Genomic DNA, 121,896 nt, shown 5'->3' with positions numbered 1-121,896 from the left:
CTTCGTCCTGCTCTTTTCCCTGCAGCTTCGCTCAGTGGACCTGAGACACAACTGCTATGATTCCCCCCTCATTTATAAAGAAACTAAACCTGCCATTTTTCCCTTCTTCATCGCAGATTCAGACCCTCTGCTCACATAATCTCCAGAGAAGTCCAAGTATGATTAATATTATGAAGACATATTTTAAGTACAGAAATAAAAGTTAAAAACGGTAGCATCCAAAATAAATTTTACAGAAATGTAAGACGTGGTTTAATCCCAATTTAATGTTTCAGAGCAGGTTAATGATTTATTTGCAATTAAACATTATGGTTTGGAGGCTGATTTATAGTCTTGAACGCACCTACTATATTCAATAATTTAAAAATAAAGTCCAGTATTTATGACGACAACAACTACAGGTTCCATCTGTGTTAAGCCCATGTCTGAGGAGGCTCTGCTATTACATCACTACACGATGAGTGGACATGTTAAACAGCAATGCAGACATACATTCTAATTTTAAGTCGGAGACAACATATGCATATTAAAATTCTGTATATTTCGATAAGGTAAAAAATAAAGCTCTATAAACTGATCTTTAGATTTTTTTCTGCAAAAGTAGAATCAGACTTGAACGCTCTGGCACATCTTCCTTAAAGCTTGTTTACACACAGTATCAGAATGAGTCTTAGCCCCATTCACCTACCCGCTAACTTTAACAAAAAAAAAAAATGAATACATCTGTCAGCTGACATTTTTCCTGTTTTCCAAGTTTCAGATGGGAAACTTCCAAAAGAAAGTGCATAGCAAGCTGTTACACCGAGCTGTCAAATAAATACCATTCATTTAAAGATAAGTGGGAGTGGGTGTATTAAGTTATTGATAGTCAGTGCAAAACAGATGAGCGTAGTGGTTTTAAAGGAAAAGGCCGAGACTTCCCTCAGGTGGCCCTGAACGTGCGATGCCCATCAATTCAAGAAGAGTTACATGGCGTGTGCCAGGCATTTCTCCAGGTCAAGCTGCACAATCTCGCCAGGCTAAACTACGCTTGTAGAAACCTGCTGCTGCAGAGGCTGGCACTTCTGGCCACCCGCAGTCTCGGGGGCCCCAGGGGTCCTTTGGTCTGCGTTCACCCCATCCAGTCAGGCGCACAGGAGTGGGCTGACCTGGGCTCTAACAGGAGTTGCCAAGAGAGGGTCTCATCTCCCAGCTCTGGATGCTGGACAGGTGGTCCAGGAGCTGCTGGCGGCCACCCATCCTAAAGGCGGGGCCCGCACTTCCTGAAAGGGAGGAGCTTCACCCCTGGAGGCAGGGTCCCCTCAGGCAGCGGATATGCGTGCGGTGCATGGGGGGAAAGCAGGATGGAAGGCTCCCACTCGGCTTGCTGTGTGGGGGGTGGCGAGCGGGTCAGGAACCCAGATGTCCGGGCCGCCGGGGGAAACGACGGCTTCCTAATTTATATCAACGTGCAGCTGCGAGTAAGATTTTCAAAACTAAGCAAAATGCTTCAATTACTTGCTTTGCGGTTCGTTTAAGGCAAGTACACACCACCCACCGTCAGGCGGGACTCTCTTAGCTCTGGGCTGAAATGTCACTTCCGAGGCTCCGCTCTCCCTCCCTCACCTAACTTCCGTCTCATGGCCGGAAAGTAAGTAGGTTAATACTTTCACAGGCAATTTGAAAAAGACATTCTGGAGGTGAGATGGCCGGAGACTTTTGCAAGGAGACTGGACGTACCCGAGGGAACTGGTAACCATCTCCAGCCAGGCAGGAAGAGGACGCCAACCACCGAGAAGCTTCTTTCTATTTTAAGGCTGAAGGAGAGAAATTAAGAACCAAAGAGCAGATGAAACTGGAAAGAACCGTGAGCAAAAAGCCAAGTGTCAGAATCTGAATAAGCCTTCTAACCACTCGCTGCAGCAGGAAACACCGCAAAGGGAACGGGTGTAGAGAATGAAATCAAATCTGAAAATTCACATTCATCAGTTACGGACGCATTCAGCCAAAAGTCTCCCCAGAATTTAAATGTAAAGTGGCCGAAATTTCATCAACTTAAAAAATAAAAGCTTTAAAAACATACCTCAAAAATTAGATATGGTATGTTACCAAATAAAGGAATAAAAGAGATATAAACAGCTATGAAAATACTTCAGTGCAAAGGCAATTTTAAGATTTCTAAAAAAATACATTACAAAGAATTTGTTAACGAAACATACAGAGACTCTGTCCCCCACAGGTGTGACATTTATGTACCATTATTAGATTCTTAAAAACGGCTGTAAAAACGCACACACCAGTCTGCAGGGTCTGGGGTGGACCACACACAGGACATGGGGTGTGAGTGACAGGCAGGGTAGGGGTGGCACAGCCTGGAGGGCACGTGCCCCCGCCCCCGCTCGCTCTAAGCCCGGTGTCTGTCTGTCTGTCTTTGGTATGTTTCTCTTCGCCTTGCTTCAACTCCAGCCACCCGTGTTCACTGATAACTCATTCCCCACTTCAAATAAATACCTTAGAGGTGAAACATTATTCAAACTGTGAAATTTGAACGGCCCCAAACCGCCTCACATCAAGCATCTCGGAAGCGGTGTTCCCTCCGCAACGTCCCAGTCTGAGCCCGGGGAGGCCACGTTTGGCTTCTGGGTGACACGTTCCTACGAAGGCAGCGGTTTTACCGTCTCAAGTTTGAATCTCAAGCGGAAATGGCTCCTCTTTGGACCATTAAGGCTACGTCCAGAAAGAGCGCTGACACTGGCGCAGGAAGTGACAAGGACTTGAGAGCTCGGGGCCTTCCCCCCCTCGCCAAAGGGAACACAGCAGCACCCAGGGCAGAGCGGGGGCGGCGGCCGGCCCAGCCGGCTTGGTTAGAGCGCGGGCGGTGTCTAGGGCTGGCCTGTGGCCTGACACAGACCTGGGAGGACGACAGCCCTGCCCAGGGGGATGCTGGAAGGGGGTCTGACCACCACAGCCAGATGCCAGCCCTGGGCCCCCTGGATCCCCAGCCACGGCAAGCCGGAAGGCTCCCGGGGGCTGCGCCGAGGGAGCCCGGACCCTGTGCCGGCTCAGCGCCAGGCTCCCCTCTGCTCAGGGGCAGCTGGGGGACTGGGAGGAGGCGCCCTCTCCCTGGGGGAGCACACGCTGCCCAGGCACACCCCTCAGTCAGCTTCCTGATGGCAGGTTCGGACCCGATGCAGCCCGAGGGTGGTGCAGGCTGGTCCCCAAAGCAGAGGTGCGGGAGCTCAGGAGCAGGGACCGGATGCTGTGCTTCACCGGAGCTCGGGCGTGGCGGCCTTGCCATCCTTCCAGGTAGCTGCAGAGTTGCACAGCCAAGAAAGCAGCCAGGCCGGCGCCTCGACGGGTCCCGCCGCTGGCCTCCCTCCGCCGGCCGCTCTAAAGGCTGGAACCTGGGATCTGTCCGGCCTCCCCTGGGGCCGCGGGGCAGGGTCTCAGCCGCGTGGGGCGGGAGGGGCCAGCGCTCCCGCCCTCCCAGGGCGCTGCCCGGGGCTGGGTCTACAGGGAGGCAAGGGGGTGACTCCCCAGACGCGGTCCTGACACCAAGCGCTCGGTCTGTCGGAATACAAAGCACAGTGTCAGTGCCAGGACCCCGGCGACGCCGTCTCATGGCACCTGACCCACCGCCTCACTGCCGGCCGGGCTCTCCCAGGACACAGCTGGACCCAGACGTGTGGACGGTGTCCTGGCTGAGATCGTGCCCCTTCCTCGGCCACCATCGGGGAGAAGCAGGAGGCCCCTCGCCCCCTCACCGCAGCCGGTGGAGGAGGGGAGTGTGGTCCCTTGAGTGGGAGGGCTGACCTCACCCGGACCATGTCCTGCCGGGCAGCCGTCTCCAGCCCGGCGTCCCCCACCGGCCGGGAGCCTCCCATCTCCCTCCCCAACTCTCAGGCTGATGGATGACCCCCCACCCGGGGCCACCCGCGCCATATCCTCTTTCCATTCAACCGGTGGCCTCTCCTGAGGGACCTTGGAGGTGAAGCCACTCCCACAACCGCGTACGAGGAGCTGTGTTCTGGAGACGCGACACCGGACACGTGTGGGCGGCGGCGGCGGCGGCGGCGGACACGGGCGTGTGTGTGTGTGCAGGGCATGCGGCCCAGGCAGCCTGGCCTCGGGCAGGCCACTTACCTGGCACGGACCACGCCATGTAAAAGCATTTCTCGGAGGGCATGAACCTATCAGAAATGGCACAGCACAGCCAAACTTTGGAGGAAAACGGATAATCGGCAAGCGCACTGCACACGGGGCTGCCCGGCCGGGCGCCGTTACCTATCCGCGGGCTACTCGCGCCTCGGCCGCGGCTCGGGGTCCTTCAGGAGGGGCCGGTCGGGGCTCGGCGCGGCGGCGTCGGCCGGGGCTCGGCGGCTCGGGCTCCTCTGCAAGGCGAGGACAGACACTGAGTCTGCGCTGCAGCCGCAGGGCCCCGGCTCCGCGGGGGGACCGAGGGGGACACGGCGCAGAGAGGAGGCCAGGGCCACCAAGGAGCTAAGGCCAACACCCAGGGCGGGGGGACCGGCGGGCCCCAAGCCCGCTCCCCTGGACGGCTGCGCTCCCCGGGGGCGGGGCTCTGCGCCCACCCAGCCCCTGTCCCCTCGCCCTGTGGCCCTCAGCCCTCGGCCGTCCGCAGCCGCATAGAGGAGGCCCGGCCTGAGACTAGACTCCCGGCTGCAGGCCAGCGGGTCTGGACGTCTCAGCACCCCGGCTTTCTAGTCCAGCCCTGCGAGTCCTCCGTAGCAAGGAGGGGGCTGTGGGAGCGGAAGGAAAGAACGCAAGGCCGCGGAAGGACACGCCGGGCGGAAGCGCACAGGCGAGGCTGCCCGGGTGAATGGAGACAGAGCCACCGCGGCTGCATGTATGCACGTGACATACATGAGCCCGCACACATGCATATGCACACGCATGAACCCTGGTGCCCGCCATGCTTGTCGCTTCCATAGGGCAGAGGAGAAGACAAAGCCTCCATCCCAAGCGCAGCCTGTTCCCGAAAGCATGAGTCAAATGTTTATCCCCCCCAAGGCGTTGCAGAAGTCAGGTGACTTCACAGCACCAAAGCGCTGAGCCCCTGTGTCCTGGGAGCCTGCTGGCTGCGGGGTGGGCGTGGGGACACATACCCCAGAGCTCAGGGACACCCTTCCCCAAGCAGCTGGGGTCTGGCTTCTGCGAAGGCACAGGAGCAAAAGAACTCCTGGAAAACTATCCATAGGTAGATTATTTACTTTTAGCCCAGAGTTGGCGTGATGGAACCAGTGTCACAAGCATCTCCTGTGACTTATTAAAGTGATCCTGACATCTCAGCATAAATGTTTTCAAGCACGTAAACAGCGAGATGAAATTATCTAACTTCCTCTAACGAATCTTGATGGTACCAGGTTAGAAAAATATTGTCAGGAATTACTTGAACTTAAAATACGTACCATCCCGTTAGTTAAAAAATAGTGCTAAGGAGTTCCTGTCGTGGCACAGTGGTTACCGAATCCGACTCGGAACCATGAGGTTGCGGGTTCGATCCCTGCCCTTGCTCAGTGGGTTAACGATCCGGCGTTGCCGTGAGCTATGGTGGAGGTCGCAGCCGCGGCTCGGATCCCGCGTTGCTGTGACTCTGGCAAAGGCTGGCAGCTACAGCTCCAATTGGACCCCTAGCCTGGGAACCTCCACGTGCTGCAGGAGCAGCCCAAGAAATGGCAAAAAGAAAAAAAAAAAAAAAAGAAAAAGAAAAAAAAGTGCTAAAGTGTCTAGAAAATGAACCGTTGTTGAAAGAAGAAAAAACCTTTTTTAGGCCTTTTCCCATCACGCAGGCTGCACTGGCAAAGCCGTGCACCAAACGCTGGCGTCCAGAGTCTGCCTGCTGGGGGAGGGGCCACAGAAACAGGGGTTCGGGTGCACAAACCATGGAGAACAGAGAGCGTTGTTGCTGAAGCCTGGCCTCTGGCGGAAAAGCCTTTGATCGCCGGCGGCGCGACCAGCAACCGTGTGAATGCCTCTGTGTTGCTGAGAAAGAGGCCCTACGGCCAGTTAAGGCACAGCCAGAGCCTCTTCTAAACACAATCGGGTTTTGAAAAAGCGAAGAGGGCAGCTGGTAAGGAGGTGACCCAGGACGTCCGCAGCGCAGGTGGCCGCCCTAAGTCCGGCCGCTCCTGCGGAGCCCTGTCCCCCAGGCGGGGAGAGGCGGGCGCTCCCCCCGGGGCCGGTGCAGGGACCGGCCCGGAGCGGGCGGCCGGGCAGGGGGCTCTGCCGCCTCCAGTGGACACAGGGCGACGCGGGTCAGCGGCGAGGACGAGACCGCCCAGCGCCTGCCCACGTCTCCGGCCCCAGTGGCCCCGGCGCCTGGGAGGGCGACGCTCAGGCTCCCGGGTTAGTGAGCCCTGGGCGGGCCTGCGACCGAGTCCCAAACATGCAAAAAGACAGAAAGGCGTCACCTGGTTCCGTTAGAAAGTCAGACTGCTGGAAGTCTGAGAAAGCATAAAGACGGTGGGCTGCTCGACAGAAAGGCACTGGCTCCTAGTCTGCCGGTCCCAGAGGTCAGAGGTCAGAGGTCAGGAGGTCATGCACATCGTTAAACAAGGTGGTTATTTGGGCAAAGAGGCCGGAAGACGAAAGGAACCAGGAAGGGAAGAGACAAGAAAAGGCGGTGAGTCCAGCGAGACGGCAGCAACGTCGGGACGTCCCCACGGCCACTGGGGAGCAGGCCCCGCCGTCCCGCGCAGCCCGGCCCAGTCTGGCCCGGGAAGCTCCCCTCGCCCCCCCGCCAGGGGCCCCTGCCCTGAATCGGGCCTGGAACTTGGAATGAGGCGCAGGGAGGCGGTCAGACGTGGCGGCCCCAAGCCCGCCCCGGGGCCGTCTGCACTGCCCTAGGTCACGGCGGAGCCCCTGGGCCTGCGGCTCCACCACGGCACGGCCGTGATCAGCGCCTGGGTCTGGGGGGCGGGGGTGGCGCCCGGCTCCAGCCTGCTTTCCACCCCAGAGTTGGCCAGCAGCACGGGGGTGCTGTGACCACAGGGCCCTCTGAGCTTCCCTGAGTGACCCGCCCTCCCCCCCCCCCCCGCCCGCCCCTGGCCCCCAGGTGGACACGCGGCCCGGCCCTGCTGTGGCCTCTGCCCTCCCACCCGCGTCCTTCCTCTCCTTCCTGGGGGCTGTACCCCTGGGAGCTGCAGGGGTAAGGGGATGGGGGGAGGGGAGGGGACGGAGGACACAGGGGTGAGGGGACAAGGGGGTGATGCGGGCACAGAAGTGAGGAGGTAGGGAGGTCACAGGAGGGGATGGGGCACGGGGGTGAGGGGGCAGGGACATCCCCTCCCCAGGCACTCCAGGGAGGCCCAGCGTGCTCTGGGGAAGCTCTGGGTGACATCCGTCGGATGCCAGTCTGGGCATCCTGTGTGACTCACATCTTTCCCGAATCCAGAATCCAGCCTGCTGGCCTCGGCTGGGAGTGTGGGAGAGGAGCAGCCCTGCCTGCTCACAGCCAGGGTCTCCCAAAGTAAATGCTACCATTTGAGCCAAATTCACCATCCCCCCCAAATAATGCAGTTTTACCTCAAAGTGATGATTAATTTAAACCTTGTCTGGATTTACCCCAAATCATCTGTCTCCTGCACTGGCTCTGTCTCTCTGTCTTTTCCTGATTCCAGCTGACTAGCTGTTCAGGTCTAAGCCCAGGGCATCTCGCATGCTACGGAGGTTCAGCTGTGCAGCCACGTGTCACCACGGACTTCCCTCGTGACCCCTGGACCGGTCACATCTCCAACCCCGGTCCTTCCCGCTCTCCCTCACGAGGACCCCTCCCTGCCGGGAGCCTGGGGCGGCGGGCGGCGCACCCGGGCCGGGTACCTGTGCTCTCTCGGTGGCGCTGGGCCACAGCTGCCGGCACAGCACTTTCTTGAGGACATCAGGCAGGAGGCTGACGGTGACGAGCAGGACGATGGCCAGCCAGGCGGGGCCACTGGACAGCATTTGTATGAATACATAGTACATCCGCTGATAACTGAGGAACGGCCTGCAGCGTCGAGGGAAAGAAGGAAAACTCAGTGGCAGGTGAGGAGCCAGCACCCGCTGTCCGGGCGGCTCTCACTCTCACTTTGGTCGCCGTCGGTCGCCAGGCAGCTCACTTAGCGTGCGGCTCAAAACTCATCACGTAAACCAAGGGGCGGGACTCGCCCTGTACCCTGTGCGTTGTGAGGGGAAAATGAGGAGGAATTCCACGAGGTCGTCCTAAAGGGGGAGCAAGTCCCTGCAGCTCGGCTTCAGAAAAAGCAGAAAAGATTCTAAGAGACGAAGAAAGTCCATCTGTGACTTCTTTGGGTCTTGGACTTGCGTGTGACCAACAGCTCTTGGCATGGAGAAGACACCGACGGCTTCTATCAGCAGACCGGTTAAACACTTAAAAACTTACGCCATACAACTTTTTCTTCTTGTCATGGCTGCACCTACGGCATATGGAAGTTCCCAGGCTAGGGGCTGAATCAGAGCTGCAACTGCTGGCCTGCACCACAGCCACAGCAACACTGGACCCGTAACCCACTGAGCGAGGCCAGGGATCGAACCCGCCTCCTCGTGGATACTATATCGGGTTCTTAACCCGCTGAGTCACAATGGGACCTCCCATTTTTGAAGAACTTTCTGCAAAAATACAGAGAATGAGGCGCCTTGCCCCCAGGTGAATCTTGAAGGCGCTGAGCTTCAGGGCTCCCAAGCCCACTCAGGGGAGCCTTGCCCCTAAGCAGCCAGCTTTGGGACGCCGGCTGGCTGGTTGGCTGGCTCGCAGGAACGGCAGGGTCTCTAGCCTGGAGCAGGATTGCTGGAAACCCGCCGAAAGCTGGTCTGGTTTTCCCGGATGTCCGGGTCTCAAAGAACACGCAATGCAAGGATTTGGCCACTGGGGGTCAGCAGCGGAGCGGGCCGCTGGGTGGATGTGGGGGCAGGAAGGACAGAGGGCCTCCCCCTTTTCAGGGGCCTGCTCAGTTCTGGCGGCGAGGGGGTGAGGACCCTGCTTCTGGCCTCACGTCCAGCCAGGCCTGGGGCTTGGCCAGCAGCTCCCTCCCAGGCTGTAGCCCAGGCCTCACCTGCCTCTTCCTGGTCCCAGCCCTGCTGGGAGAGGCTCGGTCTCGCCAGGGAAGTGGAAGCGTAAACGAGAGAATTAGAGAAAAGGCTGGCGTGTGTTGTGGTTAGAGCAGGACAGATGCTCGGGGCGCCTCGCCCGCCTGCGAGGGAAGAATTGAAGAGGATGGAGGGCCACTGGGTTTTGAAGGATGAATAAGAGCTCACCAGACAGCTAGTTAGAAAGGATGCTCTGGGCAGAAGGAACAGCACCGGCAAAGGCAGGCCTGTGCCAGAAGCCAAATGCAGCCCCATCGTGCCCTTGTCAGGACCGACCGCCTTATCGCCATTCTGCTTCCGCTTCTCTCAGGCTCATTTTCAATGAGGCGGCCACAGCGATCTTCCCAAGAGAGCAGGTGGAATCTGCTGCTCCCCCTCTTAGGCTCCTCGGGAGCGTCAGACCGGGGCCGAGGTCCACGCGGCCTACACCCAGGCCAGTCTCTGGCCACAGGGGCCTGCCTTCCTCCGGGGCGCTCTGCCTCCGCGGCGCTTCTGCCCGTGGGGCTGCCCTCCTGAGGAGGCTCCGTCTGCGGTCAGAGGGCCCCGCCCAAGGCCAAACGCCAGCACATCCACCACCACGACGACAACGGTGGGGCTTCTCCCAGGTCTCAGTTGAAATAACTTTTTTTGAGAAGCCTTTCCAACCTTCTGAAGTCAGTCCCTGGCTGTGGCGTCCTGTCCATTCCTCCTCTGTCACTTACTATGCAGCGTGTCTCCCTGACTGAGCACCTGGGGCAAAGGAGCAGGGACCGCAGCCACCTCGCCCCCCGCAGGCCCCAGGCCCTGGCTGCACGGAAAATCCATGTCAGCTCTGGATGAAAGACACTGCACGACTAGACCTGTAACAAGGGTTATCTGGGAGTCCCCGTCGTGGTGCAGTGGAAGCGAATCCGACAAGGAACCATGAGGTTGTGGGTTCGATCCCTGGCCTGGCTCAGTGGGTTAAGGATCTGGCGTTGCCGTGAGCTGTGGTGTAGGCTGGAAGCTGTAGCTCCAGTTTAACCCCTAGCCTGGGAACCTCCATATCCCTCGGGTGTGCCCCCCCAAAAAGGCAAAATAAGGGTTATCTATGAGCAAGGCCGTACCAGATAACGCCTCCCCAGAGGAGGGAGAACACGATGTAGAACAGCAGGGACCCCCAGATGACGAAGTGGTTTATCCACGTCCAGTAGTGCGTGTCTAGCGCCAGCTGAAGGAAAGAGAGACAAGCCCGTGAACCTGGTGCCCAGGCAGCTGGCATGACCGTGACAGCGGGAAGGCAGCCGGGAAGGGACGGAAGAGAAACAAACGGCACCGCGACTGCAGCCGCAACGCCTGCACGGCCCTGCTTGGGAAAGGCAGGCCTTGGACTCCCACGGAGCTAGAGGGCTGCCCGCAGTCTCGGGTCCTGGGGACCCGCTCCCACGGGGCGACCCGGGGCGGCAGCTCGAGGTGCGGGGTGTGTCATCAGCAAGGACGCTGCTTTTGGATTTTGTCTCAGTTTTTAAGGCTGAGGAGGATGGGATCCGGGACCTCCTTAACGACACTCCAGGAGGGTCTGACGACTGTAGAAAGAGCGTGATTTGGGGGCGCTCCCTGGTGGTCTAGTGGGAGGATTCAGGGCTTGCGCCGCTGGCGCCCGGGGTCAGTCCCTGGTCTGGAAACTGAGATCCCACATGAAGCTGTCGCATGCCACTGTCACACAGACGCAAAAAGGTACATTTTCCACATATGCCCATTTGTTTCAATTCATTTCGAGACAGCGCTGGGGGCGCGGCTGCTCTGCCACTTAAAAGACGTGTGACCGAGTCCTTCGCCACGGGCAGGACCTTCGCCCTCGGCGTGATTCTGACATTGGCACCCTGGGGTTGGGCTGGGTCGACGGGGAGGTGGGCGGAGGGGGGCCCCCGGCGGGCAGCCCTCTCGCCTGGCACCCTGGGGTCGGGCTGGGTCGACGGGAGTGGGCGGAGGGGGCCCCCGGCGGGCAGCCCTCTCGCCTGGTGGGGGGGGGGTCACGACTCCCGGGGGCCGGCCGAGCGAGGGGGACACCCGTCCGGGCCAGGAGTTACCTTCAGGGTGACGGTCAGCACCATGACCGTGAAGACCAGCGTCCCGAAGGTCCAGTTCCCGAACACCTGCCGAGAGGGGCCCAGTGAGCAGAGTCCCTCTCACCCACAGGGCCAGAGGTCGCCTCCCAGGGCTCTGCCCCCGGCGAGGCAAAGCCCAGAGGCCCGGGGCCCACGTGCTGAGACCCCGTGCCAGCCCCGGCGCGTGGCAGCCCCGCTGGGCACCCGGGGGGTGCTCGCAGGGCCCGCGGGAAGCACACGCCCAGGCCGCACCCACGTACAGACACACAGCAGACGCGACACGGGCAGCGAGAGAGTCTGTCCTGGGGCAAAGCCGCCTCTTGGCCCCAAGTTAATCTACAAGCATCGCTTCCCTTGAGACGTCCATGCCCCTATGAGCTGCCCCATTTCTGCTCTGTCTGACTCTGCGAGCTGCGCCTCTCAGAAAACACTCCGAGCTCTCCTTTAAGAGAAAATAAAGCTTGCAAGTACGTTCAATACCCTGTAATAAGCCTCCGTGGAAAGAGAACATGAGAAAGAACAGGGAAGCGTATAACTGAACCCCTCTGCTCTGTTCCAGAAACCACGCAACACGGTAAACCAACCGTTTCGATGAAAAGTAAATTTTAAAAAAGGAAAGGAGAGCTCTCTTTCACAGAGCCCTGAAAAGCCGGAATAAAAACCGCTTCCCTGGATGCTTGGTTTTCCACCAAAGAAACACCCACAGATGACTCACTCCAGGTGAGCGTGCAGGCTGTAGGGCTCGTGGGATATCGAGTGAGGCCAGAGCCTACTTGCAGGGTTCTAGAAGAAAACCCGAAGCGTTAGGTCCTCTGAAGGAATCAGACCCAAACACCGGCACTCTGTGCTCCTCCTGTCACCAGCCTCATCCAAACTGGGCTTCGCCCACTAGATCCACAGCTGCAGAGGCTCTCACCACAGGCGATTCTGTCCCCCAGGCGGGGGACATCTGCGATGGCCAGGGACATTCGTGAGGGGTGCTGTGGGCGTCCAGGGGTCGGCTAACAGTCGGGCAGCCCCACAACTGCATGGCAGTAGCACCCAGGTGGACTTCAGAGACAAGGCTTCTCTTCAACGCCAACGCTGGGCCAGGAGGAGCCAGCCTCCGGGATGGGCTGCAGCTTGGCGGTGGCCCATGACGATGTCTGGCCAGCATGGGAGGACACGGCGCCTATTTAATTTCCCCTGCAAGCTACTGTTTTCAGCTAAAAGCAAATGGGGGGCTGGCAGTAAGGCGGCAGCTGTGAGCCTCGTGGGCAGCAACAGCTGGGCAGCGAGAAGACCCCAGGCCTGCAGGTTTGCCTCCACGCCTGGCGGGAATCTTTGAAATCTTGAATGAGTGTCAGATGAGAGCAAACTGTGGGGGTGGAGCAGGGGTGGCAGGTGAAAGGGCACGATTCGGGACCGTCGGTCAAATGCTTCTCATCTCCTCTGGGGTGGGGTGGGGGGCGAGGGGGGACGGCTCCCCAGGTGCGGTTGAGCATCAGGATCCTCGCCCAGCCCAGTGAAACCCTGTGTCTGAGCTGGGCCCTCACCTGCAGCAAGGCACAACTACCTTGAATCGGGTCTGCAGCTCCGGGCTGGACCCCAGGTGATGCTGCCACAACTGCCCTGTTAGGTTCCAGCTCCCTGGGACCCACGACTTCGAAAGGCCTTTGGAAGCGCCTCCTGGTTTCCTTATTTAAGAAGCCCTCAGGCCAACTGCTGAAGTCACTTTATCACGGAAATTGTTTGCCCTTGTTCCTGGGGACTTTGCAGTTGTCTATGGAGACACCACCCCCCTTCTCAAAGTGGGGTCTGAAAGGAGGAACCTTTCCCAAGTGACATGAGTTCCCCGCCCTCCAGGGAAGCCCTGCCTCTGATTTCCTAAAGTAACGCTGTCTCCATGGAGACCACCACATAGGTAACGCAGCGTCTCCATGGAGACCATCACGCAGGCAACGCAGCGTCTCCATAGAAAACATGAGGTAGGTAACGCAGTGTCTCCACGGAGACCGTCACGCAGGTAACGCAGTGTCTCTATGGAGCCCGTCAAGCAGGCAACGCAGCGTCTCCATGGAGACCGTCACGCAGGTAACGCAGTGTCTCCACGGAGACCGTCACGCAGGCAACGCAGCGTCTCCATGGAGACCGTCAAGTAGGTTAACGCAGCGTCTCCACGGAGACCATCACGCAGGCAACGCAGCGTCTCCATGGAGACCGTCAGGTAGGTAAGGCAGGGTCTCCGTGGAGAATGGCAGGGACTTGGGTTCTCATTCAGACCAGAAGGAAAATTCAAGGCGAATTCAGCCAAGAACTCGGTGACGGCTCTGCGCTTTTTTCCTCCACACCCGTACGAGGTTCCGTCTCGTCACCCTCTTCCTCTTTTCCTCTGAGGATGAGTATTTTGCAGGAAAACGTCCTGCTCATGAAAGCTCTTAAGAGCCAGACCAGTGCGATTCTGCAAAAAACTATTCCACGGCAAACACGTGTTCCCTCAAGGCCGCGGTCACGAGAAGCACCTCCTCCGGCCACTTCACAGGCAGATGGGGACTGTCTGCTGGGAGGCTGGCTGCTGTCCCGGCCACACTGGCCACTGCCCGCATTTCGGCTCCCGTGACGTTTACGGCCCCTATTACAAGACCCCAAACTTGCTCCTCCTGCTGTTCGATGAGAATAAAGTAACTGCTGTCTTACAGTCTCATCTGAGAAGTAAGACGGATCTTGACGTCTGTGCAGAAAGTGCATGTGATTTTTTTTTCCAAAAATTATCAATGATTTTGTCTTTCCCTCAATAGATTCTTCAACATTTCTACAGGAACAATTTAGGTCCTTAAAAGCACCACCTTCCGTGAGCCCAGACCAAGGGCGTCACCCGTCACCTGAGACGGCCCTGCGGCTTGAGTTTGCAGGTGGACCTCGTCACTGGAACCAGCCTACACTCAATCCCGTTTTCCACGCTGCAAGCGATCTAAGCCTCCAAACACACAGGACTCTAAGAATCAACCATCTAGACTGACGAGGCCCCATGCAGAGCCCAGAGGCACAGGGGTCTGGAGTTAGACCTGGGATGGGGTGCCTCCTGATCCCCTAGGGGCACAGGGCCGCCCGGGACCTATGCCCCACGCTGGGTACCTTCCTTGGCACAGCTGTCCCTGCACTGGTCCCGAACGTCGCCCTGGGTCTCAGGAGCTTGGCACGAGATGTGTGTTGGCTGTCCCCATGATGCCCCCACCAACTGGAGGCTTCTCTGCCTCGCCTCCCTTTCTTTCAGATTCTAACCCACGTGTTTGTCCACTAACAGCCAAGCAAAGACACAGAGGCAGGCGGGGGCATGTGACCATCTCGTGGAGAAGCTTCCACTGGATGTCAGATCCAGCGTGTGGCCTGGGCACCTCGGAAACGAGCAGGAGAGAAACAAGGAACTGGCAGAAACCTGGGCTCACGCAAAGGGCCCACACCTCTGACCGCAGCAGTGAGATGGGAGGCCTCACCCACAAGAGGCCTTACCAGGGTCTGCAGCCCGAGGCCTGTGCCCACGCCTGCATCCAGGGTGCCTGCCCTCCCAATGGCGCCCGCCCTGCACGGCGCTTGCGGAGCCGATGCTAGCGCCACTCAGACCTGAGACCCACCCCAGCTCTGAGCTCTGACGCCCTGACCCTGCACAGCGTTTTACCCACTCGAACCTCTGTTTCCTCGCCTTTAACGCCGTGAAAGCATCTGGCACAAGGGCAGCTGGCGGTGAGCGAGGGGGTGCTGCAGAGGGGGAGGTGCTGCGGAGGGGAACTTCAGGCCACGTCGGCCGAGCAGCCCTGAGGACGAGGCCCTGGGGACCGTCTGAGATCCTCAAGGCGCACATGAGGGGCCCCTGTGACCTGGCCTAAGGGGAGCTCTCACCAAAGACATGTGAGAACCATAAGGCAGCCCTATTCAACTGGAATACAGAGAATGAAGTGAAAGACAATAGGAAGCTCCAGGGAGCTCCCTGTGGCACAGCAGGCTAAGGATCCAGAGCTGTCCCTGCTGTGGCGCAGGTTTAGCCCATGGCATGGCCAAAGAAAAAGAGTAAGCTTTAGAAAACGTCAAGGTTTTAGAAAAGGGCAATATGATTTGGAAAAATCCTCAAGATCAAGTTAGAAAAAGTGAGCTTACATTATAACGAGTGATAACAGCACCTTTTCAATCACAAGAAAAAACAGATAAATCGATGGGTGAGCAGGGTGCCCGGGACCCCAAGCAAGTCTCCGAACCTCAGCCCAACCTGAGGAGGGAGACCCGGGCAGAGAGAGCTGTTCTGTCAAATGCCTGGTCCCCTGCGCCTTCTTCTACGACGACACTGAGACATCAGGCCGGGAACCGGACGCGTGGTGCCCCGGGGCTCCCGGGGTTCTGCAGGCAGCCTGGGGTCAGCTGCAGGCAAAGCAGCATCCCCGCCAGCCTCGCGTGCCTGTGTCTTTCAGATTTTTTAGGTCAAGGGAAGTCCAAACAGAGCCAGTCAACTTAGACACATCACCAACGCAGCTGGCGACCCCCACACAGAGACCCAGGGAGGAGCCCCCTCCCCCGCACAGGTGGCCCAAGTGGACAAACACGTTGGTCTCCAGGGCCACCTCCAGTCCCCAGACGTGGGGGCGGCAGCGTCTATAACAGCGTTTCTACTGACAAAGCACACAGAGGGGGCACGGGGGAAAATATTTTCAAGAAATATTTTATCTGTGATGCACTCCAGAAACACAGAAGACACACCCAGCGCTGTCTTACCATGTGTGTGTTGGTGGTGACGGTCTGAGTGGGGAGGGAGGCCACAGCAAAAAGAAAAAAGCAAGAGACAAATCAAACACCCCGGCAATGGCGCCAGCGACCGGAAGAGCCCGGTGTCTCTCCGACATCTACAAACCGACGCGTCACCAAGGAGACAGGCGCTGAAGGCGAGGCGGGGCACAGACCAAAGGGTCTGAAGAAGCGAATAATCCCCACGTGACCTCGGACACCCGAATGCTGACGCGTCGCTAACGGTGACACCCAAGTTACAAAACCAGTCTGGACTCGCCTGCGGAGGGGCCCCTAGAGCTGGCAGAGCCTGCCCTCCAGCGGGCGGACAGACCCCGGCCCCCGTCCCCAGGGGCTGCGCTGAGAGCGGGCCGGCCCGCGACGGGCGGGCTTCCAGCTCTCCCCCCGCTGCAGCCGCGCCCACGCCCGCTGGCCCGCTTCCCCACTGACCTGCCCGCTGCTGGACACGGTCGTGGTTTCAAACACGAAGTAAGCACCGAAGAAGAACACCAGGGCGTTGAACAGGCCGAGGAGCGTCCAGTAGACGAACACGCGCCAGCGCAGCAGGGCGTTCTTGGCGATGTCTCTGGGGGGAGAGGCGGCGACGTGGTCGCACCTGTTGCCCGCGCCCGCTCCACGCCCGGCGGCCCCCACTGGCTCTGCGGTGACCGACCTCGCCCTGGAGGGGCCCTAACCCACGGGGCGCCCCGAGGCGGCAGGGCCGCGTGGAGGAGTCGGGACGGGAGGCAGGGTCCTACTGACACCCGTTCAGCCAGCTTGGCAAAGGCGGTCCTGGAGAGGCCCCGCCGAGCACGCAGGATCCCTGGCTCCTTCGGGTCACCCCTGCCGCCCGTCTGCACCTGTCTCGGCCAGCCGGACCCCCGTCCCCAGCTGTCGTTTGGGCGGGCACACGCTCTGAACCCACAGAGCCTGGGGGTTGCCAGGCGGCTTCACCTCTGAACATGCCCCCAAGTCACTCCGCAGGCTCTGCGGTTGCCACACCATCTGTCACTCCCTCTGTAGCATGCCCGGTCCCGGGAAGGCCCTGGGATGTCTGACAGAACAAGCTGTCACAACCACAACAGAGTCCAGAGAAGGGAGAAGCACACTGTGACAGTGTGACAGCAACGTCCCCTCGATAAAACGGGAAGGACCATGGACACTTAGTGTGAGCTCCCTGGGAGCAAAAGCAAAATACTTGCCAGTCTTAGCACTGCACTATGCACAGATGTTCCCGAACAACTCTGGCTTGAATATTTCGTTCTCAAGGTGGACTGCCATTTCACCGGAGGCACCAAGATGCCAGAGTCACACTGCGCTCCTGAAAGCAAGGCCCTGGGGCGGAGGCCAGGCTGGTGCTCCTGGGGCTGCACACCTGAGATGACACTTCCCACACCTGTTCCTTCATGAGTGGCGACCCGCGGGGTTCCCTCTGGGTGCGCGTCTAAAACAGGGTGTTTCCTTTCACGTTCTTAGACTCATTCCTGTGCCGTTTTAACGCACACAAAGGCCAGGTCTGCTTTCTTGTCACCTGCAGTGATTATTCTGGACTCCGACATCTCAAGATCCCATTTAATGGCTAAAGACTGTGATGACACAGGACCCGCAGGTGAAAAGTCTGCACAGAATTAAACGTGCACACACACACGTGTGCACAAGTGTACACCTGAACAGGGCTGGTAAAGCTGGGGAAACAGATAAGACCAGTGGTGTGTTGTGTCTGTGCCCTGGTGGGACACTGACCTATGGCCCTCCGGGACAGTCTGCCAGGTGGTGACACTGAGGACACTGCATAAAGGCCCACAGAAGCTATTTCCTATAATCACATGTGCATCTACAGTTTTCTGAATAGAATCTGTATAATTAAAAAAGCCACAAACAGTGAGTTCCCTCGTGGTGCAGTGGGTTAAGGACCTGGTGTTGCCACAACTGTGGTGAGGGTTTGATTCCTGGCCTGGGCATTTCCACAAGTCGAGGGTGTGGCCAACTCCCCCTACCCCAGGAAAAAACCCCACAGACCACAGCAACACATGGAATCTGCCTGGGGTGAAGTTCTGCAAGAGCAGACAAACCTTCCTCTTGTTATTAAAAATACTTTCAGCAGAAAAAAGCAGAGCACCCTGAGATCAGATATGTTAAGTTTCTCACTGAAGAGAACATAATTGGATCTACAAGGACGATTTTGTCCAGAAATCCACTGGGGTCGGAAGAGGATAGGAACCCCCACCCCAAGTTCTTCCGCGACCCTCCAGAAACGCGGGCACACGCAAACTGGCTTCCCACGTACGTTCAAACGCAGCACCACCCTCTGCCTAAGTGGGGAGTGTCTGCACTCGCACGGCGCTGCTTCCCGCCGGGGGAAGCGTCCCCGGGGAAGCACGTGTCAGCCGCCACCGAGCGTCTGGTTTGCAGCACGGGGGTCGGTCCACCCGCTGAAGGGGCGGCGCGGGGCTGCCGGCGCCCGCGGTACCTGTAGAGGGTGGGGTCTCTCCTGAGCGCGTCCACGCCCACGTGCTGCTCCATCAGGCTGTAGAGCAGGATGGGCAGGGAGGTGAAGCTGATGTTGTACAGCGTCAGGTAGGCAGTGTCGTACAGGGTCTGCGGGACACAAGTCGCGGCAGAGCCGCCCGGGCCCTCGGTAAATACGCCTTGGGGATCACCTGTCCCAGTACATGTGCATTTTCACCTGCAGCGGCCCAGAGGCCCAGAGGCCTGCGCGTCCTCCAACGCACACAGAGCGCCTTCTTCCAGACACAGAGGGACCAGGACGTGATGACGTCAGGCGGTCCTGGCGTTAACGTCGCGGCCGCCCCCCCAACACCGCAAACCCGCACCCACAGGACCCGAGGGCAGGCCTGCAGCTCTGATCGCCACCCTCCAGCTTCACCCCCCCCGGCTCTGCCGTCCACCCCCCGCCGCAGCCACACACGGGGCGGGGAGGGGCGCAGGGGAGCTCCCACTGCAGCCTCCGCACTCACCTGCTGTGAAAACCCACAGAAGAACTGGTATAAAAACTGAGGGAAAATGAAGCAGACGTTCTGAAAGACAAGCCACACGCCCATCAGCTCGGGGGCGAACTGTGAGGCGTCCCTTTTCTATCATGTCCCAGGGCTCCTAAGCGGAGGGCCACGTCGCATGCTGGAGCTGGGCAAAGCGACCCCAGGCGTCCCTCGTTCTACAGCGAGACAGGCAAGGGCTCTAAAACTCCGCTCTCACTGCAGGGGTGCCATCCGGTCCCTTGAGATCAGACGGAGCAGAGGGAAACTTGGGGGGGGGCAAGGTGGGTGTCGGCGCAGACACGGAGCAGGCGCACCGAGTGGCACAGCGAAGAAGGATCTCAGGGAGTCGCGGAAGGAGCCCCGCCCCCACCACGGGACGGCTGAGGTCTCATGGGGTCTCGCATCTGAGAGGAGGGCAGGCAGCGCCTCCGTGGTTGGGAGGTGAACGCCCCCCGGGTGGTTTTGAGGACGATCCCCCCACGGCGCCGCGAGGTGCCCTGACGGACGCATCACTCCATCCCGCACAGGATGCGCCGGAGACGGGGAGGCGAGAAAAGCCTTCCTACCTTATAGAAGAAGTACTGCACAAGCTCAGATATTCTAATATAATAAAAATGCCCGTGGACAAGGAGCATCTTCTTTAAATGCTTAAACTTCGGTATCGCATAGTCGCTGTTCCTGGCGGCCTGGCGACCCTCCTTCCCAATGACACCTGCGAGACGGGAAAAGGTGCTGCGCCGCCCCTCCTCGACGCCACGCGGGAGGAACCCGCTTCTCAATGCCCCGCGCACGCGGGGGGACAGGAGAACAGGCAAAGGCGGGGCGGTGGCAACCGGACCAGAACATCTGGCCACCGACGCCCCTGGTCGCAGACGGTGTCCTGTGCGTCCACCTGCTGCCGCCACACCCAGGTTGTGTCCCTCTGTCTGTGCGACAAGGCGGTCGCAAGAGGCGTGGGAGGCAGACCGCATGCGGGCTCACCTATGCCCACGTGGGCCTCCAGGATCATGCTGACGTCATTTGCGCCGTCACCAATGGCTAAAGTAATCGGGTGCTCTTTGGAAAATTTGATTAATTTAACAATCTGGAAAAGAAAAGGTAGACGTTACCCTCCCTGTTTCGTTTTTGCGAAGGTCCCTCACTAGCTGTGCAGAAAGACAGAGATGTCAGGTCAGTCAAGGAAAAAGAAAAAATATTGGCTTCGAGCTAATTGGCTAGACTCTGCCTTTTCATCCACGCAGGCTGCAACCCTCCACAGCAAAAGTGAAACAAACCAAGGCAGCTGAGAAATGAGACAGTGGGAAGGCCTGGGGGCTGGCGGCAGGCAGGACAGGACGGAAAGAGAGGGGTGGCTTGACATAAATATTTAAATGGGGGGAGGGGGCAGATTTCAATACACGGGAAACCTAAGCACATCCTGTTATAAGATATCACCTCCCAAGCCATTTGATTTCTAAAATAAGCTTTTTTTTTTTTTTGTCTTTTTGCTATTTCTTGGGCCGCTCCCACGGCATATGGAGATTCCCAGGCTAGGGGTCGAATCGGAGCTGTAGCCACCGGCCTACACCAGAGCCACAGCAACGCAGGATCCGAGCTGTGTCTGCAACCTACACCACAGCTCATGGCAACGCCGGATCGTTAACCCACTGAGCAAGGGCAGGGACCGAACCTGCAACCTCATGGTTCCTAGTCGGATTCGTTAACCACTGCACCATGATGGGAACTCCTAAAATAAGCTGTTTTTTTAAATTTTCAAATGTCATGTGCAAAACCAAATGTGACAAATCAATGCAATGAATCATTTCTGAATTTTTAGTCTTTTTCTATACAGTCTTGCCTCTCACGTATGGGCCTGTGTGACATTTCAAGACGTAAGACCGAAAAGACGAGGGAAAAATGGGTGTTATGTCCTCTTGCTTCAAGACAGAGGCTGAGACAATAACTGGTATCCGTTTGCAAAAGTCAGTTAAGACCTAGAGGAAATTCCAGGTAGTATCTGACGACCAAACAGCGCCCCTAGTTCTGCTCTGGATGTCCCCGGACAAGGTTTAGGTGCAGTCACACACATTCTGATCCCAAATAGAACGTCTATGAATTCTGGGATCTGCTTCTCCTCACCGAGAATCAGCCTGGGTGGATGCTGGCGCTTGGCCACCTGCTGGGACCACACCCAGGCTGCATCCCTCCTTAGGACGCCACAACGGACCCTCTGCAGTGCTTCAGTGTTTTACCTTAACCCCTGGTCAGTGTGAGAAGCTGTGCATCTCCTCCCATGGACGATTCAGAAGCAATTGGTCTAACTGCTCCAAGTTCCCTGGCATCAAACACCACCCGTGTTCACATATATTTAAGAACACGTCAGGTGCTTTTCCACGAGACCCCAGAGCAGCAGGCAGAGTCTGGAGTCCTACAGAGTGGAAGCCACGTCTACATGCCATTTTCCCAGTGGTCTTTCAGACAGGCTCTCCCAGTGGGCTGTTCGTGGACACTGCGTGCCTAAAATCGGCACCCCCCCCCCATCTGCAGGCTTATTATGAAGGCAAATGTGTTCACACCTCTATCTGCAAAGGTACACAGCAGGTGCTCAGTAATGCCTGGGCCTCCCCTTCTGCCTGCAGCACGGATGCTCAGAGTGGCTCTATTTCACACAAGAAGTGGGGCAGGGATGGCTCTCCTGGCCTTTGTTCCGGAGGGGGTCACATCCTTTATTCAGTCCACGCTCACTAATCACAACACGGAAATCAGCCTCCTGTTTAAATTTTTTTTTTCCTTTTTGTCTTTTTAGGGCTGCCTATGGAGGTTCCCAGGCGAGGGGTCAAATCGGAGCTGTAGCTGCCGGCCTACATCATAGCCACAGCAACAGGGGATCAGAGCCGCATCTGTGACCTACACCACAGCTCACGGCAACGCCGGATCCTTAACCCACTGGGTGAGGCCAGGGATCGAACTCGAGTCCTCATGCATACTAGTCGGGTTCGCTGACCCATGAGCCATGACGGGAACTCCTCGTGTTTAAATTTCGATCATTTTTTGCTTCTATTCTAAAGAGGCGGTGCTTTGCTAGATTAAAAAGAAAATCGAGGCTGTGCGAGCTGAGCTGGTTCTCGACACCGAGCCCCCATCGGGGGAGCGGAGGGCGCGGACCTGGGCCTTCTGCAGGGGGGCCATGCGGCAGCAGAGCACGGCGCTGCAGTTCCGGCACACCTCCAGGAAGAGCTCCCGGTAGTTGCCGGAGCTCCCGTCCTCCCGGGGCTTCATCACCAGAGACAGCGCCGCTCCGTCAATGATCAGCCCGAAGTCCGGCGCGTCTGCTGAGAGCCTGTGGGGCAGACACAGCAGAGACATTACTCCAGACTCAACCACAGACCTGAGAAGAGCAGATGCTTTTTTGGTGTCTGCTGATGCTACAAACTCATGATCAAGGGTTTCAGGAACGGGTATTTCCTGGCTTGTCCACGCGGTCTCTGGGCGAACGCACGGGGCACCTCCGATGACATATTCTAAAGCTGCGCGAGACTTAATGAAGTGTTCTCGTTTCACTCATCGTGGAGGAGTTCAACGTTCGCATTTCTCTGAGGCAAAGCAAACAGCGGCCCCAGCTGTGGACTCCTGGGCAAGTTCCAGGACGGCGCGGCCACGGAAGGGGAGCATGTAGCCCGAGGTCCTGGCCGCCTGGGGGCCCGCCTGTAGGATTACAGCTGATGTCCCTTTGCTAGTCTGCCTGGAAGACCTGGCTTGGAAAGCACATGGTCATAATAGCTCCCTTTGCCAAGTTCCCAAATTACACGGCGCATCTCTTGTTCCCCCAAGGAATCCTGCGGGTCAGGTGAAGGGAGACCTCTCTACTGTTTATGAACGAGTAATTCTCAAGATGCACGTGACCAGAGAGCTGCTTTTGCTTTACCTAAGGGGTAGGAATCTAAAGTGATTTAAATGCACTCAGATCACGTGCCTAATATGAGCAAGGCCAGTGTCTATAAAATGCAAACAAGTTGGGGGATATTCTTGGACAAACCAAGTCTTGGGCATATATACACCGTTTAGTCTTAATCAACAGACAACTGAGCGTTATTAATCCGGCGGAAGCTCTGAGGAATCCGCATGCGCCTGGAAGGTCCTAGAAGCAGATGGGAGTCCGCCCAGACACGGCATTTAGTGAGGCAACGAGCCAGGCCTCTCTGCGTCCTTCACACACACACACACACACGCGTACACGCGCACGCACACGCACAGAGCTCTCATGCAGAAGGACACGTCATAGCTGCTAAAAAGAAATAGCTCTGGGCACGGTCCCAACCAGGTGACACATCAGAGGCCAGAGCCCAGAGGCCACCAGTCCCTCCGCAGATGTTTGGGGAGGCCGGGGCGGGGCCTACCCGGAGAAGCTGTCCGTGGTCAGGCTGGCGCTGCTGCGCAGAACGGTCTTGCTCAGCTCAAACAGCACGTCATGCAGGCTCTGCTCCTCGAGCCGCTTGGTCGTGAGCTCCAGCAGCCGCGTGGTCCTGCGGAAGAGCTTGCAGGCGTAGCAGGTGGCAGCCGCCGTCTCCATCTTGTCGCCCGTGAGCACCCACACCTTGATGCCCGCCTTCTGCAGCGCCTCGATGGTGTCGGCCGCCTTCTCCTGCAGCCTGGGGCGAGCGACAGGCGCACACGCGTCGGTGCGGGCGGAGTGGACCGAGGCAGGGCCCGCCAGACCTTGGGCGGGGCCAGAGCCTTCCAGGTCCGCCCCCCAGACTGAAGAGCAGCCAGGCCCTGGCCGGTGCCCTTCCGGTAAAGGACCGGAGGCTGTTTCACCGCTGCGTGGGAACTTCGTACACCAACCCCCCCTGCTGCCTGACACCAGAGACGCCACGCGGCCAAAATGCTAAGCAGCCAGGCAGCGCCTTGCGAACGGGCTGTTTGCTGAGCAGGTTTCTGTCCGTCCAGCCTCGCTGCTCAGAGGGGATCTGAGGACCCTCGGCGCCACCAACCCCAAAAGTCCCAACCAGGGCGAATGGATCTGGGAAAGACGCAACACTCATTGCTTGATTTCAATGAGAAATGGCAAATACCCCGAAATCCAAAACTTGAAATCATAACATCTAAAATGTTTCCCCTTATATCTGGAAAAGCTAGTGACAAATGCAGCAAAAGAATTAGTTACTGGTTCCACTCTAAAGAATAACTGAAAAAAACACCCTGCATCTCGACTATTCATAACACAGTGTGAAATGCGGGCGCCTTCGGGTTCCTTCTGGGAAACGGGACTTCTAGACATCCTGTGCCTGGAAAGTCGCCCAGCGCCTGGCCGGGCCCCTGGTGATGTTGCCCAAGAGGCTGCCAAGCAGCCCACCGGGCCCTGACGCGTCCACACGGCCACCTGGGGGTGGTGACGCCGTTTCCTCCTGAAGCCCCCTGCAGCCCCTGCTGTCACACGGCAGGGTCACGACTCCCGAGGACGAGGCCAGTGTATCCTTACCGGTCCTCCACGGCCGTGGCGCCGAGCAGGATCAGGTCTGTCTCTATCTGCTCATAGGCCTCCGCTAGCTTCTTCTCCCGGTCTTGAAGCGCCACCTTGGCATCCTGCAGCAGCCCGCAGATGCCCGCATAGGCCTGCGGCTCCAGCCTCTTGTAGGCGACACACAAGGTCCGGAGCCCCTCCTGCAGGACACAGAGCAGCACGTGACGTGGACGCCAGGGCCACTCTGCCGAGCGGCACCTCTCAAGGCCGCCCCCTCTCACGGGGGCTCACCAACCACACTGTGAACCAACCCGCCCCGAGGCGCGCCACTCACACGGAGCCGCATCCGCATCGAAGACACACGCTCACCACAGAGCGTGCGATTTTCAAACCAGTAAGCAGGCGACTAAATAGGCAAACCAGGGCCAGCGAAAGGGAAGACCTGGCTCTTTTATCTCGACAGGGGAGGAGCCACGCGGCTCAGGCGGCAACCTGCACGTTAGAGTGACGACCCGTAACTGTTTATACGACAGTCTGCTCTCCCGGGTCTCACGGGAGGAAAACGACGTGGGTATTTACGGAACCCGCAGGGTCCACAGGAGGCGAGGTAAGAATCCACAAAGAAGATTCTTCGCTGGGACCGTAATTCCGGAGTCGGCCCCCAGAGCACACAGGCCACCGCCGAGGCACAGGTGAGCTGGGCTCTCAGAGCCCCAGGGGCCGCCCAGGGCTCTTCCACTCCCAGTGAAATGAAGCCGGTCGCGCGAAGATCTAATTGATGGGGTCTCAGACGACCCCCCTCTGCTTCCCCGAGTCCTCCAGCTGCGACTCTGATGAGCCCAGGAAATGAGTCAGAGCCTCCTCCATAACCAGCCCCGATTCTGGGAGGACCCTGGCCTTTCGGGATTTCCCTCTTATGAATTCTAATCTTCTACGACTCTCTCTCGGGGCACACATCACACCTGCTCAGACCTCCAAACGGTACCTCTCCTAAGAGGTAAAACACACGGGCTATGCGGCTTCCTCCTCGTGCCAGAAAAACTGCATGACAAGAGAAAAGCCTGGTGAGGATGACAGCTCCGAGCCGCCCCAGAGCTTAGAGTCGGTGTGGACGGTCAGCAGAAGCTTCAAAAAGAAACAGAACCGTGCTTCTGGAAGCAGATACGCAGCTTCCCCGTGTGGAAACACAGAGCAGACATGCTTTTCTCCAGTCCTCATGCTGGGAACGCCTACAGCCCTGGAGGGACCCTGGATACAAGACGCTTGTGAGCACCGCCGCACACGGGCAACTACCAGGGCCGGAGAGGCTGTGAGAAAGGGGAGCCCTAGCACACCGCTGGGGGACTGTACATTGGTGCAACCGCTGTGGAAAGCGGTACGGAGGTTCCTCAGAAAACTAAACACAGAACGACCGTTTGATCCAGAAATCCCACTCCTGGGCATCCACCCAGAGAAAACCACGCCTTGAAAAGACACATGTACTCCGATGTTCACCGCAGCACTACGTGCAAGAGCCAAGACGCGGAAGCAACCTCAATGCCCATCGACAGAGGAGGGGATCAAGAAGATGTGGTCCATACACACAGTGGACTATCACTCAGCCATGAAAAGGAAAGAAATAACGGCATTTGCAGCAACGTGGATGGACCTAGAAAGCATCCTGCTCAGTGAAGTCAGTCAGACAGTGAGACCCCAACATCAAATGCTTTCACCAACATGTGGAATCTGAAAAAAGGACACAATAAACTTCTCTGCAGAGCACATACTGACTCGCAGGCTTTGAAAAATGTATGGTTTCCAAAGGAGACAGGTTGGGGGGTGGGGGGATGCACTGAGTTTGGGATGGACATGCTGAAAATTTGCTTGTGATGATGGTTGTACACCTGCAAATGTAATACAATTCACTGAGTAAAAAAAAAAAACTTTGATATTTAAACAAAGCCAGACAAATACACTACAAGTAAACAAAATTACAAAACACTATCCCTTACAAACACAGATGCAAAACTCCTCAACACAATTTCAGCACACTGACCCCAACAGCAGGTACAAAAGACCATACACTTGACCAAGGGGGCTTCACGCCAGGAAAGCCAGGGGGAGCCGACGCATGAAAAGCAATGCAACACGCGACGTAAACAGAGCGAAGCAGAAAAACCCACATGCTCGTCTCAGCTGATGCCAAAAAAAGAATTAGAAGCATCTGACAAAACCCAACACTTTTCACGATAAAACCACTCAATAAACAGGAACGGAAGGGAACTTGCTCAGCATGTGCGAGCCGTATACGAAAGCCCACAGCCAGCACCACACTCAAGGGGAAGGTGGAGCGCTTGCTCCTTAGATCAGGAGCACGGCAAGAAGGGCTGCTCTGCCACCTGCAGCTGCCGTGGCACCGGGAGTCTTAACCAGAGCAGTGAGGCAAGAAAAAAAGGCCTTCGAGTTGGAAAGGAAGAAACCAAGTTACGTCTGCTCTCAGAGGACAGGACCCTCTGTGTGTCCGCCACTAAGGATTCCACCGAAAAGAACCTCTGGGACGAAGAGATGAATCCAGCAAAGACGCAAGACACAAAGTCAGCACGCACAGATCAGCTGCATTTCTGCACAGCAACTAAGAACAGTCCCAAAAGACAAATAAGAAAACAATTCCACTCACGATTAGCATCAAAAAGTAAACTACCCAAGCATGAATTAAACCATGGAGGTGAAAACTCAGTAGCCTGAAAACTACAATCCGATGCTGAAAGAAATCACAGAAGTCCTAGGTAGATAGAAAGGCCCCGCGGTCACGGATGGCACCTGATACTCCCGCCAGGACAATGCCACCTGGAGGGATCTGCCGATGCAGGCGACCCCCGTTAAAAGGACAATGGCCTGTCTCGTGGGAATAGACAAGCCCATCCTGAGATCCACAGGGACTCTCTAGGGCCTCAAAATAGACAGCAGTCTCGTAAAACAACAAGGCTGGAGGACACACACACCAGAGAGCAGCAAAAGCCACCACAGTGGTGTGGTCCCCGTGGAGACAGACACTGGCCAGTGGACAGACCCGAGAGCCCGAACGGGGGCGTGCGTGAGTGGCCAAGTGACTTCTGACAAGGGTGCCAGGACTGTCCAACAGGGAACGAAGAGTCTGTTCAGCCAGGGGTCTGGAGCCAACCGGGCAGCCACGTGCAAGAGAAGGAAGCTGGACCCTTCCCGTCCCCACACAAACGAACTCTAAATGCACCAAAGACCTGATTGTGCTACTTCGGTGCCAGGCCACAAAACTCTCAGAAGAAAACACAGGGACCAGTCTTCACGATCTTGGATTTGACAAGTTTCTTAAGTATGACACTAGCAGCGCAGGCAACAGTAAAAATTAATTGAACCTGATTAAAGTGAAAACGTCTGTGCATCAAAGGACACCATCAAGAGATCGATGGGCAAACTACAGACGGGACAGACCATCTGCAATTCAGGCATCTGCTCCGGGGCCAGCGCGCAGCATGCGGGCAACTCCGGGCGTTCGACAAGAAAAAGACCTGAGTGAAACACGGGCAGGGCTCTCTGGTGGCGCAGCAGGTGAGGGGCCTGGCGTTGTCCCCGTGGCGGCCTGGGTCACGGCCGTGGCCCAGTTCCATCCCTGCTCTGGGAACTTCCACATGCAACAGGTGCAGCAAACAAACAAACAAACAAACAAAAGGGCAAGGAACGTCTTGAATGGGCATTTCTGCAGAGAAGAAGGTGGACAGACCGTCGAGAAGCACACAGAAGACGCCCACCATCCTCAGGCGTCAGGGAAACGCAAATAAAGCCACACCGAGGTACCACTGCACGCCTACCACGGCGACCACGGTGACACAATGGAAAATGCCCAGTGCTGGCAAGGAGGTGGCGAAACTGCAACCCTCCCGCTTTGTAGAGTGGTCCAGCTGCTGCGGGGAGGCGCCTGGCACTTCCTTCAAAAGTTAAGCACATCCGAACCACCCCGCGGCCCAGGCCCTCCTCCCCTGGGTACACAACCCAAGGGAAAACAGGGGCTGAGACAGGTCCCAACAGCATGACTGCCCGGGGCCGAAAGGTGGGAAGAACCCACGGGGCCATCGACAGGGGACGGACCCACAAACGTGCGCGCCCCGCAGCCAGACGAGGGAGGCTCGCTCAGCCGCAGAGGGAAGCGAAGCTGCCGTCACAAGAGCGCGGAGGAGCCCGAAGCAGACCGAGTACTCGCTTCAGAAAAAGCAAACGGGGCGCTCACGAGGGCGAGCGTCCCGGCCCAGAGCAGAGTCCTCGGGCTCTGGCTCAGCATTGAGGCAGCGCCAGGCAGCAAGGCAACCACGTCCGATGCCCGGGGACAAACTACAATGGCAACGATGCGGAAACGAACGGAAACACTCAGATGACCGGGTCGCTGCTGGACGGCGGAAACGGACGCCGCCCTGGGCCTCGACCACACGTCCACAAAGCCAGGCCTCAGGATAAAGGTCTAGCCCCCCTACTATTCTCAATGCGCCGGTGGTTCTGACCCCCAAAGACCACGGCAGCCCCTGCTGCAGAAGGGCTGCGACGGGGCTCCCCGCCCAGCACACGCCCGCGGCTCACCACGGCGTTGTGCTCCACGCGGGACTGGATCTGCTCCACCTTGCCCTCTATCACTCGGGGGAATATGGAGGAATCGGCTCCTTTGCAAAAGAGATAAATTTCTCCTGGAAGACAGAAAAGCAGAGTTTCGTTTAATCACACCGTGGGGGTGACAGGTTATTTTTCACACCAAACTGTTTTCAAATTACACACCAAAGCAGGAGTGTGACCCTTTTAATAAATACTCGGACTGGGCTTGCTAGCATCTCACTGAGGATTTCTCCGTCTACGGTCACCAGTGATACCGGGTCTGTAATTTTCTTCTTTTGTGGTATCTTTGCCTGGTTTTGGTATCAGGGTGATGGTGGCCTCGCAGAATGAGCTCGGGCGTGTTCCTTCCTCCACTGTTTTTTGAAAGAGTTTCAGGAGAACGGGTGTTAACTTTTCTCTGAATGTTTGACAGAATTCACCTGAGTAGCCCTCTGGTCCCGGACTTCTGTTTTTTGGAAGGTTTTTACTCACATATTCGATTTTGGTCCTTGTGATTGGTCTGTTCATATTTTCACCTCCTTCCTGGTTCAGTCTTGCTTGGTAGGTGGTACCTTTGTGAGAATCTGTCTCTCTCTTTCCTCTAGGTTGTCCGTTTCATCGGCACATACTTGCTCACGGGAGTCTCTTATGATCCTTCGTATTTCTGTGGCGTCAGTTGCAATTTCTCCATTTTCATTTCTTTTTTTTTTTTTTTTTGTCTTTTTGCTATTTCTTGGGCCGCTCCCACGGCATATGGAGGTTCCCAGGCTAGGGGTCCAGTCGGAGCTGTAGCCACCGGCCTACACCACAGCCACAGCAACTCGGGATCCGAGCCGCGTCTGCAACCTACACCGCAGCTCACGGCAACGCCGGATCGTTAACCCACTGAGCAAGGGCAGGGACCGAACCCGCAACCTCATGGTTCCTAGTCGGATTCGTTAACCACTGCGCCACGACGGGAACTCCTTCATTTCTAATTTTATTGATTTGAGCCCTTTCCTTTTTTTCTTGACGAGTCTGGCTAAAGGTTTATCAATGTTGATCTTTTCAAAGAACCAGCTTTTGGTTTCATTGATCTTCTCTCCTATTTTGTCTCTATTTCATTCATTTCTGCTCTGATCGCTTACGATTTCTTTCCTTCTGCTAATTTGGGGGTTTGTTTTTTCTTCCTTCTTTAATTGTTTTAGGGGAAAGGTTAGGTGGTTTATTCGAGCTTTTTCTTCTTTTCTGCCCTGATCAATTAGGATTTATCCCAGGGATGCAAGGATTCTTCAACATCTGCAAATCTATCAATGTGAGACACCACATCAACAAACTAAGAATAAAAACCAAATGATCATCTCGACAGATGCAGAAAAGGCTTTTGACAAGATCCAGCCCCCGTTTCTGATAAAAACTCGCCAGAGAGTGGGGATAGAGGGAACCTACCTCAACGTAATAAAAAGCATATATGAAACCCCACAGCTGACCTCATTCTCGACCGTGAAAAATTGAAAACATCCCACTAAGATCAGGAGCGAGACAAGGATGTCCACTTCCACCACATCATTCAACACAGTTTCTGAAGCTCTAGCCACGGCCATCAGAGAAGAAAAAGAAATCAAAGGAGTCCAAATTGGAAAAGACGAAGTAAAACTATCACCACTTGCAGATGACATACGATACTCATATAACACCCTAAAGACAGCGCCAGAAAACCGTCAGAACTCATCAGTGAATGTGGCAAAGTTGCAGGCTGCAAAGTTATCACGCAGAAATCAACTGCATTTCCTTATACTTACAATGAAAGACCAGAAAGAGACATCAGAGAAACCATCCCAGTTACAACTGCATCGAAATGAATAACATAACCAGGAATAAACCTGCCTGAAGAGACGAGAGACCCACACTCCCGAAACTATCAAACACGGATGCGAGAAATCAAAGATGACACCACCAGGTGGAAAGACAGGCCACGCTCTTGGACTGGAAGAGTCAATACTGTCAAAATGACTGTGCTACCCAAGGCAATCTACAGGCTCAGTGCAATTTCTATCAAATCACCAAAGACATTCTTCACTGAACTAGAACAGAACGTTTAAAAATGTGTATGGAAACGCCAGAGACCATGAACCTGTCTAAACATAACAAACAAACAAAACCAGAAACAGACCACGGCCAAGAAGAGGGAAGGGGAGGGAGTGGGATGGACGGGCATTTGGGGGTGTGGGGGATGCAGACTTATATCTGGAATGGAGGGGCCATGGGATCCTACTGCACAGCACGGGGAAGTGCGTGTGATTGGGTCACGTTGTCATACAGCGGAACTTGACAACACACTGTAAATCAACTACACTTTAAGGATGATAAATTTTTAAAAAATAAAATGAAATTTAAAATTTCCAAAAAGTTAAAAAAACAAAAACAGGGACAGCAGCACTAGCCCAGTTAACATGCAAAGTCAGGGACACATCACACTACACACCACCCCAGCCTCGTCTCATTCCCGCAACCCCAGAATCTCACAGGAAGTCGGGGACCAGGAAAGAGTGGCCCCGAGCGTCCACTGTCCGTCACCGCGGCCCTCTCTCTGGCAAGAACCGGGACCGGGGCGGGAGAGGACGCAGCGTGCGGGCGCCCCCCAGCGGGCATCACTGCACCCACCGAGGTGCTGAGGCGCGAGCTCCTCCGCTCTCTGCGGCCGCTTTGCTGCCCTGCGGCTTGACACCCGGCTGCTGGGATCTGGGTTCTCCTCCGAACCTGTCTTCAGGAGGAAATCGCCCACCTGGAGACCCCTCCCCGGGTGGATCCTCGGGGACCCTCAACGCTGGTGGCCTGCGAGGGGGAAGCCCTGGCCAGCCACAGGGCACCGAGAGAAGCCTGTAACTGTCCCTTGGCAGCCACCTGCCCAGCAGGGGGGCCCTCCGCTGGGGCAAGGCTGGGGACCCAGACCAGCTGGGCCACACCGGAAGCCCAGCCCAGGGCTGTCCTGCCCACCTTGGCTTTGTCCCTGGTTGCAGAAAGAACTGACTCCTGTGACACATACAGAGTGGAGCACTTAGAAGGCAGCCCAGTTCACGCTCACAGAAGCCCTGAAATTAAACCAAGGGCGATGCTGACCCATGGGCAGACACAATGGCATCTGAGACATGGGGCAGGCACGCGGCATGCATCCGGGCGGCGCTGGGACAGAAGTGGCAGCAGAGCTGGCCGCACTGGGCAGGAACGTGGGGAGCAGCCAGCCCGATGCCCAGAAGAGGCCTGTGTGCCCTTCGGGCCGTGACCCAGGACTCCTGGCCGAGCACCGGCCAGCGTGAGGGCAGAGTCCATGCCCAGCCAGCAGCCGTGATTTCCAGGCAAAGCTCGGCCATCATTGGGCTCAGATTAGAACAAGTTCTGTGGTCCAGATGGTTCTGAATGGTGATGCACACTTGAACAAGAATTTTTCTAGAAAAATCACAGATGATTCATGGTAATGGCTTGAATGACTTAAATTTCCCGCTGTCGCAACCTGTCATCCCTGAGTACCTGCTTTAGACGGGGACGTAGTCACCCTGAAGCCTGGATGGAGCAGCGTCTCTGACGCAAGCGCACCCAGAGCCTAAGGCGGCATTTAATCCACAAAGGACAGGAGCAGAGAGGGCTTGCTGCCGGCTTCAGACCCTGCTGTCCAGGCTTGTGAGCAGGTGTGAAGTCACTCATCCCAAGTGCTGCGGACACACAGGTGCACACACAGGCCGCGCTGGGGGACCCCGGCCAGCGGTGACGGCGAGGCATCCTCGGAGAGGAACGCAAGTGCTGCCTGGCTGAGGGGCTGGGAGGCCTGCTCGTCAGGCCGTAAGCAGGGCCGTCGGCGTCGGCTCCAGGGAGGCACCGCTGCTTGGAGAGCAGCTTTAATTAAACAGTCGACACCTCTGGAAGGTGACTGCGGCGTGGCTGGCTCAGGTGGCCGCCTCTCCCCTCCAAAGCCCGCAGGAATAGGCAGGCGTCACCTCAAGGCAGCGCTTTCTAACGGCGCCCCTGCCCTGTACAGCACCCTTCTTGCGGGCCGGTTCCTGCTCGAGCCCGGGCCACGCTTTCTCTGACAGCAGGTGGCACTGTTTCCGAAGACTCCACGGCACCCAGCCCGGTACCAGCTTGGTGACCTGGCAGCTCAGGGGGCAGCAGAAGGTGTCTGTGGCTGTGGCCGTGACTGCAGGCTCGCGGTCCCAAGCGTGCCTCGAGCCCCAGACCTCACGCTCGTACGGGAACTCGCAAGGCAGAACGACGGAAGGCATGTACCTCCCCAAGAGAAGCCTTCATCCTGGACGAGCCAAGCACCGGCCAGCACCCGGCGGAGCGCGCACTGGCTCGGGGGACTCGGCCGTGGTGTCCTGCTGCCCCGGGGCCAACGCTGTGTCGTGTCCTGGCAGCATTTACATAAATTACTTCACGTTCTGCAGCACCCACACGTGTCGCTGGTGGAGCCGTCGGGTTTGAGAACTGGCCGGAGGCGAGGGAGCCCCGGGGATCAGAGAAGCAGCTCTGAGACGCCCGTGTTCTCCAGCTCACGGAGCGCAATTCATGGGCACCTCTGGCAACCAGGCCGCGTCCTCAACCGGCTCCGGGGACAAAAGAAGGCATTTCCGGTCCCGCCGAAGAGACTCAAACAGCCCTGTGGAGGGAACTCTCTGTTCACTCCCTGATGACCTGAGATCCGCTCGGTGTGTTAGGACAGCGCCGCCTCTGTGACCTGCCCTCAGATCCCTAGTTTGGGCCCCGTCTGTTTAGTTTCGGGGCAGCGGCTCCATCAGATGCTGTGTCTCCTGATGTGATGCCCTTTGAACCTGCGGGAGTAGACTGGGCCCAGTGGTACCCGGCCCTTCACGGGCAGGGCTGGGGGGCACCGTGTCCAGAGAAGCAGCTCTGCATCGAGGATGTCGCAGCCTGGCGGACCAACAGACGGCTTGTCTGCCAGGAAACCAGGCGGCCTCTAACGGCGGCTGCTGAGCTGTCCTGGGGGGGCTGCAAACCCGTGAGAAGGCCTCTGTTGGCGGGGGGAGGTCCTGCCAGGGAGATGCCCTCGGGTGCACAGCGCTGAGCAGAGAGGGGGCCTCTAAATGAAGAGCCCTCACGGCCACACTGGAGGCAGCCTGGGAGGAGAGCCCGGGGCAGCGCGGCCTCCGTGAAAAGAGCTGCAGGAGCATCAGGGACACGAGCCCAGGAGGCCCCGCAGGGACCAAGAGCACACAAGGGCTCAGGGAGGACGCGGTCGCAGATGCCCAGCTGGGGCTGCAGACGGAGACCCCGAGGGGTGGGGTGAGCAGATGCCCTGGCGGAAAAGAGCAAAGGGCCTAAACCTCGGTCTAAAGGGCTTGGGACAAATAGGGCCTGAGCTTGCGGCATCAGCGCCTGCAGCTGGCTTACCTGTGTTCTTAAAACAGAGAACAAGGGGTTAAACCCTTAAAGTGCCTACGGAATGCAGGAATCCGAATAAAACATAACCTTAATGTGTTAAGACGTCAAAGAAATTCCTACCTGTAGCAGATTTGACAATTACACTCATTCTCCTTCTTACAGAGTCAAAACTCAGTACTTCCAGCAATTCAAACCTGAAAAAGATTTAAAACTTGTTTTTTCAGGAGGTCCCGTCATGGCGCGGGGGGAAACGAATCTGACTAGTCTCCACGAGGATGCGGGTTTGATCCCTGGCCTCGCTCAGTGGGTGAAGGATACGCCGTTGCCATGAGCTGTGGTGTAGGTCACAGACGTGGCTCGGATCCTGTGTTGCTGTGGCTGTGGTGTAGGCCAGCAGCTATAGCTCTGGTTAGACCCCTAGCCTGGGAACCTCCATATGCAGCAGGCACGGCCCTAAAAAGACAAAAAAATTTAAAAAAACAACTCGTTTTGAATGTCACCGGGTGACTACCAACCTCCTGCTCTGCGCTACACAGCAGGACCCTAAAGCAGAGCCTGCTGGCCGGTGGCCCCGCCGGCCCCACGCTGCTGTGAGGAGCTGGCCTCACCTCAGCGGTGATGCACCTGCCTTTCCGGACAGGGAGTCACCGCCCTCCCAGGGGTCCCCAGGGGTCCCCAGGGCTTTGCAGGGAGCCCCGGCTGACCTTGGCCAATCTAGGACCTAGCAGCCGCGCACCACCCCCACTGCCTAGGAGTTTATTTTTCTTAAGAAAAATGTAAAATGCAGTTCCTCCGAGTCCATCACCAGCAAAGCTTAAGTCCCGTACCACCGCCCTTGCCTGGATCTGTGACTGCTTGTTGCGGTTTCTCATCCAGGAGAGACGGACAGCCCCGTCTTCCCAGACAAGATAAGACAGGCCCTTTGTCCCTGGAACCATCAGTTTTAGCCCCGACGGGCCCTCGAGCTGATATGAGACGTGAAACAGCCCACGTTCAACTGCTCAGCCCACGGCCACCTCTCAGTGTTTCTACAGGACCCTGTGCTCTGGGAACGCGGGATCCGTGGCCACTCCCGGGGAGCGCTCACCTCTCCCCCTTGGGGCAGGTCAGAGAACGGCCCTGGGAGGGTCAGAACTACGAGAAGCTCCAACTCTCGCAGTGAAACTGTTGGCGGCTCGACCAGAGCCTGTCTGAAGGCAGGACACCAAGAGCACCTCTCACTGCCCGAGTCGAGCCCTCCAGGCGTTTGAGTGACGTGCTTGGTTGCGGCCCAAAAGGGAGCAGGCGTCACGGAGGGGGCAGCGACAGAGAGCGAAGACGACCCTCTGTCAGCACCGCCCCCATCCTCGTCCTCACCTCTCAATGCCATTGTCTCTGTTCATAAGCTCCATGTGACTGTCCTTCAGCCGCAGGTACGTGAAACCAAATCTGCGGAGGACAAACTCCAGTTAACGTGGCCCCCGATGTCTCCGTTCCGCAGGCTGTTTGTTCTGCACGTTGGGGAAACCAACCAGCCTCCTAAGGGGAGGCTGTAAACCATGTTGTACAGGCGGGAGATGACAGCACTGACCGAGTCACTGTCTCAAAAAACTGCCCAAGGCCAGAGAGGCCCGCCCGCCCCAGCCCGCGGCTGCCCCGTATCACGAGCCTTCTCCCCGGCGAGCGGGGGTGGCAGGCTGGGGACGCCCCCCCGTCTGTGTCGACCCACATTTGCCTCCTGAGCTGCGTGGCTGTTGAGGGCTTGGTGACGATGTCAGATGCCCTCGCGTCACGGCGGAAGCTGCCGCCCAGTTCAACAGCGGTCCGCGGGGCACCTGCCCTGTGACGCCCCCGCCCCGCAGCCGCGTGGAGCTCTGGGCACAGCCCGGCTGGGAAGGAGAGGAGGGCGTGGTGTTGGGACTTGAGGAGGGCACAGGACCGGGAGGTGGCCGTGCTGCTTCTAATGCGGCAGCCCGGGGCTGGAGGAGGAGGCGGTGGGCCGGGCGCACGGGGTCCACGGACCCGGCAGGACGGCGGGCTGAAGGAAAGCCCCCCGGGGGTGGCCCCCACGCCCTAGTCTGCCTTGATTTCCCAGCACCCGTCTTCCAAGAAGAGGCAGACCTCACTTTGGGAAACCTGCCCATCGACGCGTGAACCTGTGCTTTGAATAAGGGCTGCAGGGACACAACTTACACGCCCGATGTCCCCATTCAAGCTGGTGGGGAAAATGCACAGCTGAGTCACCAACAAACACATGGTTCTAATCAGGCTAGAGGCGCCTGGCGCCCGCTCCCTGACACTGGCGGAGAGGGAGGGCGGCGCTGTGAGTAGTTTTCAACCGGGGGACAGCTGATCTGCGGCCCCGTGTCAGTGTCGGGGTGCAGCAGAGTGACTCGGTTCTCCGTGCAGAGCTTTGCTATTCTAGGCTATTACAAGATATTGGCATAGAGCCCCGTGCCAGGCAGGAAATCCGGCACCTTCAATACTAAGCCAGGGTCGGGAGCTGTGAGAATGGAAAGACACTTCCCTGACTTGAAATTATGTATCTGGAGAAAAAGCATTTTCCAAGTGTTTGCTTAAAACCCCGTGTCTTGCAGAAAGAACTCCCAGGACAGAGGTGCTGAGGGAGGAGGCGGAGGGCGGGTGGGCTGGCTCGCCGGGCAAGGGAAGCGGGCTCCCAGCCTAACCCGCTCCAGGCTGTGCGGCCTGGGGAAGCTGCCTGACATCTCTGGGCGGCAGGTCTCCAGATGGACGAGGAAGACTTGTCCTATGGGGGCTCTCAGACTGTCTGCATCTTTTGAGCCTGGGATTATCCAGAATGGCCTCTCGCTAATTCATGGCAGAAAACAGGAGGGGACGCTGCCCAGGAGACAGTGATAAACACTCCGGCCGGTGGGAACGGCTGCTTCGCTCACTGCCACCAGGTGTTTAGGAGGGACCCACGTCCACCGGGATCCAGAGGAATCCATCTCCGAGCACACGGGCAGTGACCGCTCGGCCTCTGTCCCCAGGCAACACCCCAGGCACAGGGCAGACCCAGGATGCCTCCAGGAGGGTCCTCACCGCAGCCCCCGTACCTCTGGATGCCTTCCACCAGGGCCACCTCGTCGGGCGAGGACGAGATGTACACACAGCGCTTGCCGGAGTCCGGCGACTTCCTGGGCCCGTCCACCTCGTCGTCATCCTTCACCTGGATGGTGTGGCAGAGACAGAGTGCCCGGAAAAACAGCTCCTCTCGCTCCTGAAAGTGCAGCAAACCCACCGCTCTATGGTTGCCACATCCGCTCAAGACAGAAGGGTACACAAGGCAGGAAACAGCAGTGTGCGCGGTGCTGCCCCAGGGCCCAGTAGCTTCCCCTCTGGTGGTGGCAGTGGAGTCCAGGCGACTCCAGCACAACAAGGGCAAAACAAGGGTGGAAGCGAACTTCAGGGAGGCGGCGGAGGGTGGAAGGCAGAGGAGAGCATGGCCGGTGAGGCTCAGGTTCCCTGGGGATCCCTGAAGTCGCCCCACGGCCGGGGGCTTCGAGACAGAGGGCACCGAGAGGGGCTGGGCTGGCGTCACCCTGCCAGGTGGGACGCCCCGTGGGGCCACAGACCACCTGCCCCTCCCCTCTGGTCTCCGGGGAAAAGTCCGGCTCTGAACAAAACCACCTGCTGCGCTGACCCGGGGCCCATCCTGTGACCCGCCCGTGGGGGTCCGCCGGGAGCGCGGCCACCTACCCGCCCGCTGGCGTCCGGGGAGGCGTCGATCATGTCCATGGCGGCGTCGGGGAGCACCTGCCCGTTGCAGACGGCGTGGGGCACGTACACGTGGCCCTCCACGCAGCACTCCCGGAACTCCATGTTGTTCTCCGTGAGGGTGCCCGTCTTGTCCGTGAAGACGTACTCCACCTGCGGACACGGCCGCTGGGAAGGGCCTCCGCGAGGACCCCGACAGCCCACGGCCGCCTCCTCCCCACGAAACGGGTTTCCCCGGCAGCACCCCCCGCCCGTGCTACTTCCCGGGGGGTGTCCTGGGTCTGATTTAACCAAAGAACCATGGATACGGTGGCATGAACTTCCTCTGCAAGGTCGGGCAGGCCCAAACTCAGTGTCACTGAAGGGGATCCGGCCCCGTGGGACCATCGAGAGGCGTGAGGAGCACGGTACCCCTCCCCCGGCTGTCAGAGACCTGCCAGCATCGGGCCAGGCTGGAGGGGCCCAGGTGGGTCCACCCTCTACCCTGCTGATCTGCTCGGGGCCGCATGGCGCTGGGGCCTGTCCTCCAGGCCGAGAGCTTTGAGGGCAGCGTCCAGGCCGCCCGATGTCACCCTGCAGCACGAGGTCGGGGCAGGGGCCTGAACTCCCTTTGGCCCCCAGACTGAAACTCAGTCTCACTTTGTCCAACCTGGAAACGAGGGCCGCAAAGCCAGGGGCAGAGCTGTGGGCAGGCTCACTTTACCCCCCACCCTTAATTCACACCACGGAAACCCAACTCGGCACCGCCTAGAAAGGCCACGCGTGAACTTGTGTGACGTGTAAATAAAAGGTGCCGCCCCCCGTCCCATCAACAAGGTTCAGCCAGTTACAGCCTGCATCGCCAGCCACCAAGGGTGACCTGCCTGCGTGATCGTCTCGCGCCATCCAGGACCCTGGGGGCCTGCAACGGGGGGCTCGGTGGCCAGTCCACGGACGACCACTCAGGAGGCACTGACCTGTCCCAGCTCTTCGTTCAGGTCCGAGGTGTTGACCAGGGGCCCCTCCCCCGTCTCCTCGTCAAACATCTCCTGGTCCCAGGTGATGAAGTAGGAGCCCAGGAACTTCTGCATCTCCACGGTGACGTACATGGACACGGGGATGATGTAGTTGAACAGGACCATGAAGGCCAGGAAGTCCGTGAACGCTCGGAGAAACTGAGAGACGCGGCGTGACCCCGGGCTGCCCGCCCGCGGCGCCGTGGCCGAACCCTCGGGCCAGCCCCAGCCGGCTCACAGGTGCCGCTCAACACCGCGCTTCAGGCCCAAAGCTGAGGACCGGCCAGGCAGCGCTGGCCATCGGCCTTCTCGCCTGCACCTGCCCCAGCACCTGCCAAATGGGGGATCACCTGCCAAATGGGGGGGTGGAGTGTGTGTCTCAATCCCGAGGGGGCGGGGCGCGCTCCTCTGGGGTCCTACTCCCGGGGACGGGGGGAGGCCTCACTCCTGGCGGGGGGTAACCTCTTCTGTGGGGTCTCACTCTCGGGGCGGTTCTCACTCCCTGGGGGCCCCTCTCCTGTGAGTCTCACTCCCCCCGGGGGGGGTGCCCCTCCAGCAGGAGCCCGAGGGACTGTGGACACAGCGATCCATCCCAAGCTCCCTGGGATGCTGACCACGACCAGACTTGGGAGTCTCCACAGATGGCTCTCCTGTACACTTCGGTCCTATTGCTGAGCCATCTGTTGCGTGGGCGGCAGGACTGAGCACAGAAAGAAGTAGGAGCCCAGGTGGGGGTCGCACACGGCTCAGGGCACTCAGGGGGCCCAGCCAAGGCACCCTTCTCCTTCAAGCAGAGGAGGCTGAACCTGTCACTTTAACCCACTGGTTTGGGTAAAAATACGAGCCACTGAGCCACAATTCCCTTCAGTAAAAGTGGAACCCATTCTTACTGAAATTTCTGTAAGAGATTTTCCCGTCTGTTGCCCTAAGTAGGGGCCACAGGTCACATAGTCTCTGTTAAGCACCCTGGGCTCCTCTGACAGAGGCCACTGCCCTGGGTTCTGGTAAGGCCGGCAACCTTTAGGTGGGCGCGCCCTCAGGCGCTTAGGCTGGAAATGGGTACCTTCCCAGCCTCCAATACTCGGAACCCACAGAGGGCGGAGCCACCAGCGCGGGGGCGGGGCTTCCCGCACCACGAGACCGCATCCCCCCAGACGCCACCGCCGCGACCACCGGCTCCCGGCATCTCCACGGCGACGGCGCGGCGCCGCGGCCCTTGGAGGGTCGGGGTCCCTACCAGGTTCCGCTGCCGCTCTGCCTCCGTCTTCCGGTTGTACCAGGGCTCGTCCTGGAAAGGCTCGCTCTGCCAGGCGTACTTGAGGGCGGTGTTGATCAGCGCCTTGCTGACGAGGATGCACAGGTACACGACGAGGAACGCGTTCATGGACCTGAAACGCGGACGGACGGCCGTGGCTGCCCTCCCGCGCCCCGCGGGAGACCCCGCCGCCCGCTGCCTTTCTCCGGCGCTGGACCGTGTGCGTGCGGACCGACGGACAGACAGGAGCAGCCCAGCGGCCAGCCCTCACATAAAAGGAACCGCCCGCCCGCCTCCGAGGGCACTGTGGGCAGCGGGGTGGCGCTCCGGAGCCAGCAGGGAAAGGGCAGGAGGAGGGGATGCACGCTGCCCAGCGGCGCCTGCAGGGTCGAGGCCTCTCAATTCCAACGCCCAGACATCAACCTCCTCTACCGAGAAGCATCAGTCCCTGAGTTCCAAATCCGGAAACTACCATCACAGAGGGGGGACGGGGAGGAGGCGGAGGGAGGAGGGAGGGGAGGAGGGGGCGGCCGGTGCAGGAAAACCGCTGAATCCCTCGCACCGGTGTCTTAGGGATCCTATGAAGAAGGTCTGACTTTGCAGTATCTGCTTCTGAAACCGATTTCTCAGGCAGACACCCGGAAATTCAGCACCCTTCGGAACAAGAAGCAACCCTCTGATTTCCACAGACAGGGGCCTGGGGTAACGTTTGGAGGCAGCTCAGCAGGAGCAGGTGGAAGAGGCCCCAGCAGCGCCCCCCCCCCCCATTACGGAGTCCTGAGCTCTTTCCTGACCGATGTCTGTACACCCAGCGTCCAGCACACGCCAAGGATGCGCCTCAAGAGGCAGAGAAGGAGTTCCCGTCGTGGCGCAGTGGTTGACAAATCCGACTAGGAACCATGAGGTTGCGGGTTCGATCCCTGCCCTTGCTCAGTGGGTTAACGGTCCGGCGTTGCCGTGAGTTGTGGTGTAGGCTGCAGACACGGCTCAGATCCCTCATTGCTGTGGCTGTGGCGTAGGCCAGTGGCTCCAGCTCCGATTCGACCCTGAGCCTGGGAACCTCCATATGCCACGGGAGCGGCCCAAGAAAAGGCAAAAAGACAAAAAAAAAAAAAAAAAAAAAAAAAAAGAGGCAAAGAAGAGTCCGGGCCCTGTTCTCTCACAAATCTAAGGCTGCCCGTGACGTATGACCAAAAGGACTTCACCGTTTCGTGAAAAGAAGAGTCCGGGCCTCTGCTGACACTTTCCTCCACTGAGCCACATCCAAAGAGGGACCGGGTTTTGACTTTCTCACGAGACGGGGCAGGAGCTGTTGGGCGTCCACCCCTGACGCTGAACCAGGACCCTGGGCGCCCACGCGAGGGACCCTTCGGAAGTGGGGCTGGGGGAGGTGTGGCCGTTGGCGACCCGCGGAACGAGACAGTCAACCAAGACCTGCGTGCCGGCTGCACTGCCTGCCAGACGCCAGCAAGGAGCCGTCGGGCAGACGGGACAGGATTTCAGGTCCAGGGTGGTCGGCGGCGCTGGGAGGCCCTCGGAAGGACGGGCGGGGCGCTTACTTTTCCACGGCGGAGCGCTTCTGGGACTTCGACTGGTAGTTGAGGGCCATCTTGGTCTCCATGCCCGTGTAAACGGCGACGCCTGCGGAGGAGCGCGGAGCGCGGCGGTGAGGACAGTGACACGCTGCCCGCCCCGCCGGGTGAGGCCCGCGCGGCTACGGGAGGAACGACACTTTGCACAAAACAAATCACGTTTTAAATTTTCTAGGAAAGCTAGCTGTTCAAAAGAGTCACAAAGATTTCAGACGGAAGAAATGCTTTTTTTTTCCTGCAAAGAGAGAGATCTGCACTTTTTCTTTGAAGTCAGACTTTAAGGTCAGTTCAGATTGCGGGTTTGCCAACAATGAGACACAGGTGTGTGTTTATAAGCTGTTTCAATCAAAACATAAAAATGAGCCCACCAGAAATGGGAGATACTAGCAACGAAATAGAGCCATTAAAAGAAAATTTCTGGAGTTCCCGTCGTGGCACAGCGGTCAACGAATCCGACGAGGAACCATGAGGTTGCGGGTTCCATCCCTGGCCTTGCTCAGTGGGTTAAGGATCCAGCGTTGCCATGAGCTGTGGTGTAGGTCGCAGACGAGGCTCGGATCCCGCGTTGCTGTGGCTCTGGTGCAGGCCAGCGGCTACAGCTCCCATTGGACCCCTAGCCTGGGAACTTCCATATGCCGCAGGAGCGGCCCAAGAAATGCCAAAAAAAGAAGAAAAGAAAAGAAAAGAAAATTTCTGCAGAATTACAGTGTGTGAATTCTTCCAAGGATGCAACTTTGTATTAAAAACCACAGGCACTGCACATGCAAGCAATATCGTCAGATGCCACTGCTCTGTGAAACTGACTGCGTGTTGATGCTGGTTTTCTTACTGAGGCGAAATGAAGGCTGCCATAAAATCCACAACACCTCAAAGCACAAAGGCGCGTTCATGGTACCTCTATGGATTGTGACTGTTTAAAGGGTCTGGTTTTAGAAGGCATTATTAATAATTCACTAATTAAAACATTTACCAAAGATTTTCTCGGTGTTCTTTAGCGTGGCTCCTCTAAGAAGCAAGTTTTCCGATCCTAGTGGCCTGCAAAGATAAGGATGACCAGAAACAGGGCAACGGAGAAGCAGGTCGGCGTCAAGAAAGGCGACACGGCACTGGCTCAGCACGCTGCTCGCTCGAGGAACCTCTCCCAGAGTGGGTCCGCTCGTGTCTATACCATGAAGGCAGACGTCTGGACGGTGAAGGCCTTGTCTACACCATGAAGGCCCATGTCTGCACTGTAAGGCTTGTGTCTACAATATGAAAGCCTGTGTCTACACCATGAAAGCCTGTGTCTACACCATGAAGGCTTGTGTCTGAACCACGAAGGCCTGTGTCTGGACTGTAAGGCTCGTGTCTACACCATGAAAGCCTGTATCTACACCGGGAAGGCGCGTGTCTGGACTGTGAAGGCTGGTGCCTGCACTGCAAGGCCAGCCGGTGGACGTGGACCCTGGGAGGCCAAGACCGTGTCCCCAAGACCCCAAGCACAAGCACGTCCACGCAGCCCAACAAAGGCCCTCGAGTCGGAGGCCTTTCACCTCCACGGCCGCAGAGGCTGTGAGCCACGGGGAGCCCTCCTAAGGGGAGCGCCCCCTGCTCTGCCCGCTGGGCGCAGGCCCTCCGCAGACCCGGGCAGGACCATCTCCAGAGTGCCAAGGTGAACCCGGACAGGGACACGAGAGAGGCCAGAAAAGGGAGCGGAACCCGAGCTTCGGTCACGACCTCCACCCTGGACACCGCGCAGGACGGCAACCTCCCACCCGGGCAAGAACCCGCTTTCCTCTCCCGTGTCCAGACCCGCAGGCATCCTCACCTCACCACGGGGTCGTTCAGATCGTTGTAAACGTTTATGCGGCCGACGAACCTGGGAACAGGAGGGGCAGCTTGGGGGGACCCGAGTCCCCGGCTCCGCGCCCCCCCGCCCCCCACCGTGTGCCTTCTCTGGCCGCGCAGGCCTGGGGGCCCGACCCCCTCACTTTCGGGGCTCGTGAGGCCACACCTTAAACCTCTTCCTGACAACCCATTCCTCCAAAGACAGAAATTAATCGTCTTCAGTGAACTTAGTTCCATTACACCTTTTCAGAGAGTCCTCTCACGAGCGGCACGCTGCTCTGTCGCTAGGCTGTGAACACGCGGGACCAAGGTCCCGCCGGTCAGTTCTCTTCCAGCCGCGGTTTCCAGTCTCCTGGCAAACGGCCAGGTGCCAGGCAGGCGGCGGGGGCTCAGGACCACAGGAGAGGGGACGGGGCTGGGGGGCGGGGGTCCGCTTACTTGTAGAGGTCGGGCTGGGGCTGCTCGCACTCGATGGTGGCGTGCAGGCCGTCTATGTCTTGCTCCGAGTGGAAACCCTTTGTGTCTTGAACTGCGTAATGGGTCTGCGGGTTGACAAGACCGTGAACTCGCAAAGCTAGCCTCAGGTGCCCCCAGCGTGGGCAGCCCCGCCATGTACGCTGTTGTGCCTATAAATAAGCCCCTTACAGAGCCTGGGTATCAGGCGAGACAAGACGGACAAGCCAGAGGCTGCAAGCGTGAGGAGGTGACGGCACTCAGGGTCCTGCCGGCATGCCCAGGTCCGCCACGTGCCAGGAAACTCGCCCACCCTCACCCGGCATCCTCCGCCTGACGCGAACACGCCAAGCACTGGACACTGATTCATCCGTCAGTGTGGCTCTCGGTCAGGAAGCAAATTCGGGAGCTAAAATGCTCCTTTGGGGGCTCCCTGGTGGCCTAACAGTTAAGGATCTGGTGGTGTTGCTTCGTGGCTTGGATCCCTGCTGTGGCGCAGGTTCGATTCCTGGCCCAGGCTTTTCCGCAAAGAAAAATATTCCTTTTTTAAAAATCCAATGCCCTGTTGTTTCCTGAGAACGAGGCAAGCCACCCTCGCCCCAGGGCTCCATAACCCGAATGGGCCTCAGGGCCCCCAGAGGCCTCGCAGGCAAAGGCCACCCCCTACCGGGCCGAGTCTGAGGCCAAGGGCTGAGGTGATGCCTCTGAGAGCCCCACAGCTACACCCCTGTGGCTGCTGTGCCTGAGGCGCCCCCCCTACCCCTGGGGCCTAGACAATGATGCCTAGAATTATCCACAAGGGATTGGCGGAGCCTTTCGTGCTTCTCACAGGAAACCCCGCCTTCCCGTCGCAAAAGCTGCCTCTAGGCACAGACAGTGTCCAAGGCCCGTCAGAGCCGCCCTCCACGAGCCAGGCCCTCCACAGAGGCGGGCTCACCCCTAAGCCCCCAGGGAAGCTTCCAGGTTCTTAAAACAATGAAAGCCTTAAAACGAACACTAACTAATGTGTCTCTCCTTTTGTGATGGTTAATTATAGTTTCGCAGCATCAGCTGCTGGTAAAGAATTGTGTACTGAGTGTGAGAAAGTAGCCACGCTTAAGATATTTTAACAAAAAGGTACGCGCTGAAGTAACAGTCAGGCAAAATCTAGACTCACTTTTTACACAGTTCCAGTCTAGTAAAATCACTACTTTTGACTTGTAAAAGGGTAACTTGAAAACTCAAAAAACTAGGAGTTCCTGCTGTGGAGCAGCGGGTTAGGGACCTGGCATATCTGCAGCTGTGGTGCAGGTTGCATCTGTGGCTCGGATTCCTTCCGTAGGCTGTGGAGGTGCAGCCGTAAAAAGAAAAACAAATTCAAACAGTCTATTCCTTACATGCTTAACCTGGCACCGGGCTAAACGGCAGCGCCTCACGCGTCACGCGGAGCGCTGCTGTTAACCCGAGAGGCAGTGGAGGGCCCAGGGGGACAGTGGGAAACGGGAGAAGCAAACCCAGACACCTGGAGCCCCGGGAGCACGGCGGGGGGCGGGAGTGGGGTGCAGGGCGGCCCCGAGGGCCGCGGATGGTGGGCACGTGTCACCTTGTGACTGGATTCTCCATCCAGGCTGGCCGTGGTCACGTGGCAGGTGCCGTCCGCGCGGCTGCTGGACAGGAAGATCAGGTCACAGGGGAAGGTCTCGTCCTCTTTGACCATGACGACGTCGCCAACCTGCAGGACAGACATCGCCGGGAACTGAAACCGGCCTCCTGAGCAGCTCCCGGCCGCCCGCAGCCGCGACCGGCAGCCCGGGGACCTCTGCGCGTCCTCGCAGGAAGGGATGTGGCTGTCGGCGCCCCTCTGAGCAGGGCCGTTTCCCAGGCCTTCGGGCCAGACCCAGGGAAGTCCAGTGAGGTTTTCCCACCAGCCTGGGACCCGCGACACTTCCGAGTGGCCGCGACAGAACGATCCCCGATGAGCCACCAACGAACACCCGTAATGGGACTGCCCTTGATTCGGCCAAGCAGGAGTTCAAGTTTGAGGATTTTCCCCAAGGAAAGCCTCTGAGAAAGGAGGCCCTCTTGTCAGTGTGACACTGGACGGTGTCAGGAAGGTAAACGGCCATCAAACCCCACGAATCAGGTGACGAGCTGGCGGTCGCAATCCTTCCAACAGCTGGACGGTCTTGCTGCTGCTCAAGAGGGGCTCCCAGAACTGGCGCTTTGCCAGGCTTTGTCCCAGGTGGGTCCCTGTCCCCTGGAACTCGGGGGCCCAGCTCACACCCATGTCTGGGGACTTTAAAACCGGAGGCAACACTCCCCAAAGGGACCGATGGGTTGGATCTCTGCACCTCGACGAGCTTATTCTGAACTTTCTGTGGAAAGGCCTGGGCCCTGGCACGACCGGCAGGGCGAGGGAAGGTCGCCGGCCGGGGGGTCCTGCGGCGTGGCGGCTGTGAGGACTCCGAGGTTCCGCGTGCTCCTATAGAGGACTGGCACAGACCATCGCAAGAGAGCAGAGAACCCGGAAACAGACCCCCGGGAAATGCTCAGCTGACTTTGGACAAAGGTGTGAAACCAGCTCAACGCGGGAGGGAGCCTCTGCGGCAGACAAGCTTGGAGGGTGAGAGACGCCGTCACCGAAACGTCACACCTTGTCACCGAAACGTCACACCTCACGTAAGACCTGACACGAAGGGGATCGGGATCTTAAATGCCAAACACAAAACCATGACACTCTCAGGGAAAAAAAATCTTTGGACTGCAGGGCTTGGCAAAAAGTTCTTAACCTTGACACCGACAGCCTCGTCTATAAACAGAAAAATCAGTAAGTGGGACTTCACCCGAATGACATCTTGTGCCTGTGAAACACCGCACTGAAGCACTGCCGACAAAGGACTAGTATCAGAGTACGTGCGCTCTCAACATTCGGCAGGAAAAAACCCTCAATAATCCGAGTAGGAAGTGGGTGAGAGCCACGAAGGGACGTTTCAGGGAAGAGGGCGTCCTGACGGCAGATAAGCGCAAGCTGAGAAGTTCAAAGGCCACTGGGGAAACTCGCATTTAAACCCCACGGCGGAGTCCCCGTCCTGGCTCAGTGGTAACGAACCCGACTGGCATCTATGAGGACGCGGGTTCGATCCCTGGCCTCGCTCCGAGGGTTAAGGATCCAGTGCTGCCCTGAGCTGTGGTGTAGGTGGCAGATGCAGCTCAGATCCCGCGTGGCTGTGGCTGTGGTGTAGGCCGGTGGCTGCAGCTCCAATTCGACCCCTGGCCTGGGAACCTCCATGTGCTTCGGGTGAAAAAAAACACGGAGACGCAGAAGAAGCAGGGACAACCCTGCAGGCCGGCGGGAGCCGAGAAGCGGGGCTCAGACGCGTCGCGGGAGGGAACCCAAAACGGTGCCGACGCTCCGGGAAATGGCCTGGCTGCTCCTTTAACAACTGAAAATGGACTTAGTATATGACCCAGCAGTTGAACCCTTGAGTTTTTATGCCAGAGAAATGAAAACTATATTCATACAAAAACCTACATGAAATTCTTCCCAGCAGCTTTGTTCATAAAAACCCCAAACTGGAAACACCGCGACCTCCTTCACTGCTCCGCCCCACGGGCACTGCACGAACGAAGGCGCCCAGATGCCCAGACCTGGGTTACGGGAATCGGGCTGCACGCAGGAGCCCGTCACTGTACCAGTGCACCCATGGAAGCACGCGTCCTGGAGGCGACCAGTCTCAGGCTCCTTTCCTACCAGCCTCGTGCAGCCTGATCTTTCTTGTCGTCTCACAGAGTCCATTAAAACCCTCTCGGGTAAAACAGGCTGGATACACAGCAGACGTGCAAGATTAATGCGTTAGAACGCAATTTTCCGCTGGTGGGTACTGTTCGTGTCTGCGTTTTTGAAGAGATGCTTATTCAAAGTACAGAAGGCTTCGTAAAGGAAAGACAGTCGAAGTTAAAGGCAACTGGATTTAGAGCCCAGGGTCCACAGGAGCCTGTTTACATGCAGACGAGCCCCCACCGCTGCTCCCACGCTGAGCGGCCCCTCCCAGCACGCCCCCCCACACCCACGACGGCCAGGGACACATGGCCAGTGGGGGCTAATAGCAGGGAGCGCGTTTAAAATGACTGGACCACCTGGGCAGTAATTCATAAAACAGAGAGAATGTGGTTGGAAACCTTTAAAAAAGACTTCCAATATATAACACACAGAACAGGAGTTCCTGTCGTGGCACGGCGGAAACGAATCCGACTAAGGAACCATGAGGTTGAGGTTCGACCCCTGGCCTCGATCAGTGGGTCAGGGATGCGGCATTGCTATGAGCTGTGGTGTAGGTCGCAGACGCGGCTCGGATCTCGCGTGGCTGTGGCTGTGGTGTAGGCCGGTGGCTACAGCTCCGATTCGACCCCTAGCCTGGGAATCTCCATGTGCCACTGGTTCGGCCCTAAAAAGACAAAAGACAGTAAATACACACACACACAAACACGCACGTGCACACACACACACACACACACACACACACATACATAAAACACACGTAACCATCACGAGGCTAACAAAGGTGACCGCATGCTGATGACAGGTGACCAGGAGGGTCCCGGCGTCCTGATCCTGTCCTCCTCCTGAGGCCCCGCTGCCCCCCAGGCTGGCGGCTCCCATGATTTCTGCCAGGAAAGCAACCCAGGGGGACAGTGAGGGGAGGCCAGGCGGGCGGTGCTGGGGACAAGGACCAGCCCGAGGAGGGGGCTGGAGGGGGATGGCCGGGCTCCATCCCCAGGCTCAAAGCTAAACACACTCGAGGACGAACCGTCCAAGCCACACGTACGGTCCGCACACACTCAGGTGCTTCTGAACAGCCAGGCATGAAAGCAAAATCCACTAAAATCACCAAGACACAATTTAAATATAATGATATGTTGCCACACCAATCATCCACTGAAAAAATGAAACTGACATGCAGCTTTCAGAGAGGTTTCTGTCCCAACGTTCACCCGGTTCCAACTAGCGGAGTGAATCATTCTAACGTGATTGTGCCTTCTCGTAAAACAACTTTTCTGCCGGTGTTTAGAGCGTGGCCTGCCTGCACTGGCTCCGATGGCCTCGCGGGCTTCAGACAGCGGCCCCAGCAGGAGGCCGTGTGTGAGGGGCAGGAGGACACGGCAAGGCTCTGGTGGCTGTGACCCTAAACCTGCTCTAAAAACAAAGTCGATTCAAGGCTGCCAGTTAAAGCACAGGAACAGCAAGTTAAAAAAAGAATATGCAGAAGTACTGGGGACGAGGATGGGGCCACAGCCAGCAGACAAAACAACTTCAACCACGTCGCCCGGCGCATAGAACTGGTGTCCTTCTTCCACTGCTGCTGGCTCCAGGCCGGCCGGGGTCACGGCCCAGGGTCTGACTCACCCTCAGCTTCCGGCTCTGCTTCCGCACCAGCTTGCCGTGCTGGATGAAGTGGACGGGGCACTGGTTCATGGCGCTGTCGGCCTTGTGGCGCAGCCAGTCCTCGTAACCCTGAGGGCAGGAGGGACTCCCGTGAGCCCGGGAGCCGGCGGCGCCCTGCTGTTGGCTCAGGTGCAGCCTCCGGCCGGGTCCCCACTCCCGCCGCGGCCGCTCTCAAAACCAGTCACCTCTGGTGCGACTCTCCTCTCACCCGATGCCCTCCCGGGGGCAGGTCCTGGCACGTCCCTCACATGGCCCCCAGCCAACCCATTCTCCAGGTCCCGGCCGTCGTGCAGGTCACGGCCTGTGCCCTCTGTGAGGCCGGCCTCCCCATGTCCTCCACCCGGGGCGGAGAGGACCAGCCGGGAGCCTGTGCCACCGCATCGGACAGCGGGTTTCCCGGACTCTCCCACCGGGGAGCGCGTGGAAGGCCAGGCTCAGTGGCTGCGGTGACCGTGCCAGGCTGCTCACCGCCAGGGCTGTGCCTGGGCTCCCCAGGGGGCCAGAACCTGCTCGGAGGTCTCGGGGGTGCTGAGCGCTTGCCGGGAAAGGCAGAGGGGACGACATGGGACACCGAGGCGGCAGGGCGGCCGCGGTGGGGCGCGGGGTGCAGGGGAGCTGGCCAGGCGCTGGCTCCTGGAGGGGGCTGTCTACGCTGAGGGCCGAGGGGAGAAGGGCCAAGTGCAGGCGTGTGAGTTGGAGGGAGGAGGACGGAGGGGAGGCGGCGGGGGCAGCATCTTCAAGGACAAACCTCGAAACCCAGCCCGACACAAGGGATCACAGGCGCAGGCGTCCGTGGACGTGAAACAACCAGAAAAGGCCAACGACAGCAAGTGAAAGTAGCCTGGTGGCTGCCAGGGGCCGAGGAGGGCAGGGAGGGGCGCTCACGGGTTTGGGGTTTCTTTCTGGGGGAGGGGAGTTTTCTGTAACTGAATAGAGGTGACGGCTGAAGGGGTCCTAGGAGTAACAGACGGCTGTGCTTCCGTGGTCACGGCCTTCAGGACTCAAGGAACCGCCCACGACCCACCCCAAACCCCGTCCCAGACCCTCGCAGGGGCAGGGCCTGGGGTTCAAGCAGCCGGGACACAGCGAGTGAGGCAACCCACCCGTCAGGGGCCGCCTCCCGCGGACCCAACGTGAGGGCGACAGCTTCCTCCTCGAGCTCTCGGGGTCCACACTAGCCCACGCTGGACAGGCTCTCTGATTGGAACGCCAGTTTTAATTAATCTAAACAGACGCAGGAGGGGTTTCCAGAAGCCGCCTCAATTCCCTGTGACGGAGCTGAAAGGAACCGGCGACGCGCTCACCTGTTTGATGGCCGTGACAGTGATGACGAAGAACAGGGGGAGGCCGCTCGTCACGGGGCTCGTGGGCGTGTCGATGATGAGCTGCGCGGAGGGAGCGGCTGAGTCAGTTTCAAGGGCGCTTCCAGGGCTGCCCGGCCTCCCAGCGCGGCCTCGACTCCCCTTAAATCGCTCGACGGTTGCCCACTTCACCCCGAAAGCAGCGGTCAATCAGGCAAGAAGCAAGCCTCTCATCTTCCCACAAAACTGAGGACGGGCCCCCAACGAGGGGGCTGCTTAAGGAAACCTCTTCGGGTGGCAGAGCCCCGGGCTGACCCTGGTGACGCTGCGTTTCCGTTACCTCCCCGGCTGCCGGGTGACTGTATTTGGACGAATCACTGCTGGGGGAATTTTAAGAGCCCTTCAACTGTATTTTCTGTGTGTGTGAGTCTTTTTTTTTTTTTGCCTTTTCTAGGGCCACAGCTGTGGCATATGGGGGTTCCCAGGCTAGGGATCCAATCGGCTATAGCTATAGCTGCTGGCCTACGCCACAGCCACAGCAATGCAGGGCCCGAGCCTCATCTTCGACCTACACGACAGCTCATGGCAATGCCGGATCCTTCACCCACTGAGCAAGGCCAGGGATCGAACCCGCAACCTCATGGTTGGATTCATTAACCGCTGTGCCACAATGGGAGCTCCCAATTGTAAGTTTTAATGACTGAGACAAATTACCCTGCTGCTCTTTTTTATTCGGCTGTGCCCCAGGCCCTCGGGCCAGAGACTCTGAGTCCTCAACCACTGAATTAACCCCTAGGTCACCAGGGGACTCTCAAAGCTGCTGCTTTTTTTTCCTTTTTGCCTTTTTTCTAGGGTCACACCCATGGCACATGGAGGTCCCCAGGCTAGGGGTGGAATTAGAGCTATAGCCACGGGCCTACGCCACAGCCACTGCCACATGGGATCTGAGCCGCATCTGCAACCTACACCACAGCTCACGGCAACGTCTGATCCTTAACCCACAGAGCAAGGCCAGGGATCAAACCCGCAACCTCATGGTTCCTAGTCGGATTCGTTAACCACTGAGCCACAGCAGAACTCCAAAGCTGCTGCTCTTAAAACGCATGTGACCTGTTTCCCTAACTCGTGCCGCGCTGCAGTTTTCACGCTGTCTTTGCTCTTTTTTCTCTAAGTGCTTTCTGAGGAGCACCCAGGCGAGCTTAGGAAGAGGGCAGGCAGGGGTACGGGTGAGAGGCCGGGGCGGCTGGTGAATTGCCCTAGAGATGGGGAAGCTGCCAGCCTCCCGTCGGTACTGGAGGACAAGGACAGAAGGGGCCAGAGCAGCTGGTGGCAGAGTGCCCACGCCCGGGTTTTAGTGACCAGGTCTCTGAACCAGGACGCTGGTTCCTGAAGAAAGGGAAAGGCGCCAGGTCCTCGTCCTTTTCGTCCTTTTCAGCAAACCAGCCCGTCCCCGGCATTCCTGACCGGTCACCTCAGGCGACAGGTGACACGCCTTACCTGGACCAGGAATATGATGAGGAAGTAAAAGTTGGCTATTCTTCTGAACTGTTCAAACAGGTTCTTGGGTATGAAGTTCCAGAACGTGTACTGTGCACAGAAGAGAGAAAGGGTCACTTTGATGGCACCTTCCCTGTCCCTCTGCCACGCAGCCCGCACGCCAACGCACAGGAGGCCTAGTTTCAGATACTCAACAAGTCCAACAAGTGCGTTCGTAGGCATCAATTTTGTTGACCGTAAAAACAAGCTGCTAACACAATTCCTGCTCCGAAAGTAGTAAATGCAAGTGGTCTGGTTCCAGGTGATTCGGGGTCATGCAAAGTAGCTTAAGAATAGTTTTATTATTTTCCTTCTTCCTTTTTTTTTTTTTTTAGGGCTGCACCTGCGACAATTGGGGGTTCCCAGGATAGGGGTCGAATCCGAGCTATAGCTGCCAGCCTACACCACAGCCACAGCCACAGCCACAGCCACGCAGGATCCGAGCCGCATCTACAACCTACTTCAGAGCTCACAGAAATGCCAGATCCTTAACCCACTGAGTGCGGCCAGGGATCGAACCTGCGTCCTCATAGATACTAGTCAGGTTTGTTACTGCTGAGCCACGACGGGAACTCCTTGTCCTTTTTTTTTTTTTTGCCACACCCACAGCATATGGAAATTTCTAGGCCATGTACTGAATCTGAGTTGGAGTTGTGACCTATGCCACAGCAACGCCAGATCCTTGACCCACTGGGCAGGGCCGGGGATCGAACTGGTGCCTCCACAGAGACAAGCCAGATCACCACCCCACTGCGCCACAGTGGGAACTACCAAGAATGGTTTTATTATTAAAACGTCTCTCATAAAATATAAACATCTGATTGTTAACTCCAAACACATGGGGTCAGCAGGTTTTTTTGACTGAAAAAAAAAAAGGTTTTTTTTTTTGTCTTTTTAGGGCCGCGCCGACAGCACATGGAAGTTCCCAGGCCAGGGGTGGCAGGGGAACTTCAGCCGACAGTCTACACCCCAGCCACAGCAACACCAGATCCAAGCTGCATCTGCCACCTACACCACAGCTCACGGCAACGCTGGATCCTTAACCCACGGAGTGAGGCCAGGGATCGAACCCGCGTCCTCATGGATGTCAGTCAGATTTGCCTCCGCTGAGCCGGGACAGGAACTCCCTTGACTGAAATGTCTGGTGAGCTCCTTTCTGGCACAGTGTGCTTGGCAGGTGACGGAACGTAGGACAGAAGTCATTGCTTTTCGGTGAGGGTGGCCCAGCTTGGCGACACGGGGCTGTCCTGGGCCTGCCCTCGCCCCTCCTAGAGGGCTGCGGGGGGTGCGGAGGGGGCGGGGGGCTGGTGGGGTCCCTTTCTGGCCAAGCCTCTCGTCTCTGCCTCAGGCAGAGACGTCCCTAGCCTGTGGTGAACACAAGGCCCCAGATGTCACTAACCGACACCAAACATGGAGCTTGGGCCTCGATCTGAAAACTCCACTTGAGTTTTGCCTTTAGCGACAATCGTGCACCGAGGAGGGAGACCCGGCCCCGCCCGCCACCCTCTGCCTCTGGACCCACGAGCATGTTGGTGGGTTCTGCCGGGGATGGAGCTGGCACCTCCGATGGGGACGCTGGTTACCAAACGCTCATCCTCAGCCGCCTTGGGCGCCAGGGTCTCCAGCACAACTTCTTGAAACCGGGCTTGTGTTTCTAGTTCGGATCCCGGCTGTGCGTCGCTGGCGCAGAGGAACCCGACGGACTTTCGCAAGCTGCAGTCTCCCTGTGACGGCGAGTACATCCCGGGAGGCTCTACAGAGGCCATCACGGCCCTTGCAGACAGAGAGAGTCTATTACCTCCTTCCCACTCGGTTGATCTCCGCCGTCCTCCCTGCTCTCTGAGCATCAGCCAGGACTTCCAGTGAGGTGCTGAGCAAGAACGCTGACAAGGGCCTCTGTCCTGCTCTCAGGATTTGCGCGGAAGCAACGAGTTTCTCACCCTAAAGAACGGTCCTGCTGCGGTTCCTCTGTTCGGTGGACGTCCTTTCCCAAGCCGCGAACATTTTCCTCTGTTCCGAGGGTTTCTACCACGAACAGGTGTGTTGGATTTTGTTGAATGCATCCCAGGCTGTCATCTCTTGAGTACAACCAGATGGAGGAGCAAAAGCAGGTGTTCGGGACAGAAATGGAGCCGCAGGAGTTGAGACAGCTCCGTCTTCTCGATCCACTTCTCAACCAGAAACACACACAAAACCAAACCTCAACCCTGATGGCTTGTAGAGTCAACAGCAGAGGCACTTTCTTCCCTAAAACAAATATCTCCAAGAACCCATGATCCAAATTCTTAATTTGCTCTCTGGCCTCCGGACATCTGGCTACTCCATGGACTTCTCAAAATATTTACTCTTTATTACACCACAAAAAACACAGACTTTGGAGTCAGATTCCGTAAGAAACCCTGGTCCTGACACGGAAAAATCGGGTCAGGCTGAGGAAGTTCTTTCATGTTGAGTTCTGTGTCATCCATGAGTATAAGAATGGGGGGGGTTCAAGATGGAGCCTCGAAAATGGCAGAGACGCTGCAATTCTGCACCTTGAGAAAAGTCGCATTAACGGAAAAAGTTCCCACGTAAAATCCCACCTTCCGTCTGTTAAAATATTTATAGATGCAAATCACACACTGTTTGGGATTTGCTTCAAAATGAACTTTTGGGAGAAAACAGAGGCACAGAGGAAACGCGCCCGGCCACCTGCGGCTGACGGCGGACAGCGGGCGCCAAGCGCATGGCGATCTGTCACCCTCGTCTCCCTGCTTGCCTGTGTGCTTGAAGGTCTCCACGCGAGAAAAGCCTCATTTATTTATGACAGCACGTCATCTACAGTCCTGGCAAACTGCAGGCCCGGCGTGACGAACCCTAGCACGCTACGTGGAAACCTAGGCTTATTCGATTTTAATGCTACGAGTCAGGACTCCCTTTCAGTTCCCAGAGCCCAGTCCACCAGGGAACCAACTCGGATGTGGGATTTAGAACCACTCAAATGATGCCTTTACTCTGGTCAGTCACAGACAGCCCGTGCCGCCGCTCGGAGAGGGTGCTCTGTAAACCCGTGTTTTCCAGAAGAAGCGAGTGTAACAAGTCATTGCTGCTGATTTTTAGTAATTTAGCCAAAAGGTGGGTTAGTGATCCCTCATGATGTTTGGTAAGAAAAGCAAACACCCAGCGAGACAGTGTAAACATCCATGGCTACGCCGATGTATCCGTATGGCACGGATGGCAGAAAATGAGCATTTTATTACCCGCATGAGAGCTGGCAAACCATCGGCGTGGCCACCTGCACACTTTTGATCGCTGTTACACTGCAATGACCTAACTCTTTCCCTAGACCCTTGGGCCACAAAACAATGCAGTATTTGTATTGGGACACACAATACAACCGCCTGAGCGGCATCGTGCTGAAGCTCCGCCTTCCGCCGTGACACGATCAGTTGCACGGAGTTTTTCCTGGGATCCCCTGGTGGAGCCACAAGCACGGGGGTGCTTTTCTTCCGACCAGGGAGCTGAGCGCGTCTTTCGCATCAGACGACTAGAGAAAGGCCGAGGCCCACCAGACAGCGACCGGCCTCGTGCCTCACCTCAGAAGACTTGGCGCCCACAGGGTGCATGTGCCCGAGCTGCTTTTGACCACTGTGCCCTCTGTGTGCACCACCTCGGCTTCTGTCCAGGCTGGCAGTGCACCTGGTCAGGTTGTCAGGCCTGGACAACCTCCAGTCATGCAGGGACAAGACCCAGAACAGCCCGGATGCCACGGCTGCGCAGGCCCAGAGTCTAAAATGAGAGCATCTGGAACCGCCTGCAGCCCAGGTGCTTTCATCCAGGGAGGGGGCGCGGCCCCGGTGTCCCCATGTGGCCCCGACAGCACCCTGGGGGCAGCAACCCACGCCCTCAACTCCCTTTCACAACCAGGAGATGGGCTGTGAAAAGCAGGAAAATTTGCAAAAAAGTTCTGGATCCACCGAGGCTGGGAAATGATGCGAGTTACGATGGGGACGGGGGGGCGGCGTGCGTCCGCAGCGGGGTCACGGGCCGAGGGTGCTCCCACATCTTGTTCTGGGGCTTGGCTTCCTCACGCGTGGGCCTCGGGGTTGATTATCAGAGCCGAAGGGACACGGCCGGTGCAGAGGTCATTACGGCACCACCACCCTAACTTGCGCCTCTGCCAAGAGGCACAAGGATTCCGCTTTGAGAGATGTTTAATTCCGCAGCGTCCTGAGGGCAGAGCTGCGAGCCACGTGGATTTTGTCCCAAACACCGTTTTGTGAGGATGAAGCCCCGCTGTTCTCTGTGTCCAGGACCTGGCGCCTGGCAGGCTCAAGCGGGCCCTGGGCAGGGGCTCGGCCAGAGTCAGGAGCACAGGAAGGGGGTCCCGCTGGGGTCTTGTTTTTCCTTCTTCTACCAGGTTCTGCCCAGTGTGTTTCCCCAAAAAGGAAATGGAAGGTGGATCCATCACCGATGACCAGCGACAGCACAGCTATGGATCCGGCCAGGGGTTTGGCTCCATTAGCGGCATTTTCACCCCTCGTGAAAGATAAATGCTTTCCAAGCTTCGGCTTTGGTAAAAGGGAACTTCCTGAGCGCGGGCTTCTGTGCACTTGAGAAGCCCGGCAAGTCTCCTCTTAAGGCAGAAATGAATGTCTTCTTCCCAAGAAAACACAGATCCATCACGGCCAACATACTCTCCTGGCCTGTTCGTAAACTGGTTTCACAAATGGAAGCGCCTTTGCCACACATCCCGAGCTGCTGTTGGATGAAAGCGACCCTGTGTCTAGATCTCCCTGCCAGCTGGTCTCCATCGGCGGCCCGTCCCCTGACTGCCCGCTGGACAGGCCCCGGTCTGCGGGCCTCTGTCGTGACATGGATCAGCCACAGCGGTTGCGCTGTCCGTGACTGGGCCGTGACATTACACACCAGCATCTACACACCTGGACCTGACTTCAAGTCTCCTGGAAGGATGCTGACTTCGTTCTGTCAGTTCCTGCTCCACAGCTTCCAGGAGAAGCGACGGTTTCGAGAGGGCGCCCAGGAGCCTGCACCTGTTTCACAACCTATCCCAACCCCCCACCCCGGGCGGGGTCTCCTCTCTCGGGACCCGAGGGGGCTCGGGACATGAGAAGCCACCACAGACCAGGAAGGCTCTCCTGACAAAGGAGAGGACAGCGACGATGTGGGGCCAGGAGGTGACACAAGGCACCTCGGTGTCTGGCTGCTCCCTGATGTCAGGAATGTTTGAAAGGAGAGTAATGGAAATGATACATTGGCTCAAAACTTGAATCAGACAGCAGGGCTCAGAAGTGGGTTCGGAGTCACTGCTCCTGGCCACCGCCCCCCAAACACGGATGGGGCTTTAACATCCAGTGTCCTGCAGCTCCGGGCGTCTCCAGACAACGTTAAGAAGGGCTTTGTGGCTCCAACCCACAGGCTCTCCGGGCTTCAGAACTGCACTCCCTGCAGCCTGCGCAGAACCTGCCATGTCACCGGGAGGAAGCGGGGCTGGGACATCAGGGCTCCCCCTGGAGGAGGATCCAGCTGTGGGGGACGGGACTCCGAGGCTGGGGTGCCTTTGACAAACGTCCTGCCCGGATGAGACACGAGGCAGCGCGTCCCCACGAGTTCACACGTGCACGTCTGAACGACTTCCAGCACTTCCCGTTTCCTGAAGCCCCTGCTCTGCACGGGAGTGTATCTTTCAAGATGCGTGGAGATTCTGTTCTGGGGCCACACGCACACAGACCTCATCTTTGGCAAGCCCTGCTTGAGACCATCGCATTTCCTCTTTTTTTTTTTTTCTTTTTGTCTTTTTAGGCTGCACCTGCGGCGTGTGGAGGTTCCCAAGCTAGAGGTCGAATCAGAGCTGCAGCCGCCAGCCTACACCACAACCACAGCCACAGCAACGTGGGATCGGAGCCACATCTGTGACCTGCACCACAGCTCACAGCAACGCCGGATCCTAAATCCACCGCGCGAGGCCACATCCTCGTGGACATTAGTCAGGTTCATTAACCACTGAGCCATGATGGGAACTCTGAGACTGTCACATTTCGGAATGTCACCACTGGAAAGCCTATTCTGGGTGTGGAATCCTATTTATTCCCCCTTTCACTGTCATGTCTGGGCAACCGTGGACTACGTTTGGCCGTAATTTTTTTTACGAGCAAGTTACTCACCCGTGTTGTGTTTCTGGGGATTAAAGTTACTGTTATTATTCTACGCTGCGATTTTAGATACAGTAATTCCACTCAGAAAACTGCCTTTGGAAACCCCTTTCCTGTTGTCAAGTCCTGTTAACCAGCACGGGACAGTCTGACAGCCAGGAAAGCAGCGCCCAGGTGGCCCGCACGCATGTGGGGGCTCTGCACACGCTGCGCCAACAGGAAGGTCTGTGACACAGGCCTCGGCGGCCAGGACACCCAGGCGGGTGCAGTGTCCTCACGACCTGCAAAGCCACCACTTACGTTCCCTCCAGAATCAGCACCTACATCCTCGAGCCCCACCTCCGGGTCACTAAGGTGTGAGGACACCCCGCCCCCGCCCCGGCAACGAGAGGGCCGCACTCAGTGGGCTCCATCACAAGGTGGTGGCACCTGTGTCCTCCGCTTTGCAGAGGAGAAAACGCTGGCCTGGGGTAGTGACGGGCCCGTGGCCAGACGGCGAAGGGTGGCAGTGGTGGGATTCGAATGCGATACTCACCATGACGTCGTTGTAAGAGAATGGTCTCAGCAGAGTTTGGGGACAACGGAGGGCGGGTGAGGGCACAGCCCTGGCTGGCAGGAGGCCCCCGCGACCCCGCCAGGCTGACTCACCTTGGCAGAGACGATCCTGTTATCGGGGTACCTCTGCGGGATGTAGGCCTCGGTGCCCGGTGGGGGCTCCCTGTGCCCCACGTAGACGGTCCGGCTGTCCACCCAGTCCTCCTCCCCCGCACACTGCGGACAGAGACACAGAGGGGTCAAGGTTCTTCCCGGGCTCGGGCTCAGAGGCTGGGCTGCGTTACACAAACCTGCGCAGGGCCCCCGGGAGGGCTGGGCCCACCACCCATCCCACCCGCCCTCGGGGCGAGGTCCTCCGCTCCACGGCAAAAGGAAGGAGCCCCAGCGGGGGCCCTGCACCTCCCCCTTCAGACAGGCAGCCCCAGGAGGGTACCTGGACCTCCCCCCCAAGACAGGCAGCCCCAGCCGGGGGCCCCAGTTGCAGGGAAAGGAAACAGGCCAGGTGGGGGCCCAGCCGAGGCTCCAGCCTCCGTCCAGCCCCATGTCACCCGCTGTGACTTCAGGGAACCCTCGCTTTTTGAAGCCAATAGAGGCGAGAGCAACCTAGCATTCCTGCCGTCTGAGGTCACTGTAAGCCTTACACGGCCTTTTTCTTTCTCTCCTTTGCTTAGACGATTGTTCCTCTGCTCATCTATCAACCTCTCGGGGAAAGCAGTCTTTTCACGTGTACCCCTGCCCCCAGCGCCACCCTCAGCAGCAGCGCCGCTGGCACGTTTGCTCAGTTAGGTCCCAGCCCTTCCCTTTCCTCAGGGCCTTGCTTTGCGGACGGTCCACGGAAACAAAAGGGCGAGGACCAAACTGGTCTCTAACGCCACCTGTGTGTTCACAGATGCTTGGCAGGGATGCAGGAAAGGGCGAAGCCTGGCGCACCCTCCATCGCGCCCACGAGAGCTCCCTATCCCCGGGCACGACTCTAGGGAATCACAAGACGTTCTGCCAAGATGCAGGGGGACGAGGGGTCAAGACTTTGCCTGCGTGGTCCCCAAGGATATGTGGAAGGCCCCCGGCTTGCCCTACAAAATACTTGTGAATCATACAATGAGGGATTGGGACCCGGGATAGAAAGACTGTCAGAGCCAAGAATAAACAGACAAGGAGGATGGGACGGGACTTCTCTCCAAAGGTCTGCAGGTGGCCGACAGCACTCGGAAAGATGCTCAAAGTCGACAGGCCTCCAGGAGACGCAGATCCACCCCCAGCCGAGTGGACGGAGCCAGACACCAGGGGCCAGACACTGGACAGGCCATTTATGTGGAGTGTCCAGAACAGGCCGATCCATGCAGATGGACAGGTGGAGCTGGGCAGGCCTTGCTGGCGCACCAGCTTTCTTTGGGGGTCTTGAAAAGGTTTTGAAACTGGATCGTGCTGATGCTCCATCACTTGGTAAAGGTGCTGAAACCACTGAACTGTACTCTGAACTGGTGGTTTCAGGACCTGCACGTTTTATCTCCATCGAGTCATTACTCAGCTCTTCCCACCAATCCCTGGGTCCCAAAGCGTCACCATCCTTTGCTTCTGGGCCCCTGCTGAGCCCTCGTCCTGGGTCAGCAAACCTCACGTCTCTGAAAATGCCCCCCCCCGCCCCCAACGGTGAAGCCTGGTTTTTCCAGAGGGCGGGTGCTCTCCACTGTAGGGGATAATGAACAAGTCTTTAAGACGGCGCTGCCCCACGGAAAAAACTGAGCTCCATCCATTTCCAAAGGAGAATTCCCAACAGCGCGAGACTCGGAGAGTGGCGCCCCAGATAAAACGGGGTGAGCACAGCAAACCGTGCACCTCCATCGGGGAGCGGGGGGGTCGTCCCTTCCAGGGGCCGAGGTCGGATGCAGTTGCCGCGCTCCTGCCTGGACCTCGAAGCCCAGTCAGGGAGACGGCGGGCCCCACAGGCGCCCGTGCAGACCCTCCTCCCGCTCTGCCGACAGGACGCTCCCGGCTCGAATCCCCCCAGAGGGCGGCGGGTCTCACCACCCGCTTTGCCATCAGTCTTGCTGGGATTTGGGAACCGTGGCCGACGTGTGGAAGCAGAAGGCACACAAGGACAAAAGAGACGGCATAATATGCTGAAAATCGATGTCAGCCAGGGTGGGACACCTCAGGGAAGTTTTGGATTTCAGCTGAAACAAACAAAACCTATTAGCTGAATTCCGCTGTGGGGCCGCAACACAAGCTCGTAATCCAGCCTCAACTCACCAGATCGATTTTTGCAGAGGGGGTTCCACCTAAGGACCATGTTTTCAAATTCAAGGGGATCCAATGACACAGCAAGTCCCTGTTCCAGTGTCTGTTTATGGCTTTAAAAGGCAACAGTTCTTGTTGGATGGGCAAGAAGCTAATACAGGGCTTGGATGTTTCTAAACTTAGGCTTTTTCTGGCTCACTTTCTTTTTTTTTTCCCGGCCACACCCTTGGCACGTGGCAGTTCCCAGTCCAGGGATCGAACCCGCGCCACAGTAGTCACGATTCCAGATCCTTAACCTGCTGCACTGACAACACCGGGTCCTGGGTCCCTGACTCCTACGTGGGGGTGCTGCCCCTGCAGAGGGGCGACACCCTTCCAGGAAGACATGTGGCCGTGCTCTCTGCGCCCTCCCGCCCCATCCCGAGCCTGCTTGCCGGGGACCCGCCTGGCCCGCTTCCCAGGGCTGCCAAGCCGCTGGCACCCACGGCCAGGTGGCGACAGGTAACCTGCCTGTGAGCTCGAGTAGAAGCCGCCTCCTCTCGGTGAGGCCCCAGCACCCCCCCCCCAACCGCAAGCAGGCGACGAGGCCTCCATCTCTGCACACGTGCTGATGACACGTGTCGAGAGGACGCCCTCAGAGCCACTGTGGGAATCCGGGAGCGAAGGCTCCTCCGAGCCCCTCTGCCACTCACACATCGAAGCCGTGGGAACGGTGGCGGCTGCTTTGTACGCAGCCCCACCTGGAAACGTTTTTGTCAAAACACCGCTGTTTTTGCTCCCGTGCATTTCACAAGAGCTGGGTGGTGGCGGTCTGCACTCTGACCTGTCCCCGCTCCCGGCCCCTCCCTGGGCACCCCCAGCAAAGGAACCCTTTAATGACCTCGGGTCGCATTCTGCTGCCGTGAACGTCGAATTCGGCGAGTCCAGAGTGAGCCAAAAACCAGTTGTGGTTAGAAATTTTATTTTCCTTTTGGTTCCGGACCCAGTAAACTAGAGTTGAGGTCAGCTGTCATTTACCGTTTTCCAGACGGTCAGTGGTTCTCTGGTGCTTCTGTGATCCGAAGGATTTTGTGTTTTAAACTATGTTCGTGGCAGAAAAATGCCACCGAGAGCCCTGCAGGAGCCCAGGATTTGCCTGGGAAGGAAGAGCCCGTCTTACCCTTGAGTGTGGTCAGCGGGGGAGGGGGCCATGGGCGCAGACCCGGTGACAGAGGGAGGTCCAGGCCCTGCTCTCTGGTCCCCAGAAAGGCTGGTTGATGGGTGCAGTGAGCTCTGACCTCAGCAGCAGTTAAGCCCGTGGCTCCATTTACGGGGCAGTGTTTCATCGGACCTGAGGGAGGCTTCCAGAGCAAGCGAACTCCGTGAGGGACACCCGCGTGATGTGGGTGGGGAGGCCAGAAGGGGCCACGCCGCGCACCCCGGGGAGCGGCTGCCCGATGTGCCAACCTCCCGACCCGAAGCTGTTCCTTCCGCTCAGAGCCCCCACCCGGAATCAGCCGCTCTTGCCGGCGGTCCCAGCTACTGACATCACAACCAACTGCGGGAGCCCCTGGACGGTAAACGTGGGAAGGAGACCCGAACGCAGGAGCCTCCGCCCGAGCACAGCGGCGGCCCGAGGTCGGCAAGCCAAAACCAGTTAGCAGGAGAGGTGCTCAGGCCCCCTGTGCCCGCAGGGGTCCGGGCCCGTCCTCGGCGGGCGCTGGAGACACGCTCACCCGGGGGCGGGCGCCGCCCCCCGTCCGCACCCAGACCCTGCTTCTAGACACGGGTTATGGGAACGAGGCGGACTGGACTTGTCCAGCCCCACACCGAACGCATGGTGTATACATGTGGCCCCCACGGCCGAAACACCACACCTTCCACGGGCCGGAGGCGAGTCCCCACGTTCTGACCACCATCCACCAACCGGAGGAAGGGCGGCCGAGGCAGGAGGCAGGGCGCGCCGCGTGCGGAAAAGGCTGGCAGACTGGCCGACACCGCCACGGAGCGGCTCCGGGAATCGCGGCCCAGCGGGCTGCCCACGCTCGGGAACAGGCCGCCCGAAGCCAGGGAGCCCTCCGGAGCCCCAAAGCGAAGCGTCCACTCGGGCAGATTCCCGTCCGGGCCTGGGAGGGTGACGGCCGAGGGCCGCCCGTCCCGAGACCCGAGACCCGAGACCCGAGACCCGAGACCCGGGCCGGGCGGGTGGCGGCAGACACGGGGGCGGGGGGCGGGGGCTGCTCCGTGTCTGCGTGGCCGCGAGGGGGCGCTCCTGGGTCCGGCTCCCAGGAGCCCCTCCCCCGGACAGCCCACCCAGATGCTCCCCCAAGGGGGTCAAAAGGCTCCCCCCCAAGGAGGCGCGGGTTCCTGCGTGACCGCCACGCCCCGTCCCACTTCCCGACAAGTGCTCGAAATGAATGGCTCTCGTTCTCAGAGCCCGTGACTCACTCCCCAGACATGGGAACACTTCACAAGAAGTGTTTCTTCCTGTGCTCGAGGGCCCCTAAGGACGGTCAGTGTGTGCCTGCCCACTGCTCAGCCATTGCTTAACTGTCGCTGTGTCACCAAACACTCTCAGAGGAAGGAACACTTAGATGAAGAGGGACGGGGGGGGGGCGGGGGGGGCACCCAGGCCCCAACGGCGCCAGCTGACCCCGGGGAGGGCAGGCGGGCTGGGCTCACTGTCCACCACTGATCGGGGACATCTGCCAGCTGCGACCTCACAGCCTCGGGGTCCCCTCTTGGAACGAAGCAACCATCTCAGACCCCAGCCAGCCCTTAGCTGATGAGCAGCCCCTTCTGGCAGCTCCAATCCTAATTCTCGACAAAGAATCTATGTAACTTCGTGGGGTTTACCTTTCAGCTTTAAGTCCATCTCGAATTGGTCTGGTGTCTCCTGGGCTGTAGTCCTCAGTTTGGCTCAAACTTTCTACCCCCTGGAGTTCCCCAGCGGCCTGGTGGGTTAAGGACCAACACTGTCACTGCTAACGGCACAGGTTCAATCTCTGGCCTGGGAACTTCCACGTGCAGAGGTACCGCCCAAAAAAAACTCTTCTTATTCTAGATTGTTTATTGATTTTCTCCACTGATGCCCTAAATACAGGCACCCCCCCCCAATAAGAATGACAAATCACATGATCTGGGAGGGGCCCGCTTCTGGGGTCCTTCCTTCAATGCCTGTCCTGCGTGGATTATCAGTGCGCACAGGACACACTGCCCAGGGGGCCCGTCTGGGTCATCTGGGTGACCAGGCTGCTGGGGGGGAGAACCAGCACGCAGGGCTGCCTTACGGCTGCTGGGGCTCAAGCCCGGGACCTGTGGGCTCCTGTCCTTCACCCGCCTTTTTCTAGTAGGTTTTCTTTTTCTCACAGATTCACAGAAGTTTGCCACAGGAGGTGGGGGCACTAAGGATTTAGGTAAAGTATGAACACGCCTCCTCCCTGAAATCCTTTTTTTTTTTTTTGCTTTTTAGAGCCGCACCCGTGGCATATGGAGGGTCCCAGGCTAGGGGTCGAATCGGAGCTGCTGCTGCCCGCCTACACCACAGCCACAGCAACGCGGGATCCGAGCCACATGTGCAACCTACCCCACAGCTCGTGGCAACGCCAGATCCTTAATCCACCGAGCAAGGTCAGGGATTGCAAGGCCACAACCTCATGGTCCCTAGTCGGATTCGTTTCCACTGTGCCACGACGGGAACTCCACAATTTTTAAAGTATTATTTTATAAACAATTCACTAATACACAGTAATTTAACCAGGAGGTTATTAGAGGTCAGAGCTGCTAAAATAAACAATTGGCATGAATTCATTTCCATTTCCCCTAAAAGACGCTCAACTCCACCCCTGGCCCGTGTCGTCCACAGGCCTGAAACCCCACCTCTGACAGCCAGACCCAGGAACGGGCCACCCCTGGGTGGCCACCACTGTCTACCACTGTCCTCCCCCTGCTCGGTACCAGATGCTTCTGGATGAGCCTCTCAAAGAACTCCAAGCTGGGGTGTCCGGCCTGAGCCACCCCGGGCCACCACACCTGGGTGACCTGCGGGGCCCAGCAAGGCCACCGGCTCACTGTGTGGGATTCCTGCCCGGAACCTGGCGCGATGACCAGAGCCATGTTCGGGTGGGACCACTGTGGCCTGGCACAGCTAACGGACAGGGGGCAGGCAGCATCACGGCCATACCCGCATCCGAAGGGCACCGGCCCAGCCGTCCTTGGAGGAGGGACAAACAGGCAACAGAGTCCCAGACATGCCCGGCAGGCCAGGCCGTGTGCGCCAGTCCTGAGGGGTTGAGAGCCACGCGGAGGCGGGGTCCCCCCAGGAGGCTCTTCGGAGCTCCTGCCGCCCCTCGAATCTTCAGGGGCAGGAGGGGTGCCCGGCTGGAACCGCCTCTGTGCGCCCCCCGCTCAGCCCTCAGTGAGGAGCCCCAGGAAAGGCACCTCCGCTTCTAACCCACACCTGCTGGTGGCTCAGGCTGCGGCCGCACGGAAGGGTCAGCGCCCTGCTGATGGGGGACATTTATTCCACCTGCCTGTCGGGTTTGGCACTGGGTGGGGTGGGGGGGAGGAAAGAGTGACGGGCGGTCAGGACACAAAAGCATCTTCACAGTAAAACCAAGTGCAGGTCAGGGTCGGGGCTTCCGCGGCTCTACCCAGGCTCTCATGTGAACTCATTCCTGGACGCTGTCACCGATGATACCAATGCCTGTGACAGGCAGGCGTGGCGCCTGCAGGGCACATCTGCAGCCTTTTTAGGGTCTGTACCCTTTTAACCCCTTGCACTTGAAGTAAAAAAGGAGGCACGGGGAGACGCCCTGGACGAGGGACCTGGCACAGCGTGGGCGCTGGGAGCGCCCCAGCCCTTCCGCGCAGTGGCCCCAGTGGGGCGGGGACATTTGAGGGGACTTGGGGTCTCACAGGCGGCAGTGACCCTGAAGCTGCATGAGGGAACCCACAGGCAGCCCCAAGAACGACCACGCCTCTCATTCACATGGCATCCCGGCCGCCAGATCGTGTCCGGGCACTGTCGCATCTGAACCCTGAACAACTGTGAAAGACGTGTCCCCCTGGCCCACAAGGACACTGAGAAACAGTCCAGGAAGACAAGGTCAGGCCCCTTGTCACTTCAAGCCTTACACAGTACACACAGCTATGCGTCCACTGTGGGGTCACAAGGCCACACACAGGGACCATGTCCGCTTTCAGTCCCCCTTTAAAACACACCAAAGTCAACAACACACACGACAGCTGCCAGAAACTTTAACTTCCAGCCTTTGCAACCATCCGACGGGCAGGCACCTCGTGTTCCTGTCACAGGCAGGGTTAAGGGTCCAGGAAGTGCCCCAGAGGCCACTGGGGAGCTGCTGCAGGTGCCAGGGGCACGACAGGTCCTGGGAGCCAGAGCCAGTGGAGGCTGGAACGTCCAAGGCCAGGAGGCCCGGCCGAGGGAGCCGAGATCCAGGGACCTTCCTGCACAACGGCGCTTGGTGGGCTGTGCCCTGCAGTTCGGCTACTGTTTTTTCAAGTGGATGAAAAAAATGCAAAGTAATTACTCTTGACATGTGACAGTTACAGGAGAGCAGAACATTGCCGTGGGTAATAAAGTCCTACTGTCAGACCGTGGCCCTGGGTGGCGACGGGCTGTCACGGCTGCTCAGATGCTGCAGGACAGATCCGAGTGGACAGACATGTGGCCTTGGAGCCCGAAAGATTTACCATCAAGGCCTTGACAGAGGCTTGCAGCCCTGCTGATAGGACAGACGTGGCCGGGAGCTTGGGACCGGATCAGAGGTCCTTGATGCTAAAGTGACTACACCTGGCCTGTTCTGGATCCCCCCGGCCCCCTGCATCGACGCGGCGCCTACATGTTTAACCTGCACTCGAGGATCCTGGTGCCTCCGCACCCACAGAGCTCGGGGCGCACACGAGATCCAGACGAGAAAACCCCGATGTCTGACACTCTCTGTTGGTGAGGCAGGCGGAGAACAAACCTCTCCATCACTGCGGGGGGGGGGGTGGCAAAACGGCGAGGAAATGGAGGCATCGCCGCGTCTCAGAAACCCCGCTTCCGGACGTCTGTCCCAAAGGCATCCCGGTGAAAACACGGCTGCTGCGTTCACAGGGCTGGCCCCGCGGCGCCCTCGGAACCGCAGGGGACTGAGGCCACGTCCACGAACAGAGGCTGGTCAAGTGCACAGGGTGTGAGCGGTTCCCGGCACAGACACGGGGACGGCGGCCACATGGCACGCGGACCCGGCGTGGTCCTGAGATGAACCAGAGAAAGGAGAGAACGTGCTGTGTGTGCTGCCGTTTGTGAGAACGAGGAAGTCTCGACATGTATTTGGGGACCATCGAGAATTGCCATGGATCTGACGGGGGTGATAAGGGCGCCCCAACTGCTTAAAAACGTTCTCAGCAGAGACGCACAGGGAGCTGCCGAGGATACACGTGTGCACACGTGCACCCGCGTCAGAGACGCACAGGGAACTGTGCGGATACACGTGTGTACACGCGTACTTGCACCTGCAGGGCAGACGACCCGTCCCTGCAAGGAAACAGGACGGGTCCAAAGTTCGTTGTGGTTGAAGCTGAGTTAGACTGGCTTCATCATGCTGTTATTTCTCATTCTGTGGATGCTGGGAAACGTGCATAATGAAAAGTCAGATGCAGAGAAAATAATACACGCGTACCTGCCGCCTAACCTTAGAAACGATTGTTACGTGAAACTGAAACCTGGCGTCTGTAACGAGCTGATTGAGTCCCCCAAAAAGACACACATCCAAGTCCCTGCTCCCAGAACCTCAGCGGGGACCTCATCTGCAAACAGGGTCATTGCAGGTGGGATTCATTAAGACCGACTCACTCTGGGTCACGACAGGCCACAAACCCGGTGACAGGTGTCTTTCTGGGAAACACAGACACACACAGAGTTGGGGGGGGCACCTGAACGTCAAGGGACACGGCGGATCCAGCGGCCCCAAGGGCAGGAGATGGCAGGACCCTCCCCTGGAGCCTCTGGGGGGCGCGGACCGACTCAGCCGCCCCGCCCCACGCAGTGAGAACTGCCGTGTGAGATTCGCGGGTGTTCTGAGGACTTCTAGAAGGTGCAGCACGTGCTCTGCGTGGGCCGGGCTCACCCGGCCCCGCTCCTCCCCTTCGTTTCCAAGACGTGGTTCAAAATGTTCAGCCACGCATCAATCAGTCCTTTGCCTAAGGCGCTTCTGCCTCCGGAGGCAGGCGGGACGGGCAGCAAGAGCCCCTTGGCTCCCTCCGTCTGTCTCCACACGAGCCGCCCAGGAAAGCGAGGTGTCCGCTCAGGGCACCTGCCGCTTCCGGCGCTGTTCACTGTTCGGGGCCAGCGCGGGCTCGGCACACCGGCGTCTACGCAGTAAGCGGGCTCTGAAGAAGATACAGTGTTGACGGTTTCAAGCACCAGCTTAGCCGAACCCCTCAGACTCCAGGCCCAGACGCTCCTCCCCCACGGTCACCTGCTCCCGCCGGCCGCGTCAGCTCTGGTCCTGAGGCCCTGGGCAAAAGAGGAAACCCAGTGCCCGGACCTGTGCCGCCTGCATCCAAGAGGCAGGTCCTCTGCCCGCCACCCCTGCTCACGGCAGCGGGGACCCCACCCTGGGGACGGGGCCCGAGGACGTGGCCAGAGGCCAGGAGCTCCACCCAGGCGCCCGCTCCACTTCCTCTGGAGCGGCCTCGGGGTGGCAGGGACCCAGACCGTGATGGGAAGTGACTCGGTGCTGCTCTGGCTCCGCCCCGAGGCTGCATCCTGGCCTTTTGTTTGGTACAAGCCTGCAGTTGTTCCCCCAGGAGGCAACTACATTTGTAGATCAGAACACATCCCTGACCAAACTCCTCACGCCTCTCACACACACACACACACAGCCGGTCAGCAGGAACTGTCCACACACAGACACACACACACACAGACACACACACACAGACAACACACACACAGAGATAGACACACGAGCAGAGACACACACAGACACACACACAGAGACACACATACACAGAGACATACACACACAGACACACATGGACACACACAGACACACAGACATACACACTCACAGACACACGGACACACACAAATACACACATAGACACAGGGGCACACATACACACAGGCCCCACCACACAGGTCTCACTGAGCCACCGTTTGCTCCCACCTGCCAGGCTTTGGAAAGAGCACAGTGAGGCCAGCGGCCTCGGGTTGCTGACCCGGCCTGGGACGTCCTGGGGCTGCTGCGAGGACCACCTCTGAGCTCAGAGAGGCCTGCTGCCATCGGCCCCACGGGAAAGGGCCCATCGTGCCGCTCAGCACCCCCGACCAGCTGCCGCTGCCGCTGGTTCCCCTGCCGACTCCTGACCCCCTCGGGTCCCCCGGGAGGCCCCTCACCTGCACGGACCGCCGGGCAGGGCGGGCACTCGAGCGACACTTGAAGCCAAGGAGAAACCCAGACTCACCTCGGGGGCAACCGGCCACTGAACCCAGACCCGAGGTTCACACATGGCTTCCTCCAGAACGTTCCCCGATTCCACCCGTTCTGTGTGAGGCCAGGCCCTGGCTCCCCCACAACATCGCAACCATGCCCGCAGCTCCCCAGCGAAATAACAACCCTTTCTGCGGGCACAGCGGAAACCACCAGGGCTCTTCAGGGGGCTGAGCGGGGCCAGGCGGCACGAAAACCAGCAGAACCCTCACAACCCGCCCGACACGGGGCTCCGTCAGCAGAGGTAGGCCTGTGTGGCCCTGGCCAGGTGCCGGGAAGGCCTGGCCCCCAGCCGCCACCCACCCCACAAGCACAGACCCCCTTAGAAAAGAGCCAGGCCTCCCTGGATGCCGCCAGACACCAGGTCCCAAGTACAACGCCCCAGGGATGGTCACACACCTCAATTTCCTGAGACACGAAGGAACAGCCACTGCGGAAAGAGAGCCAGTCCCGCAAGGCCCGGGCCCTCCCCGGTCACAGGGTATTGACAAGCTGGCCTTGCAATTGTTTTTGAGATACTGCATGGGGAGTTCCCACTTTGGTGCAGGGGGTTAAGGATCCGGCATTGCTGCACCTGCGCCTCGATTTCTGTCCCTGACCCGGGAACTTCCGGACGGCGCAGAAGTGGCCAAAACCCAAAGACACCGCATGGCTTGTGCGTACATGTGTGTCTGTGCAGACACACCAGAAACCGGCCACGAGGCAGGAGGAGGGACCCGGGGCCGCGGCCCTCCTCTGCTCACCGGCAGCGCCTCAAGGGCACCCGTCTTCCTCCCGCGCCTCGATTCCCACCTGCAAAGTGGAACAACAGCGCCAGTCCACCCCATGGTCCATTGTAAAGAATAAGCCTGGGAGTTCCCGTCGTGGCTCAGTGGAAACGAACCTGACTAGTATCCATGAGGATTCGGGTTCAAACCCTGGCCTCACTCAGTGGGTTAAGGATCCGGCGTTGCCATGAGCTGTGGTGTAGGTCACAGATGCAGCTCAGATCTGGCGTGGCTGTGGCTGTGGTGTAGACCAGCAGCTAAAGCGCTGATTCGACCCCTAGCCTGGGAACTGCTCTATGCCGAGGGTACAGCCCTAAAAAGACAAAAAGGATCAGCCTGGGAACAGCTCACAGACGTGGCTGCCCGGCAAGCGTGGGCTGAGGGACTGCAGACAACCTCCTTTGCTCGGAAAGGGGAAGCTGCCTGCACTAGATGAGGTCAGAGGTCAGCCCTGCCAGACCACGAGCACTCCAGACACAGAACTGTCGCCGAGAACTCCCCAGGGGGGCCTGGTCCCCAGGGCGCCAGCTGGCAGAGCGGAGAAACCCTGGCACGTTGGCAAGGGGCTGGCGAGGCAGGTCCCATCCGAGCTGCTGCTCCTGCTCCTCCCCCTGCCCCCCGTCCCTTCCGAGGTGAGCGCCGTCTTCCCAGAAGCCAGCGTCCCAGCTCTCGTCCAGCGACGTCCGGGTCCAGGGTTTGCCCCGACGCGTGTTGTGTGTCCCCTCCTCTCTGACCTGAGTGTCCCCCTGGCCTGTTTTTACCCACGGGCTCACAATCCTTTCTCGACCACCTGCAGTTCCTCTCGTTAAAAATGCATCAAGCCTTTGACCAACACTGGGTACATTTTAAGAGAAATACGGCGAAAGCCTTCCTGATGACATGTCTCCAAAGAGCTGCGGGAGGAGACCGGAGAGCAGGTGATCAGAAGGACCACGGGCGGGGCAGCGTCAGTGGGGACCAACCCATGTGGCTGCACGTGTGCGTGTTTATTGCTATTCTCAAACTCCACGTGTGTGTCGCACACACGTTTGCAGGCCTGATATATTTCAGGCCTGATATATATTTTCTAATTGTTTACAGTCCGTTCCTTACAAAATGCTAAAAATGCATAAATAAAGTCCCAATGTTTTAGAAAAGTGTGGCATCAGAGATAGAAGGCAGGGCCCAGGGTGACAAGTCCCAGCTCTGAGGCTGCTGGGACGAAGGTCAGGGCCAGGAGCAGGCCACCACACAGACGGCTTCCCCGGGGGCCTGCCAGGGTGCTGCCCCCTGAGGACACGGGCGTCGCCGCCGCATCCACCCACCCAGGGCGCTGTGCAATACTCCCACTTGGCGTGCGCTCTGCAAGGCGGAAAAGGCTGGAAAGCCTGCAGGAGGGGCGGTGCCGGCTGCCTTAACAAACCCAAGGTGGCAAAGAGACTCCAGCACGACCTTGAAGCTCTGGCAGCAGTGACTGCTGTGACCGCAGAGTGAAATTTTAATGGTGCAATAACTGAAGATGCGGACCTACTGGCAGCATTTTCTGCCTGATCCCACGGTTTTGAAATATTCCATGTGGTATACCTGCAACTGGCTGCTTGACAACATTAACGGCACATTCAGATTTTAAACGTAAGCAGATTTTAAAATTGCACTCACACGTAAGATTACTTCTCGGAGGAGACATGTCTACTGCCTGACCCTCAAAATTAAAAGGTAATAAAAGGCCATCTCGGCCTGTGTAACGGCTTCGAGCATCCGCCCGTAAATGTTTTATAAAGTCATTCCATCCTGTCGATTTCCTCTCCTCCCTTCTCTTTGCACACAGTCCTACTTTTTCTTTTTTGCAAAAAGCTACAAAGGATCCGTGCAACGTGCCCATAAGGGCCGTCTGAGAGAAGCACAGCTCCTCCAAAACACAGCCACAGAGACTCTTCTGCCGCAGGACCCTGGCACGTCGGCCACACACTGAGTGGAGTGAATCTTCGCGCATCAGGGCTCAGGCTTCAGGAGGCGGCCGGTGTCACCAGTCTGCAGGGATCCTTGCCCACCGCCGCCCTCGCCGAGCACTTCTGCCCCGCCCCCAATCAGGGACCGAGGGTCAACACCCCGGCTCAGGGCACCCCAGCCCCCGGTCAACACACGGGACGTGGACGGGGACCCACCTCCTGCCCAGAGAGCCAGGGCACAAAACCAGAATCTCAGACCTGTGCCTTACACACCGGTTTTACGTCTGGCTCCCACCCCCACGTCCCACTTAGGAAGCTTTTAAAACTCAATTCAACACAGCTCAGCAACACAAAAAGAAATAACCCATCCCCAAATGGCCAGAGGACTAGAATCTACAGTCCTACAAAGACGACGGCCACCAGCACACGGAGAGCTGCTCGATCACACGAGGAATGCAAATCCAAACCAGTGAGCCGGGCCCTCAGGACGGCCACCGTGGAGACGGGGCACAGGCCACAGGCGAGGAAGCAGAGAAGGTGTGTGCGGGGGTGGGTGCAGAGCGCTGCAGCCCCCGGGGAAGCTGCTCGGAGGTTCCTCAAAACCAAGCAGAGAGGGAGTTGCCCCGTGCAGCTGTGGGCTAGGAATCCGACTGCAGCGGCGCAGGTGGCTCAGGAGGTGCAGGTTCATCTCTGCCCGGTGCAGTGGGTTAAAGAATCGGGCATCGCCACACCTGAGGCGTAGGTCACGGCTGCGGCTCGGATTCAGTCGCTGGCGCGGGAACGTCCACATGCCGCTGATGCCATACAATTAAGTAAATAAATAAACAGAGAATCAGCCTATGACCCAGAAACCCTACTTCTGGGAAAGCATCGAGAAGAACCAAGAGAAGGGCGTCAAAGAGACGTGTGCGCCGTGTCCACGGCAGCGTTGTTCCCAGCAGACAAGATCTGAAAGGCAGACGCCGACCCGCAGGTGCGCAAACGGTGCCCAATGAGCAAGGGCCTCCTCGGGAGGGGACCTGCCCCCGGCGCAGCACGGCCGTGGAGAGGATGCGACATGGAGTGAGGCGAGCCAGTCACAGTGGACAAACAGTGTGCGTTTCCTACGGGGCGCCCCGAGCGGAGCAGAAGTCACGGGGCGGTGGACGGGGCGGCGTGACTCAGCGGGCAGGTGACCACGAACTGAGCTGAAGAACGACCCATTAGCCGGGCAGGGACGACACAATGTATTTTAAACTCTGGCTACAATCTGGAAGAGCTGGATGCTGTTTGTCCTCGCTGTGCTTCCCTCCAGACCGGGAGGCGCCGACCCCCGTGGTCAGTGAGTGCAGGATCCTGCCTGCCGCACAGCCCGCCCCGCGTCCTGAGTCACCGAGGGAGCACGCGAGGCCCGAGACTGTCGGCCGCCCGTCCAGGGGCAGGAGGGGCCTGGAGTCCCAGGGGCACGTGCTCCAACGTGGGGTCAGGGGACCGTGCCAGACCATAGAGAAAAGGGTAACAGGGTGGCCACAGCCAGCGCTACATACAAAAAGCTCCTTTTTGTCCTGCGTGTTTGGTTAAGGAGGAAACGGGAACCTGCAGGTGGGCTGAGGCCGCTGAGCCGCTGTGACAGCCCCTTGGGCAACAGGTCGCTGGACGCCAGGTGTGGAACCCACCTGCGCCGTCAGGACCAGGCCACCCCACGTGCCTCCTCTGCCCAGCGGAGCCCGGCCTCACACCCCGGCCAAATCAAAGACCGACTCATTTCACACCTACAACCCCTGAGCGCCGAGCCAGGACCGTGGAGAGAGAACCAGACGTGGGGGGCCCTCGACACCCAGCACGACCCCCCCCTGGATGCGACCCACCTCCCTCCGACCTGATAAACCAGCAGAGTCTCCGGCTGAATCCCCTCTCACTTGGCCAGAAATACTGACATTTACGGGGACTTTTTCAGCGTGATGGACTCACTTTAAAGTCTTCATCCGGGCTCCACCCCGGGCAAAGCTGAGGGCCCCGAGGGCCATCTCAAAGCGACTCGGTGCCTCTGAGGCTGCAAGGTCGTTTGGAGAAGGACGCCTGCGTCTCCTGCGCTCCGCGGGCAGGTCTTCTTAACGAGGTTCCCACTGGGCCTCAGCTCCAGCCACAGCACACGGCGCCGCACACCCTACAAGCTGCCTGCCGGGGCGCAGGAACGCACGTTCCCGGCAGAAGCTGGAGAGGCGCCTGCGGTTCGGGGAGCGTCCTGAGCGAGGAGGTCGCTGGCCGAGGGGGGTGATGGGGGGGAGGGGGGCGGGCACAGAACGGGGGCAGTGGGGTGGCGGCGAGGAGCAGGGGGTGGGGAGCAGGGGGCCAGACGGGCGGGCCGTAAACTGTTAATCCCAGCGAAGCCCCATCACCTTCCTCGGATGCGTCGGGGTCACCAAACAGGGGGAGGCAGAGATGGGCCGACTCTCCGACACCCCCACGGCCTCCAGAGCATCTCAGGGCAGGCCAAAGGCCACGGACGCTGCCTGGCTCCTTCACGAGCTTCTCGCCAAAGAGGAAGGCCCTTCTTCCCTGCAAGAGGCAGCAGCACCTCACCCTGACTGGAGGTCCGGTTCCCTTTGACCACTTGTGAGTAGAACGAGGGTGACAACGGCCACTTTTCAGGCCATCATTAACCAGCCAGTCAGAGTGAAAACTCCCTCCCCCCCGGCCGGCACCGCGGTCCAGTCGGAACCAGACACGAACAGAGACGCCCCTTTCTCTTTCAGTCAGCTGGCCGGGGCCCTGGCAACCCCCCTGGATAACGGGGTCCTATTTATAAACCACATGGGGGCCGCCGAGACCAGAACAGATAAACCACTTTTTTTCCCTTAAACTACACGGGTCGGCGTAAACCTATTTTCACAGACCCTACGGCCACAGGAACCCCGTAGCGTCTGCGCAAAGAGTCAGCATCTGGAAACAGCCCAAGGCGCCCCTGGCTGTTCCACCCTCTGACGATGCTTGTCCCTGTGTCGTGGTGAAGGGTGCAGCTGTTTTGGGGGGCAGACATCCCACAACGCCCACGCCCTTCGCCACAAGGACGGGGGCGTCTGGGTGGAAAGGCCGCCAGCACAGCTCTGCCGTAAACTGCTACTCAAGCTTAAAACCCGCGCCAGGGTGGCCGAGTCCAATTCATCAAACGTCGAGTCAATTCTTGAGTTTCTTTCCCTCTCCCAGTACATGCAGTAAAGGATTTGAAAACACATGTTCTGCGACTAGAAAACCACAACCGTCTCCAGATGAGAATCCAAGAACGTCCTTTGTGATTTTCAAGTGGAGAACCTGCACTGAAGCCCGGGAGACACAGGGACACGCGGTGACACATGGTACACGCCGCCAGAATGAAATGAAACCAAGTGAGTCTGGAGGTAAAGCCATAAATAATAGGCTTCATAGAAATCACTATCAGCATCATTTTTACATAGTTCGTTTCTTAGTTCTTCCTTTTCTTTTCTTTTCTTTTTTTTTTTTTTTTGTCTTTTTAGGGCCGCACCCGCAGCATATGGAGGTTCCCAGGCTAGGGGTCAAATCAGAGCTGCAGGTGCTGGCCTACACCACAGCAACAGCAATGCCAGATCTGAGCTGCGTCTGCAACCTACACCACAGCTCACGGCAACGCCGGATCCTTAACCCACCGAGCAAGGCCGGGGATCGAACCCGCAACCTCAGGGCTCCTAGTCGGATTCGTTTCTACTGCCACGACAGGACCTCATTCTTCCTTGTCTTACTTTTGGCTCTCTGGGATCTAAAGTTGGTGCTAATATTAAGTCTACACAGTCCCCCGACCGCGAGCCAGACACGGGCGCGCTGTAATTCCTCCCGCGGATCTGCGCTCGGCGTCGACCTGCAGGGTGAGGCTGGGGTTTCAGACCCGCCGTGACGGGAAGCGTGCCCTGCCCAAGGGCCTCCTTTTGGGAATGAGCCTGACCCGGGGTGTGCTCTGGCATCAGAGCCACATCAGGACGGGGACAGCAGCCAAACAGGTCTGCAGCAGTCCAGCAGTCTCCTCAGGAGTGGGTGCAATGTCTGTTTCGCGTGCAGCCCTCAGCCCCGGGCCAGGACAAGTGTCATTATCACCTTTCCTCTCCTGGACCCAGCGCAGCCCTGGGACAGCCTAAGCTTCAGCGTTAAAAGTAAGACCCCCCCCCCTGCCCCCAGCTCCTGAGGCGGTGAAGCCTCCAGGACCAAACGTCCTGGGAGAGAGAGAAACGCCCCCCCCGGGTGGGGGGGGGCACCAAGACAGAGCCACCTCTGCTGAAAACCGGCCCCAGAGCCAGGCTGGGCAGGAGGAGGGCCAGAGGCCCAGGCACTGTGACACAGAGGCGGGGCTCCTGCTGCCCTAGGACGGTCACCGGCCCAGCTGGATGCTCCATGAAGGGCAAGGCCATCCCTCTATTCACCCCCGGGCCACCTGGACGGTGGGCCCTAGACGCCACCCTCCACCCACAGGGGTCGTACCCAGAGCGCTCAGCTTCCACAGAGCCTGGCAAGGCCGGCATGGCCCCCCGGCCCCCTCCCCATGGCCACCTGCCCAGCTCCTCACAACGGCCCCGCCCCTCCCCACTACAGCCCCCAGTCCCCTCCCAAGCCCCACCCTCCACTAGCTCGAGTCCCTCGGAATCTTGGCAGTAGTTTCCTTGTTTTACATTCTTTAAAGCACCGACCTAAACACAAAGACAGAATCCCAGTGAAACTCCTTCAGATCAGTGCCGTCTTTGCCTCATTTGGTTCTCAAACAACCACAGACTGCAGAAAACACCAACTCAGAAATGCACCCGAATCCTCTCTTGATAAGCGAAACACAGGGCTGCTCAGTGCCAGGTGACTCGGGCCGCAAGCACCCCGCTACCCGAGGCGCCTCATCTTCCAGAGAAGCCAGCGCCACCCGGGCGCTGGAGCAGAGTCTGCGTGTGCTCCGAAGTGACACGGAGTCACGTGTGCGCTGCGGGGACAAGGCGACAGGTGGTGACAACAGAGTCCGTTACCCTGGAAGACGAGCCCAGGGAGCTGCTGGGGTGGACAAAGGCGCTCCTCCCCGGGGAGGTCGGCCCCGGAGCCCTGGCCCCCGCTCGCCTCCGCAGCTCCCTCCAGGGCTCCCGAGCCCGAGCCGCGCAGAGATGAGGAGTCCGGACCTTCGACGTCCTGACCTCGACCTGACAGACAAGGCCGCCCAAGGCCGGGATGACCACGGCAAAGGCGGGTTTATCCGCTGTTACCAAAGCGAAGGCCTCAGGGTGGGTGACGTTAAAGATGAATAAAGTTAAACCCCACACCCCCCGCAAGGAACTTCCGAGCTGCTGTACTTCAGAGACCCATCCTTTACGGTTTTCCTGACAAGCCGGGTCCCGGGGGCGACGGGCACGGCCTCGCTCCCGCGCCTCGCCCGGGGCCCCTGCAGCCGCCCTCCCTCCGTCACTGACCTCCCGCCAACAACCGCCAGGGTACCCTGACCCGTCCTCCTCCCGGCACCACCCGTGGCTGATTCACGTCGGGCCCAGAGGACACACGCCTGAGGACGCGTGTGGACCATGGACGGGGCCGCTGCCCCCGAGGCCGGCGCTCGGGAAGCCGGGGCTCTGACAAGCCTGCACCCTCGAAGGTCCTGCACACACTGACACGCTGCCGGGAAGACGCTGGGACGGCCGCGAGCGCCTCTGACCTCGCTCCGGGGCTTAGAAGGCTCTAGAAGGTCTTAGAGCAGGGCCTCCTGGTGCTGCAGGGAACCCAGCAGACCGTGAACACGGTCAGGAAGCTGGGCACCGAGCCCCACACCCACACCCACGCTCAAGAGCTCAGCACTGTCTGGACCCCCCCCCCCACGCCCACCCCTGGTTATTCTCAGCCCGACCAGGGGGCTTTTAGGAACAAAGTCACCTCATGTTCGGCCTCTGCCCAAATCCTCCAAGGCTCCCCTCCGCCCAGAGTAAGAGCAAAGGGCGCGGGAGCCCCCGGGCCACCCTGAATCCCTGCCCCTGCCCAGGGAGGTCACCCACACTGCCCAGTGCCGTCCCCGGGGCGGCCTCCCCGTCCTGCTGATCACGGCCTCGCTGTATTTTAATGGACATTCCCCTGAAAAGAAGCTTACCCACAAAAAGGGCCCGTCCACGTGTGCGGCCCAGCCTTCACCTGGGTACCCAGACCTGGATCAAGAAACAGCATCTCTCCCGCCTCCAGAAGCCCCTGCGGCCAGGCGCCGGCACCATAACCTCTGGGCCGGCGGGAACTTCATTAAATGGAAACGTCTTGGAGTCCCGTCCTGGCACAGCGGCAACGAAGCTGAGTAGTACTCGTGAAGACGTGGGTTCCACCCCCGGCCTCGCTCAGTGGCTTAAGGATCCGGTGCTGCTGTGGCTGTGGTGTCGGCCGGCAGCTACAGCTCCGATGCGACCCCTAGCCTGGAAACTTCCATATGCCTTGGGCGCGGCTCTAAAAAGCACACACACACACACAGAATTCATGAATTACTTTTTAAAATAAAAATGAATTTGAAAAAATCGAAGGTGCTCTTTCTGTGCGGCTTCTTCAGTTTACCCAGGTCTCTGACTATCACGTGTGTTGTTGATGCATTTTCGGTCACGAGTGCCGCGCCGTCACATGAACCTCCCACGAGTTGTGTGGGTTTTCTCCGTGGCGGACAAGTATCTGGGTCGCGCCCAGGCGAGGATATTTAACGTCACCAGGTGTTGCCGAGCGGTTGTCTGGCGTGGTCTTCGGCGTGCTCTCCCGCAGGCGCTGTGTGTACACGAGGCCCAGCGGCTCCGCGGCCTGCCAACATCCAGACCGTCCGCGACGTGACTTAACAGCGTGATCTGCCTGCGGTCGGCCTCTCCCTAAGGGGACACCACAAGGGCACCGTGTCCCAGAACTCGGACAGGACACCTGCCCCCCCAGAGGTCTCAGACACACTCACATGCGAGAAACTCCCAACATTTTAATTTCATCTGTGCTGCAGGCTACTTCACCTCGTCTGTGCGTGTTCCTCAGATCAGAACGTCCATCGTTCGAAGGCCGCACGGATGGTTTTCTTTTTTGCACTTCCGGTAAAGCCCCTTCAAGTCCCTCCTGGGCAAGGAACCACGGCTCCAACCCGGGCGCTCTTTTCTCTTTCCCCAGCCGGACCTCTTGGCTGAGCCGTCTTCGCTGAGCGGCGCGCGGGGCTTACAGCACACACGGACTGAGGCGCGCGCCCTCCCCGGGCTGCGACTCCCAGGAGGAGGCTGAGCTGTCCCCTCGTCACATTCGTTGCTATGCAATTAGCTAAGACTTTTTTGCTGACCAAGCCGGATGCTCTTCAGCTGCTTTACCTGTATTTTCTCACTTGGTCATCACATGATTCCCAGGAAGGCACGGGTACAATCCCCACTTTACAGACGAGAAAACTGAGGCTCAGAAAGCCTAAAGAGCCCGCCAAAGCTCAAACCTTTGCTAAGTGAGAGTCACACTCAAACCTGAGGCAGCTGGATGGGTCCCCCCTCCATCCTCGCAACCCGGAACCATGGCCCACCCAGAAGCGGCTCCAATTGCAGGCTGTGGGCAGAGGGGGGACCTCTGCGCAGGCCCCCAAAGCGCCAGGGCAAAGCCTCACCTGCACCATATCCAACCAGCACCCAGTCTCAGTTGTGGGTGTGCGTTTGATGCTTATGCTTCGAAGGGCCCGCTTCGAGCAGCTGCTAGAGAACCGAGCTCCACCTATGCGTTTCTTGAGGTTCTGGAACTGGCTGGACTCCAAGGGACAAGGTCCTAAGACCCACCAGCTTCAAACGACTCAGGCGTGAGCAAGGTGTTACCTACATGGCACCACTGAAAGGGAGCCCGGGAGGAAAGAGACGCCTCTGGCAGGTGCCCTAACCTCTGACCTCAAAGTTCATGCGCGTTGTCTCACCTTCTCGTTGAATTTAGAAGTAAATGGTAAGACTTGGGTGAAGCATCACGTTTTGAGGATAAACAACGAGGTCCCACTGCGCAGCACAGGGGCCACTGTCTGTGCAGGACCACGACGGAAAACAATGCACAAAAGGACGCGTGTCTGTGTAGGACTGGGTCCTGCTGCTGTACAGCAGAAAGCGCCACAGCCTCGCAAAGCAACTGCAATTTTCAAGAGTCAAAAAACATTAAAACCGGAACTTATACCTTTTATGCAAACGGACTCCTCTGAGCGAGGCTCTGCTCCCAAACACCTGTAAAGACGACTGCCGTGGATTCCCTACCTTGAGCTTTGCACGACTTCAGAAAGCAAAGTCCAGCTGTCGCTGAGAGGGCGCCAGGCCTGTGCGATTCTCAGAGGAATCGGCTTTTACTTACAGGAAAACATCTCCATCTGAATGTTTTGTTAACAGTGGCAAAGTCACCGTCCAAGACGACCCATTTCCAGGGTCCTTTTATAACTGATTCTCCCTCAGACGGAAGCGCTTGCTTTGCAGGTGGAGGTAAGAGACGTCTTACCAGACCCAGACAGACGCCTCCATTGTTCGCTTTCATCGGAAAACAAAGAGCGAATGTTGGCAGCTGTCTGATGGTATCTTCTTCTCAAAGCCCTGTGTTCTGGTGCATCGAACGGCACACGCTCCTTCCACCACTTCCTGGAGGAGGACGACCAGACCGTTCCAGGGCTTCCCTTCCCTCGGCGGTTCACACCACTTCTAGCACCTTCTGGACATCGAGGTGCGTGCAAAGCAACGCTCGCTGCAGAGCCGCTGGCGCAGGAGGAAGCCGCGGCCCCCTGGGCACTCGGCCGACGTGCCCACAACAACAGGGGCAGCGTGGGAGACAGGAGAGGTTTTGTTGTGTCGGGAGAAACAAGCATCGCCGACAAAGAGACGGACTGACACTGCTACCCCGCCACCCACTTTGAAATCCCCGCGGCCATGGAAGGAAAGGACGGTGAGCAAAGGGCTGAAGAGGACCTCACCTGGCCGTCGGTCAGTAAGTCACTTCCAGCCCAGTGCAGCCAGGCTTTGGCTGTTCAGACAGACCGAGGGGGTCCCCGTCCGACGGCCGAGGCGGCGGACCGGCCCCTCGAAAACCTGATCTCTGCCCAGAGGTTAGTTTGCAGGGGAGAAATAAAGACAAGAAATTTCACTTTCAGCTGAAACGTTCAGCGACTACAGCTTCCTTGAAGACACAGCTCAGTCCAGTCCGGATGCCCGGAGCACAGAGCTCCGAGGTGCTGATACAGGAAAAGGACACCTGCCGAGCGACACACCCCCTGGGCCACCCGCGCTCCCGGGACCCAGACCCGGTGGCGGCGCGGAGCTGAGGGGTCCAGGTTTCCCTACCCCGCACAACCCGCCGGCTCCCCAGGCTGCACACCAAACCGGGCATAAGGGACGTGGAAATGAAAACAACTGATCAAAGGCACGTTTTTAAACGTCACTATTCACTGTGGGCAAGAAAACAGTAAAACCCAACACCTTCCCGCTGCTGGTGGAAGGAAGGTGCTGACGACGTCCGGGGCAGTCTGGGAACCACCTGCCCGCTCACAGGCTCGCTCCCGTCTGAGAGTCCACCCTGAGGACAATCCGTCAGAGTCCATCCCGAGATGAAACGCCAGGTGGATGAACAGAGAAAGGGGGCAGGTGCTGTTCGTTCCCGGTCCGCAAACCAGGCGGGCTGGCGTAGGGAGTTTCCCTGGATATTCAGAACCAGGGTGCACGCAGGATTTGTGTCATCCCACCTGGAGTACCAACGCCCAAACAAGCACCTGACAAGGTACTCGGAACATGAGAAACACAAATGGGGGTTCTGAACAGCATTTGCCTGTGCACATAATTCTTCAAGGAATAGCTCACTGTGCTTCTAACGCTTACTTTTATTTTCTAAATTTTATTTTATTTTTTTTTTGGCTGTGCCCAAGGCATGCGCAAGTTCCCAGGCCAGGGATAGAAGCAGCAACCTGAGCCACAGCAGTGACAACACCAGACCCTTAACCTTCTGAGCCACCAGGGAGCTCCTAAGCTGGGTCTTAACAGTGAAATGTGTCTTTAGAAGAAAAATGTGTACAAAATCTTTATGTAAATACATGGAAACAAGATGTGTCAGTTGCTTCAGTGTCTGCCCCAAATCAAATAGAAACTAATTAAGCGAAAGGTGGATATTCCCATAGGATAGATAGACGGGGAAGTGCTGGTGTGTCTCTGGGTGGTTTGTTTCGCACAGCTTTTCATCAGCGTGATTATCTGCTCCCAAAACACCCCGCGCATCGGCCTTTTAGCTGATACGGGGGCAGGTGGGGTATTTGGGCAGTTGTAGCCCCCACAGAGCAGTTTTTGGAGAAAACAATCTAACGCGTCCAGGGGGTGGGGCTGGCAGGATGCCAGCTCTGAAGGGTGGGCGGCAGAGCCAACTCCACCAGCGGCAGGTGTCAAGGGGACTTTCCTGAATGGGGTGGCTGTTGTGAAGTAAGTGGCTTTGAAACAGAACTTTCTTACGGGAAGATGGTTCTGTTCATGATACATTCTTTCTTACATAACATAGTAAAGAGTAAACCTAGCTTTCTTACTAAATGCAGGAAAAATGCTGTGAGCAGACGGGCCGCACGCAGCGTTTTTCCGAGGACGGCAGAAATGTTACAGCAATTCCCCTCCAAACACCTGAGAGCCCCCAAAAGCCTCCCCGGATGAAACTATTTACAAATGCATGATCTAACCCAAGCCGGGACTCACCTGCTGGGCCCAGGGGGCAGCTCTGCATGTCGGGAAGAAGGGCAGAGCGCGGAAGAGAGGCCTGGGCCGACTTCTCCCCATGAGCCCACCTGTGAGTAGGGGTGTAGGTCCACCTGTGAGTAGGGTGTGAGCCCACCTGAGAGTAGGGGTGTGAGCCCACCTGTGAGTAGGGTGTGAGCCCACCTGAGAGTAGGGGTGTGAGCCCACCTGTGAGTAGGGTGTGAGCCCACCTGAGAGTAGGGTGTGAGCCCACCTGTGAGTAGGGTGTGAGCCCACCTGTGAGTAGGGTGTGAACCCACCTGTGCATAGGGTGTGAGCCCACCTGAGAGTAGGGGTGTGAGCCCACCTGAGAGTAGGGTGTGAACCCACCTGTGAGTAGGGGTGTGAGCCCACCTGTGAGTAGGGTGTGAGCCCACCTGAGAGAGGGGGTGAGGGGGGGGGGGGGTGTGAGCCCACCTGTGAGTAGGGTGTGAGCCCACCTGAGAGCAGGGGTGTGAGCCCACCTGAGAGCAGGGGTGTGAGCCCACCTGAGAGCAGGGGTGTGAGCCCACCTGAGAGCAGGGGTGTGAGCCCACCTGAGAGCAGGGGTGTGAGCCCACCTGTGAGTAGGGGTGTGAGCCCACCTGTGAGTAGGGGTGTGAGTCCACCTGAGAGCAGGGGTGTGAGCCCACCTGTGAGTAGGGTGTGAGCCCACCTGTGAGTAGGGTGTGAACCCACCTGTGAGTAGGGTGTGGGCCCACCTGAGAGTAGGGGTGTGAGTCCACCTGAGATTAGGGGTGTGAGCCCACCTGTGAGTAGGGTGTGAACCCACCTGTGAGTAGGGTGTGAGCCCACCTGAGAGCAGGGGTGTGAGCCCACCTGTGAGTAGGGTGTGAGCCCACCTGAGAGTAGGGTGTGAACCCACCTGTGAGTAGGGTGTGGGCCCACCTGTGAGTAGGGTGTGAGCCCACCTGAGAGCAGGGGTGTGAGCCCACCTGTGAGTAGGGTGTGAACCCACCTGTGAGTAGGGTGTGAGCCCACCTGAGAGCAGGGGTGTGAGCCCACCTGTGAGTAGGGTGTGAACCCACCTGTGAGTAGGGTGTGGGCCCACCTGAGAGCAGGGGTGTGAGCCCACCTGTGAGTAGGGTGTGAGCCCACCTGAGAGTAGGGTGTGAACCCACCTGTGAGTAGGGTGTGGGCCCACCTGAGAGTAGGGGTGTGAGTCCACCTGAGATTAGGGGTGTGAGCCTACCTGTGAGTAGGGTGTAAGCCCACCTGTGAGTAGGGGTGTGAGCCCACCTGAGAGTAGGGTGTTGGACCACCTCCGCAGCCCCCACCCTAAAACAGCATGGGGGCCCAGTATCCTGTGTCTAATTTCCATGTGCACCCCCCCCCAGGCCTTTACCACGGAGACAGCGTGTGAGGAGTTAACCCGACACCCTGAGGCTGAGAGAGTAGACACCACACGTAAATGGAGGAGCGGCCAGGACATGACCGAGCCCTGGGCCCAAGGACCTTGATCTGCGGCCACTAAGGATCAGGGACCTGCCGCCTCATCCTTCCCCACGAGGCTCGTGCAAATCAGGCGACAGAGCCGGGGAAGGAATGGCGGCCGCCGCGGGTCCAGCGATGGGCGACGCGGCGGCATTCGCCACTTGGCCCTGGAGTGGCCCCGAGTGACATCTGCTCGGCCCACCGTCTACGCTTCCGTTTCCGGACGACGATCTTACTTCCCTTTGAGGAAACTCCCCCGCAGCGTCAGGAACACACGCCCGGAAACCGAAGAGGCCTCTGCGGGAGGCTCCGCATCCCACCCAGACCCCGGGCTGGGACCAGGCCTGAATTCTCTCAGGAAAGCTCTGGCCGACGGGGACAGCGCACTACGGCTACACCTGAGGAGCTGGCTGCCTGAATCCTGAGCCCTCAAAGAGGGATTGTTTTTCCCAGTTTGCTTCAAATCAGACCCGTGATTGGCCCAAACTGCAGCTTTCCAGTTCCCTTTGCCGACTTTCAAAGGGGCAGGGAGGCGACTTCACACTTCCTGAAACCTCCTAGGAGGAGGTGGCCTGCTGGCCTCAGGGTGGCCTGACGCACCGGCTAAAGATAGCAGGGACTCAGAATAGCTGCGGGCCCTGGAAGGCGCTCTGCCTGCAGCAGCTGCCACTCGGGGCGGCAACACGGCCGTGAGCAGCCTGAGCAGCGCCGGGTGGACCCACGGCGGCTGCAGGGCTGAGGTGTGACCTGGGTAACGCTGAGCTGCCTGAAACGGCTTCTGATCCCTGATGGATGCACAGCCCCAGCATGCTGGCCCGGCCCGAGACGGGAGGCACCGCAGCCCAGAGCCTCTGGGTCCGCTCACTGGGTTCTCAGGACAGCCGGGCTCTATCCTGGACTTTAAGAGGGAGAAAGCCCTTGCTTCAAACCCATGAAAAAAAAGAAACCACCAGTGTGGGCGCCGGCTTTACCCACCCTGCTGTCACTCTCCTTAGCGTGCTCCTTGCCAGCCGGGTGCAACAGGCCTCCTGGGAGGGGAGGGGCTCCAGGGAGGGGGCGGTCTGCAGCAGGGGAGGGGGTCCTGGGAGGGGAGAGCTCCTGGAAGGGGAGGGGCTCTAGGGAAGGGAGAGGGTCCTGGGAGGGGAGGGCTCCTGGGAGGGGCGGGGCTCCAGGGAGGGGGCGGTCTGCAGCAGGGGAAGGGGTCCTGGGAGGGGAGGGGCTCTAGGGAAGGGAGGGGGTCCTGGGAGGGGAGGGCTCCTGGGAGGGGCTGTCAGCCGGAGGGCAGGCCAGAGGGGCTGATTTGTCCCAAGCTCTTCTCTTAGGTTTGCAGCTTAGACCCTGCGTCTGTATTATCCACCCAGGAAATCCAACCCATCCATGAAGACATCAAGATAAAAAGACGGAGAATGCCAATACCAGAGGCAAGAGATAAGTGGTACTTTTAGTTAAAGCTACATGGAAACTGACCATGTGATACAGGAGCCAAGAGAGGGTGTGGGGGGGAGTTACCAAGTTCATGGGCCAACAGCCACCCTTCAAGTTCAAGACAAAGCAGGAAACTGTCTGGTAAACACAGCTTCACCAGCCCACAGCCCCGCGGTCACTAGAAACCACCGGAGCCACTTTCCCGCGTGAGACGACGGCGCCTAGTCGTTGGCACAGAGCATGGAGCACCACGAGCCTAAATAGTTACTATATTTTAAATCCTTAGGTGCCATAAACCTAAAAGATTTGCCCTTTTCAAAAAAGCCACCCTCGATCTAGGAAAAAGGTCGTCAGAGAAGGGGCCTCGCTCGACCCCTGAAGTGCAAGCACTGCTCACTCTTTCTGAGCCGAGTCAAGGAGAATGAGTCTCTTGTGCAAAGAATATGAGACACGTGGGCTCTCCCCGAACTGGGGCTTCCGACCCGAACTGGCCGCCTGGATCCAGTTTCCTTCTGGAAACACATGTTGGGTGCGAGGCCCCGGCACAGCCGCCCTGAGCTGAATGCTGGGACGCCCGCAGGGCCGGAGAGTGGCTTGGGTGTGTGAGGGACCCCCCTCCTCCGCCCACCGCCCGGCTGGAGCTGAACCAGAGCCTGATTCCTCGTGTCTAAGCGACTTTGTTTCCACGTCACTGCACTCTCCCTTCACGGGAAGAAAACCAGCGAGGCCCGGGTGGACAGGTGGACGCAGCAGGTTCCCGCAGGCTGGCACGGGGGGCACGTGAAGGGGGTCAGGAAGGAAGACCAGAAAGGCAGACGCGGCCCGGTGCCGAGGCCTTGACGCTGAATGCCAGGCTGCGGCGGCCGCGAGGGGTAGAGAGCCACCTTCGACACGGAGGTCCCCGGGGAACGCACCCCGACCACAGAAGGCCCCTCGGACTGGGACCACGGAGGTACCCGGACGCCACCCCCAGCGCGCCAGCTCCCTGGGAGGGGGGGGGTCGTGTCCTCTGTGACAGTCCCTGGGTTGAAGCGGGGAACAGCTTCGGCGCTTCCTGCGGTGAGAAGCGCCCTGAGCACCAGCAGGAACCCCCAGGCGGCTGCCCAGGACGCCAGCCCAGAGCCTAGGACACCGCCCTCGGCAGAAGCAGCAGGTGCGGCCCAGGGAAGGGCGCTGGCCCTGGGCAGGTGGGGGGGGGGGGAAATGGGGTAAAGGAAAGCCAACGACTCCTGGAAACGAACCCTGGATTTGATCCCGGCTCCTGGCAGAGCTTCGGGAGCCTGGGTATTTCCTGTGTGGCGGGAGAGCCTTTCGTTAGTCGTACCGGCCCCTAGAGCTCCACCTGCCCAGGTGACTCACATGGGGCCCTGGACGGCTGCCCACACACTGGTTCCAGGACTGGGTCCCCCACCCCACACTCTGCCACGTGGCCAGGGACGGGCGGAGACCCCAGGGAGCAGCCTGGGAGCCTGGTGGGCAGAGAGTGACCACCCTGACCCCGGGGACAGGGCAGAAGCCTGACCTGGGCCAGCTCCCACCCCAGTCGCTTCCTCGGCGCTGGGGCTGAATTGCCTTTTACAATAAAACTGGCATACGGACTGCTCGTTCCGGGAGCTGCGGGTCAAGCCTGAGGGCGTCGTGGGAACCTGAATCCACAGCTGGCGGCTCGGAAGTCCAGGTGGCCCCGAGCCTGGTGGCTGCCGTGGACCTGGGCCAACCTGTGGCGGAGTCTGCGCTAACTCCGTGCCAGGACCCCCGCTGGTGCGGGGGAACTGGGTCAGAACCGGCTCCCCGGTGTGGCAGCAGGAGCGTGACGTGGGCGCAGCCATCCTGAGCCTCGTCCTCCTCGCCTGGCACCGCCTCGGGGAGGACGCAGGATGCAGGGACCTGTCGCCACCACTGAACCAGACCCCATCCTGGGTTCCCCACTTTTGGGCCTGACTGTCCCCAGACTTAGAATGACTCAAGAGGGACGTCACCTCTCAGGGCTGGGGCCCCTCTCCCAGCACCCTACTGAGGAGTTTCACCCGCCTGTGCTCGCCTGAACCTGAATTTGGGAAACAGCCTTTGGGGACGAGGCTGACCTGCCCTCACTGTGGCCACCTCGTTCTCACACGCCTTCTGCCTTTTGACTTCAAGTCAAACCGATCTGATGCTTTTCAACAGCGACGTGGGTGGTGGCGTCCCTACCTTCCACAGGGCGGGGAGGGGACGGGGGCCACCCCTGAGCACCGGGCACCATCGGGTCCCTCCCGGGGTGGGGAGTGTGCCTGCAGGCTGTCCTGTATCTCGCCGGCTGGACCGCCTCTGTGGACAGCAGCACAGGACGTGCCCTCTGCACGGCGCAGGCCAGGGCACCACCAGGCCGATTCAAAGGACGCACGGGCCGCGCGAGGACACCGCTCGCCTTCCGCCAGGGTCCCCTTCTGCTCCTCAGGAGTAACAGAGGCGTTCTGGACGTTCTGAGCTGTGCAGCCCATTTGCTTTTACTAGGAAAAGCTTTCACCTTTTTTCTGGTTACAAAAACAGTACATGGTCAGCATAAACCTCTCAGGACAAGGCATAGAGACAGACGAAAATAATAATAATCCACAATCCTGACATCCGGCTAACATTCTTGGGGATATTTTTCCACATTTCTTCTGAGCACAGATTTACATGAGTTGAATCCATACAAAGGCACACATATTAAACATAGGGTCACGTCATACACACAGTTTGTAATATGCTTTTTCCCCCCAATACGGCATAAACTTTCCACAGCAGTAAGCCTAAATCTACCCCCTCTGTTCAAAGATCTACACAGCATGCCCCTGGCAAGAGTCTTCAGTCATGTACCTGCAGACCGTGGGGTTGCTTTCTTTGCGACAGTCAGTAATGCCGCAGGGAACATTTTCTTTTTATTTTTATTGAAACATGGTTGCTGTACGATGTTATACGTGCTGCACAGACACCACAGAGTGATTCGCAATTTTTAAAGGTTACACCCCCACGCCAGTGATTGTAGACTAAGGGGCCACTTTAAGACGACCGTCTTTGTGCACCTGGACAGCGACTTCCTGAAGCCAGTTCCGAGAGACGGAGTGGAGATACGCAGCCTGCACCAAGGAGGAGCAGGCCCATCCCTCAGCCCACACGTTCATTAATCTTAGATTTTAACAGTGCTTCAAAACAAAGTAATAAACAAGAAAATTACATCAAAACAATAAAGGACACTCTTTTATATGGATTTGCTTAAAAAAATTTCCCTTCTAAAAGTTGAAACACCGGGAGCCGATAATCATAAAATTACCTGATGTATCAAGAGGACAGATCCCAGCCAGAGGCCCCAGCGGAGCCGCTACCCCAGACGGGAGTCGGGTGGGGAGGGCGGCAGGAGCTGGGCTCTGGCCCTGGATGAAGGGGTGAGAGCTGCCCACGCCTGAGGGGTGGTCCTGGCACCTGCCCTGCCCCCGGGAGGCAGAGCTGGGTCAGCAGCACCGGGTGGCTGGCTGAGTCCCCCTGAGCCCTGGTGGGGGGACAGAATGACCTCAGGACCACACGCCCACCTCGGACAGACTCCGCCGGAGGGTGCGGTGGAGAGGAGCCTCCCAGGCCCTCTTCCGCAGCGGTGGGCACACCTGCTGAGCGCGGATGCGATGTGGGCAGGGCTGCCGGGCCCAGGAACGACCCTGTGGGCGGTGCCCAGTAGCTCACCGGGGGGCTGTCAGGCAGCTCAAGGCCACTCCGGGCTCCGGAGAACCAGCTCACAAAAAGGAAGCAGCCACCGGGCATCCTGGCCAGAATCTGTCCCCCGGCTCTGCAGCGCAGCCCCAAGAGTCGGCATCCGAAGGGACGGCTCGGCCCCTCTCCCAGGAGGCATCCTGCCCCAAGGCTGCGGGGACCCACCCGGCTTCTGTCCCCGGGAACCAGGGACACTCACAAAGCAGCAGAGAAGAGCAAGCGCCACACGCAGCAGCCACGTGGGCTGACAGGACCGGATCACGGTCACGTGGGCAGAAAGGGGCGTCTGCAAAGCGCGCCCAGAGGAGGCGGATTCGAGCGGGGGCCGAGCTGTGGCAGCGGGAAGCCATCGGCCACCTCCGCCAGGTGGGGCCCCCAGCCCCACACCCTCCTCGGTGGAGTCTGGGGCGACCCGGGGCTCTGGTCTTTATAGGAGGCTTGCGGTCCGTAAAAGTTGGGCAGGAAGCCACCCAAGTGTCCACTGACAACGACGGACGAACAAGTGACCCATTCACGCTTAGCCTCGGAAGGAGGACTTCCGACCCTGCTGCAACAAGGGTGAACCCGGAGGGCACCGCGCCGAGGGGACGAGTCCCGCCTGACTCCACCCACGAGGCACCCAGGACCCAGGCCAGTCAGAGTCACGGCGACAGAAAACAGAACGGAGGCCGCGGGGCTGGGGGTGGAGGGAGGCTAGAGTTCAAAGGGGACGAGTTCCGGTTTCAGAGACTGAGTTTCGAGGGTGGTCGGCGCTGGCGGCTCGGAGGAACGCCTCTGATGTTCGCATCATCCAGTGGTTCCAAGGTAAATGACTGCAATTAAAAGGGGCTTCACTGTTATCTCACGAGTCCAGCAGGAACCGCAGGGCAAACAGCCGTGGGCGTGTGCAACCGTCCTGTGCTCGGGAGTCACTGCACCTTCAAGTGTTTCATTTTTTTTTCTTTTTTAGGGCCACACGTGCGGCATACGGAGTTCCTGGGTTCGGGGTCTGATCAGACGGCAGCTGCCGGCCTACGCCACAGTCAAGCAACACAGAATCCCAAGCCACACCTGAGAATAGCGCAGCTTGAGGCAACACCAGATCCTTAACCCACTGAGCGAGGCCAGGGATGAAACTCATGTCCTCATGGATACTATTCAGGTTCTTAACCCACTGAGCCACAGTGGGAACTCCTCGCCTGCCAGGTCTTTTTTGTGTCTCAGTTAAAGCTTCCCCACAGAAGAGCTGCTCTATCATACACATTAAGCACAGGGCGTGGGGCTAGAATACAGACTGACCCCCACCTCGGCCCATTGCTTCCTGTCACCACCCCCATGCTGGCTTAGAGCTGGGAGTGGGGGGCCTCCGAGGGGCTGCCCCAACAGCGCCCATCAACACACCAAAACCACCAGCAGCTCTTCTCTGGTTGCGATGAGGGGGTCTCCCGTCAACTCAGAAGATGCTTCCCAAGGATGGAGGATGGGGGGGAGGGGAGGGGCTTGTCCAGAGGAAACCAGAAGATGGGGGGCGGGGGGGGGCAGGAGGACCGATGCAGTTAGGCCACCCCTGAGCCTCCTGTCCCATCCTGGGTATCAGCTTGGAGGCCGCATTCCTGGCTTTTTCCTCGGCTGGACGTACCCGGCTGATATCTGGTTTCTTCCTTATCAACAGTTAGCCGTCAACAAAAGATTAAATGGCCAGAATGTGATCTTCCTGCAAGCGGGAATAAAATTTCCATTCTGCCTGGACCAACTGTGGCTTAGAGGCTGCAGCTTAAACTGGAATTAAACCCCCACGCGACCGTCTGAGAGGCAGACACGAGGACACTTAATCCCACAGCACTGCCCTTTAAACGGGCGCAGCCCCTTTTATGGGCTGCTCAGCAACAGGAATGCTTTCATCGACAAGAACCACGCAATTTTTAAAAAAACGACTTCACAAAGATCCACACAGCTTTGCGGATGAATTTACACCTATTGCGAGTCCAGTGAGATTCAACTGAACTTGTCGTGAGTGTTGCAGCCTCTGCTCACCGTAACCAAATGGGTCCCGTTTGAATATCCAAACACACACTCCTGTCAGTCTCCCGGGCTCTGCGTCCTGAGGTGGCGCCAGAAAGCCACCCACCGCTGGAAGTGTCCAGACCCCAGGGCACAGCGCGCCCTGGGGGTGTTTTCAGGGAGCCTTCAAGGGGCTCCAGAATGTCACCTGCTGGATGGTTCTGTCCGACAGACAGAGGAGCAGCCCGGCGCAGGTGCTGCCAGGCTGGGTTCACTGCAGCCAGAGATCACACAGTGCAGACGGGTTTCAGCCGGGATGGGGGCATCGGGCTGGTCCACGAAGGGGGCTCCGCGGGAAAGGAGCTGAGGCTGGGAGCCTGGCTACTCCGCAGCAGCCCCCACCGTAACGAAAGAGCCCCTGTTCTGGGCCTGGCCCAGGGCATCACTCTCTCCCAGCCCCTAACGAAGGTACACATGGGGGTCGTGCCCGCTCAGAGGCAGGCCAGCCTCTGCCCCAGCCTCTGGGGTGGTGGCCTCCCTGTCACATTCTGTAAGCTGGGAGTTTAAATGACACCACCTCAGAGTTCCCGTTGTGGCTCAGTGGGTTATGGACCTGACATAGTCCCGTGAGGATGCGGGTTGGATCCCTGGCCTCGCTCAGTGGGTTAAGGATCCGGCATTGCTGTGGCTGTGGTGTCGGCAGGAGGCTGCAGGTCTGATTGGACCTCTAGCCTGGAACCGCCGCGTGCCGCAGGTAGGCCGCAAAAAGAAGGAAACACCGGCGACGACACGACCCGGACAGCAGGGCTGCAGGAACCCGGCCCTCTGGCCCTGATGGCCAGGGAGGCAGAGCCAGGGACCCAGCACTTCACCCGTGTCTGGGGGCGGGGTGGGCAATCAGGCTGCTCTTACTCACGGGGACACTGCACTGCTCACCCCCGGGAGCTCATGGCCAAACGGTACGGGAAGGAGACGCCAGAAACCAAGGGCGGTGTTTCTGGGGGGAGCGCGAGGCGTTTGAAAGCAGAATGGAGAAAGCGACAGGCGGCGGGCTGGGCCGAGAACCTCCGACTCGGGAGTTACTTAGGGCTCCTCCCCGCCCCCCTCACCTGGCTCCTGAACTGGGTGAGAACCAGGCTCCGCGGGGCCTGTGCAGAGAGGAGGCAGGGACCACGGGGCCCCTTTCTGTCCCCATCACCCCAAAGTGAAGTCTGGGCGGCCGCCCAGTTCTCGGAGGGCCCACTCTCCAGTCAGCTCACGTCGGCAGTTCCGAAGGGCGCTTCCAAGATGCAAGTGCACCGTGACCGTGACCGTGGCCGTGGCCTGGACAGTGAGCGAGATCCCCAGCCCCGCCTGCCCCCTGTCGTCGGGCGGAGCTGAGATCTGGCCTAAGGCTCTTCTCCCCCCGGGTTTGTATTTTGAACTAACAGGTAACTTAGGACGATCTTCGCTCGACTTCAAGCTGATTTTTCAAACCACCAGAGTTGACCCTGAACGCTACGTTCCAGGTTACACCAGGACTGGGATGGAAACAGGCCCTGCTTTAGGAGGACGGTGGAGAGCTCGCACGCAGGCTCTGGCCGCAGGATCCTGCGCTGCGGGGACCAGCGAGGGGGGGACGGGGACACCTCGCAGGCCAGTGAGACCCGGGCTCAGACAGCTGGAGGGAGCTGGAGGTGCCCACCGAGCGCCGGCCCAGGGCTGGGCAGCAAGTCACAGCACAGCTGTCCCAGGCTACCCGCCACCTGCGCGCACATGTGGAAGGGACACAGGGGCAGGTCCCCGGGGGCCCCTCCTCCCCTCAAATACAGAATGCACTGCCCGCCGTGGCACCCCTCCCACCTTCCACCGGCACAGCGACCTCTGAGCAGGACTTGGAGAACCAGCCCGTTTTCAACGAGGGGGTGCTCTGAGCCCCAGGGGGACAGCAGGCCGCCCCGCACCATCACTGACCACCCACCACCCCCAGGATTGCGGGAACAGGGGCGGGGGCTCCAGCACCCCTGAGCCCCTCCGGGAACGGCAGTGACAGCAGGCGAAGGTGGCTTCTGTGCCTTGTCACAGCTTGACGACTCATCTTTGTGATTTTCATATTTGCCAAATGCCCGGGCTGGTCTTCCCGCTGCCCACACAGGTGCCCATGAGCTGCTCCCTCCACGCTCCTTCCGTGAAATACTGAGATCTGGGCCCCCCCTCCCCCCTCACCGAGATGACAAATCCCAGGTGTCGGAACCAGCCGGCACCAGAGGGGCCCCCACCAGCCCGGAGGCCGGGCCCCTCCCAGAGCTGCCTCCAGCCCTCTGGTTCCGCCCGCACCCCACTGTCACAACCAGAGCAGAACAGCTCACACCACACAGAAACAAGGCCAAGCAAAGCGTGGGGGCTCGTCTTCCGGGGAGGCCTGTGTGAACCAAACTGCTCTCTTCCTCGGGCAGGCCCGCCGAGAACACAGACTCAAGCAGAATCAGACATACGCGATCCTACATGGGGACAAAGCCCCGCGGTGAATTCAGGCAGGAGCCGGTCATCAGCTGAGAACACGACCAAAGGGCACTGAACATGTGTGGCAGGGTTGGGACAAAAAAAGAAAAAGGTCGAGAAGCTCCTGGTGGCTCAGCAGGTTAAGGATCCAGAGCCGTCACTGCTGTGCGAGGGTTTGACCCCTGGCCCGGGAACGTCCACAGGCCGGGGGCGCAGCCAAAGAAAAAAAGAAAGAGAAGAAAGTCAGCCTTGGGCACCGCAAGTCCACCTCTCGGCAGGGCCGAGGCCTCTGAGCGACTGGGACCTCGCCTCTCAGACCCAGAACCTCTTCTGAACTTGCAAGGTGGTGGACTGGCAGGAGCCAGCGTCAACCCGGTCCTCAGGGAGGTCACGTCGCGTCGCGAGGGGCGCAGGGAATGCCGCGGGTGCTCTTTCTTCGGCTCCTCCCTCAACCCAAAGATCACCTGCCAAGCAGGGCATCTCGCCAGCCGCCTGCCGCAGCTGTGGTTTTCAACGAGCCAAGCGAGTCAAGAGATATAATTACTCAACTTCACAATTAAGCTTCTTGTTAATAAATTAAGCACTTAATACAAAAGGGAGGTACAGCTTTTGAAACCATGCCATTCTAGAAGAAGCGACAGACCGATGGAGGAAATCAAAGAATGATTTCAATTTAAGAACAAAAAATAATCTCATCTCACCTTTGGAGTAGAAACAACAGGAAATTGTTTCTCAGAGAACCAACAATTTTAGAGGAAAAACCCTCAAATTTAATTTTAAATTAAATCTCTTTCTTGGTAATTGTTTTAGAAGTAAAAGAAAAACATGTTAAAGATTAGCTGAAGACAGAAAACTGATCCAAATGGAACAGTCAATCAGCAGAACGCAGTTTCTGCAAGAAAATTTCACATAAAATGCTTTGATTCCTATTCCCCATCAATGCACTTAGGAGAAAGTCACGTAGCTTTACGGTATCACTAAACTAACACCATCAGCTCTTTTACTTGAATGTATTGCCAACGAGACATAATTTCCACGATATTCTATCTCATTACAGAATTACTTGTTCTAAGACAAATATCAGTTTTTTTTTCCCTCTGGAGCAAGAATTGCCTTGTTGGCTGCTCTCAACAAGCACATATCAAGCAAAACACACAGAGCCCAAATGAATCCTCACATTCGAGTATTTAAATTTTAACAAAACTTGCCATCACCAATTATTTAAGAGAAAAAACCCTCCTGCCAGGGTGCACGTTCCATTAAAATTTCATCAGTGCTTAGGTTTCCGTGTTTTCGTATGCGACCCCAATAAGGTCTTTTTCATTGATTATAAAACCGTGTTTCCAAAAAGCCAAGATCTACAACATCGAATGCAGAATAAACTACTGAAAACTGCCCGTAAATCCGTTTGTTTGGGACAATGACAAAGTTCAGGAGGTGGACGGCAGTGACGGCCGGACGGCAGCGTGAAGGCGCTAACGCCACTGGACCATACGTCACTCTGGAACGTTACGTTTCCCCAGAGTAAAACCCTCGCCCATCGACCAAGCTACCGCGTGTCCACCCCGTGAGTCAATGCAGCCTCGTGACGCCAAAACCAGGCTGACGCATCTGCTGCCTAACATTCTCCTCACCCGGCCTCATGACTTTAAAACGAATGTGGGAGTTCCCGTCGTGGCGCAGGGGTTAACGAACCCGACTAGGAACCATGAGGTGCGGGTTCGGTCCCTGCCCTTGCTCAGTGGGTTAACGATCTGGCGTTGCCGTGAGCTGTGGTGTAGGCTGCAGCTCCGATCCCATGTTGCTGTGGCTGTGGTGTAGGCCGGTAGCTACAGCTACGATTCGACCCCTAGCCTGGGAACCTCCATATGCCGCGGGAGCGGCCCAAGAAATAGCACAAAAAAAGACAAAAAATAAATAAATAAAATAAAACGAATGTGAACCTTTATCAAAGCCGACATCCACAACACAGCCCGATCTTAAGCCATAACATTTGCGGGGCGGCCACAGGCTCCTGTGAGCTCAAGTGTCACGTGGCATATGGTCCCTGACCCTCCCAGCCCCTTGGGCCCTGCTGCCCTGGGCTGGCCTCTGGCCTCCATCCCACACCCCCCAAGCCTGGACACCTCCTGTCCTCCCCCACCCCCTTTCCCATCTCATTTCTGTCCGCAGCCGTTCCTAAACCCCCGCATACTGTGCACTTACGTAGTTTGTCATCCGCCAACAGAACGCAGTCCCCAGGGGCGCGGGGGCAGGGGTGCCTATGTGGCCCCCAGAGGCCTCGGTGTGTAAAACAGCAAGTGTTCATACCGCCGGCCAGCGTCTGACGTTGAGTGCCATACATTCAAGCATCACATTTTTCTTGCCCGTAATCGTACATTTGCTTGCCTAAGAAGCCAGGAGCTTACGTATTTCATTCCCTTTTTACATCAGAAAAACATAACATGAGTTAAGCAACATCAGAAATGCGGCCAAACTCAATCCACCTGACAGTCACCTCAACACACACGCCGCAGTCAGATGTCCACCCGAGCTGAAAAAAGTGCATGTACACACTTCACGGCCTCGACTGTTTAATGGTTTGTCTGTGTTTATCCACATCAAAACGCCTGTTTCCACACACTCTAAAGAGAAAAGGTCATTTAAGCTGTCCCCCATGCACACAACTTTACCTGCAAGTGACAGGGAAATCCAGGTCTGATTTCCCCTCTGGTTACTCATCCTCCCACCATGTGTTCCCGGAGCAGCTTTAACGCCACGATTTTAAAGCTCATGTTTTGCTGGGCAGTCCCGAGACCCTCCTAGAACCCCAGGGAAATCCAGGTGACTCCCCAGCAGCCCAACTTCTCTGTCCCCAATCCTTTGCTGAAAATAGGCTGGAGGAAATCCGCTTTTCGCTGAAGGAGGGAGATTACGTGAGGGCCGGGGCGGCCACCTCCTTCCCAGCAGGTCTGAGCCGCCCGGCGTGGGAGCTCGAGGGCGCGGGAAGGCACGCCAGGCCGGGTCCCCCGACTCCCGACGGGAACTCGAGATCTGCAGGAAGCAGAGCCCGCACGGGCAGCTCAGACAGACGGTGCGGGAGCTGGGAGCCCCGCCGGGGCCTGGGCTTCAAGTACTGTCACAGCATCGGACGGGGTCAGTGACCAGTGTCCCCGCTGTCGGCAGAGGCCACGAGCTCCCAGTCACGCGAGGAGCGTGGCTTCAGGATGACATTCTAACGGAAGACTGAGCTGTGGTGACAGAGACGCCTCTGACGGAAAGCAGGCAGCAGGTGGCGGGGGACTCACAGGTCACCGTGAAAGCCTCCCGGCCATGCAGGTGACCCTGTGACACTGCCTCTAGACCCGCAGAGAAAACACGTCCCCGTCACCCCCAGGTCACCTTCCAACCCTCACTTTCTGATTCTGCCCAGAGGGCACCCTGCACCAAGCAGGCCCACAGCACTGAGGCCCTTAGACCCAATCCCACGACCGGGGAGCCGGCGGCGACACGGCGGCCTCCCAGCCTCCGAGCGGGCACGTCCGTCCAATCCCGTGACAGGGCCAGCGCCGTGCCCGTGCCATCCAGGGGCCAGACGCTGTGGATTTAGGCTGTAACCCAAAACGCCCAACAGAGCCTTGGAGCCTTGCCTTAACACTAACCCCCGGGTCCCTCCACAGGGGGCCAAAGGGGAGCAGCACAAGCGCAAACGCAGCCTCGGACCTGCTGCAGCGCGGCCTCGGTGCATCACTTCACACAAGGGCCGGGTCGCTTACATCTGCGTCTCCTCTAACCCAGTTATGTCACCCGTGCCCACGGAATGCTGGTTTCATCTGTCTCTCCGCACTTGCGGAGCATTTGTTTCTGTATCCGTTGGATAACACGGTCTTACTGTCACCCGTGCCCACGGAACGCTGGTTTCATCTGTCTCTCCGCACTTGCGGAGCATTTGTCTCTGTATTCGTTCAATAATACGGTCAGCCCGTGTAGGACATCTTCTCAAACTGCCTCCTCTGACCCCAGCAGGACCTGCTGTAGTAGCACAGAGACACGGACTGAATCGAGTCCCGGGAATCGCGCAGAGTCCCCTCCCCCGCCCCGCCGGGACTGTATCTGCAGGTGGGGATTCGGGAGGGTCATTCCGATTCCAGGGGGTCCTGAGGGTGGAGTCGTAACCTGGCAGCCTCACAGGGAGAGGTGCCGGGTGACAGCACGGCAGCCAACTCACAGGAGGTTGGGATCCACGCAGACACAGACGCACATAAACCAGACAAGCGGCAAGGACCTACTGCGGGCACCGGACCTGGACTCAGTCTCTGGTCCTGACCCAGGCGGAAAAGGATGGGAAAGAGGATGGATCACAGGCGCACACACAGGCTGCACGCCCGACACGAACACAACGTGGTAAACGGCTCGACTCCAAGAAAACACGGAAGGAAGAGCGCGTGCGGCCTGCCCCGCGCTCCCCGCTCCGGGCGCAAAGTCGCCAGGAAAGGCCACCCCGAATCAAACCTGGTCTCTCCCCCAAACCCGACTGGACAGGATGCGGAAGCAGGTGCCCGAGGCTACACGTGCGGATGAGTTCACCAGCTCCAGGAACGGGGCAGCGGGTTTCAAGGAAGTGGTGGCCGCAGGGAGCAGAGTGAGAAGGGGCGTCTGTAGACTCCCACGGCCGCAGAGGAGCCCGGGACAGGGTCAGAGGCGGGCAGAGGGCTCGGCTGCAGGCAGCAGACCAGACCACCGCCCCCCAGGGCAGGAAGGACCCTCACAGGCTGTCGCAAAAGTTACGTGAGATGGAGAGAGCCCACCACGTCAGACACCAAGAAGGGCAAGGCCCCTTGTCCCCTAGGAGGCCCAGGGACCAGAGATGCTCAGAGCGGCCCTCTCTCCCCTCCCTTTCCTGGGCACGCTGGGTGGTTAGTAGACAGAGGAGGGTCCTCTGCCAGGCTGCCCATCGTCCTGCCTGCTGATGGCATCATTACCGACAACCTCTGGACACACAGTCTTTCACGAGCGACAAACCTCTCGAAATTCTTGTCTCTTCTAAGCCAGAAAAAGTGAGCTCACTCTCATTCTCCTTCTGAGCCGATTAAAAAAAAAAAAAAATTACCTGTCACAAGATACACAAGAGATTGACAGTCCATTCCAGGGACGTTTTCACAGCCCTTTATACGGCAAAATGCCAGTAGTACCTGGGCTCTGGGGGTTCCGTGAATCCCCCAGGAGCCCAGCTGGACGGGAGGCAGGACCGCCAGGCAGGATTCAGTCAGTCCCTGCTGGTACCTCTGGCCTCTGCCCACCACGGAAGCCGTGAAACAGGCACTGGTGTGAGCACAGAGGAAGCCAAGTGAATGGAGGTTAAAACCCTTCCTGGAGTTCCCTTGTGGCTCAGTGGGTTAAGGATCTGGTACCGTCCCTGCAGCGGCTCAGGTGGCTGCTGGGGCGTGGGTTCGGTCCCTGGCTGGGAACTTCCACATGCCTCAGGCACCGCCAAAAAGCCCCTAAAACCCTTCTCGCCAGCGGCACAGCCCACCTTTGGGGAAGATGTTTACCCGCCAACGCACACAAGAGACTGTGCCAGTTTTCTCAAGGGACCAGCAACCCCGGCAGGGCAGCCAGTGGGGAGTGGGGCAGATGTTACAAGAAGCCCCCGGAAAGGGACTCTGACTGCAGAGATGACAAACCCTCTCTCAGAGCTCCCAGGAAGCGCTATGACTCAGAGACCTGTAGGAAAATCAGAACCACAGCAAAATGGAAAACGCACGGCCCACAGAAACCGGGAGGGGGGCAGTGGTTACACATTTGCAGAGTAAGAATTGGGACATAGGAGTGGCCTCAGCCTTAGAGAATGACCAGCTCCTAAGTCAGGCGCGGCCACTGCGGGAGGCAGAAATGTCCCCAACCCTCCTGTGAGTGCGGGGGCGGGGACACACACACACACACACATTTCCGCCTGCTCCGCTCCAACGCGTGCAGAAAATAGTCAAAGGGCTGGGAGAAGAGGCAGCTAATGATTCACTCACCCGCATGGCTCACCTGGCCCGGCCTGGCCTTCCCCCCCCCCGGGGTACAAAGGTAACAGTTAACAGAGGACGCCCCCATCCGCTCCTGGCTCTCGGCCCGCGCAGCAGGGGGGGGGGCCAGCCCCGCAGAGGCCGCTGGACTGGGCCCCCCACACACACCAGGGGACAAGGAACTCCCCCCACCCCCTCGGTGGCCGTCACCTGCCTTCTAACCCCAATGGACGAAGCTCGCTTGAGGCTCCTCAGGTGCCCCCCAAACTGGAAGTGCCGGCATCCTGGGGGGTGGGGGGGACAGCCACAGGACAGGCGCAGGACTCTCCCGGGGAAAGCCCCCCGGCCGGCACTGCCAGGTCACCCCGGTTTTGTTTTGAAAAGGGGGAAGTCTGGATGCTTGCGTGCACTCGTCCGTATTTAAATGTTGGCCAGAAACTCAAATAGTTGAAGCCACTGAGCAGGTGACACAACCACATTGAGGGCCAGTCGCCTCCCTGTTTTCAGACCAGGTTCTCAGCCTTCACTGGGCAGGCCCCCCTTTGAGAACCTAAAACTGGGGAAGCTCTGCCCGGAAAGCAAAAAGCATACACACCGAAAGTTTTGCTCCCCGAGGGGTCCAGGCCCCGAGGGAGCAGCTGGGTCCTCCTGCTGGTGACGAGACTCCGGGAGAGGGTCCTTCCCAGGGGCTGGATGCGAGAAGAGGAAACAAGTCCAGCCACAGCGATGGGGACCAGCCCTCGAGCCCCAGCAAGAGCACAGAGGCCCCTCGAGGTGGGAGGCTGTGGGAGTGACCCCGGGGACTGGACTTCCCCGAGAGCGTCACCAGGTGAGGGGTGGCACCAGCGCCTCCTGGCCTGACCCACGCGTTGTCATGACCCCCGAAAGGCCCCAAGGAAAGAGATGTCACAGGTTTGAAGTGTGACATAAAACTCATCTTCTGCAGCAAGACCAGAAAACCTTAAACACAGAACCCCCCCTGCCCCTTGGCACTCTCTCCCCACTGGGCACCTTGTCCGTGTTATGCACCCCTGGGCCCCCATCGGCAGGAACACCCACTCAACCACGAGGCGCCGCGGCCTCGACAGGACCGCCCCCTGAGGACCACACGCCTTCGAGGTTGTATTCGCGGTCTCACGATCCCCGACGGCGCTTAGATCTGGGTTCCGTCCACAACACGTCTCCTGGTGAACGGCCCTGTCTCAGAACGCTGACGTGAGCTGTGTGTCAACTTCTAAGGAGCACAACGGGTCCCGGAGCTTTTCTGAGCTGCCCTCCTGGGATACGACCCTCAAACCTGGCTCCCATAAAACCTTCCGCTCCTCCTTAGAGCCCCGATCCATTTTTCACCGACGGAAGTAAACCTTAAACAAGACTGGGAGACTGTCTGTCACTAGTCACTCAGGTCCTCGGAAGAACCGCGGCTTCCGCGGCGATGCCGTCTGCCTGGTTCTTAGTAACAGACACGTTAAGAGGCCCGCGCATCCTCGGCCGCTGGTTACGGAGGCGCCGACTCCGCGGCGGATGAGGAGCTGGGCTCCAGAGAGAGAGGAGCTCAGAGGAGGACCCCGAGGGGAGAGGAGGACGCAGCGGGGGTGACGTGGGGCGGGGCGGCGCCAGCCTCAGCCGCAGGGTCGCCGGAGCGAAGGGGCAGCGGCGGCGCGGGCCTGGCTCTCTGCCAGACGGGGCTTCCAGCACGGACGCGGTCCAGCCCCGCCGCCGCCTCCCCTGCCCGCAGGTCGCAGGCGGGCCAGCAAGCGACAGGACAGGGCGCCTTCTTCTCGGGGATGTGTCGGTGAACACGAGGCGCTCAGCAAACGCAGGCTGTGCCTATGACACCTGTGGGCTCCCGGGTACAAACCCTTTCCGAGCCCCCCCACGTCCTGCCTGTAGGAATAGGCCACGTGCAGCCTCCCTGACCTTCCCGGAGCTCCCAAGGGCAGGTTCTAACAGGTGCTGGTTGGGAGGGGAGGGGGATGCAGAGACCAGGGAGGGGCAGTGCCGCCTGGGGGCAGGGCCAGCTTCTGACCTTCTGGACCTTCAGCTCTTCCTCGGAACGGAGGCCCCCCAGCGGGAGGGGGGCACCTCGGGGCTGAGCAAGGTCCTGAAGGCCTGCCCACCCTGTCACCTCACCCCCACCAATCAGAAGAGGCCACAACCCTGCAGCCCGCACCCCGAAATTTGCCTATTATAACTTTTCCTCCGGAACCGACGGGGAGGTAGGGACGGAGCGCGAGCCAGTCCTTGCGTGGCCTGCAACGCACCTTTCTCCGCGCCGCCCCGCTGTGCCTCAGGAGCGCACCTGTGTGTGCTAAGCTGCATCCGTACACTGAGGTCAGGTGCAAGGACAGAGAGGTGACCGCTGGCGGGACCACCTTGGAGATGAGCCTGCCCCCCCACTGCCCGAGAGACCAGCCGCCCCGGAGGAAGGAAGCAGGTGTCGGCCACAAGGCAGAGAAGTGGGGTGACGGGGGAGGGGGAGGTGCGGTCAAGAAAGGAGGTTTTTTAAAAAGGGCAATTGAAAAGCGTGACTGAATCCACGGGGACTAGACGGCGTCCCCTAAAGGGACCTGCTGGTTCAGGAGAAGGAGGAGGGGAGGGGGTGGGGGTGGGCTCTGAACACCTGCAGGAACTTTACCAGAAGGGCTGGAGTGCTGGGGGCAGCGGGGGCGTCCTATCCGAGGCGTGTTCTCACCAAGGGCGGCCCGGCCTCCACGGCTGTCCACGTGGGGAGGAAAGGCCCGAGGCTTCAGGAAGCAGCAGAGACGACACATCCCTCCCAGGAACATCAGATGGGTTCAAACAAGAGGTCCGCCGCCTGAGCGCCCCGTGGCACAGGCCCCGCCCCCACCCCGCCCTGCCACCCTGGGGGGCATGGTAAGCCACCAGCTTCAAACAGGAAGTCCCCAAGGCCTCAGAGCCGAAGGCCCAGGCCAGGTCTCAACCTGCCTCTGCTGGGCTCTGATGCTGAGCTCTGACCTCAGCAAACATCTCGGCTGCTCCTCCCAGACACCGGCACCCAGGTGAATGTGGAAACAACCCCTCGCGCCAGCTCGCTGCACTTCCATTGCTGTAAAAATGGCTTTTTTATTGATTTTCCTTGCAAATAAATAGCATTTCTGCCTGCATTTAACTTGGTTAAAAAGGCATTTGTAAGTCTGGGACTCGGGAATCCAAGCATCTCTGATTACGCGATTCGAGTGGAACATGCAGGCCCAGCCCCAAGGAACAGCGTGTTTCTAGGTTTCAGGCCCAGCACAGCGTCAACAGAGGCCCGGGTCACGGGTCCAGGGGGTTTTCGCCAACCGCAAATGGGGACCGTGCATTCAACAGTCTGGAAGTGCAACTGACCCTCAGCTAAACTGCTTTTCTCCTCCTGTCACTAAACCTACCCTCCGGCCTGAAAGACAAGCCTCTCAAGATCACTTGTCCCCAACAGGCAGGCATTAAATGCGGTTTGAAAGGACAATGGAAGGATTTTAACTTAATAGCCAAACACAAAGGTTAAATGACACATCAGGCAGATGGCTCTGAAAGGCCTGTGCCCACACGGTCAGGCCACAGCCCTGCTCCACAGACCCAGGCCTGCCAGCCTAAGGGGCTGCCTACCGCAAATACCTGAAGGCTTGGCGGTTTGAGGGGCTTCACTTGGTGTCCTGGGGTGTAGACCCCAGGAGCTGAACCCCAGGGGGCCCCAGTATCGCCTGCGGCTGCCTCAGGAAGGCCATCCAAGTCAGGCAGCACTCGAAGTTTTTAAAGAAGACATGTCACAGGCCACCTGGTGATAAAAAATGAAGGAAAGCAGACAGCATGCGTACAAACGGGAAGGTTTTGGGAGGTTTACGCGCTCACACAGCCAGGCTCGAAGGTCTCCGGGGGCCAATCATGTTATCTGTCCCTTAGAAAGCCAGTCCTCATGTAACAGCTTGTTTCAAAACAAATATCTCCTGTTAGGAAGGAAAATGCCCGGATTCTTCAGAAGTTCGCTGCCTTACACGGGAGAGACATCCTGGAAAGCAAACGCTGTGGGACACAAATGAGCAGACGCGTGGACGAGCAGACGACAAAAGCAGGAGCGACAGCCAGGCTGAAGTACTCGAAACAAACTCCAGGGACAGGACACAACCGAGCCTGACTGTCCAACCTCCTGAATGTGAGGCACGACCAGAGGAGGGGAGGCCATCCTGGCCCGGAAATGACCTCATGGCCAAACGTGGCCCACAGACTTTTTGCGGGGCCTGCGGTGTTCCAGGCACCTGTTTTAACAGTTCCCAAATCCCGTCGGGGCCCCCCACACTGCGGGGCCCTGCTGCCCACTTGACGGGCAGTCAAGCCACAGAAGCACCCGCCTCTCCTGGCCCTTGGGCCAGTGACTGGGGACAAAGAGAGGCTAAGAGCCAGAAGTGACAGGTGCGCATCCTCAGAGCCAGGGGGACCCCAGCTCCTGGCCCGTACTAAGTCGCTTAACCCTCCCAATAACCCCCTGAAGCAGGACTGCTCTTCGTTCTCAGACCGGGAAACTGAGTCAAGGAAACGCGAAGCCACCTGCCCAGGGGGACGCAGCCTCCAGGGGGGCAGGCCCACTCCACACTCCGGCAGCGCCAGAGACGCTGCAGCGTCTCTGACAACTTGGTCTCACCCAACTAGGTTGCCCACCTCACACCTCTTTTTCTTTTTTTTCTGTTTTTGGTCTTTTTAGGGCCGCACCCACGGCATATGCAGGTTCCAAGCTAGGGGTCAAACCGGAGCTACAGCCGCCAGCCTACACCACAGCCACAGCCACATCAGATCCGAGCCGTGTCTGGAACCTATACCACAGCTCACGACAACGCTGGATCCTTAACCTACTCAACGAGGCCAGGGATCGAACCCGCATCCTCAAGGATCCTGGTCAGACTCATTAACCACTGCACCACGACGGGAACCCCTCACACCTCTTAGAAGGAGACTAACACTAGTTCTCCACCCACTCGGTTAAAATTTCTCTAAAAAGCCGACAGGACATAAGCACTTCTCCATTAGAGCACAGCTCCGCATGGCTAATTCGCACCAGACCACAACCAACGAGGAAGAACAGGCTTTGGGGTACACCTGGCCCAACCCGGAGAGTCTCTCATTCATCTGCCTACGCAATCTCTCTGGAGTGACCCAGAATAAAATACCTACAGCAATTTCCCCAGGACTTCTTTGTGTTTTGGCAGCCCTCGCGCACCATCATGAAAAGGTTTCTTTGTCCTGGAAATTCTGACTGTGTGAACACTAGAAGGGAACGGGGTATTATTTTATTCATGTTTTTTTAAAACAGGAAAAAAGTTTATTTCCTTTTATTTATTTTTGTTGCTTTTGGGGGGGGCCACGCCCACAGCATATGGAGGTTCCCAGGCTAGGGAGCAAACTGAGCTACAGCTGCCCGCCTACACCAAAGCCAGGGCGACGCCAGATCCAAGCCTCGTCTACAACCTACACCACAGCTCACGGCAACACCGGACCCTGGACCCACTCAGCGAGGCCAGGGATTGAACCCACATCCTACAGACACTGGTCGGATTCGCTTCCGATGAGCCATGAGGAAAACTCCTGAAGATGTTTATTTTTTAAATTTTTATTAAAGCACAGTTGATTTAGAACGTTGTGCCAATTCTGCTGTACAGCAAAGTGACCCAGTCATGCACATATATACAATCTCTTTTAACACATATTATCTCCCATCATGGTCCATCCCCGGAGGTTGGATATAGGTCCCTGTGCTGGACAGCAGGACCTTACTGTCCATCCATTCTAAAATTTATTCACTTTTATAAAAGAAGAAGAAACCACAAGAAAATATAAACAGTCGATCCCTGTCTTTTTTCCCCCATAGCAAAAGGATATATAATTAATTCCTACCTAAAGAAAGATAATCAAATTATAAGAAAACAGACAACTGTTTCTAGAAAAAGTGCAATTAGTTTGACAGTGTAGACATGAGTTAATATAGAAATGAGTGGTTTTGCCTGCGCATATGGCGAAGCAGCCATATGATCAGATTGCTTTTAAAAAAAAAGATATGGAAGGAGAAAAACAGAAATAATCCCGTAACTGGATTCTAGAGGCGTCACCGAATAACTCACACACTGGTAAAGTTCACCAAAGAATAGTTATCAGTTAGGTTTGAAAGAGTATTTGATTTCATGTGTCTAATGTCATAGCAAAGGGGCATTTTATTTTATTTTGCCTTTTTTTTTTTTTTTTTTTTTTTTTAAGGGCTTCACCCAAGGCATATGGAGGTTCCCAGGCTAGGGGTCTATAATCGGAGCTACAGCTGCCGGCCTACACCGCAGCCACACCAAGGTGGGATCCGAGCCGCATCTGCGATCTACACCACAGCTCATGGCAACGCCAGATCCTCAACCCACTGATCGAGGCCAGGGATCGAACCCGCAACCTCATGGTTCCTCATCAGATTGGTTTCTGCTGCACCACAGGGCAACTCCTAAAGGGGCATTTTATTTTATTTTATTTTTTGTCTTTTTGCCTTTTCTAGGGCCGCTTCCCATGGCATATGGAGGTTCCCAGGCTAGGGGTCTCATCGGAGCTGGAGCCGCCAGCCTACACCAGAGCCACAGCCATGCAGGATCCGAGCCGCGTCTGCAACCTACACCACAGCTCATGGCAAACGCCAGATCCTTAACCCAGAGCAAGGCCTGGGATCAAACCCACAACCTGATGGTTCCTCATCAGATTTGTTTCTGCCGCACCACAGGGGAACTCCTAAAGGGGCATTTTAAAGTGTAAGGCACACTGACGTTTCTGCGGATTGGTGCAGCACGGGCGGCTGCTGGTCTGGAGGGGGTAAGGGAGTCAAAGCACCGCAATGGGCAGTGTGTCTGGCCCACCCCCAGGGGGGACGGGGTCTGGGAGGGTCGAGGAGGTCCACCCGGCCCTCCGCATTGCCGCTCACGGCTCAACTCGCCTTTTCATCCCCAAGCGTTGGAAGAGAAGAGAAATTACACTAGCAAGCACAGCCTAGGGGAACGCTGGTCCCACCCTCCAGCCAAACCGCTGAGAACACCCCTGGGACCAAACATGTCTCATACACATCCCGTTACCTACTGCGGCTGGGTTTTCCAGAATGTGTTCCTCTAGAGGCACCAGGGTGGCACCTGCTGTCTACACTACATTGTAATATGGACTCAAGAGTCCATGGGGACACCTTTCCTGCAGGCAGCCTTCCCACCCCTTCCCAGAATCAGAGAGGAGTTCGCTCCCCCAACTGCAACAGGCTGTCCTTCCCAAGGGAGCTCCGAGAAGGTGCCACAAGCTCCTGGCGTCTGGCTGGAGAGTGGACTCGCTGGGGAGAACTTTGATTCAAGTTCCCAGGGCTGAACAGAAACGCCTTCTCTCTGGCCAAGGTCTCTTTCTCAAAGAAAGCTCATCAATATGGGAGACCAGTTTGAGGCGTTCCTAAGCCAGAAAAAGCCAAGCTCCCATAACCGTGCCCTCTTCCAGCGGAAACCTCGGTGGGCGCGGCTTCCCCAACCTGTGCCCGACGGCGGTCCGCGCGGGGACGGAGGGGCCCTTTGTTAAAGACACGGACGCTTTCCTTCTCCTGCGCCCCCCCCCCCCCCACACATCTGATGCCAGCGTCGCTGCCCCACGCAGTCCCCCTTGGTCTGATGTGAGTCAAAACCAACTTTCCCTCCACGCCTCCACCCTACCCGACCTCGCCAAGGATCACCCGGAGCGAGGATTCCGAGGAACTCCGAACACCCGGGCCCTGGATCTGATTGGTTACTTTCGGGCAAAAAATGTCCCAAACTTCACTTCCGAATCCCCCATCGCTGTGACAAAACGAGCAAAGCCACCGCCTTTCCCTGTATCGGGTCTCTCTTCCAGTCCCTTAATCCGGGTGCCCACTCGGCAGCATCAAGCATTCCTCCCCAGCCCGGGCCCGGACTCGCCGGGACAGCCCCCGGCCCGGCTCCGGGGAGGCACGCGGCCCGGGAGCCGGCGGGAGGGCGCCCGCGCCGTCGGGGCCCGAGGTGCCGACTCCGCAGGTCCTCCCGCGTCCCGCCGTCCCCGGGCGCGGTGACCCCCGCGAGGCCGCCCGAGCCCTCAGCGACCCCGGGCGGGAGGCCGCAGCAGGGTCGGGGGCGGAGGACCCGTCCCGCCCGGCCCCGGCCCGGCCCGGCCCCGGCCCCAACCCCGCGCGGGCAGCACTCACGTATCTGTGCACGAGCGTCCGCACGAGGCTGCAGTCCATGGCTCCTCCGGCCGCGCCCGCCCGCTCAGCGCCCCCAAGCCCGGCTCGGCGCGCCCATGGGCCCGGGCCCGAGTGCGGCCGCGCGCCCCGCCCCGGTCACGGCCTGGGCGCGCCGGGCGGTGCGGGGGGCGGCCGCGGCCCCTCCGCGCTCATGCCCGGCCCGGCCCGCGGCGGCCGGCGAGGGGTGGCCGCTCGGCGGGCGGCCGCTCGGTGGCCGGAGCCCGCGCGCCGCGGCTGGGGCGATGGGGCTGCGGCTGGGCGCGCGGCGGCCGGCCGATCCCGCCGCTGCTCGGCTCCGCGCTCCGGCTCCTCTGCTCTCCTGCGCTCCGCTCTCCGCTCTGCTCTCCTCCCGGCCTCCGCCCGCCGCCCCTCTCAGCCCGGCCTCCGGCCCCGGTCCCGGCGCGCACGTCACGAGCGCGAGTGAGCATGCGCCCCGCCGCCCGGCCCCCGCCCCGCTCCCGCGCCCTCGCAGACTCCGGCCCGCGCGCCCGGCCCTCCCCGAGGCCCGCCCCCGCAGCCCGGGCGCCCGGGGCCCTGGGGCGGAGGGCGGAGGGCGGGGGGCCCGCGGGCGGGGAACGGCTTCCTGTTGCTTCCGCCTCCCGGGCGGGGATGCGCGCCAGACACCTGGGGCCCGGAGGGCGGGGAGCCGGCGCCTGGCACCGGGTCCGTCCGGGGCGCAGGCACGCGGGCCTCAAACTTCCATCCACCCCGGAAGGCCCGAGGGCGGCGCGGGGAGTCGGGGAGGGGGCGGGGGAGCGGGGGAGGGTTGGGCCCGAGACCGGCTGAATCGGGTCTGTGTCTCCCCAGTGCCAGGCCGGCCCCACGCGAGGCCCCTCCTGCTCTGCAGGTGACAGAGGCGGAGGCGGGCCTCAAGTGGCTGCCCAGGGTCGCGCGGCTTCTCCGCGCCGCAGGGAAGATGGGCGCAGGGTCCCCCACCTGGGATCCTTGCTTCTTTCTGAAATCCCACAGGCGCCCGAGCCCTGGGCCCCTGGCCCTTTGGACTCCAGAGCTGTGACAGTCGCAGGCACTCGTTATCCGGCGGGGGTGAGGGGTAGAAATCAGCCTCGAACCTGTTAGTCCAGCCTCCAGCCCCACAGGCCACGCTGCCTGTTGCTGTCGGGCCGGTCCAGCTCCTGCCTCCGCCGCTAGCTCCGCCGAGAGGGAGCTCTGGGCCCCGGGGCGCGCGCCTGTGCAGCTCTCTGGGCATCAGGCATCAGGCGGGGAGAGCGTTTCTGTCAGGCAGACGCCTGGGTTCAATGCGGGGAATGTTTCCGCTTTCCCAGCATGAAGCAAACTATCTCTTCTCAACCCCGGCCCGCCCTGTACCGGTGCACTTTGTTTCCAACTTCCGTTCTTGGGGCCAAGGGCCACCACTTGTGAAACCCGAGGGGCCTGACAAGGCCTTTGGCGACCGATCCGATCCGGGCCTTGCCGGAACGCACCTGAGTGTTCTTCTGGCTGCTTTTCGGGAAGAAGCACGGGCACTTGGGGTTAGACGCGGAGACTAGGAAGGAGCACTAGTGAATAATCGGGTAATCAGGCCCAAACCATCCCGACGCTGACGTGCTTTTCTGCGGAAAATGCTCCAGTTTGGGGTCAGCTAACTCAATGATTCTCCACTTTCCTTCCAAATCTACTCTCTCCTGCTTTGTGTCTAGGAGGCCCAAGGCCCCCCTGGGGGATCTGCACCAACAGAGGTGCCCGCTGCCAACTGGAGACCAGGAGAGAGATGGGGCCTTCCTTCCCTCCACCACGCCCTGGCCTCACCTTCGCCTGGCAGTGTCTGTTTCCCTTAGTGGCCACGGGGCTTGTCCAGCTGCCTTTTCCATTCGATCAACTCATGTCAGGCTCCAGGAACCACGGTTGTCCCCAGGCCCCCTCCGCTGGGCAGGGGTGGCGGCTGGGCCCTGGGGCCAGCGCCTCTGGTGGGTCATAGAACGATGACCGAGCCGCAGACGTCCCACACTTTTCCTCGTCTCCTCCCAGCAACGCTGCCTGCCTTCTGCCAGGAGCCCGCTGCCAGCGCCAGGTTTTGGCCGGCCTTCCTCCGCGCAGTCAGTGGCATTTGCAGGGAGAAATCCGACATGGTGACGGGATAAAGGCTGCATGTTTTTCAGGAAGGCCTGTTTTGTTCTGTGGCCAGTGTTAATTTTGTATTGTAGTAGACACTGTGCTTGCCACAGCCGTGCCCTCTGTCCTTGCTGCCAGAAACCCACCTTGGTCCAGGTAGCCGCCCCGGCAGGGTTCACACAGCAGGGGGGAACTGGTCCAGGTAAGCTCATCTCAGTAACTCCACGCCTCTTCGGTGACTGGTTTAAAACAAGTGTAAGCCAATGAACCTGCCTTTGGGAAGGTCTCCTCACTCATAAAAAGGCCCATGACGAGGACATGCTCCTTGGTCCCTCTGGATGGCGTGAGTTTGGATGTGACGTCTGGCACTCTGCAGCCTTCTTGCATCCATGATGTGACCGAATATCCTCCCAGTGGGGATGGCGGCGTGGAGGGATGGGAAAGACTGGGTCCTGGATAACACCACTGGCCATTAACCAGTCCTGCCACCGCCCCAACTTGGATCTCATGTTATGAGAGATAATAACTATCCTTGTTGAGTTGGATTTTCTGTTGCTAGCGGCGGACAGCATCTTAACTCTAAACCTATGGAAACAGGGAGTTCCTGTCGTGGCTCAGCGGTAATGAATCCAACCAGTATCTGTGAGGATGCGGGTTCAATCCCTGGCCTTGCTCAGTGGGTTAAGGATCCAGCATTGCTGTGAGCTGTGGGGTAGGTCTCAGACGCGGCTTGGATCCTGCATTGCAATGGCTGTGGCGAAGTCTGGCAGCTGCAGCTCCAACTCAACTCCTAGCCTGGGAATGAGGGGTGTGGCCCTAAAAAGACAAACAAACCAACCTATGTAAACAAACCAGTGAGGACTCTATTAAGATAACGGTAAGCCCAACTCATGCTGTGAATCAGCTATTTATTTCTGAGTAACAAAGGACGCGAACTTGGGGGCTTAACCAACAGCAAGCTCTTATTTCTCAGGACTGTGGTTTAGTGGAAGGTTCCTCTGCTCCGATGGTCTGGGCTGGGATTATTCAGACATCTGCATTCTTTGGGGGCTTAGCTGGGCCCTGGAGATTGAGATGGCTTTGGCCACATTCTCACGCCTCCGCTGGATGGATGGAGAGCCGGGAGCACGTTGGCCTCTCTCTCTCTACTTAGTGATCAGCCTGAGCATCTTTACATAGCTGGATCCTGAGAGGGTCAAAGTGGACACTGACCGGTCCCTAAAAGCCTGGGCTTGGAAGTCCTGGACCATCACCTGTGCCTCATTCTGCTGGGGACAGTAAGTCCAAGGCCGGATGCAAGGGGAGGGAGCAGAGCCTTGTGCATTCAGGGACGAGGGAACTTCTGAGCAGTCGTCTTTGGAAACATTTTACCTTCGACCTCAAACGGATGATGGAGCGTGTTGGCAATGTGACAGGAAGGTCACAGTGAAACGGTGGCCAGAATCACCAGGGCCTGCACGCTTCTTCCTTCCCATCCAAGGGGAAAGAATCTTCACCCTGATTGGACGGGCAACATCCTGTGCCCATTCCTAGCCAGTCACTGGAATGGTGGAGTGCCATCAGGTGATTGGCTCAGGGCTGGGTCTAGTGCAGACCCCCTGGCTTGCAGGTGGCTGGAAGGGGATAGAATGAGCTTCATCAGCCTTCCCCTGACCTGCACCCAGCATGGCTGCTTCTCTGCGTTGGGTGGCGTGTGGCCCAGGGGGAGGGGAGAACAGGTAGGAGCACCCCCCAAACTTGAACCAGATTGTGGCTCTTCGAAGGGTGCCCAGGCTGTGGCACCCCCGCCCCCGCCCTGTGCAGACTCACAGCGCCCCGTCCTCCATGCCTCCCTCCACCGTGGGGACCAGGGCTCCCAGATTCTTCGACTCTGAAGTGAAAGAGATGGTTGAGAAGTGGGGGAGGGGCAAAAGAGCGGGGACTTCCTGCAGAGACCGTGGAGAGCAATTACTGCTACTGGAACCTCGCGTGACGAGCCTGATGCCAAAGCTGAAACTTAGAGCAGGGAAGTGTGAGTGTTCAATGTTTTGTTTTCAGGTCGCCTTCGAAGAGGCAGGGCCTCTGGTGAGCACCCTGCTCCCCCGAGGCTGGAACCTCTGCCCCCCACCCCCAGGCTCCTGTTCTCGCAGGGCTGGCATTATTTTGGTGCCTCTTCCCATGGAGGGTCCTAGGATCTCTGTGCAGAAGCTCTTCTGTGGCTCCCAAGGCCACCACTCACCCTCATCCCTTTTTCTGGAATCTTCCACCACAAAGTCCTGCTCACTTTTGGCCACACTCGATGTCACCTTTTGTGCATCTTCCTCACTCCCACACAGTCACAGCCCCGCCCTGAGCACTTTCTTCCTTCCTTTCTTTCTTTCTTTTTTTTTTTTTTTTTTTTTTTTTTGGCCGACTCACAACAGGCAAAAGTTTCCAGGCCAGGGATCAAACCCGTTCCCCAGTAGCGGTGACCCTGAGCCACAGCAGTGACAATACTGGATCCTTAACCCACTGAGCCACCAAGGAGCTTCCCCTGAGCACTCCTTTTTTTTTTTTTTTTTTTTTCTTTCTTTTTAGGGCTGCACCTGCAGCATGTGGAAGTTTCCAGGCTCTGGGTCAAATCAGAGCTGCAGCTGCCAGCATATGCCACAGTCCCAGCAATACCAGATCCGAGACGCATCTGCAACCTATGCCACAGCCACAGCAACGCGGGATCCTTAACCCACTGAGCGAGACCAGGGACTGAACCCACATCCTCATGGATACTAGTCGGGTTTGTTACTGCTGTGCCACAATGGGAACTCAGTCTCTTATTTTCTTTTTTTATACTCCCTACTCTTTTTTTTTTTTCCTTGCCTCTAAAGAGATTGATTGTTTTAATTCCAGTTTCCTTTTGGGACAAAAATTGTGGTTCTTTGATGCCTAAAATGACCAATAAAGTCATGAGAGTAATTTGTTGTTCTCATTTATTTCAACAGAAACCTTAAAATTTTGCCACTCTCCAACAAGACAACTAAAGTCACAAAGTATCTCAGCAGGAGGTGGACAAGAATGAGCCATCTGGCGCGGCTCCTCTGATAATTTGCGCCTTCGCCCAGCAAGTCACGTTGATGTCACACAGCATCACTTTACGCACGGCCTCTTTAGGGCACATTTTAGAAAGAAAGCAGGAGACCCTTTCTCTGTTCCTTTATTTTTGTAAAGAGGACAAGAAAATGGCTTTCCTGACAACTTATCTATCACAATTAATAAGGATATTTTACCAGTTTTAACTGGAAAAGATTTAATTCTGGTCTCAGAGTCCCAAATATTACAAATGTAATAGTTCTGAAAACATGCTAAGGGGGAGTTCCCTTGTGGCACAGCCAGTTGAGGACCCAGCATGGTGGCTTGCAGCCGCTCTGGTCGCTGCGGTGGCACAGGTCTGATCCCTGGGCAGGAAAATTCTGCATGTCACGGGTGAGAAAAAAAAGAGGGGAGGAACCTGCTAAGTGAAGTGGCCGGGCACCGCAGGACAAAGGCCGTGTGACCCCAGGTGTGTGAGGCCCAGGAGAGTCTCGTGCCTAGAGGTGGAGCAGTCGCGGGGTGACGGGGCCTGAGCAGTGGCTGCGGGCAGCCCTTCCGGTGGGCGGATGAGGGTTCTCACGGGCTCCCCCGTCCCGCGAAAGGCGCCGCGAGGCAGGGGTGGGAGCACCCGGGCGAAGAGCAAAGGGGTTTGGGGTCTGGTCCCCCGGGGGGAGGGGGAGGGTCACCCCCGGGAGTGGAAGGACCCAAGTGGTGTCACTTCTGCAGAGGGGTCCCAAGGGGTGTTTTCTGGGTACGATAAAAGCGTTGTTTATACGGAAAAACGCATATTCTCATTGAACGAAAGAAGTGCATTTGCACAGCTTTAAAATCAAGTAGAACGGCCCCACTTAAGAGAATAACCGGCAGTCCTCTCTGATTCCAGACCCTTCTCTGCAGAGGCAAAACCACTTACAATCCTGCCTTTTCTTCCTTGATTGCTTCCATATGTCTAAATAATGTACTTATGGTGTAATTTCAAAATTTTAAAAGGCATCGATTGATTTACTGCTGGGGGAGATGCCGAGTCCGGACCGCCGTCCACCCCCGCCCACCTCCCTTCCCTTCCCGGCCGCCGCCACCCTTGCCGAGCCGATGTCCTGTGATAGTGATACCTGCCTGTTCCCACCACCGAGTCCAGATCCTGCGACACGAACACCCTCGTGTTAACATCACCGACTGGGCCTGCTCCCCACGCTACCGCCGAACGGTGCTGTGTGTTTTGGCTACGCCGTCTCCTTTCTTATACACCTTTTTTTTGGGTACTTTTTTTTAATGTGTGTGGCTTCGGCACGACGCGGGCTCTCAGTCCCAGACCAGGGACTGAACCCCGACCACAGCGGTAGAAGCACCGGATCCTATAACCATCACACACCCAGGGAACCCCCGACACTTTTTCCTCGAAGGTAACACACGTGCCTGCTTTATCCTCTCAGCTTCCGTGGCCTTTGACCGCTCCTTCGCAAGCAGCCCTGGCAAAGCTGCAGACCTGTCCCCGTTTCCCAGAGGCACCCTCCTGGATCCTCCCCGGTCCCGCCCCCAGCCCTCGGCCTTGACCTGCCATTGTCCCCAGGCTGCACCTCAACGGCTCAGGAATTCCCTGTGACCCCTTATTTTCTGGATCCCACGATGTCTCCTTTTTGGTTTATTTCTTTATTTTGCTGGAATTTAGTCTCCAGGAGCTTCCTGGGGAAGAGCGCTTGGGAAGAAAATGCCACGACTGGTTCTTCCTCTGACCTCACACCGCATGGGTAGTTGGGCTGAATGTACCGCCCAAGGTAGCAATGACTTGTCGTAAAAAGGTGGGAGGGAGGAGTTCCTGCTGTGGCGCAGCGGGGTCAGCAGCATCTCTGCAGCGCCCGGACGCAGGTTGGATCCCCAGCCTGGCACAGTGGGTCAGCGTCTCCTGTGTCGCCTCCCTGCTCAGATCTGATCCCTGGCTGGGGAACTCCCTATGCCACGGGGCGGCCGAAAATGGAACAATAAGAAAATGGAAATAAAGAAAATGTTAACAGTAAAGGATGGTGGTGACGTGGCTGCTTTTTTTTTTTTTTTTTTTTTTTAGAGCCACACTCGCAGCAAATGGAGGTTCCCAGGCTAGGGGTCGAATTGGAGCCGCAGCTGCCAGCCTACACCACAGCCACAGCAACGCCGGGTCCTTAACCCACGGAGTGAGGCCAGGGATCAAGCCTGCGTCCTCATGGATACTAGTCGGGGTCCTTCACCACTGAGCCACGGTGGGAACTCCTGTTGTAGTTTTTGGATTCCAGAAATGACCCATTTCTGAGCTAACATAGCGGGAGGTGGTGAGATTGCAGTGCTTCGGCTGGGCGACAGCTCATGAAAAGAAGAGGTGTCTGGGCCCGGTGGGAGGGTGGCATGGCTGTGTTTTCTGTCTACTTGTGGAAGCCTTAAGGAGATGAGCCCGTGTGCAAACCACCGCCAGAACTCAGGGGCCTGAGTGTGCCTGCTGCAGTCTGGGAGCCAGACGTGACTTCAGGCTCCGGAGATAAAAATAAATTCTCTTGGCCCCCCAACTGGTAAAATTAGAAACTTAATTAAAATGTCGTCAAGTGCTGCCACAAATTCCATGTGCCCGATTTGAAATGTTATTAATAATGTTAGCGGTTGCATTAATTTCGCTCTTCAAGCCCTTTATAAACACCCGCCTTTTCCACCTGCTGGGGAACATTTGCTCAGCAGGAAAGGTACCCGGCAGCAAAGGGACCGGCCGGCGCCTTGCGTTCTGGACAGAAGGCTGACTCGTGACTCTCCAGGGCACCTTAACCGGAGATCACACCGCCTGCTATTGAAGTGTGACCGGAGCTGCTGGGTCTGCTCTCAGTCCGGGGGCGGGGGCCTGCGGTGAGCAAGCTTCTCTGTCACCTGTTCATGCTGATTTTTTCCGCTGTCCAGAATTCCTTGTCAATTAAGGCTTCTTCTGTGTATTCGAGGAGACTTGGGAACCGTGAGGGCAGACCCGAGCCAGGGGGAGCCCTTCTGCGGTTCTGCAGTGAAGACCGCTCAGGACCCAGCAGGTGCTGCCTCCCGCTGCGCTGCCCCACCAAGGCCTGTGCCCCAGGCGGCGGCGGTGGCGGCGAGCTGCCAGGGCAGGGCGAGTGGACTTGGTGCACTGTCGTCCCCCGAGTGTCTGGGGAGGGTGGGGAAGAGGCGACTCCCTTCGACCCCTGAAATCCACTGTGTGAGAGCCGGTACCACCCAGACTTACAGAGGCGGGACAGGAGGATGCGAAGAGGCCGTGGCTTTGGGGACACCTGCGAAGCGGGGGCTGCTTAGGGCCTACTGTAAGCACTGTTACTTATTACAATGTGATCTCGGAGGAATGATACTTTTGTGAATTTCACTATCAGGAATTCGATCCCTTCCCCAACCCTTGGCTGCTGTACTCACAATTAAATATTAGTCAGAGCTGATGGTTTTTCCTGAACGAAACCTAGGCCTGTCCGGCTCGTCTTCACAGCCTCTCAGGGTCTGGTCGATCCACGCAGAGTTAGCCAGGATTTCCTCCTGTCTCCCACGTAGTTCTTGCACCCCTGGGACACCCCTCCCTCTGCTGTGTGCTGGGCAAACCTCGCTGACCTTCGAGATCAGGGCTGGGTGCCCCCTCCCCTGGCACCGGTCCTTCCTCTGGGAAGGACTCAGCCCCTCCCTCCTGCTGGGACACAGGTCCCTGGACCCGTGCTCGGCCATGCAGTTGTGAAACAGGTACTTTGAAAACAGAAGGCTGGCTGACAGTGGCCAGAATGGGAAGGGCTGGGGCGGGATGGTGGGAATGGGGTGGGTGGGTTGGGGTGGGATAAGATGGGCTGGGCTGGGGTGGGGGAGAAGAGGAGGGGAGAGGAATGGGGCTGTCCACATCCGACAGACGGTGTAGACTGCATGAGTGGGTTATAATTCTGGTGTCTTTTTCTGCCATACGATTTATTGGGAAAACAAACAAACACTGATGCATTATTAACAAACTGTCAGAGCACGGAAAGCACAGATGGCTGGATATGTTCCGAAGACATGCATTAATCATGAAGCTTTTTTCATCTTCGGATACAGACGCACATATAACAGGACACGTTTTTATTTCTTCAGGTAAACGTAGTGGTATACTATAAACGGAGAGAAACTTCAGTGAGCATTTCTGAGACAGAATTCTTAAATTCAGACTAATTTAATAACATACGTACAACACAAGAGGATGCTTTTATTTTAAGGTTCTGGTAGATGTCCAGATAAGCCTCTTTTTGTAAGAGACCAATTCAATACATAAATAAATACAACAGTCACACCGAGATTAAGAAAGGACCTCATGGGAGTTCTGCTGAGGGATGTCGACTTTGCTGAGATAATCAGACAGAAGAAGCCTGAAGAACGTACTGAGTAAAGCTGAGGAGCAAACGGGTCACAAACCAAAGAAGTAAGTCTAAATGTCTAAATCCGATGTTCTCTCTAAGCGTCTCGTCACTGAGACTCTATTGGAAACACATAAAATTCCGATTTTTTATGTTATGATGTCTAAGATGACGACTGACCGGACATCAGTAAAGAGCAGTGTTAATTACTCCATCCAGCCGTCCAGCCCTCTGTCGTCACAGGAGCAGCCACACTTGGGGCCCCCAGGGCCCCGGGGGCGGGACGTCAGGTAAAGCCAGGTGCGGACCTGCGCCCAGGACGTCTGGAGTCTGGCCAGCAGTCCCCTGACGACATAACTTGTGTATTTTAAGGCGGGACAAGGAAAGCGAAACCTAAGATTCTCCGGGTCCCTCTGGGCACCCACATGGCACACTCACCAGAGCTCGGCCAGGCGGGCCTATGCCTGCTTGACCCTGAAGGTCAAGCCAGCCCTTCTTTCCTGGGCCGCGAGCAGCGCGACTCAGGACATTCTTCCCCAGCTCCGAGGGGACGCGCCGCCCCTTGGCGTGTGCTCACGGGGCCCGCGGGGCCTCGGGGACCTTTCTGTCCAATGTCAGCGGGTCATTCTGACTGGACGACGGTGCCTTCGGCTTCTAGCGGCGACACAGCTCTCAGAGCTCCCGCGAATCTGCTTCCTGGGTTGTGGTCCTCAGTCTGGATGGATAAACGTGCCTTTTTTCTTCCTAACTTGATGGTTAATTGACCTTTCCTCAGCCCGCCTAATCTTTAAGACCATACACAGTAAAGCCTGGGTGAAAGCTCCGAAGGAACGTGGCGGGTCTCAGAGGGTCAGCCCGGTGGGCCGAGGTCCTAAGAGTTCACGCTGCTAATCGCAGATTCACTAGGCAAAAAGGAGACGGAAGGCATGGGTGACTCTCATGAGAAGAAGGGCTTGGAGGAAAGTCATTTAAAAGGCATTTGCTGTGTGGATGACAGAGCTGTCTCTTAATGAAGAGACCAGTGAATTAGATCCATAAGACGGCTTGTGATGGAGAAGCAGCAGTGGCTTCCAGGAGTTCCTGTTGTGGCTCCGCAGTACTGAACCTGACAAGCATCCACGAGACTTGAATTCGATCCCTGGCCCTGCTCAGGGGTTAAGGATCCGCTGTTGCCGTGAGCTGTGGTGTAGTTGCAGATGTGGCTCAGATCCTGCACTGCTGTGGTGGAGGCCAGCGGCTGCAGCTCTGATTCAACCCCTAGCCTGGGAACCTCCATATGCAGGGGGTGCGGCCCTCAAAAGACAAAGGCAAAAAAAAAAAAAAAAAGATTGAAAAATCTTTATTCTATGAAAGTTTAAACATACATAAAATTAGAGGAAAATGTTTGCATCGGCCGACTTCCACGACTAGCAAGTCAGCGTCCATCCTTTCCCACGGCGCACTCGCCGTCGCCGTGTGGATAGCTCCAGAAATTCAAACAAAGAGATAATTTTGCTACTTCCTTCCAATATGCATAACTTTTACCCTTTTCTTTCTTTTTTCTTCTGTCTCTCTCTCTCTGCTTCTCTCTCTCTTTCTTTTGGCTAAGTGCCCTCATCAGAACCCCCACTGCGATGCTGAAGGGACGCGGCCACCCTGGGCCTCCTTGACTGGTTCCTGGTCTTCGAGGGAAAGCCTCAGATTTTACCAGTGAGTGTGACATCAACTCTGAGTTTTCATGGGGGCCTTTACCCGAGAATAGTTCCCTTCTACTCCTAGTTTGTTAAGATTTTTTTCTTTAATTATGAAAGGTGTTGGATCTTGTCAAATGCTTTTCCTTTTCGAGTCTCTGTCAAGTGCCTTTTCTATGCCAGCTGCCATGCCCCCGTGGTCTGTCTTATTCTCTTATTGCACTGATTGCCTGCCGCACGCCAAAGCGCTCTTGTGTTCTTGGGATACATACCACTTGGCCTGGGGGCACAGTCCTTATTGTATGTTGCTGGATTTGCTTTGCTCGTGTTTTTGTTTGTTTGGTTGGTTGGTTGGTTGGGTTTTTTTCCACATGCACAGCATGTGGAAGTTCCTGGGCCAGGGATCGAACCCACCTCACAGCAGTGACCAGGCTGGATCCTACACTGCGAGGCCACCAGGGAATTCTGCTTTGCTGGTATTTTGAGGAGGATTTTTGCATTTATATTCATGAGTGACACTGGCCTGTGGCTTTTTTCTTCTTCTTGTGATGAGTCTGGTGGTTTTGGTGTCAGGGTAACTCTGGGCTCATGGAATGAGTCAGGAAGTGTCTGTCTTCTTTCAGGGTCTGATTCTCCCTTAAAGTTTGGTAGAATTTGTCAGTGAAGCCATCAGAGGCTTTACTTTAGAGAAAAGGCTCAATTACTAATTAAATTTCCTTGTCCAGAGTGTATTCAGATTTCCTCTAACATCGTGAGTCATTTTCAGCAGTTTCTGGTCTTCTAGGAATTTGTCCATTTCGTCTAAGTTACCCAATTTGTTGGCAGAGACATCCATTTTCCATTAGCTTCTGCTGTTTTTCACAAAGGGGGTGGGAGCCGCGAGCCGCCCCCTCCCTTCCCCTACCTTCTAGGGCCTTCTCCCCCCGCCCTTGCTGTCCCCTGCGCTCCGGGGCTCCGGGAGGGGCGCGTGGATGGGACCTGGGCCGCAGGGGTCAGGGCGTCGGAGGCGCCCCCCCCCCCCCCCCGGTTATCTGCACCCAGACGGTGACGCCATGTGGGTTTCCGACCTGCGGGAGGCTTATTCTCACATTTGGGGGTTGAGAGCGGGAGGACTTGCCACTGTGGATGTCGTCTGTGGGTTGGGGGGCCTCAGCTTCCTTCCTGAAAAACTGGGTAACAGACAAAGTGAGACCCGCAGTCCTTCAGTGCGGAAAGGGCGCTGCTTCAATGGGGTGTAATTACGTTATTTGCTTAATTTATAAAATGAGTGGGAAGATATTTTTGATTAAAATACAAATTAAGTTGAAAATGTACAAAGAGTAATTAATACATTCAGGAAAAGGCTACGCTGCACAGGCTTCACTGGCTCCCAGGGCTGTTTTTCTGGCGGAATCTGACAAAACCTGAAGTACATCTGTCTGCTTGGTTTTGAAGAGTCCAGAAAGCAGAACTGAGACTTTAAAGCTGAAACTGTAGATATTCAGCACCAACAGATTGCCCTAGGTTTTTCTAATAATAAAAGTAAATCAATTATATTTGTATTTCGTGAACTAGGGATTGTTTTTCCCCAGTAAATTTTGTTTGTATTGACTACGTGACTAGTTAGGATAAAGTGTTCTAATAGTTTCTTAAGAAACCAAAATCCCATTTCTAATCTGCATCATGATGATATTGATCAAACCTGATTTGCAGCGTCCTGTACCTTAAGCTCCGAAGGAGCACACATACGAAGGTGTTCCCGTGTTGGCTGAGAAAATAAAAAATAGCTAAACCAACACAACAGTGCCTAAGCTAATATTAGCTAAACTCCTTCTCAAAACAACAGGCACTCTTAATTGGAATAATGGAAGGAAAAATGAGCATTTTTCCTTGGTTCGTTTTCTTGAAGTAATGAGAACATTTTCACAGGTTCGATATAGCAACATCCGACTCTGCTCTAGAAGCGAAGCTAAGCTTCTATGTAGCATCTCTCTCTCTCTGCCGCACCTGTGGCACGTGGAAGTTTCCAGGCCAGGGACTGAACTCTTGCCACAGCAGCAACCCAAGCCACCACAACAGTGACGACACTGCATCTTTCACCCCCTGTGCCACACGGGGACTCCGGTAATTTTCATTTTAAAACTGCAGACCAATACCTGAGAGGCGCAAGCATCTTTCGCTTTACCCTGTTTTCTCCTGACGCTGCCTGAGAACTTCCACTCTCAGACGCGCAGCCTCCTGTTCCTCTGGCCCTCC

General features: G+C 58.0%; 1 protein-coding gene across 10 annotated transcripts; it reads right to left on the bottom strand.

Moving 5' to 3' along the window:
• ATP11A (ATPase phospholipid transporting 11A) lies at nucleotides 230-109,604 on the bottom strand. 10 transcript variants are annotated; one of them, XR_002336784.1, is made up of 31 exons: nucleotides 108,477-108,623; nucleotides 59,206-59,328; nucleotides 52,367-52,456; nucleotides 50,873-50,953; nucleotides 49,530-49,637; nucleotides 45,729-45,857; nucleotides 44,132-44,235; nucleotides 43,674-43,724; nucleotides 42,837-42,901; nucleotides 41,834-41,915; nucleotides 40,257-40,407; nucleotides 38,981-39,178; nucleotides 38,007-38,177; nucleotides 37,364-37,527; nucleotides 35,664-35,735; nucleotides 34,428-34,501; nucleotides 28,923-29,026; nucleotides 24,357-24,538; nucleotides 23,275-23,526; nucleotides 22,043-22,217; nucleotides 19,880-19,982; nucleotides 19,465-19,610; nucleotides 18,878-18,937; nucleotides 18,370-18,497; nucleotides 16,350-16,485; nucleotides 11,133-11,198; nucleotides 10,170-10,273; nucleotides 7,819-7,984; nucleotides 6,411-6,497; nucleotides 4,264-4,370; nucleotides 230-3,546 (listed from the first exon to the last, which is right to left on the bottom strand). XR_002336784.1 is itself a non-coding variant. In XM_021065944.1 (30 exons), exons 5-30 carry the CDS (start codon nucleotides 49,596-49,598, stop codon nucleotides 4,275-4,277), a joined length of 3,072 nt encoding a protein of 1,023 aa, XP_020921603.1. In that variant the 5' UTR covers nucleotides 49,599-49,637; nucleotides 50,873-50,953; nucleotides 52,367-52,456; nucleotides 59,206-59,328; nucleotides 109,586-109,604; the 3' UTR covers nucleotides 230-4,274. The 10 variants fall into 10 exon arrangements, 9 of the variants coding, with proteins under 9 accessions (XP_020921603.1, XP_020921597.1, XP_020921600.1 ...); XM_021065944.1 differs by lacking the exons at nucleotides 6,411-6,497; nucleotides 108,477-108,623 and adding exons at nucleotides 15,891-15,914; nucleotides 109,586-109,604 and having other exon boundaries at nucleotides 230-4,370; XM_021065938.1 differs by lacking the exon at nucleotides 6,411-6,497 and adding an exon at nucleotides 15,891-15,914 and having other exon boundaries at nucleotides 230-4,370; nucleotides 108,477-108,624.

Source organism: Sus scrofa, chromosome 11 (genome assembly GCF_000003025.6).
Source record: "Sus scrofa isolate TJ Tabasco breed Duroc chromosome 11, Sscrofa11.1, whole genome shotgun sequence".
Lineage (NCBI taxonomy): Eukaryota > Metazoa > Chordata > Mammalia > Artiodactyla > Suidae > Sus > Sus scrofa.
The sequence above is the reverse complement of the archived record's forward strand: the minus strand, read 5'-3'. Positions and strand labels throughout refer to the sequence as shown.

Coding starts and splice junctions, on each gene's coding strand:
- ATP11A (XM_021065938.1), bottom strand. CDS start 108,515: ATGGACTGCAGCCTCGTGCGGACGCTCGTGCACAGATAC. Junction 59,329..108,476: donor GGACGCTCGTGCACAGATAC/GTGAGTGCTGCC, acceptor CTCTGTCCGCAG/TGTGCGGGGGAGGAGGACTG. Junction 4,371..7,818: donor GCGCCACCGAGAGAGCACAG/GTACCCGGCCCG, acceptor CTCGCCTTGCAG/AGGAGCCCGAGCCGCCGAGC.